This window comes from Staurois parvus, unplaced genomic scaffold, assembly GCF_062004578.1.
Source record: "Staurois parvus isolate SC_StPar_1 unplaced genomic scaffold, SC_StPar_1.0 ptg000114l, whole genome shotgun sequence".
NCBI classification, from domain to species: domain Eukaryota; kingdom Metazoa; phylum Chordata; class Amphibia; order Anura; family Ranidae; genus Staurois; species Staurois parvus.
Genome location: NW_028317910.1, coordinates 1,655,925 through 1,800,103, shown reverse-complemented (window position 1 = coordinate 1,800,103; position 144,179 = coordinate 1,655,925).

Below are 144,179 nucleotides of genomic sequence, written 5' to 3'. Positions count from 1 at the left end.
CGCCACACTCTGCCATGTGCCACTTTCAGGTCTCCTCACACACTGCTGGTGTGTAGAATTTTTTGACATAGGGTGCTGGCAGATTATGGGCCTCCTATAGCTGCTGCCAGGCCCCTAATCTGCCATAGGCCCCTATATACCGCTTCCTCATGCTGCTGCCAGGTCCAGAGTCTCTCATGCCATGTGCCACTTTCAGGTCTCCTCACACTGCTGGTGTGTTGAATTTTTTGACATAGGGTGCTGGCAGATTATGGGCCTCCCATAGCTGCTGCCAGGCCCCTAATCTGCCATAGGCCCCTATATACCGCCTCCTCATGCTGCTGCCAGGTCCAGAGTCTCTCATGGGTCCCTGTACGGCCTCCCATTGCTGCTGTCTCCATCGCCACACTCTGCCATGTGCCACTTTCAGGTCTCCTCACACTGCTGGTGTGTAGAATTTTTTGACATAGGGTGCTGGCAGATTACGGGCCTCCCATTGCTGCTGCCAGGCCCCTAATCTGCCATGGGCCCCTATATACCGCCTCCTCATGCTGCTGCCAGGTCCAGAGTCTGTCATGGGTCCCTGTACGGCCTCCCATTGCTGCTGTCTCCATCGCCACACTCTGCCATGTGCCACTTTCAGGTCTCCTCACACACTGCTGCTGTGTAGAATTTTTTGACATAGGGTGCTGGCAGATTATGGGCCTCCCATTGCTGCTGCCAGGCCCCTAATCTGCCATAGGCCCCTATATACCGCTTCCTCATGCTGCTGCCAGGTCCAGAGTCTGTCATGGGTCCCTGTACGGCCTCCCATTGCTGCTGTCTCCATCGCCACACTCTGCCATGTGCCACTTTCAGGTCTCCTCACACACTGCTGGTGTGTAGAATTTTTTGACATAGGGTGCTGGCAGATTATGGGCCTCCTATAGCTGCTGCCAGGCCCCTAATCTGCCATAGGCCCCTATATACCGCTTCCTCATGCTGCTGCCAGGTCCAGAGTCTCTCATGCCATGTGCCACTTTCAGGTCTCCTCACACTGCTGGTGTGTTGAATTTTTTGACATAGGGTGCTGGCAGATTATGGGCCTCCCATAGCTGCTGCCAGGCCCCTAATCTGCCATAGGCCCCTATATACCGCCTCCTCATGCTGCTGCCAGGTCCAGAGTCTCTCATGGGTCCCTGTACGGCCTCCCATTGCTGCTGTCTCCATCGCCACACTCTGCCATGTGCCACTTTCAGGTCTCCTCACACTGCTGGTGTGTAGAATTTTTTGACATAGGGTGCTGGCAGATTATGGGCCTCCTATAGCTGCTGCCAGGCCCCTAATCTGCCATAGGCCCCTATATACCGCCTCCTCATGCTGCTGCCAGGTCCAGAGTCTGTCATGGGTCCCTGTACGGCCTCCCATTGCTGCTGTCTCCATCGCCACACTCTGCCATGTGCCACTTTCAGGTCTCCTCAAACACTGCTGGTGTGTAGAATTTTTTGACATAGGGTGCTGGCAGATTATGGGCCTCCTATAGCTGCTGCCAGGCCCCTAATCTGCCATAGGCCCCTATATACCGCTTCCTCATGCTGCTGCCAGGTCCAGAGTCTCTCATGCCATGTGCCACTTTCAGGTCTCCTCACACTGCTGGTGTGTTGAATTTTTTGACATAGGGTGCTGGCAGATTATGGGCCTCCCATAGCTGCTGCCAGGCCCCTAATCTGCCATAGGCCCCTATATACCGCCTCCTCATGCTGCTGCCAGGTCCAGAGTCTCTCATGGGTCCCTGTACGGCCTCCCATTGCTGCTGTCTCCATCGCCACACTCTGCCATGTGCCACTTTCAGGTCTCCTCACACTGCTGGTGTGTAGAATTTTTTGACATAGGGTGCTGGCAGATTACGGGCCTCCCATTGCTGCTGCCAGGCCCCTAATCTGCCATGGGCCCCTATATACCGCCTCCTCATGCTGCTGCCAGGTCCAGAGTCTGTCATGGGTCCCTGTACGGCCTCCCATTGCTGCTGTCTCCATCGCCACACTCTGCCATGTGCCACTTTCAGGTCTCCTCACACACTGCTGCTGTGTAGAATTTTTTGACATAGGGTGCTGGCAGATTATGGGCCTCCTATAGCTGCTGCCAGGCCCCTAATCTGCCATAGGCCCCTATATACCGCCTCCTCATGCTGCTGCCAGGTCCAGAGTCTGTCATGGGTCCCTGTACGGCCTCCCATTGCTGCTGTCTCCATCGCCACACTCTGCCATGTGCCACTTTCAGGTCTCCTCACACACTGCTGCTGTGTAGAATTTTTTGACATAGGGTGCTGGCAGATTATGGGCCTCCCATTGCTGCTGCCAGGCCCCTAATCTGCCATAGGCCCCTATATACCGCTTCCTCATGCTGCTGCCAGGTCCAGAGTCTGTCATGGGTCCCTGTACGGCCTCCCATTGCTGCTGTCTCCATCGCCACACTCTGCCATGTGCCACTTTCAGGTCTCCTCACACACTGCTGGTGTGTAGAATTTTTTGACATAGGGTGCTGGCAGATTATGGGCCTCCTATAGCTGCTGCCAGGCCCCTAATCTGCCATAGGCCCCTATATACCGCCTCCTCATGCTGCTGCCAGGTCCAGAGTCTGTCATGGGTCCCTGTACGGCCTCCCATTGCTGCTGTCTCCATCGCCACACTCTGCCATGTGCCACTTTCAGGTCTCCTCACACACTGCTGGTGTGTAGAATTTTTTGACATAGGGTGCTGGCAGATTATGGGCCTCCTATAGCTGCTGCCAGGCCCCTAATCTGCCATAGGCCCCTATATACCGCTTCCTCATGCTGCTGCCAGGTCCAGAGTCTCTCATGCCATGTGCCACTTTCAGGTCTCCTCACACTGCTGGTGTGTTGAATTTTTTGACATAGGGTGCTGGCAGATTATGGGCCTCCCATAGCTGCTGCCAGGCCCCTAATCTGCCATAGGCCCCTATATACCGCCTCCTCATGCTGCTGCCAGGTCCAGAGTCTCTCATGGGTCCCTGTACGGCCTCCCATTGCTGCTGTCTCCATCGCCACACTCTGCCATGTGCCACTTTCAGGTCTCCTCACACTGCTGGTGTGTAGAATTTTTTGACATAGGGTGCTGGCAGATTACGGGCCTCCCATTGCTGCTGCCAGGCCCCTAATCTGCCATGGGCCCCTATATACCGCCTCCTCATGCTGCTGCCAGGTCCAGAGTCTGTCATGGGTCCCTGTACGGCCTCCCATTGCTGCTGTCTCCATCGCCACACTCTGCCATGTGCCACTTTCAGGTCTCCTCACACACTGCTGCTGTGTAGAATTTTTTGACATAGGGTGCTGGCAGATTATGGGCCTCCTATAGCTGCTGCCAGGCCCCTAATCTGCCATAGGCCCCTATATACCGCCTCCTCATGCTGCTGCCAGGTCCAGAGTCTGTCATGGGTCCCTGTACAGCCTCCCATTGCTGCTGTCTCCATCGCCACACTCTGCCATGTGCCACTTTCAGGTCTCCTCACACACTGCTGGTGTGTAGAATTTTTTGACATAGGGTGCTGGCAGATTATGGGCCTCCTATAGCTGCTGCCAGGCCCCTAATCTTGCATAGGCCCCTATATACCGCTTCCTCATGCTGCTGCCAGGTCCAGAGTCTCTCATGCCATGTGCCACTTTCAGGTCTCCTCACACTGCTGGTGTGTTGAATTTTTTGACATAGGGTGCTGGCAGATTATGGGCCTCCCATAGCTGCTGCCAGGCCCCTAATCTGCCATAGGCCCCTATATACCGCCTCCTCATGCTGCTGCCAGGTCCAGAGTCTCTCATGGGTCCCTGTACGGCCTCCCATTGCTGCTGTCTCCATCGCCACACTCTGCCATGTGCCACTTTCAGGTCTCCTCACACTGCTGGTGTGTAGAATTTTTTGACATAGGGTGCTGGCAGATTACGGGCCTCCCATTGCTGCTGCCAGGCCCCTAATCTGCCATGGGCCCCTATATACCGCCTCCTCATGCTGCTGCCAGGTCCAGAGTCTGTCATGGGTCCCTGTACGGCCTCCCATTGCTGCTGTCTCCATCGCCACACTCTGCCATGTGCCACTTTCAGGTCTCCTCACACACTGCTGCTGTGTAGAATTTTTTGACATAGGGTGCTGGCAGATTATGGGCCTCCCATTGCTGCTGCCAGGCCCCTAATCTGCCATAGGCCCCTATATACCGCTTCCTCATGCTGCTGCCAGGTCCAGAGTCTCTCATGCCATGTGCCACTTTCAGGTCTCCTCACACTGCTGGTGTGTTGAATTTTTTGACATAGGGTGCTGGCAGATTATGGGCCTCCCATAGCTGCTGCCAGGCCCCTAATCTGCCATAGGCCCCTATATACCGCCTCCTCATGCTGCTGCCAGGTCCAGAGTCTCTCATGGGTCCCTGTACGGCCTCCCATTGCTGCTGTCTCCATCGCCACACTCTGCCATGTGCCACTTTCAGGTCTCCTCACACTGCTGGTGTGTAGAATTTTTTGACATAGGGTGCTGGCAGATTATGGGCCTCCCATTGCTGCTGCCAGGCCCCTAATCTGCCATAGGCCCCTATATACCGCTTCCTCATGCTGCTGCCAGGTCCAGAGTCTCTCATGGGTCCCTGTACGGCCTCCCATTGCTGCTGTCTCCATCGCCACACTCTGCCATGTGCCACTTTCAGGTCTCCTCACACACTGCTGGTGTGTAGAATTTTTTGACATAGGGTGCTGGCAGATTATGGGCCTCCTATAGCTGCTGCCAGGCCCCTAATCTGCCATAGGCCCCTATATACCGCTTCCTCATGCTGCTGCCAGGTCCAGAGTCTCTCATGCCATGTGCCACTTTCAGGTCTCCTCACACTGCTGGTGTGTTGAATTTTTTGACATAGGGTGCTGTCAGATTATGGGCCTCCCATAGCTGCTGCCAGGCCCCTAATCTGCCATAGGCCCCTATATACCGCCTCCTCATGCTGCTGCCAGGTCCAGAGTCTGTCATGGGTCCCTGTACGGCCTCCCATTGCTGCTGTCTCCATCGCCACACTCTGCCATGTGCCACTTTCAGGTCTCCTCACACACTGCTGCTGTGTAGAATTTTTTGACATAGGGTGCTGGCAGATTATGGGCCTCCCATTGCTGCTGCCAGGCCCCTAATCTGCCATAGGCCCCTATATACCGCTTCCTCATGCTGCTGCCAGGTCCAGAGTCTCTCATGCCATGTGCCACTTTCAGGTCTCCTCACACTGCTGGTGTGTTGAATTTTTTGACATAGGGTGCTGGCAGATTATGGGCCTCCCATTGCTGCTGCCAGGCCCCTAATCTGCCATAGGCCCCTATATACCGCCTCCTCATGCTGCTGCCAGGTCCAGAGTCTCTCATGGGTCCCTGTACGGCCTCCCATTGCTGCTGTCTCCATCGCCACACTCTGCCATGTGCCACTTTCAGGTCTCCTCACACTGCTGGTGTGTAGAATTTTTTGACATAGGGTGCTGGCAGATTACGGGCCTCCCATTGCTGCTGCCAGGCCCCTAATCTGCCATGGGCCCCTATATACCGCCTCCTCATGCTGCTGCCAGGTCCAGAGTCTGTCATGGGTCCCTGTACGGCCTCCCATTGCTTCTGTCTCCATCGCCACACTCTGCCATGTGCCACTTTCAGGTCTCCTCACACACTGCTGCTGTGTAGAATTTTTTGACATAGGGTGCTGGCAGATTATGGGCCTCCCATTGCTGCTGCCAGGCCCCTAATCTGCCATAGGCCCCTATATACCGCTTCCTCATGCTGCTGCCTGGTCCAGAGTCTGTCATGGGTCCCTGTACGGCCTCCCATTGCTGCTGTCTCCATCGCCACACTCTGCCATGTGCCACTTTCAGGTCTCCTCACACACTGCTGGTGTGTAGAATTTTTTGACATAGGGTGCTGGCAGATTATGGGCCTCCTATAGCTGCTGCCAGGCCCCTAATCTGCCATAGGCCCCTATATACCGCTTCCTCATGCTGCTGCCAGGTCCAGAGTCTCTCATGGGTCCCTGTACGGCCTCCCATTGCTGCTGTCTCCATCGCCACACTCTGCCATGTGCCACTTTCAGGTCTCCTCACACACTGCTGGTGTGTAGAATTTTTTGACATAGGGTGCTGGCAGATTATGGGCCTCCTATAGCTGCTGCCAGGCCCCTAATCTGCCATAAGCCCCTATATACCGCTTCCTCATGCTGCTGCCAGGTCCAGAGTCTCTCATGGGTCCCTGTACGGCCTCCCATTGCTGCTGTCTCCATCGCCACACTCTGCCATGTGCCACTTTCAGGTCTCCTCACACACTGCTGGTGTGTAGAATTTTTTGACATAGGGTGCTGGCAGATTACGGGCCTCCCATAGCTGCTGCCAGGCCCCTAATCTGCCATAGGCCCCTATATACCGCCTCCTCATGCTGCTGCCAGGTCCAGAGTCTGTCATGGGTCCCTGTACGGCCTCCCATTGCTGCTGTCTCCATCGCCACACTCTGCCATGTGCCACTTTCAGGTCTCCTCACACTGCTGGTGTGTAGAATTTTTTGACATAGGGTGCTGGCAGATTAAGGGCCTCCCATAGCTGCTGCCAGGCCCCTAATCTGCCATAGGCCCCTATATACCGCCTCCTCATGCTGCTGCCAGGTCCAGAGTCTGTCATGGGTCCCTGTACGGCCTCCCATTGCTGCTGTCTCCATCGCCACACTCTGCCATGTGCCACTTTCAGGTCTCCTCACACACTGCTGGTGTGTAGAATTTTTTGACATAGGGTGCTGGCAGATTACGGGCCTCCCATAGCTGCTGCCAGGCCCCTAATCTGCCATGGGCCCCTATACCGACTCCTCATGCTGTGACGTTGCAACAAGGTGGAATTCAACCCTACATATGTTAGACCGCCTTTACGAACAGCAAAAGGCCATCACAGATTTCCTGATGTTAAAAGCGGATAAAGGTATTCCCTGTGTAACTTAGATGTCAGCCATTGGCAGCTCATGCGTGACACCTGCGCTTGCTCAGGCCCTTTGAGGAGGCCACGCTATTCGTGAGTCGGCAGGACTATGGGATGAACGACGTCATTCCTCTGTTGCACGTCCTGAAACAAATGCTGTTAACAATGGCTGGTCAGGGTGCGGTAGACGTGGCGCACAGATCTCAACGCCACATGACCCCTGTGGGGGCAGGACAGGAAGAAGAGGAAGAGGTAGAGGAGGACATTGGTGCTCAGGAATTATTGAGTGAAATGGGTGGTTTTTCCACTCAGCGGACAGGAGTGGAGGAGCAGGAGCATCTGGTAGAGGAGGAGGAGGAGGAGGAGACAGAGGACCCAGACGCACCGTGGCAGTATGCTGTGGAGATGGAGGCAGGGAGTCCCTCGCATTCCTTGGCACAAATGGCCCATAGCATGCTCGCTTGCTTGCGTAGCGACAGCCGAATAATAACCATCAGACAGAGGGATGACTTTTGGCTGTCCACCTTGTTGGACCCTCGCTACCGTTCAAAAATGGTGGCCTTTTTCACACCTGCTGAGAGGGAGGCCAAAATAACGTACTATAAAAACCACCTATGTAGTCAGCTGGTCTCTGCCTGTCTGCGCCAACGTCCATCCTCAGACACTGTGGGCCCTGTGCGCTCGCGTTCCGCTGCCATGGCAGCAGGGGAGGGGTGGGGTGGTAGGAGCAGTGGCAGCTCCACCAGCAGCGGCTGCCTCAGTCTGCAGTCGATGATGAGTAGCTTTCTTCACCAGCGCAGTGAGGAAACTACTAACCAGCCACAGCAGCAGCAGCAGCAGCAGCAGCATCAGGTGGACCTGGAGCAGGACCTCAAACAACAGGCTTAGGCCTACTTGGACAGCACCCTGCCAACCGAGGTAGACAATCCCCTTGACTACTGGGCAACGAAACTTGACCTTTGGCCCCAACTAGCTGAATTTGCCCTTGAAAGGCTGTCATGCCCGGCCAGTAGCGTGGCATCGGAGCGCGTGTTTAGTGCGGCAGGAGGTATTGCAACTCCGCGGAGGACACGATTGTCCACCCAAAGTGTGGAGAGACTGACGTTTGTGAAAATGAATCAGGCGTGGATTAGTCTGGATTTCAAACCACCAGTTCCTGACACAACTGACTAAATCCGCCATGAATCATGCCCCAAACATGTGCCACTTTCAGGTCTCCTCACACTGCTGGTGTGTTCCATTTTTTGTCATAGGGTGCTGGCAGATTACGGGCCTCCCATAGCTGCTGCCAGGCCCCTAATCTGCCATGGGCCCCTATACCGCCTCCTCATGCTGCTGCCAAGTCCAGAGTCTCTCATGGGTCCCTGTACGGCCTCCCATTGCTGCTGTCTCCATCGCCACACTCTGCCATGTGCCACTTTCAGGTCTCACACACTGCTGGTGTGTAGAATTTTTTGACATAGGGTGCTGGCAGATTACGGGCCTCCCATAGCTGCTGCCAGGCCCCTAATCTGCCATAGGCCCCTATATACCGCCTCCTCATGCTGCTGCCAGGTCCAGAGTGTGTCATGGGTCCCTGTACGGCCTCCCATTGCTGCTGTCTCCATCGCCACACTCTGCCATGTGCCACTTTCAGGTCTCCTCACACTGCTGGTGGGTTCCATTTTTTGTCATAGGGTGCTGGCAGATTACGGGCCTCCCATAGCTGCTGCCAGGCCCCTAATCTGTCATGGGCCCCTGTTGTCGCTTGTTGGCATATTCCGCTCGTTCAGATGCTCCTTCTCCTGCTACTCCTCTTCACGGATTCCGTCAGCAGTCTTTCTTGGAATCCGTTTCCAAGAGACAACAGTTTGCGAGCACGCACCAGACGGTGCAGAAACTGAACGTCCTCCTGTCCAAGTTGCTGCTGCCAGGCTCGTAATCTGTCATGCGCCCCTGTACCGCCTCCTCATGCTGCTGCCAGGTCCAGAGTGTGTCATGGGCCCCCGTACCGACTCCAAATGCTGCTGCCAGGCCCGTAATCTGTCATGGGCCCCTGTACCGCCTCCCCATGCTGCTGCCAGGTCCAGATTGTGTCATGGGTCCCTGTACGGCCTCCCATTGCTGCTGCCAGGCCTGTAATCTGCCATGGGCCCCCGTACCGACTCCTCATGCTGCTGCCAGGCCCGTAATCTGCCATGGGCCCCTGTACCGCCTCCTCATGCTGCTGCCAGGTCCAGAGTGTGTCATGGGTCCCTGTACGGCCTCCCATTGCTGCTGTCTCTATCGCCACACTCTGCCATGTGCCACTTTCAGGTCTCCTCACACTGCTGGTGGTTTCCATTTTTGTCATAGGGTGCTGTATGGCCTCCCATTGCTGCTGCCTCCACCGCCACACTGTGGCTCCACACTCTGGTTTTGGCCCCGTGACTGCCCAAATGAGTGAAGTGTGCGGTGATTCTAAGATCGACGGCACTCATCTGCATGTCATACTGCCTGACAGTATTATTTCTCTTCCCCAGCAGACTCCAAGGGCATTTAAATTAAAGGTACAGTGTTCAGCACTAATATTAAGTCTCTCTGAAGCCTAGAAACACCCTTTTTTAAGTTAAATTCACAGCGAATATATTCGACTCGAATCAAAATTTTTCTACGAATTCGCCGAATCAGTCGAATCGAATTTTTGAATACTTCGCTCATCTCTAGTCATATTGGTATAGTAAGAGAGAGCAAAGTTTTTCTCTCTCAGCTAATAAAGAGGAAGAGTTGGACTCGGATGGGTTGGTTTTGTTTAAATTCTCTTTGGCTTTAATAGAGGCTAGTACCTATTCTATCTAATGCCTCCTGCTGTTAATTACTTGAGAATTTAACTTAATAAGAATCCCTCTCATGAATGTTTTCTATGTAGCCCATAAGACGTTTATCAAGATATCTGGCGTGTCATTGGTGTAAAAAAAAAAGAGCGAATGCTTCCATGATGACTTTCCTATGAGCAGGGTCTGATAGTATGATGGAGTTCAGTCTCCAGGGTTTGGGATTCGATGGTCAGTTAGAAGGGCCCACAGAGATAATTGGTAATTGGTGTGTGGTCTGACCGCATTATAGTCCCTATTGTTGAGTAGGAGATGCGTTGCAGTGTCCATTTGTTTGTAAGGAAGAAGTTGATTCTGGAGTACGAATGTTGTGATGGGGAGAGGTATGAGTAATGTCTTTCTGAGCCATGTTGACATCTCCAGATATTGTAAAGTTTTTTAGTATGAAGAAATTGGTTTAGACTATGATGCTGGGGTCTTTTGCCAAAGGATGAGTCTAGTTGGACATTCCCCGCTATATTGAAGTCCCCGCCTATAATCAGGTGGCCTTTTCTAAGATGAGTAATTTTGGTGAGCAGATGTTTGCAAAATGGGATTTGATTAGAGTTCGGACCATATACGTTGACAAGAGTATAGGGGATGTCGTTAATAAGGAGTACTAAGATGTGGAAATGGCCTTGAGGGTCCACATATTCAGAGGTAAGGTGGAAGTTAATTGAGTCTTTGATTGCTGTCATGACTCAGTTGTTTTTTTTGTGGTGAGAAGCCAGATACCTCATAGTGAAATTTTTAATATGGAAGATAGGCGTCTTAGAAGAGGCAAAGTGAGTCTCTTGGCTAAAGATGATATCTGTGTGGAGAGCATGAATTTCCTTAGTTAGGGATGATCTTTTATAGGGGGAGTTCAGGCCCCTGACATTGAGAGATACTATGTTAAGCATTTGTTAAGTATATAGAGGTGCAGAAGGTGGTACTGGATGGGCTGTTGATTTGGAGTCGTACATCTTGTCATACTTGTGATATGGTGTGATTCAAAAAGTCGGGTGAGCAGCAAATAACATCTGGTATATTGGTAAAGAGCAGCATAGAATAGGAGTTCATTCACAGGCAGGTGATGCAGGAAAGCTTGCCGGAGGTGTAGCTTAGTAGTGTGGAGTATTGCTGACTGGTAGAGACAAACTATAATATTGGGGAAAAATGTGCGTAAAAAAATCTTGCAAAAACTGCAAGGAACATGGGTAGCCAGTGTGGCTACTGTCATCTGGGGGCGGTTTAGCAACCATGACAACATTAGATTGTCGCCATATAGCGATTGAGATGAACTAAGATACATCAAAGGTGGGCCAAGGCCTTATAGCAACATGTGTAGTATAGCAATGGTCAGGGGACCATCTATTAATATTTCTTTAATTAGGTCCAGTCACCCTCCATTTGGTGGGGTTGTTGTGAGGTATATTGGCGGTCTTCATAAGGCAGTATATTCCACTCTTTAAGGAGATCAATGCCTTCATCCAGGTTCCTGACTATGAAGGATTTGCCCTGGTTCTTTATAAGAAGTTTAGTGGGGAAACCCCATTGATACCCCATATTATGATTCTGTAAGGCTTTAGTAATAGATAGTAGCTTTTTCCTATTGAGTGTGTACTTGGATAAATTTGCATACAATTTGATGCCTGCATGAGATGCGGGAGAGGCTGACAGATTTCTTGCCGCTGTCATTAGCTTTTCTTTGATGTGGTAAAAGTGGACCCTGCCGAGCACATCTCTAGGGATTGAGGCTGGTAAAAATGAAGGTTTAGGAATTCTGTGTGCCCCGTCGAGTGCTGTTTCTAATGGGCACCGTGATGGAATGAGGTGCTTCATTAATTGTTGTAGAAAAAGGTATTAACGCGTCAGGAGTGATCGTCTCTGGAATTCCGCTAAATGTAATGTTATTTCTTCTAGAACGGTCCTCTAGATCAGATGTTTTGTTTTTTAGTTATAGGATTTCATTCTCATGGTCTGCGTGAGCGTCTACCACAGTATTATGTGCTGTAAACATGTGAGACATTTTGCACTCTATATGCTGTAGACGATTGGTATGGTCAAAAATAGCGTTTGATAGTAGAGTGATCACGTTTGTAATATTGTTGTGCAGGGTCTGCCTTAATGAAAGAAGCTTATTTTTCATGGCCAATTCAGAGACAGGTTGATCAGAGGCAGGAAATTCCTCAATGGTGGATTGTAATAGTAGTGTAGGAATATAAGAGGTATCTGGAGAATGTGTAGTGGCATTGATAGGGCCCTCAATTCAGGGCCTTGATTTTGCTGGACTGTGGGATGTGGGTGAGAGTGGAGGAGAGGACTTACCTGGATCCCCCGCGTATAGTGGAACCAGGAGCCTGGGATTTGGTTTATATGTCGTCTGTTCTGCTGCAGGGACGGATCTCCCACACTGTATGGCACCGGCGCCATCTTCGGCTCTGGAGTCCTGCGCCAGGTAGAAGTTCGTAAGTCGGAGACTTACACCATCGAGGCATGATTCTGGAGGGTGAGGGGGTTTATATCTGCGAGTTCAATGTGTCGGTATCCCGCTAGACGCTATATTGGAGGTGGCCTCGGAGCTCTTTCACTGAGCGGCCATCTTAGGAGCCAGCTGCGCATGCCGAATCAAATTATTTAGTAGATTACTGCTCTTCAGTGATTCAGTGTTGTGTTTTAAATGTAAGATTGAGCTACTGAGTTCTTAAATAGAAGAAAGAAAGAAAGAAAGAAAGAAAGAAAGAAAGAAAGAAAGAAAGAAAGAAAGAAAGAAAGAAAGAAGGAAGGAAGGAAGGAAGGAAGGAAAGAAAGAAAGAAAGAAAGAAAGAAAGAAAGAAAGAAAGAAAGAAAGAAAGAAAGAAAGAAAGAAAGGAAGAATTTTAAAATAAAATTGACTTCTGGATATGATGGACACCTTATTGCTAATAGATCTCTCCTAAAATCTTGACTACAAATACAAATCCTTGCTTTTCAGAGCAGGCAACATAAATGGGGTGAGGCTGAGAAAGAGATAAATATCGCTATATAATATAACCTGCTGTATTTAAAGCTCAGAACTGGCTGCCTAGCAATATGAACACCCTGTAATTTAAGGAATAAATTTTGATTTGGCTCTGGCAGTGTAAGAATGTGTATTTAGCATCTGGAAAAAAAACAGGTTTGATGAGAACACATGAAATATGGTTTAATATTATAGGAGGTCTCCTTTGATGGTACTTCAATCCTGATCAGTAGTTTTATGATGTTAAGGCATCTTGCACAATGGCAGTAATTAGAGCCAAAGGTGACACCACAATATACACTGCTCCACAATGGCCTGGTAATGACACACAAATCTTCTGAGGCCAATTATCTGACACTTCCAATTTGGCCAACATTGACAACAGTGACTTGGGGGAAAACAAAGGGGTCTGACTGTCATTTAATACAGCTACTGCATATTAAAACAAACCCAAGCAATCAATGATCACTGCGTAATAGCATGATTTCAACAACTCATTTCCTTCACACCTCATTAAGCATGACAGTATGACCCATGCAAAAGATAGCCTTCCATAAACAAAAACATGGAAGTAAGGTTAAAATCAAGGTACAGTATAGAATTCCAGGAAACAAACCAGAAAAGCTACAACATAAATAATCAGGACTTTACACTAATCCATTGTTAGGGTTCCCTTAAAACGTTATGGTCCAGTGCAAGACCTAACATAGCTTTTACGTCGGTCACATACAAATGGTGGCTTTCCAAGGTTTAGAGCAGTGTTGTCAACGTATGAGCTAAAGTGGGCCTCAAATGCAGCCCCTGACATCATCAAAAAGCCGCACATAATGTTTAGTATTTTATTCAAAAGTTTAATTTGAATTATAGATCACCATACGTATGCAGGGCCTGGAGGACATTTGGAAAGGATGTATGGGGATTAGAGACAAAGAATAATTAGTCATCTGCAAAGGATGCAATTTTATGGTGGGCCTAAGACTTCTGAAGGCGAGAAATGTCTGGGTCACTCTGAACAGTACAGAGACAAGGTTCCAATGTTAAAATAAAAACATGTGGGAGAGGGCAGTCTTGTTTTGTCTTGTTTGAAATGGGGGAGTACTCGGATCGCAGTGCATTCGCCTGCACAGAAGCCAATGGGGAAGAGTAGAGAGACAGGATCCAACTGGCCATGTGTGGGCCTAAGTCACTGTGGGACAGGGCCCTGTTTGCAACCAAAATATGCATGTCCTTAGATCTTTTGCCGTAATCAGCGATTCCATTGTCTACCTGGTGGCACTGGGCAGAGAAGGCATACTTGAGGCATGAACATGTTCTAGGGCCTCTGCCATCCAGTCCCCCTAGGTCCCGAGGGCAGATGCTTCAGTAAGGTTGTAAATGTCATGGTAATAGCCTCTAAACTCCTGGACAATATCCTGGGAAGTGTGGACTCTATCCCTCCATCTGGTACTGAAGGGATAAAAGTATATTTCCTCAAGCCACAAAGAACATGGACACATGTTTATTAGAATATTCATATAGAGAGAGCCTGGCCCAGGCCAGACACTGTGGTATTGTTGAAAATCCATTTTCAAGACTAAGAATGCCAAAAGCACTTTATCTTCATCTGCATTGGGCTTATTACTTACATACATTTTTGCACACACACTAGTGAACATGCTTGGAAACAAAGATAAACAAAATTATATTCATCCCATACTTGTGCTGAAATATTTTACCCCTATTCAAATGCCTGCAGAATACCAAATGTCTATGTGCTGGAGTCAATGACTAAACTGAAACTAAAGGATACAAAACTGATTTCACATTCTTCATCTTTATTATTCATCCCATACTTTGTGTTAAAAATTTGTATCTTTTATCCAAATAATGAAAGGCCCTCACAACATGAACCACCCCGCCCCTCAATTTAGGCAGTAGAGGGCTTGTGTGTCTGGTATAAGGACATCTCTACATTATTCCAAACTTGATAGACATTTACATGTCTGCAGAATACCAGCTGTCTCTGTGCTGGAGTCAATGACTAAACAAACTAAAGGACAGAAAACTGATTTCACATTCTTGGCATGTTCACATGGAGCCATTACACACCTGACTCGGGATTTGCTACATTTGACAGTTTCTGAGAAAGAGATGACAGATCTATCACCTGAAAACTAACATTCTGTGTCCTCGAGATTGGAATAAAGAGAAAATTGCTTATCAGGAGACTGTTTACACCATGCTGGAACATCCGTGCTCTCATCTTTTATCTGTCTGGATAAAGTTCACTGCCATTTAGTGGACAGAATAATAATTAGAGCACAGGGATGAATACACAGACTACTGAAGGACAGCAAGAGGGTAGAGATTAATAAATGCAAGGATAAAGGTATGAATTACCATTTAGAAAATACAAAAAAGAAACAATGCCCAATAACATAGGTATAAACAACCACAGAGCTCTGTTACTGACAGGGGCGGACTGACAACTCATGGGGCCCCTGGGCAATATGGGATCATGGGGCCCCGTGTCCTCACCCACACCCAAAAAAGCCTATGAAAAAGGTACCAGGGGCATCTCATGGGGCCCCCTACTGACACAGGGCCCTCGGGCAGTGCCCGAGTTCCCAAATGGTCAGTCCGCCCCTGGTTACTGACACCATTATATATGTAAAATGCACTCTTTAGAAACATTAAAAGTTTGATTGAATATGTTTCTGACATGTCCCAATAAATGGAAACAGTATTATTTTCCAGAAAAGCTCAATTTTTCATCACTGAAAAACCATTCTTAAAGCTGAACTCTAGAAATTCAGCCACTTCATAAAATGTTCAGGCATGCTATGAGTTAACAAAGTGCATATCACCTCTGGGACTTATCTCTTTTATTTAGATTTATTTTGTTTGGTGCTCAGGGAGGGTAGCTATTGCTACACTCCGGGGCTCTGAAAGGAGACAGCTGCTGCATCCACCCCTTCCTTCTGCTGCCCAGTCACAGTAGCCTTTGTATTTTGTGAAAGAGCTCACATAAATACAAAGAACTCTGTGATTGTGTAGGAGGAGAGGAAGGGCAGGCATAGCAGGTGCATTCAACCAAAAGGTCCAGCATCATAGCATGTAATAAAAGCTAACTTCCCAGAGCTCCACAAAACTATCAGATGTAAATTAAAGAGAAAAGTGCATGAGGTGGCATACATTTCCTTGGACTTAACTTATAGTATACCTGCATTTTACTAAGTGACTGAATAACTGGAATTCAGCTTTAACCCCTTTGCGCCTAAGGGCAAAACAAATCTAAACACAATTTTGCAATATTGACATGTGTTAGTAAAACTATACATATCACCACAACTACTTTGTGCATCCAGGTAGATTATACCTTGTTTTTTTTCAGGGCAAATTGGGCTTTCATTTGGTGGTGAATGGTAATGGATATTTCCTGATTTTTCATCAAAGCAAATTTGCCCAAAATAGTAAAAACAAAATAGTAAAAACAAAATCTTTTTTTTTAATTTAGCTGCATATTTTTTGCTACTACCATAACCTACCACCAAATAACAGCTCCAAATAAATTCTCCTGCTCCTGTTGACAGCAGTGATACCACATATGTGTATATTAGTTGTTGTTTGTACCCATAGTACGGGTGTGCTTCACCCCCTATGATCATGTGCGGTTAGCACGAAACGCGTCATAGAAAAGCTACAGTGTCGTGACGTCACGCTGCCGCCACCACGGCGGCCATCTTTGAATTCATCACACGGTCAGTGAAACTGTTTTCTTCCCTGTACAACTGCCTTTGAATGGAATAAACTTGCACATGCAAAACGGTATCGCACTATTGGCCTCCTCTTTTTCTGGGCTCTTTGTGAGTCATCAATAACCCACAGAGCTGTATGAATGAGGAAACGAGGCCACATTGCCAGCAGAGGAGAGCAGTGAGGGTAATACCTGACCAGACCAGATTCATCTACACAGGAGCCTGCAGTGTACCCAGAGAGAGTATTGTCTCTAAATGCACAGATTGACTGTGCATCTGGTGAGTGCACAGCCTTATCATACACACCGGTCATCTCACCATTTGTTTGGATGGAGCACCTATCATTGGAGATAATTTGATCTCCCATACTCACATTGGGACAATTTATTCTACCATTATTGTTCGCCACGGGTCACTTTAAAAGTGACGGAATACATGATACTACTAAAGTAACTATATGTGTTGGCACCTTGTCATGAGGCACTTTATGTATTTTATGTATCTCATGATTTTATGATTCTATATTTTATCTTTGGCATATTTATATATTGATTAATACTTAAGCGCTGCACCCTTTTTTTATGTTTACAAGTGTTGCCAGTTAATTCTTTAGATTCAGGATCTGGGTTTCCAAGGAAACAACTTGCTCACTTTTTGGGCAGCAGTATTCAGCCTCGAACAGTTGTTCAAGAAACATATAAATGGAGCAAGATGTGCACCCAGGTTCATCACCACTCCTATAGGACAATGTAGGTACCCTTTTTGGCAGCTCCTGCTCACTGATCATATGACCCCCTGGAATCCTCTCCTGCTGCTTGATGATTACACAGCCTCTGGCTTCCTCTCCTCCTGTTCTTGCTTACTGATCATACAGCCCCCAGCAACTTGTCCTTCTACTGCGCTCTTCTCCTCCTCCTGCTCACTGGTTATATGGCCCCTGGTGTTTTTTCCTCCTGCTCCTGCTTGCTGGTCACACAGCCCACGGCATCCACTCATTCTGTTCTCACTCCCTGATCACACTGCCCCTGGAATCCTCTCCTCATGGTTGTGCTCTGACTCACTGATTACATGGCCCTTGGCATCCTCTCCTTCTGCTCCTGCTCACTGATCACACAGCCCTCTGCATCCTCTCCTCCTGCTCCTGTTCACTGATCACGTGGCCCCTGGTGTCCTCTCTCCCTGCTCGCAGTGCCTCAGCACACCCAGTGCCTCTGTACACTCAGTTCCCTTGTACTCAGTGTGTCAGTCCTCACAGTGATCAAATTACTCACAGTGCCCCAGTTACAATGCCTCAGTACTCACTGCGCCCCAATCACAATACCTTTAACTACTGTTAGGTGCACCAACGCTCTTAAAATGCCCAACAATAGCCGCCAGAAGAGCATCTCAATGGACTGCCCCTCCCATAATAATTATTCTGCAAGCCCCTTGTTGTTCCTCTACCTCTCCACTAACATCCTCCTTTTCTTTTGGACAGTGCATACCCAGTCGGTCTAGAACTAGCATTGCCGCCATGAATGCACTCAGGCAGTATAGTTCCAGCGCATAGTAGATTCAATTTTACTACTGCTCACTGCTGCACTTGAGGTGGTCTTGCTACTGTTTAGGCTTATCTGGATCCCAAATGTCATCTTATGACTAGTCTTTACTGTTGATCTCTTTGTATGTTAAATTGTGTTATTATGGATTCTTAATACATTTTATGATTGGCTAGTTACCAACTATATTGGGTGACAGCATATTAAGTTTATTACTAATACCTTAAGGAGCTGTGTTACATCCAAATATTGTATATCAAACCTTCTAATAATGTGAATATGATTGATGCCACACTAATATAATAAACTTATCACCCGTACAATTGCAATATAAATTCTCCTAAAATAAAATTCTTGCTCTGTGACACATAAATAATATTAAATATTATAGAAATTCCTCCAAAAAAATATAAAAAAGTGTTCCTTCATATAATATTATATTATATGACATTCCAATAGTCCCAAAAAATTCCTTCACATCACTGTTCCAATACTTTTGCAAATAAAAATTACTGATCAATTCTTCAAATCTTCAAACACCGCTCTCACCTTAATTTCAGACCTATAAGCAGGTCACCATTCACATTCCCCTTTAAAGGGTCTATTTGGCTATCAAGACAAATCCTCCTCCTTCTTTGTTTACTCGGGCGATCAGATGATTCAGTCAAATCATTTGATCGCCCCACTGAGAAACTCTTGCTTGTTAACTCAGATAAAACAAAACACTATACCATTTAAAATCACTATATATTTATTAAGCAGGTAAGAAATGCATTCACAATTCAAGTGCACTAATAAACAGTACTGCATCAATTCAATTAACGGTTGGCCAAACTTCAATAATATTCAATAATATGACTGACCATGTGGAAACTTGGGCACTGCCCAAGGGCCCGGGGTCAGTAGGGGGCCCCATGAGATGCCCCTGGTACCTATTTCATAGGCTTTTTTAGAATTTTTAACGTATCATAGCATATTACATTTGCCTTTACCACCTGGTTTGGTGCCTGTTTTCTTTGATTTAGTACTACTATTGGGTGCTAAGTATTACCTGCCATGATTTCTGAAAGGGTTAATAGTTAACCAGATTTTGCAGAAATTGCAGAAGTTATTACTCTGTTGCATTTTTGTTTTGACTAGCCATATAGTAGCTTACTGAAATCTATTTTTATTTATGGAAACCACCTGAAAAACACCTGAAATATGCAGTGTTATCAATCATTACTTAAGGCCTGATCAATAATAAAGAAGTAGAATTTTGCCTCTCACATCTAGGTATTTGTGTTGCATTGTTCCCAAAGTACTTTGAACTGTATGTTTGTGTGGAGGAGAGGAGGGCCGGCCTAAATTGATATTCCTAACAATTTCCTCTGATGTTGTATGTTTGTACACTCAACCTGATGTGTTAGAGGGGTTCATGGTTTTTTGAAAAGGTTGAGGCAAAGAACAGAACACCAATCCTAATCAGCACCTCCTACAGGGGTAGCGCTACACAAGTAGTAGAGACTCTAGCAAGAATGCAGAAATCTCTTACTAATGTTGATAAACCTTAGTTATTTTAGCCTCTGGGGCAAAGGCTCTTGGGGAAGTTAAGTCATATAACCCAGGGCAACTTGGCAACAGAAAGTGTTATGGTTGGGGAGAATCTGAACATTTGAAAGCATGGTGTCCAAGAAGACCCCCCCCCTCAAATACTGCAGATGAAGTCTTAAAGCTGTTACCAGAGCTACTACCTGCAAAGCCAATGGATAGCTTCAGAAGGGTGTTGCAGAACTTCAGTTTGCGCCAGCTTTAGACACAAAAAGAAGAGGGGAGAGTCTGCATCCTTTAAAAATAAAAAACCTCAGCCTGTATCCTATAGTGCTTGTCCAGGTTGAAGGCATCTATACTAAGGCTCTCCTTGACTCGGGTGCACAAGTGTATGCAGGGGCGGCCTGGCCATTTGGAAACTCGGGTCAGTAGGGGGCCCCATGAGATGCCCCAGTACCTTTTTCATAGGCTTTTTTGAGTTTGGGCAAGGACACAGGGGCCCCATGATCCCCTATTGCCCAGGGGCCCCATGAGTTGTCAGTCCGCCCCTGAGTGTATGGAGACCTTTATGATAAACACATGAATAATCTACCTTTGAAGAAGTTGAAAGATCTATAGATCAGGAGTATCGAAGTCATGAAGTTCCCATATGATGGGTATCTCCTGGTTAACCTGGTGTTTGACCTCTTAGTTGTTGCACAATCAGGGATAATAAAATAGATAACAAACGAGCGCACAATTATTTCAAGCTAGCATTAAGAATGAACCCCTATAACCTCAAATGTGACAAAATAAATAAATACATTTTTTTTTTTTTTTTTACTGATAGTGTAGTATTTTTATTTAAGAGAAGAAACATCCACGTGGGTACATCAGTATTGGCAGCACACTTACAAAGATGGTCACCGGCCTTCCATGTGGCCTCGGCAGCATGACGTCAGTACGGCAAGACTCCTCCCTGATGCATTTCGTGCGCATGCATGTTGTCAAAGGGATCTGCCTTCTGCCAACGTCATTGCCTTATATAGCCTCGAGTGCATGCACGGTCAGGCACCATTTTGAAGGAGACCGGCGGATCACAACGATACCTGCGGGGACCGGGCTAATGTTTTTCAACAAAACCAAGGATTTTAATGATAAAATTTATCTAAAAGGCCTCAAAAATTGTGTATATATATATATATATATATATATATATATATATATAAAACAGTTACAGGGTATTGTTATGATTTAGGTAAAACAGACACCAACGGCCGCCATTTTGTTATGACCTTAAGGAACTACAGGTGTCAGCAAAAATAAAATATATGTTATAGTACATATTAACAGGATCTCAAAAGAGTATATGACTAAAATAAGACCAATAAAAGATCATATTTAAATTAGGGTTAATAAGCCCAAGGGCACCGCGGTCGCCATTTTGTCATGGCCCTGGAGAACTAGCTGCATTATTTATTTATTTTGGCACAACCAGGGAACTTTAACACACTCGCTCAAGACCTGTGGGGGTAAATACTGACTTGGCATGTGACTCCAAAGTACCCTCGCCTCAGAAAGTGACTCTGAATTGGAGGAGGTGTACCTCATATTGCAGTCAGTGTACGAATGCTTAGTTTGAGAGCAGGATTCCCCAATAAAAGGAACGGGAAGGCTTTGGAGGTTGGAGAAGGTGGAGAAAGTTCTACATCCAAGAAGGTGGCCTGTCTCTGAGCCTCATTGAATTGTGCTGGGACCAGCCAGTCCTTACAGTGTGCTAGAAGCTAATCTGGGGAAAAACTGAGCATAGAACTGATTCCCAAATTCATCTCAATGAGAGTGTTACAGAAGGCCTGAGGAAGAGTATTGTCAGTGTCTGCAACACCACTGAGTCCACTGTGAAGTTAGGAGCTTGAATTCTACTTGGACAGGTGATCCTAGCCACCCCTATCTCGCAATCTGTGTTCGTGGTGGAGAGCCAAAGATAAGATGCCTAAGACAAGTCTGAGATGGAGTGTAACCAACATCAAATACCTTTGCTAGAAGACAAGCCATTCAGAGAACTAAAGAGAACTGGGATCATCAGAGTCCAAAAGTCACTGCTCTTCTCCTATAGTGGTATACCAGAGGGAGAATGGCTCCGTCAGAATGTGAGTGGATTTCCCCACCCTTAGCTAAAGAACTATTCCAGATCAGTACACCACTCTGCAAATAAAAGATGCACTACAGTGTCTGTCTGGTGTTTAGAGAAATGTCTTCACAAAAAGGAACTAAAGCTTTTTATGCTTATGTAACTGATGTGTGTTCTGTCAATCATCTATCACTTATATGGGGCATGTTGATCCTACGGAGGTAATGGCCACTGATCCTAAGAAGCTAGAATGAGCACAAGCAGAGTTTGAGGTCAAAACAGATAATAACCTGCCCACATATAAATTTATTACTGCCAAGATGGACATCACAGGTTTTTCGTGGTTAGCTGCCCTACTTGGGTTTACCTTCAATCAATAGTACCTTTTGGGAGTCTAGAACAGGAATGTTATTGCACAATGAAAAAGAAAAGAAGTGCCTCTAAGTGCAGCAGAACCACTTTTATTAAGTACCAAATGTAGAAGAACTCACATTTATTAGTAGTAAAACAGTCTTATGTTAAGGTACAGTCTCAAGAAGGTAGAGGAACGGCTGTCTCCTGGCTTAGACAGCAGCGTCTGTGCCCAGAAATAACGTGGTGACAGGAGGGAGAAGCTGGCCAGCATGTGTAACCTCCCGAAGATGGCATCTGGAACGCACGTTAAGGCGCAACGTCTGCGTTGGCATTATGACGTCAAGGACAAGCATGCATAGTGGCACGTTTCAGAGCATGCGCTAACCTCTAAGGGCGGAAGAGCGTTCCTTTGTCAAGCTGAAGGGAGGTTAGCGCCTCAACGTGCGTTCCAGATGCCATCTTCGGGAGGTTACACATGCCGACCGGCTTCTCCCTCCTGTCACCACATTATTTCTGGGCACAGACGTGGCTGTCTAAGCTGGGACAAAGCCGTTCCTCTACTTTCTTGAGACTGTACCTCAACATAAGCCTGTTTTACTACTAATACATGTGAGTTCTTCTACATTTGGTAATTAATAAAAGTGGTTCTGCTGCACTGAGAGGCACTTCTTTTCTTTCTCATCACACAGAAATCTGCTACAATACTATATGAAACTTGCCCAAAGTGCCCCATGGACCTTTATGCAGCCCTAATTTATTGGACTTTATGGACTTTCATAATCAGTTTGTTAATTGGTGGTAGTTTTTGCACTGACTATTTTTTCTTTTCTCTTGCATGTTATTGCAGAATACTGTTGCTTCTGAAGAGTTGAGCTGACTCACATTTGAAGGGATCTGTACTTTGTGTCAAGGGGATAAGTACCAGTTCAGAGGAGCAACAGGGGCAGAAATCATTAGAGTTATTACTGCAAGTGTCTTGAAGCTCTACTGTAGTTTAACTTAAGCAGGAGATGAAGGTCTACCTAGGCTCTGCAAGATAGATTTAAGTAAAGACCAAGCAGAAGATCCCATATGTTGTCTAACTTTAAATGCTTGAGAAGAACTGTTGTTGGGGGGTTTTGCTGACAGATTCTCAGAAGGAGACCTGACTGGTTCATGACTAGGGTATGGACCTGACTAAGGTAGTTAAGATACACCCGTTGGCCTTTTTTTTAAACCAAAACCATAAATAACAAGAAAAACATTCACAGTTATAAACAATCCAGCTCCAAGAACAGTTGTGGATCCTTGGCGACACCTCCTCACACCATTTTGGAGTCCGTGGTAACATTAAGCTAGCTTCTATCCCCAGCTGCCAAACACTGCCACGGGGACTATCCTAACTGACCACAGACCCTGACCAATCTTACCTCCCTGGTCAGTCTAAACTGAACCAGACCAATCGGAGGACTCAATACCTGAGATGGGTCCCACCGTTTTACCAAAATACCAAGTTTTAGACCCCCGTCAAGGACCCTAACTGCACCCCACCTCCTCAAAACCATGCAAACCTAATTACCAGGGTGGGAGGGAGGGACGTTCCACTGATGATTTCCACCTTGCAAGTGACGCCCTTCACTCCTCCCCACCAACTACTCTCTCTTCAGCTCCTCCCATCATCCTGTGCACTCCTCCAATCCAGTACGTATGCTCTAATTTCATATATCAACAGCTACATTAACTCTACCCTGCCAGGTTTTCCTGCCACCCTGTCATGTATGCCCTATGCTTATTCTCTTCTTTCAAGCTCCAGGCATGTCTTAAGAGTCGAATCAGTTATAGCTTTGTGACAGGGTAATTTAATGAATTGGCCTCTCATACAATCATGTGTGGGTACCCTGGGTTCCCACTGACATTGTAGTAGTTGGCATCTCTCCCTGCCAGCTGTATGTTAGCAATTCAGAGCCGAGGAAAGCTCTCCTGGGCTCTAGCTTGCCTTTTGACAGAACAAGAGGAAGAACATCTCCTGGTATTGGGCCACTGCAGCTGAGGTCTATGTGGGGGGAATAATATGATTTGTGTTGGGGGATATTTAGGCAAAAGTATTTGCACCGAGAGGAAAATAAAAGGATTTTTGCTGAATGGGCAAAGTGGAGGAGAAACATTGCTTGTGGGGGGCAGGTTGTGCACTTTCCTGACCCCTGCACTGTGTGTTACACACCTTAGACTCCTGCACTCTTTCCATTTTGTGCTCCTGACCCCCACTGTGTATTGCACACTCCTGTCCCCTGCATATTTCTAACCCCTGCTCTCTGTGTGCAATGTACTCTGTGTGTCACATATTCCTGACCTTTGAATTCTTTGTGTTAAACACCCTGGACCTCACTCTATTCATTACATACGCCTGACCCCTACACTCTGTGTTGTGTACTCCTAAATTGGGCACTGACTGCATCACTGTATGCATTCCACACTCTTGACCCCTGCACTTTGCCTTATAGACTGCTGTGATAGATACACTATATTGTACATTGCTTCTCTCCAGAGTGTTCATTGTAACAACAGTTGTTGGTTGCTAAGCAGCCTTTGAGTATTATGATGAAGTTCTTCTTTAAGGTAGGCTCAGACAAAGTGTTAGCTCTCTGTCTATTTTTTAGTGTGCACAAAAGCATTTGTAATAGAAGCATTTTTTATTTTTTTATTATTCAAAGCTTTTTTTATACTGTTTTGTTTACAGACAGTTCTCCCCTACGGAGATCCTTGGCAATCATCGGGCACCGGCGAGTAATCACCGGCCGGGACTCGGTGATTGACAACCACAGCCGCGAATGACGGCGCAGGTGGGGCGCACACGCAGAAATGCAAAATCACATATATACATGATTTTACACACCTGTGCCACCCTGTAGCAGTATTTCTGCTATAGGGCAGTCAGGAAGTGGTTAAGGAATACAGAGCTGCATTCATTTGTGTCTTTTGTATCTGCCTGGAGTTCATCTTTAGACAATTTGGAGCTTTGCTGTAAATATGATTGTGATGGAAAAAAAGTAGTGCAATGGAAAAAAAAATAATCAGATGTTTATGAGATTTATTTCCAGCGTGCTGTGATGCAATTGGTTGCTACAGGCAGCATCTCTATTTTGTTTATCTCTGGTTGTTTTAAACAAGAACGTCTGCTGCTCCGAAGTGATATTTCTGCCATGGAGAGCACAGCCTACTCTGACACAGCAATTATCTTGTAAACACTGCTTGGCAGTCTGTTTCTTTTATTTAAATTACAGTAATATTCCGAGTATCTCCTGAGTCCTGTCAGGCTCACATCTGCGCTGTTATTACTGCTCTGTATAATTGTCCGCATCCACATGTGCAAGAGCAGCCAACTGAAGACAAAGCAAATCTGTTATTGCACAGAAGTCTCCAGACTGGAGAAAGGTGAAAGGTTTCATGTGAAGGATGAAAAAAAATGATAATACAAAATTAGGATTATTAATGATAATCCTGCATATTAAATATAATCCCTCAGAAAGGAAAACAGTTTGTGGTTACTTTTTCTTGGTACCAGTTGTAACAGTTATAACACTTAAAGTAGATTTAAACCCTAAATGGAGGACATTTCATTTGTTATTTTGCACTGTGTATCATAAACTACTTGTAGTCTCCCTCAGGATTGTGAGTAACTATGCAGGAACACAACTGGGAGATGGGTAATTCCATAGTAGGAAGTGCCTGATCAAGGATCTTCAGTACAAGATCACTGGGCTGCAGATTTTAAAGAAAAAAAAAGATTAAAAATAACTTTTGAAGCAACATTAACACTGTGAAACTTACAAAAGATTTCAGTTTAGATCTGCTCTAAAAAGATTGTTGTTTGATATTATGTTCAACTCTTGGCGCAATTTCACTTTCCTAGTTCTCTGCTGCAAGGTTAATGAACATTCTAATGGCAAAGGTGCATTTACATTTTGTCTTAAAAAGACATATTATGGTCACAAATAGGTTAAATTGTTTGTATAAAATCTCTATTTTTCAAAATAGTGTAGCGCTACTCCCATAGGAACAACGGGAATACTGTCCAGGTCCACCCCAGTTATTTTGCCCTGGAGCTAGACAGATAGGCTCATTCATATGTTTCTCCAATAGCCAGTATAGGGATGTTGTTTTTGTTGTTTTTATTTTCAGAGAACTTGGATAGGGATGAGGGAGATGAGTGAGATACTCCAAAATAGCAACTATGTACATTGAGGACTTTATCTAATCTCCAGAATAAACTATGTTGGAGTCCTTGCAGCAGCAGTAGTAGTAGTAGTTGTAGTAACTTCTTTAGAGCCCTAGAACAGTGTTGCTTTAGGAAGTAGGATGGACAAAGCTCTTCAGAACACCAACCCGCTGTTCCTTTTGCTAGACCCGCAGCTGACTTCCTAGCACCAGAGGAGGGTTAAACAGGACTCAGTCTCTAAGATCCTTTAGACCAGACAGACCAGACCAGACCAAATCTTCAATAAACAGCCCCTCAGTCAGCATAGCAGAACCCGAATCTCAGCATTCAGGCCCTCAGGTTGCCCACCTGAGGCTGCACATCAGTAGATACCTGTGGGGCAATATGCCCTCTCCCAGACTGGATGAATCTTGGAGAGGAAAGAACCCAGAGCCCTGTGTTCTCACTGAATATATACAGTTACTCAGAATGCCACTAGAGCCAGTCTCTCTGGGAAAGGCTGAGGCAGTATCAATATTCATGCTACCATCTGCATAACTCCACACCCATCATCCAGAAATTTTGTAGCAACCAGTAGTGAAATCATAGGAACAGAGGGGAGGGACCTGTGTCCCATGCTGTACTCCAAGAAACAGGTTTTACTGGCAAGACTAGAATCCTATTTTCTTAGTCGTACAGTACGAGATATAGGATCTTTACTCCTTATCATGGGATACCCACGTAACTAATGGGTCAAAAAATGGCTCAACAGTCTTAGAGAGCATATTGTAGCACCTTATGTAAGAAACTGACAACAAGGGAGACCTAAACATCTACCTGAAAAACCTATTGAATGTGTGAATAGCAGCCCGGGTCGCAGCCTTGCTAATCTGAGGGACAGATGTCTGAAGCTGAAAAGCTCATGAAGCACCAACCATTTTGGTAAAGGTTTCCAAAACAGGGAAGGGAGGAATTTTATCCTTTAAATCATAAGCTATAATGATTCACCCAACAATGGTGGAGAAAGTAGCTTGGAGACCACTGCATGAACCCCCATGAAGTATGAAAAGGGAATCAAATTGCCTAAAAGAGGCAGTAGCCAAGAGGTAGACTCTCATAACATGTACCATGTCAAGGCAGTGGAGAGAAACTTTTAGTGGGATGTTTTAGAGCAGGACATGAGGTGAAAGGAACAAACCACATTAGGGAGGAACAAGGCTTTAGGCCTCAAAACAACCTTGTCTCTTTGTAACACTAAAAAAAGAGCGCCTTGCAAGATAAGGCTGCTAACTCACACCCTTGGTGCAGAGGTAATGCCAACAAGAAAGTCCACTTTGCGAGAGAGGTCAGACAAAAAATATATCCTCACTAGGTTCAAAAAGACAGAACCAAGAAAACCAGAATAAAATGCAAAGGAGATGCAGGAGAAAAAACAGGGGATGAAATGTGTGCAACATCCTGGGCTAAGGCCTTATCCAAGGAATGAAAAGCCAAGAGTCCCAGAAACAGCATGACCAAGACCAAGATTTGTCCTTTAATGGTACTCAAAGCCAGTTGCTGATCCAGAGCAGATTATAGAAAGGCCAGAGTACATCCCACAGAGTACTTCATAGGATAAAAGTTCCTCGACTCTGGGATGTGGACAGTGGACAGGCTGCAAACAAAAGGATAAAGTCTGTTTCCTTTTGTGGAATGTGACTCCTTGATGGTTGATTTAGGCCACTGCCAAAGCACTGTCCAGTTGGATTCTCATCGAGCGTCATTGTAATGAGGTGTCCAGCACTGAAGAGCCAACCAAATTGAGCCAACTGACCCTGAGCTCAAGGATGCTGATAGGAAGATGTGCTTCTGATGAGAACTTCACAGGTTTAGAAGAAAGGGCCTAGCTGACTCCAGCTTTGTGTTGAAGAACAGTCTGGCCCTGGGGATTAGACACATGGGAAGTCCAAGGACTAAATCTGTTCTACCTCATAATGTTGAGTTGCAACGGCCTGGAGTGAAACTGGGTGTACAACACAGCAATGAAAGAGACAACCATTAAAACTAGAGATGAGCGAATCGAACCAGGCGAAGTGGAATTCGTTTCGAATTTCAGGAAAAATTTGATTCGCGGCGAATCCGAATATTAGCATACTTCGGGTGCGCGAATCGGATTTTTCCCGATCAGCCGGCAAAAGTGTCCCTGCAGAGAGCTCCGCTATTTCTGACAGTTCTCTGACAGTTCCTTCACATGTACAGCGGTTGAAACATTGTATCTATTTGTTTCCATTTAGGATACAGATGTTTTTATTCGGAAATAGATACAATGTTTCAACCTCTGTAAATGTGAAGGAACTGTCAGAGAACTGTCAGAAATAGCGGAGCTCTCTGCAGATACACTTTTTGCTGTACTGGAATACTTCTTCTTTTCATTCTTCTTTTCATTCTTCTTTTCATTCTTCTTCTCATTCTTCTTTTCTTCTTCATGAAAAGAAGAATGAGAAGAAGAATGAAAAGAAGAATGAAAAGAAGAATGAGAAGAATGAAAAGAAGAATGAAAAGAAGAAGAATGAAAAGAAGAAGAATGAAAAGAAGAATGAAAAGAAGAAGAAGAAGAATCTTTTCATTCTTCTCATTCTTCTTTTCATTCTTCTTTTCATTCTTCTTCTTCTTCTTTTCATTCTTCTTTTCATTCTTCTTCTTCTTCTTCTTTTCATTCTTTTCATTCTTCTTTTCATTCTTCTTCTTCTTCTTTTCATTCTTCTTATTCTTTTCATTCTTCTTTTCATTCTTCTTCTTCTTCTTTTCATTCTTCTTCTTCTTTTCATTCTTCTTCTTCTTCTTTTCATTCTTCTTTTCATTCTTCTCATTCTTCTTTTCATTCTTCTTTTCATTCTTCTTCTCATTCTTCTTTTCATTCTTCTTCTTCTTTTCATTCTTCTCATTCTTCTTTTCTTCTTCATGAAAAGAAGAATGAGAAGAAGAATGAAAAGAAGAATGAAAAGAAGAAGAAGAATGAAAAGAAGAATGAGAAGAAGAATGAAAAGAAGAATGAAAAGAAGAATGAGAAGAATGAAAAGAAGAATGAAAAGAAGAAGAAGAATGAAAAGAAGAATGAGAAGAAGAATGAAAAGAAGAATGAGAAGAAGAATGAGAAGAATGAAAAGAAGAATGAGAAGAATGAAAAGAAGAATGAAAAGAATGAAAAGAAGAATGAAAAGAAGAAGAAGAAGAATGAAAAGAAGAAGAAGAATGAAAAGAAGAATGAAAAGAAGAAGAATCTTTTCATTCTTCTCATTCTTCTTTTCATTCTTCTTTTCATTCTTCTTCTTCTTCTTTTCATTCTTCTTCTTCTTTTCATTCTTCTTTTCATTCTTCTTCTTCTTTTCATTCTTCTTCTTCTTTTCATTCTTCTTTTCATTCTTCTTCTTTTCATTCTTCTCATTCTTCTTTTCATTTTTCTTCTTCTTCTTTTCATTCTTCTTCTTCTTTTCATTCTTCTTTTCATTCTTCTTCTTCTTCTTTTCATTCTTCTTCTTCTTCTTCTTTTCATTCTTCTTTTCATTCTTCTTCTTCTTTTCATTCTTCTTCTTTTCATTCTTCTTTTCATTCTTCTCATTCTTCTTTTCATTCTTCTTTTCATTCTTCTTCTCATTCTTCTTTTCATTCTTCTTCTTTTCATTCTTCTTTTCATTCTTCTCATTCTTCTTTTCTTCTTCATGAAAAGAAGAATGAGAAGAAGAATGAAAAGAAGAATGAAAAGAAGAAGAAGAATGAAAAGAAGAATGAGAAGAAGAATGAAAAGAAGAATGAGAAGAATGAAAAGAAGAATGAAAAGAAGAAGAAGAATGAAAAGAAGAATGAGAAGAAGAATGAAAAGAAGAATGAGAAGAATGAAAAGAAGAATGAAAAGAAGAAGAATGAAAAGAAGAAGAAGAATGAAAAGAAGAATGAAAAGAAGAAGAATGAGAAGAAGAATGAAAAGAAGAATGAGAAGAATGAAAAGAAGAAGAAGAATGAAAAGAAGAATGAGAAGAAGAATGAAAAGAAGAATGAGAAGAAGAATGAGAAGAATGAAAAGAAGAATGAGAAGAATGAAAAGAAGAATGAAAAGAAGAAGAAGAAGAATGAAAAGAAGAATGAAAAGAAGAAGAAGAAGAATCTTTTCATTCTTCTCATTCTTCTTTTCATTCTTCTTCTTCTTCTTTTCATTCTTCTTCTTCTTTTCATTCTTCTTTTCATTCTTCTTCTTCTTCTTTTCATTCTTCTTCTTCTTCTGAGGATGAGGATGAGGATGAAGAAGAAGAAGAAGAAGAAGTAGGATGAAAATAAGAAGAATTCCAAGCCTGGAAAAAGTGTATCTGTCAGAAATAGAGGAGCTCTGCAGATACACTTTTTGCCGGCTTGGAATTCTTCTTATTTTCATCCTACTTCTTCTTCTTCTTCATCCTCATCCTCATCCTCTTCTTCTTCTTCTGAGGATGAGGATGAAGAAGAAGAAGAAGAAGAAGTAGGATGAAAATAAGAAGAATTCCAAGCCGGCAAAAAGTGTATCTGCAGAGCTCCGCTAAGTGTATCTGCAGAGCTCCGCTATTTCTGACAGATACACTTTTTGCCGGCTTGGAATTTCTGACAGTTTCTGACAGTTCTCTGACATTCACTCCATACAGCGGTTGAAACATTGTATCTATTTGTTTCCATTTCCATCCTCAGAAGAAGAAGAAGAGGATGAGGATGAAGAAGAAGAAGAAGTAGGATGAAAAAAGGAAGAATTCCAAGCCGGCAAAAAGTGTATCTGCAGAGCTCCGCTAAGTGTATCTGCAGAGCTCCGCTAAGAAATAGCGGAGCTCTGCAGATACACTTTTTGCCGGCTTGGAATTCTCCTTCTTCTCATCCTTCTTCTTCTTCTCATCCTTCTTCTTCTTATCCTTCTCCTTCTTCTCATCCTTCTCCTTCTTCTCATCCTTCTTCTTCTTCTCATCCTTCTTCTTCTCATCCTTCTCCTTCTTCTCATCCTTCTTCTCATCCTTCTCCTTCTTCTCATCCTTCTTCTCATCCTTCTCCTTCTTCTCATCCTTCTCCTTCTCATCCTTCTCCTTCTCCTTCTTCTCATCCTTCTCCTTCTTCTCATCCTTCTCCTTCTCCTTCTTCTCATCCTTCTCCTTCTCCTTCTTCTCATCCTTCTCTTTCTTCTCATCCTTCTCCTTCTTCTCATCCTTCTCCTTCTCCTTCTTCTCATCCTTCTCCTTCTTCTCATCCTTCTCCTTCTTCTCATCCTTCTTCTCATCCTTCTCCTTCTTCTCATCCTTCTCCTTCTCCTTCTTCTCATCCTTCTCCTTCTTCTCATCCTTCTCCTTCTCCTTCTTCTCATCCTTCTCCTTCTCCTTCTCCTTCCTCATCTCCAAGGGCATTTAAATTAAAGGTACAGTGTTCTGCACTAATATAAAGGCTCTCTGAAGCCTAGAAACCCTTTTTATAAGTTAAATTTGCAGCGAATAAATTCGCATCGAATCGAATTTCTTCCTCAAATTCGGCGAATCAGCCGAATCGAATTTTTGAATAATTCGCTCATCTCTAATTAAAACCCAAGATTCTCATACATACACAAAGAGGCCATTACCTGGGTTAGAAGAGCCTGGGCATGAGACTGGACTGCACTCTGTGCTGGATGTTGGCTGACAGGTATGACTGATTCTTTATGTAGTGGAGTGTCAGCGCTCCCTTTTCACTGGTCAGAGTGGTGTGATGCTGGAGAGTTGAGGGCTGCAAGTCTCCATATTTCAGCTTGCTCTCCCTCTCGCTCTGGACTCCTCCGCCAAACCATTGGTGGTTTCTTAACCAATCAGCAGCCGGGGGAGGATGGATCAGCTACAAGGGCACACTGGGACATGTAGTCTGAGGAGAGGGATCACTGCCCTGAACAGGACCATGGAGAAATTACATATCCCATGAGCAAAAAGGGATTCAAGATGAGAGAGAGAAGGGGGGTTTATTGTTCTGCCTGGGAAAGTTCAGGAGAGAGGACCTCTGTCAATGTGCTCCTGAACCCTGGGGAGCCCAGCCAGAGGGAGCTGGACCCTGTGACTCACAGAGAGGGCACCAGTTACAGCACATCTTTAGTCACATCACCGGTACAAGTACAGCTGCTACAGAGAGGGGCTGGAGCATCCATTCACCATCCACTCACACTGCTGTTTGCTGGAGGCTTTGGGAAGAGACTGAGGGGGCCCCTTCCACCATGAATGCCACAGCTATATCTGGTGATTGATGAAAGGACTCATTTACCTATACTGGCAGCAGAGTCTGAATTACCGATGGGCAGGATGTCAGGTACACCCAGTTCGCACCACATTCATCCCAGACCTATACTGCACCTAGTGCCACAACAAGGTCATCCAGTGCCCAGGGAGAACATGGCAAACTGCTCCCCCGCCTCCAGGATAGGGCTAATAATGTTGTAAGGTTTGTAATGCATGTAATGTTTGTGACATGCACTGAAATAGTACTAGCATTTTGTTTAACTTTTGTTGAAATGACGGACATTACAAGGAGAAAGCAACATATGGTGCAGCACTCCTACCAACTTCAAACCACTGCTATACTGCACTGTTGCTACACCTGACACACCTTTACACAATACTCATCACACATCTACCTGGCATCTGTACAAAGACAATACCACTCTTATAGAAATTCTTCACTGTATGCAGGTTCATCAGGACTCTTGTTAAGTGCACCAACACTTCTTGTTAAGTGCCCCAATGTATAGCTGGCAAAAGAAACATCTTAAGGCTTGCCCCTTGTCACGCAACTTGTTGGCAAACTTCTTTACTTCTCTCTGTACCCACTCTTGACCTCTCAAGCACTGTTAGTGCTTACCAGACAGTTCTAGGCCTAGCATAGCCACCGTTAGTACACTCTGATAGTATAGCTCCAGTGGTTTATAGTTAATTTATTTGCTGCACACTGTTGTACTTCAGGTGGCATTCTTACTGTTTATACTGTTCTAGACGGCAAGTGCCCCCCTTTACCTGGTTCCTAGTGCTAAATATTCTGTATACTAAGTGTATTATTGCCACCATTATTCATTTCTCCTGTTATTTCTGCCTGCTGTTACCAACTTTATTTAATGACAAAATATTAAGTCTGTTCTTACTGATGGGTTTGTTACTTGTGTTCTTTCAGGTACTGGTATTATGGGACGGAATCCCTCTGTGATACTGTGTGTTTGTGTACTCAGCCTGGTGTATCAGAGGTGTTAAGGTCTTTGAGAAGGCCGAGACCAGCAACAGAGGACCCATCTTAACCAGCAGCTCCTTTGGGGGTAGTGCTTCATTTTAAAGGCAATTATCCAGGTAACCCACAACATACATATAATGAGCACAGAGCTGAACTAATACGGAGGCAAGCACCCTTGTGAAAAACTTGGCTGCATGGGGCCATGGAGTCAAGTCAGAGGGGAGGGTCAGAAATTGGCAATGTTGCTTGCCTTGTGCAATTGCAGATAGCAATGATGAGGATTAAAAATTGGAATGTGCATGTTAGGCCATCCAGCTGTAGAGCAGTTTAGTGTACCCAGGAGGGAAAGATACAGCTTTTAGGTCCACTGCAGGCATCCTGTTCAAACCTTTATCCTGAATGCATAGGGCCCTAAACACCAGTGCAGTGTTCAGCCCCTTCCAGCCACAGCCAGCCATAGATCTTGACAGGCTGCCTGCAGTGGGTCTGGATGTTGCACCTGACCCTCCCACGTGCACTGCACGGGACACACTGCAGCTGGATGGCCCTGTGTGCAAAGGACCTAAGCATCTCTAAGCCAGAAAATCCCATGGAAGGAGGGAGGCAATGACCAACCTGGCAATTTCCATGCAGAACTTTTGCACTCTTACACTTCAGATCCAGAATGGGCAGACTCCTCTACGTAGTTTGGAAACTGTAAAAAGGTTTGAGTAGAAACCTTGAAAGTTTTCCTCTGTTGATACAGGGATTATGACCCCTTGACATGAGCTGCTGGACAGCAGCAAGAAGATCCACTCATCATAATGAAGAGAAGATACATTTGAAAGCATGAAGCAGGGTGTAAAACTCCATGATATCTGGATTTAGTTTTTTTTTGGGACCCAAAGATTACCCATACTCAGGGAAGTGGGTTTGTCCTATCACTAGGAAGAAGCCTTGGAATCAGCCTTGACCATGTCTTCTTACTCTTTTAGTACTTAGGACATACTGGTAGAGGTGTAAGCATTTTCTGGGGAGAGGAGTACTCTTACCCTGGGTAATCTCCCTGATGTACTTGTTCAAGGAGGTAGAAAACAGGAATTTGCATTCAGAGTTACTGCTCAAGGCAATTCATGCATAGGAGCTCAGCTGACCAACATTTAAGCCAAAATTTCCTATGCATATGGATACATAGAAGAATCTGACAAAGAAATTCTGCAAAGCCATCCACACAGTAGCATAAAGCCGTAGGTAAAAGGTCTGACTGACTTTGCACTGAAGCATCCATTAGGATGGAACTAGGATCTCAGGTCTCGCATTTATTTATCAGAGGTCTGGCAAACTGCCACAGAAGGTACCTCAAGACTGCACGGCAGGATCCACTAAAAAAAAAGGGCTTTAAAAGGGCCTTTAACTTTCTACAGATGACGTCAGTCTCCAAAACCATTGCACAGAGCAGGTAAGTATAATATGGTTGTTATCTGAAAAAAAAAACTTACAATCACTTTAAGCTTGGATGAAATTTCCCTCACAGGTGTTTCGTCCTCATTCAAGAGAGACCATCAAAAACTATTATATATTCTAACCTTTTTGTGATACAATAATAATACAATTAAACCTTAAAGTGTCATATATAATCACCAAAAACCCTCATAAATTGTCCAAAAAGAAAAAAAGAAAAATCCAACGATAAGTCCAGTGTTCAAAAAAGTCCCAGATTTCCAAACTTTATCATCCGATAAGAAGAATTGAATCCTATTCCATCCCGTGATAACCTCAAAGAAAAAAATATATAGATACTCTAGTGTATTACCCTTATATAAAATAATATTCACTCTGTGCAAAAACACAACCTATAAAAATGTGCAAAAACTTTTTAGATTAAATTAATAATTAATTAATAATTATATATAGTGCACATATCAACTACAGATTAAACTGTGAGCACTCTGTGAACACTGCAACACTGTGCAACCACCAACACCAATAGTATTACATACTATTACCCTCTGTATATATATATAATCAGCTCATCAGCATTAAATCAGAGATCTTCCATTTCCTCTTCAAAGATATTTTCCAAGGTCCTCAAAAGACAAGAAGGGTCTCAAGACTCATATTCAAAGTATAGAGAAAATTTTAATAGCCACTTACATTTAAAATTCCAAATTTCCAGCTCCAAACATGGCTCCTATGCAAGTTCTAACAAACAAATGCAGTAAGCCATGTGTGAACAACCAACAAAATGGCCACGGCGACACTTCCGGTCTGCGTACGTGCGTCTTGACGTCACACCCCTACATCAAGACGCACGTACGCAGACCGGAAGTGTCGCCGTGGCCATTTTGTTGGTTGTTCACACATGGCTTACTGCATTTGTTTGTTAGAACTTGCATAGGAGCCATGTTTGGAGCTGGAAATTTGGAATTTTAAATGTAAGTGGCTATTAAAATTTTCTCTATACTTTGAATATGAGTCTTGAGACCCTTCTTGTCTTTTGAGGACCTTGGAAAATATCTTTGAAGAGGAAATGGAAGATCTCTGATTTAATGCTGATGAGCTGATTATATATATATACAGAGGGTAATAGTATGTAATACTATTGGTGTTGGTGGTTGCACAGTGTTGCAGTGTTCACGGAGTGCTCACAGTTTAATCTGTAGTTGATATGTGCACTATATATAATTATTAATTAATTATTAATTTAATCTAAAAAGTTTTTGCACATTTTTATAGGTTGTGTTTTTGCACAGAGTGAATATTCTTTTATATAAGGGTAATACACTAGAGTATCTATATATTTTTTTCTTTGAGGTTATCACGGGATGGAATAGGATTCAATTCTTCTTATTGGATGATAAAGTTTGGAAATCTGGGACTTTTTTGAACACTGGACTTTTCATTGGATTTTTCTTTTTTTCTTTTTGGACAATTTATGAGGGTTTTTGGTGATTATATATGACACTTTAAGGTTTAATTGTATTATTATTGTATCACAAAAAGGTTAGAATATATGATTATTACACTTTCTAGGGAGAAAGTATGACTTTTTGAGGGGTTTGAAGTGGAAGAGGTTATATATTTATTTATTCATCAAAAACTATTGCCTTCTCCTCCTCAAGTAAGATGTCTGGCTGAAGGAAAAAGTCACAGATTGATTCCAGAGGGGAGGACAAGGGCACAGTGGTGACACCTGCTGTAATTGGCTTTAATAACCCCTCAGATTCTGCCCAAATCTGACATTTTGGTAGAAAATACATCTCTGGATAAGAAAGATGGTCCAGCAAAACAGCCCAAAAGAAGGCATTGAGTCAGACTGAACATAAGGATAAAGGGGGAGTACCCTGTGGCATCATTTTCTGTGCTGCAGTAGGCATGTATGACTGCTGAGATTTGCTTGCTACAGTGTTGTTTCTTCTTAAAAGGGAGCATCACAATATATCTAATAGGGAGCGGTTGAATTGTTCTGGTTGTGTATCTCCTTGCGGATCACAAAGGGTTCTTCTAGACTTCTGAATGCCCAGTAGGTCTAGCAATCTCTTTATGAGTCTACTCTCCCTTGGTCAAAGTGGATACCTTAAGGCAGGCCGTAATAGAGGAAGAGCTTCTTTACAAGACTTTTGGCCATTGTAGATGCTTGCTGCTTAGTTGGGAATACCTGAGCATACCTGGTGAAGTGCCAGTCACCACCAGCAGCACAGTGTCTTAAATCACTCTCTATCTTTAGCCAAGCTTCTGCCTACACATGTCATGATGTCGCCACAACCACACACCCTGGGCATGAATATTTAAAGACCTTTCACCCTCTACTTATCACTGAAGCTCTCTACACAGGCTTAAAAGGGGGACAGCCCCACCATGGGCATAACCCCACAGGAATCTGCAGGGACAGATAAGCCATATAAAGCACCCTGTGGCAATACTCCAAACATTGCACTATGTCAAGGGCAGCACTTATAGCATGTTCCAGTGCACTCCAGCAACATTACAGACAGGCTTTGTATGGACATAGACATAGCTGAGGAGTCAAGCTGCAGAAGGATTCACAGTGGCTAAAATGCAGCCAGGAAGCTTGATAGAATAATCATCAGAGAGATAAAAACCTCTTCAGAAAGAAGATTATCGTCTCTCATTAGAAAGTAGAGCTCTGCGCTATTGTGAATATAAACACTCCTATATTATGTCATTCATGACCAATGATAAAACAGTCAACAATGCCAATAATAGTGCACAAAATCACCAAAAAGTGAAAAAAGTTCAAAGGAAATATCTCTCAGTGTTGAAATTATATACTGTAATGAACAACCACATCCACAATAATCATCCGACTGTGTAGTCAATTGACTTTTGTGCCCACCTCCGCCAAACACACTACCTCTTAGCAAGGGGCTAGACCCCGAATTATAGGTGGTCCAACAATACATGATGCTGTATATGTCTTGCTTAATAACTCTTTCAGTCTGGGAAAGACGATGTCACAAATCTTCATTATGCATTCAGTATTTTCACTCCTCTCTGTCCCCCTTTGTTTGATCCGCGAAATACTCAGTCAAAAGGATAAGACTCCAAATAATGTAATACCGCCAAATAATTTAATAAAAGTAGTTAAAAACCTACTTACAAACATCAGCAAATGTGACTGTGTAAATTAAAAATGCCACTGGTGCCGGCCCAGCCCAGCACAATCTCCACCCAGCCCCAACATATGTTTTGTCCAAATGGATGTTGTCAAGGGGATTGGGTATTGTGCCTTTTCAACAGTTTGGGAAAGGCCCTTTTCTGTTCCAACATGGTTGTGCCCCTGTGCCTAAAGTTAACTCCAAAAAGGCATGGTTGTCCAGTTTGGTGTGGAGGAACTCAAGTGGCCTTCAAAGACTCCCAACCATAACCCTACTAAATGCCTTTGGAATGTGTTGGAATGCCAATTGCAAGCAATGTCTTTTTATTCAACATCTCTACCTGACCTCACATATACTTCTTTGGCTGAATGGGCACAAATTCCCACGGACACACTCCAAAATCATGTGGAAAACCAGAAGAGCAGAAGCTGTTATAAGATAAGTCATATGGGTAAGTTTTCTACTGTGCTAATTGCATTGATTGACACTTTCATTAAATCATGATAAAGTCCTAAGATACAAAATGATTATCCACATCCCTAAATATTTATAGCAGATGTAAGCAATAGTAAAATGAAAAGGGACTTAGAATATTTTTAGGACTTTCCACATTTGGGAACGCTCGCTGTGTACGCCTAACTGCCAAGGAAGAAAAAAATGGCAATGCTTATCATCAATCTCCAGGAGTCACCCTTACTGACAGCCATCAAATAGATTACTTTCCTTGTACTGTGTCGCCTCAGATTGTGCAGGCTGGAAAATCGATGCAACAAATAACTTGCTTGTCTTTTCATGGTGAATTCTGTCTGCCAACAGAATTCAAAGATGATTATTTATTTAAAGGAAACTTGTCCATTCAATCTGATGTTCCAAAATTCTGAAATAAGAAGTCCCCTGCATTCTTTTTTCCACCTACTTCTTACCATATTTATAGCACATCTTCAGTTTTGCAATATGATATGCTACAAAGAGAGGAAGGTAGGAATTCCAATCAGAGATCCAGGGTCTATTCACACTGTTATGCTGTGGTAACGTTTGGTAAAACATATTTTTTATCACATAAAAACGCAGTAAATTGCATAGGAATACTTATTACCACTTTTATGGCATCCTAGTACGAGCCACTAACTTTCAGGTCCTGTGCTCTACTAGGCTGCTCTGCTGCCTAGTAACCAAAAGGGGTCATTTGCTCAGCATGGGTGCATTCCCTATTTAGACACTGTGCAGAAGCAGTGTGGTGATGTTACAAACTCCACCTCATCCAATCAGAAAACACTTTGCCTTGATTGAGAAAATCCAAACTGTACATTTCCATTTCAATAGCCCCTTTCTGGAGCAAGGGACCTCCTGTATTTACTAAACAGCAGGGTAGCCACTCAGCACAGGACCTGGAAGCTAGCGGCAATCACTGTAGTAGCAGGACCTACTATGGTGATTTTCAGGTTTAATAGGAATCAGCCAGGTATGGCACTTGCATACTTATATTGGTTCAAGCTGTAACTATGCAAAAAAAGCCATACTGAAACTTCAGCTTTAATTGGGTAAGATTGTCTTCCAGGGGAGCACAATGGGTTGGATCCATGCATACTGGGTGTGCTGTCACACGTCTAGCTCTAAATAACATATTTAAGAACAGAGTTTTATTGAAACAGACATGTAAATCTACTAGGGCTTACTTTGTCCTATATGTACATTATATATATTACAATTTCTCATTACTGGGCAAATAGTGTTCCTTTTATATGAAGCACACAGGGAAGCACTTGGCAGATTATAAGGGGAAACTCATTTTCTATTTAACTCAAAGAATAGATCCATGCAAGGCTGAAATGCAAAGCAGTTTAATGTGCTAGAAGAGAAATCTTAGAAAGTACATGACACTCATTCTGCTTAATAATCCACTGCTTAACCTTTTCTACTTTTAGCCGGAACTGCCGAGCGCACATTATGCTGCTGTGATTCATGGGACTTATAGGACATTTCAATTACTCAGAAGCTGATTCTGAACGTTCCGTACTGAGCTATCTCATTGATTCTGAGAAGAACCTTTCAACTATTCTCTGAAGTAACATCCTTTTCTTTTCCTGTCACTTAATGGTGTTGTTTTCAGGGAACATTGCACAGCTCCTGATAAGGGAGATCTTCAAGGGTGTTACGACAAAGTGTGCAGAGGGTCTGGCTATCCCGGGGCTTACGGGTTCAGGGGGCATCACTGCTCAAACCATTATTTTCACAACGTACAGGGCAACAGTTTTCTCCCAAAAGTCTTACCTATTGCAGGCAGTTTGACACATACTATTCTTTATTTATATAAACGTTATGGTCTACAGTTTATGGACATCTGAACATCTATATGAGCTTGTTGGAATTCCAATTCCAAAACCATTGGTGTTAATGTGGAATTCCAGCCCTCTTCCTGATTTTTTAATTTTTTTGCTTATTTGTCACACTTAAAGTGTTACTAAACCCATAACAGTAATATTAGTCTGTATATGCAGTAAAACATTCTTGTTTTACTCACTGTAGAACCTAAGGGGTTAATCCTCTGCATTGTGTAAAAAGGCTGTTTGATCTTGACTTCTCTGATCCTCCCCTTCTCCCCTTCGATAAGACATTTCCTCTTCTCCCTTTTGATAAGACATATCGTATGAAGACAATCTGCACATGCTCAGTTTGGTGTGTATTGGTATAGAGGTGTTTTTTTCTCTTGGGAGAGTGCATGTGATCAGCACAGGGCCAATTTGCACTGTCCAGACAGAGATCAGGGGTTCTGCATCCTCCTAGAGCAGAAAGAAAAGTCCTCCTACAAGCTTTAACCAGTGCTCTGCTGAACAAAGATAGAAGTCACAAGACTGCTCTAACTGCTGATGAAAAAAGGTATTTAGCAGTTTATATTTACTAAAATAATTGCATTTCCATGTAGATGTGTACTGTGGGAGACCAGATAGAGTGAATGCAGGGTCCTGGGTTTAGTAACACTTTTTTCAGATAATCAAACAAATTTTAATATTACACAAAGATAACCCGAGTAAATACAAAATGCAGTTTTTAAATGATGGTTTCATTTATTAAGGAAAAAAGCTGTCTAAACCTGCCAAAGTTAAATTTCACTTGCCACACCCAGGCCTGATTACTGACAAACCTGCTGAATCAAGAAATCACTTGAATAGAAACTGTCTCACAAAGTAAAGCATGCTAAAAGATCTAAAAAATCAACACATCATGCCACGATCTAAAGAAATTCAAGAACAGATTAGAAACAAAGTAATTAACATGTATCAGTCTGGAAAGGGTTAGAAAGCCATTTCTAAGGCTTTGGGACCCCAGCAAACAACAGTGAGAGCCTTATCCACACGAAGAGAAAACCTGGAACAGTGGTGAACATTCCCAGGAGTGGCCATCCTACCAAAATTACTCCAAGAGCACAACGACAATTCATCCAGGAGGTCATAAAATAACCCAAAACAACATCTAATGAACTGCAGGCCTCACTTGCCTCAGTTAAGGTCAGTGTTCATGATTCAACAATAAGAAAGAGAGTAGACAAATATGGCATCCGTGTGAGAGCTCCAAGGCTAAGCCTGCCGACCAAAAAGAACACAAAGGCTTGTCTCACATTTGCCAAAAAAAATCTTGACTATCCCCAAAAGTTTTGGGAAAATTTTCTGTGGACTGATGAGACAAAAGTTGAACTTTATGGAAGGCGTGCATTCCTATTACATCTGGCATAACACTAACACAGCATTTCATAAAAAGAACATCATACCAACAGTCAAATGTTAGTGTGAAAGTCTGGGGCTGCTTTGCAACTTTTGGACCTGGATGACTTTTCATACTTGATGGAACCATGAATTGTGCACTGTACCAGAAAATCCTCAAGGAAAATGTCCGGCCATCAGTTCGTGACCTCAAGCTCAAGCGCACTTGGGTTATGCAGCAGGACAATGACCCGAAACACAACAGCGATGCCACCTCTGACTGGCTAAAAAAAACAAATTAAGGTTTTGGAGTGGCCTCCTCAAAGTCTGGACTTAAATCCAATTGGGATGCTGCGTCATGACCTTAAACAGGTCATTCATGCTTAAAAACCTCCAATGTGGCTGAATTAAAACAATTCTGCAAAGAAGAGTGGGCCAAAATTCCTCTGCAACGATGTGAAAGACTCATTGTCAGTTATCACAAATGCTTGATTGCAGTTGTTGGCGCCAAGTCCGAGGACACATTCCAAGGGAGGGGCAAAATGCATGCCGTGCTGACATCATATCCGGCCAGTGGAGTGCACGCCGGTACGTTACTTCCTGGTTCGGCGTTTTGTGCTTGTAATCATCTACCTATGTAAGTGTAATTTTTATTGTTTTGGTTTTTAAATAAATTGAATCACACTATTTGCCCACTTCCTCTATTATTATTTTTCATTCTTGAGCATCCAAACTCTATGATCACCGCATTGGGACACCTTATAGTGGCAAGTACAGGCAAACGCAGGAGCTGAGGAGAACAAAAAAACTCAGCAGAGCCGGAAAATTTTCTCCAGCCAAGTGATTTAGACTCTTGTTTAATTATAAGAGTCCACAAAAGTCGGTGAGTGTGTGGGATCACCAGCGGGGAGCATAACACATGAAGTACACTTTATTTATGGATAACACATGAGCACAATTCAAGAAATATGTAATCTGCACAAGTTAAATGGACTTTAAAAGAATATGAGTGCAAGTTTTATTATTTGGTTGTGATTATTATATGATTGTATAGGGAGCGCTCTTTTGCCTGTGAACATATAATATTAAAATTTGTTTGATGATCCAAATCATTTAAGTGTGACAAATATGCAAAAAAAACAGGAAGGGCAGCAAAACCCTTTTTTTCACAGCACAGTACCTAACTAGCCTTAGACCTGTCCTCTTTTTTGATGGAACTTTACAATTTACTTGTATGATAAATTTCAACAATTCAAAAGAGATTTTTTATAAAAACAGTATGAAATTTTATTTTTACAATCTTCAAAAATAAATATACAGCTACAATACATATTGCGGCGGTGTCATCAGAGATGGTATTGCAAATCTAATCATGGATCATGCATGGTTCGCACTTGACGTGTTTCGAGATCAACAAAAATCTCTTTTTCAGAAGTGCTCCCCTGTGTTAGCAGGGGAGAGAAGAGAGCACTCAACAACAGCTGGCAATGCATGGAGTATGATGTCACCCAAAGGCTTCAAAGGCCCACCCATTGTCTGCGCTTCCTGCTCTCCTGCGAAGTCATGCTGGCTGACACAGGGGAACTGATTCAATTGACTGGATCAGATCGGCCTGAAAAATAGGAAATAGGTATATACTTCTTTCATACTCAGGTTCATTAGCATAGGTGTTAGGAGAGGGGAGGGGACAGTTTTAAAGCTAGGTAGGTGTGATCAAAAATTACACTTTAACCACTTGCCTACAGGGAAAATTCTGACATTTCTCTCCAACATGTAAAAATCAGCATGCTTTTGATAGAAACCTACTTAGAACCCCCCAAAATTATATATTTTTTAAGCAGAAGCACTAAACAATAAAATGGTGGTTAGTAGATAATCAAGAAAAACAAAAGATAAGTGAGCGCTTATGTGAATATATGATGAACAGCAGCTGTACACCAAAAAAGGCACCGTATCAGACCTTCAATAACATAAATGTGAAAGAGGAGGTGCAGCGCTATATAACTAGACACAATAATAAATAAACCACTAATGGTACACAATAGTGATAAACAGTGACTGAAATTAATAACGCCACTAAATGGTGGCCGTAAAGTGAGGAGAGTGAAACAGTCCAATGAAGGAGTGCTCTTGAGATCCGGGATGATCTTCAAACGTCCTATATGAAGGACCAACAGGTGATAAAATATGAAGACTGCGCACTCACCAGATACGCAATCTTTATGCGCATTTGTGTAAAATATCACCGGACCTCCTGTATCCTCATCCTGGTCTGGTCAGATCTGGTCAGCATATCCCTCAAGGCCTGGTATCCAAATAGATGTAGCTTTTCCGTAGATTTGGCCGTTTTTCACCAATGCTCAAATAAATAGAAAGGGCCACATAGTGTAATATCCTCAGGTATCTTTATTAGAGGTACAGGATAGCAGGAAAACTGACATGCAAAAGTATACTGACCAAATGAAAATCAAAGATGGCCGCCGGGGCCCCTCGTGGCGCCGGCGGTGAGGCGTCCGACCTGCTGTAGCTTTTCTGACGCGTTTCGAGCAATGGCTCGTACTCATAGGGGTGCAGCTTACAGTGGTGGACGCAAATGACAGTCTTTAAATACGAACAGTGGCGCATGCGCGGTACGTCATGCGCCATTTTCCCTATGCTGGATGTCCGCGCAACAGGCGCCATATTGTTGTAGTCCGACCCGATGGCGCATGCGCAAACGCCAAACATCGGGTACACAGAAGCAAACAGCTGAAATCAATGCTGTAAGCACCAGGAATGATTCGATTGAATACTATGGACATCAGGGACGATTCTATCTGTAGATTATAAACACCTGTGTAAAATGAAACCCAAATAATATGGCTATGGGCAAAAAACAAAATTGGATCCTAATTTGCGTCCACCACTGTAAGCTGCACCCCTATGAGTACGAGCCATTGCTCGAAACGCGTCAGAAAAGCTACAGCTTTTCGCGAAACAATAAGCGAGATTAGGTTTCATATACATTTTAAAGTTTCAGAAACAAACACCTTAATGTGTCTGCTTCCATCCTGGGCATGTGTTTCAGTGTTGGCATATCTGATCTATAATTAAAGGTAATATACCAAAACATTTTTATTTAACCACTTGCCGTCCGCCTGCTGTTTATAAACGGCAGGACGGTGGCACTCCAGGGGCGGGTTGCCGTTCATAAACGGCACCCGCATTTTCTATCTGTGCACGCAGCACCGCGATCTGGCGCCCGCTGTGTCCTCAGGACACAGTGGAACACCGATCGTCGGACGGGATCATGTGATCCCTCATTGGCCAATCAGTGATCACATGCAGAGTAGTAAGCAAGATGTCACTTGTGACATCATTGTTTACTACGTGTGAAATCTGTGAATGATCACAGAGGTCACATGGTACAAGGCTATTCACAACAGCCTTGTACTATGTGACAAGCTGTGACCAATCACAGCTCACACTGTAGTTCTCAATGGCTGCAAGAATGCAGCTAGAGAGAAGGAGAAATGATTGCTTTTACAGCCTTTATGGGTGTAAAAGCAATCAGTGTAAAAAAAAAAAAAAAATCTTCATCACCCCCCACAAGTAGTGCAGTGTCACCATGGTGACACTGTACTGCTAGGGTGACAGTATGTAAAAATAAATAAATAAATATTAATATAAATTGATAAAATTAAATGTAAAAAAAGTTTAAAAATGATCATTTTTGGTTATAAACTAATTTGGGCAACTTTGTTTTTTACTAAAAAGATAACGGAATAAATTTATGATGAAATACTATTTATTTGCAAAATTTTATAAGAAAAACACTTTTTTTCAAAATGTTTGGACTTTTTCATTTACATAGCAAAAAAAATAAAAATCTCAGTGGTGAATAAATACCACCAAAACAAAGCTTTATCTGTCTCAAAAAAATGCAAAAAAATTCTTATGGGTACAGTGTTGCATGACCGCGCAATTGTCATTCAAATTGTGATAGTGCTGAAAGCTGAAAATCGGCCTGGACAGGAAGGGGGTGAAAGTGTCCGGACATGAAGTGGTTAAAGAACCCCTATGCTCACCAGCCAAGCAATCAACTGATGATGTTGATTTCCAAAGATGCATCTGGATGACTATGAACTTTGTAAGTGATTTATTAATAGGAGTGCCAGAGATTTTTTTTTTTTATTTATACTGACATCCAATGCAGATTTTCCTGCGTTGTTTGTTGCATTGCTGTCTTTCTGTTGAAGCCAACCATGAAACTGAGCACTATTCACTTTCAAACTTTAGGTCTACGTTAAAGTCAACTTTGTCTACTCCAAAAGATTAGTATGGGCAGCTTCTAGATAAGCTAGAAATAGTAACTAATATGTTACAAATAGGGTAATTGCTATTTATTTCTTAAAAAAGGTACCTAGTTAGTGAGGCCTGTGGAGGAGTCTGAACCTTTCTTGTCTTCTAACTGCTGCAAGCTAGCAGTTGATATTTGCTATGCATATGAATACCAGTGGCATGAAGAATATGAATGACAGCATGTTTCAGCCACTGTAACTGTAATGGAACTGCAGCTCTCTGCATGCCTTGCAAAGCAGGTATGTGTTGCATTTGACATGCCAAGATTCTTGCGGTATTTAATTGCTGAAATCTCTGTTTCCCAACACTCCATGACCAAACGAGTAGCAGCTGCTGTACATTAATAATGCATACATAATGTATATTAGTGTAACTTGTAAATTACTGCTAATGCCACTTAATCTGCTGCAGAAATGATAATTATTACCCCTGGGAGAAAAATCATGAAAAATGATAAATATTGAATAAAAATGGGGAATTAACATTAATTAAATTAGTCATAGCTGTGAGAGAAACACACACGTAATACGTCTGCAGCCCTGCAGGACTCCTGGGCAGATAATGCAAATATTAGTTTTTATTTCATCAAGTTAATGAAGATGAACAAGTCTTGCAGTTCATTTGTTTGTAATTAAATCAACTGGGACGTCTACCTTTGTTTCTCTATATGTTTAGCGGGGAGCTAGTGGGTTGTTGGGCTGTTATAATAAAATCTAACAATGTAACATTATTAGAAAAAAAAATTACCATTTATATAAACACTAACAATGAACTTCTCTTTTGGTCTTTTAAAGTGAAAGTAAACTCCCACTGGACACTTGTACCTACATAATAAAGCTTACCCATAGGTAAGGAATATCTCCTAAACATGCACTGTCCCTGCAGCTGATGACATCACCGGCGCATGCGCTCAGAAGGAACGGCATACCTGTGGGGGTCAGCTTTCATGCTTTATCAGGCTCTCCCCTCCCACCTTGGAATCTGAGAATGCAGCTGGCGGTTCTGCCGGCTGACCATAGAGCTGATCGGCGACCGGAATGGCTCCAATCATCTATAAGGTCTAAGAAACTGGAAGCTACGAGCAGTTCATTATTTCGGTTTCGCCGGATATAAACAGAGCCATTTTAAAAATGGGAAAGCATCAGATCACATTGATCTTGGTGTGAACAGATGCTTTAAGGGCAGAGGAGAGATCTAGAGTCTAATAGACCCCAGATTTCTCAGAAAACTACCTGTCACTACCTATTGGTATCACAAAGGATATTTACATTCCCTGTGATAACAATACAAGTGATTAAAAAAAGAGAGTGTAAGAAAAAAGCAAAATGAATGATTAAAAAAAAATTACCCCCCCCCATCCCCGTGCTCATGCGCAATTGCAAACGTAAGTGTCGGTCCTGTGTCAGTATGCAAAGAAATTGCACCATGCACCTGAGGTGTCAACGTGAACATCAGATTGAGGACAGTAATTCTAGTACTAGACCTCCTGTGTAAATATAAAGGAGTAACCTGTAAAGGCTTTTAAAGCATCAACTATGGATATTAAAAATGTACGTAGTTTGACAATTGGGCAATACTGTATATTGTGTTTTTGTGCGTTCAGATCCAAAAAAGTGTATTTTTTCCCAAAAATTTGCATTTGAAAAAAGGTTCAAAGTAATTTTCTAGCAAAAAAAGGGTTTTCCTGTAAACAAAAAGTTTCAGTGGCTTGCTCTTCAAGTGGTTAGAAGAGTGGGTGATGTGTAGCATAAGCTTCTAATGTTGGCCCTGAAATTCCAGAATAGTAGAAGACCCCCCCCCTCCAAATGACCTCTTTTTGTAAAGTAGACACTCCAAGGTATTTACTAAGGGGCGTGATAAGTATTCTGCAGAATTCATTTGCTGCCACAAATTTTGGGAAAAGAAAGGAAACGAAAATGTATTATTCTTTTCTTTTTCAAAACCCTGTGACAAAAAATGATATCTGAAAAATACTCACCATGCCTCTTATAAAATTCCTTGGGGTGTCCACTTTCCAAAAAGGGGCTATTTGGAAGGTGTTTCTACTATCCAGCATTTTAGGGCCTCCAAAACAGTGATAGATAGTGAGGAAGTGACATGAGGAAATATGCCGTTTGAAAGCCTGACAGTGAAGGTGGAGAAGTAGCAGAATGTGTTTTGGTGTGTTATTCCACATATACCCATGGCATGCATGAGCAATATATCATTTAAGTGACAACTTTGTGTAGAAAAAATTTTTTTTTGTTGTAATTTTCCAAACATTTGTGGCAAAAAATAAAATCTTCCATGGACTCAACATGCCTCTCCAATTCCTTGGGGTATCTGCTTTACAAAAAGGGGTCATTTGGGGGATTTTTTATACGGCCCTGGCATTTTAGCACCTCAAGAAATGTGATAGGCAGTCAGAAAGTAAAAGCTGCGTAAACTCCAATATATATAACATAGTTTGTAGACACTATAACTTTCACACAAACCAATTAATATACACATATTGGGATTTTATTTTTACCAAAGACATGTAACAGAATACATTTTGGCCTAAATTTATGACTAACTTTGAGTTTATCTGATTTTTTTTATAACCGAAAGTAGAAAATAATGTTTGTTTTTAATTTTCAGTCTTTTTGTGTTTATATCACAAAAAAACCAAAAAAAAGCCCAGTGATGATCAAATAACAAAAGAAAGCTCTATTTGTGCAAAAAAAGGATATATATTTAGTTTGGATACAGCTTTTCATGACTACGCAGTTACCAGTTAGCGCAGTGCTGAATGCCAAAAAATGGCCTGGTTGGGAAGGGGGAAAACCTTCTGGTGCTTAATTGGACAATGTGCTAGTATGTGATGCAAACATTATTTTTACCAATTTACTACCACTTTAAGCATACTATTTAAAGTATTTTGTTACACCTTTTTAATAAGTGCAAAAAATACCTGTTGATCCTGCCAGAGGTCTTTGACATGCTTTTTGGTGTGATTTTCATGCTTCTGTGATGCTTTTTTGAAGCATTAGGCTTTATTAACATTAGTGCATCGCCAAAGCCGCATAGGTTCCAGTGTGACTTTGGAGAGCGACTTTGATGCTACTTTTGATGAGACTTTGATCCATCTTTACATTCTCTGAACCAAAGTTGCATCAAAAGTCACACCGAAGTAGTGCAGACACCTTTTCAAGACTGCTGCGACTTTAAGTCACACAGATTTGAATGGGTGCAATTGAAAAGAATGGGCTGCGACTTGTCATGCGACTTTGATGTCCTTCCTGTATGTGTTGATTTTCTATTTGTTTTAGGGCTCGTTTACACTTGCCTGAAAATGTGGCAATGGAAATGCTTTTTGAAAGTGCTCTAAATGCTAATCAAAGCACCTGTCGCTAAATAAAATGGTAAGCTTATGGTCCTGTTTACATGTTGCATTTGCTTTGCTTATAAATTTTACCCCATGTAACTTTCTTGGTGCTTCAAATGGTCTCCAAAGCCTCTATAGAAGTCTATGACAAACCTCACTAACAGCACCTGCAGCTTTTAAGGGGATTTTATTTAGATTTAGCTTCACTTTGTTTTGGAGTTATTGCAGGTCTGAGATATCTCAGGATGCAATGGAAAACAAATAAGGAAATGGAAAAATGGCTTTTTCAATGGAAAGACGCCATCGCCACTCGCTTTCACTTCATGTGTATATATTCTGGGAGTGTCTGGTGCATGTCACATCTGGTGTGCAGCATGGAGCAGCAGGAAAGTGAGCCGGATCCAGACCACAGTAGAGCAACTAGCAAATGGCACATATGGTGTGCAACATTGGAACGCAACAGTGGAAGGTAAGCAGGGACTGGAGAGAGAGGAGCAGTGGAGGATCAGCAGAGCTGACAAATCAGAGCAAGAGAAACAAGCAATGAGGTGCTATGTTATATTGTAAAACACAGCTCAAACTGTCGGTGCTATATAAATTATGTATAATAATAATTAGAGATTAGCGAATTATTCAAAAATTCGATTCGACTGATTCGGCGAATTCGTGAAAAAATTTTGATTCGAGTCGAATATATTCGCTGCGAATTTAACTTATAAAAGGGTGTTTCTAGGCTTCAGAGAGCCTTTATATTAGTGCAGAACACTGTACCTTTAATTTAAATGCCCTTGGAGTCTGCTGGGGAAGAGAAATAATACTATCAGTCAGAGTGCCGTCGATCTTAGAATCACCGCACACTTCACTCATTTGGGCAGTCACGGGGCCAAAACCAGAATGTGGAGCCACAGTGTGGCGGTGGAGGCAGCAGCAATGGGAGGCCATACAGCACCCTATGACAAAATGGAACCCACCAGCAGTGTGAGGAGACCTGAAAGTGGCACATGGCAGAGTGTGGCGATGGAGACAGCAGCAATGGGAGGCCGTACAGGGACCCATGAGAGACTCTGGACCTGGCAGCAGCATGAGGAGGCGGTACGGGGGCCCATGGCAGATTACGGGCCTGGCAGCAGCAATGGGAGGCCGTACAGGGACCCATGACACACTCTGGACCTGGCAGCAGCATGAGGAGGCGGTACAGGGGCCCATGACAGATTACGGGCCTGGCAGCAGCATGAGGAGTCGGTACGGGGCCCATGACACACTCTGGACCTGGCAGCAGCATGAGGAGGCGGTACAGGGGCGCATGACAGATTACGAGCCTGGCAGCAGCAACTTGGACAGGAGGACGTTCAGCTTCTGCACCGTCGGGTGCGTGCTCGCAAACTGTTGTCTCTTGGAAACGGATTCCAAGAAAGACTGCTGACGGAATCCGTGAAGAGGAGTAGAAGGAGAAGGAGCATCTGAACGAGCGGAATATGCCAACAAGCGACAACAGGGGCCCATGACAGATTACGGGCCTGGCAGCAGCATGAGGAGTCGGTACGGGGGCCCATGGCAGATTACGGGCCTGGCAGCAGCAATGGTAGGCCATACAGCACCCTATGACAAAATGGAAACCCACCAGCAGTGTGAGGAGACCTGAAAGTGGCTCATGGCAGAGTGTGGCGATGGAGACAGCAGCAATGGGAGGCGGTACAGGGACCCATGAGACACTGTGGACCTGGCAGCAGCATGAGGAGGCGGTACAGGGGCCCATGGCAAATTAAGGCCTGGCAGCAGCAATGGGAGGCCCGTAATCTGCCAGCACCCTATGACAAAATGGAACCCTGGGCTGGGGCAGGCAGAACCGCCGTATCTTTATCACGGTTTTCCCAGGCCACCAAATGGCGACGCTGCATATGCTGACGCAATGCTGTAGTCCCAACATGGGCCCCCTGGCCACGCTTGACTTTCTGGCCACATAGTCGACATACGGCTACGTTTACTTCCTCGGGCGGCTTGACGAAAAATTGCCACACCGCCAAGTAGGAAACTTTGCCCCCGCTACTCCTCACTGGCTGACTGCTACTTCCTCTGTGCACACCGGCACCACTACTGGCCGTGGTGGTAGGCTGCAGTGGAGCTGGTGCTCTACTCCGTGGCCGTTTGCCTCCACTGACACTGCTGCGACCCTGCTGCCTCCTGGCAGCAGCAATGGGGAGGGGGAGGCGGTACAGGGGCCCATGACAGATTAGGGGCCTGGCAGCAGCAATGGGAGGCCCGTAATCTGCCAGCACCCTATGACAAAAAATGGAACACACCAGCAGTGTGAGGAGACCTGAAAGTGGCACATGGCAGAGTGTGGCGATGGAGACAGCAGCAATGGGAGGCCGTACAGGGACCCATGAGAGACTCTGGACCTGGCAGCAGCATGAGGAGGCGGTACGGGGGCCCATGGCAGATTAGGGGCCTGGCAGCAGCAATGGGAGGCCCGTAATCTGCCAGCACCCTATGACAAAAAATGGAACACACCAGCAGTGTGAGGAGACCTGAAAGTGGCACATGGCAGAGTGTGGCGATGGAGACAGCAGCAATGGGAGGCCGTACAGGGACCCATGAGACACTGTGGACCTGGCAGCAGCATGAGGAGGTGGTACAGGGGCCCATGGCAGATTAGGGGCCTGGCAGCAGCAATGGGAGGCCCGTAATCTGCCAGCACTCTATGACAAAATGGAACACACCAGCAGTGTGAGGAGACCTGAAAGTGGCACATGGCATGACACACTGTGGACCTGGCAGCAGCATGAGGAGGCGGTACAGGGGCCCATGGCAGATTAGGGGCCTGGCAGCAGCTATGGGAGGCCCATAATCTGCCAGCACTCTATGATAAAAAATGGAACACACCAGCAGTGTGTGAGGAGACCTGAAAGTGGCACATGGCAGAGTGTGGCGATGGAGACAGCAGCAATGGGAGGCCGTACAGGGACCCATGAGACACTGTGGACCTGGCAGCAGCATGAGGAGGCGGTACAGGGGCCCATAGCAGATTAGGGGCCTGGCAGCAACAATGGGAGGCCCGTAATCTGCCAGCACTCTATGACAAAATGGAACACACCAGCAGTGTGAGGAGACCTGAAAGTGGCACATGGCATGACACACTGTGGACCTGGCAGCAGCATGAGGAGGCGGTACAGGGGCCCATGGCAGATTACGGGCCTGGCAGCAGCAATGGGAGGCCCGTAATCTGCCAGCACTCTATGATAAAAAATGGAACACACCAGCAGTGTGTGAGGAGACCTGAAAGTGGCACATGGCAGAGTGTGGCGATGGAGACAGCAGCAATGGGAGGCCGTACAGGGACCCATGAGACACTGTGGACCTGGCAGCAGCATGAGGAGGCGGTACAGGGGCCCATAGCAGATTAGGGGCCTGGCAGCAACAATGGGAGGCCCGTAATCTGCCAGCACTCTATGACAAAATGGAACACACCAGCAGTGTGAGGAGACCTGAAAGTGGCACATGGTATGACACACTGTGGACCTGGCAGCAGCATGAGGAGGCGGTACAGGGGCCCATGGCAGATTACGGGCCTGGCAGCAGCAATGGGAGGCCCGTAATCTGCCAGCACCCTATGACAAAAAATGGAACACACCAGCAGTGTGAGGAGACCTGAAAGTGGCACATGGCAGAGTGTGGCGATGGAGACAGCAGCAATGGGAGGCCGTACAGGGACCCATGAGAGACTCTGGACCTGGCAGCAGCATGAGGAGGCGGTACAGGGGCCCACGGCAGATTACGGGCCTGGCAGCAGCAATGGGAGGCCCGTAATCTGCCAGCACCCTATGACAAAAAATGGAACACACCAGCAGTGTGAGGAGACCTGAAAGTGGCACATGGCAGAGTGTGGCGATGGAGACAGCAGCAATGGGAGGCCGTACAGGGACCCATGAGAGACTCTGGACCTGGCAGCAGCATGAGGAGGCGGTACAGGGGCCCACGGCAGATTACGGGCCTGGCAGCAGCAATGGGAGGCCCGTAATCTGCCAGCACCCTATGACAAAAAATGGAACACACCAGCAGTGTGTGAGGAGACCTGAAAGTGGCACATGGCAGAGTGTGGCGATGGAGACAGCAGCAATGGGAGGCCGTACAGGGACCCATGAGAGACTCTGGACCTGGCAGCAGCATGAGGAGGTGGTACAGGGGCCCACGGCAGATTAGGGGCCTGGCAGCAGCAATGGGAGGCCCGTAATCTGCCAGCACCCTATGACAAAAAATGGAACACACCAGCAGTGTGAGGAGACCTGAAAGTGGCACATGGCAGAGAGTGGCGATGGAGACAGCAGCAATGGGAGGCCGTACAGGGACCCATGAGAGACTCTGGACCTGGCAGCAGCATGAGGAGGCGGTACGGGGGCCCATGGCAGATTACGGGCCTGGCAGCAGCAATGGGAGGCCCGTAATCTGCCAGCACCCTATGACAAAAAATGGAACACACCAGCAGTGTGAGGAGACCTGAAAGTGGCACATGGCAGAGTGTGGCGATGGAGACAGCAGCAATGGGAGGCCGTACAGGGACCCATGAGAGACTCTGGACCTGGCAGCAGCATGAGGAGGCGGTACGGGGGCCCATGGCAGATTACGGGCCTGGCAGCAGCAATGGGAGGCCCGTAATCTGCCAGCACCCTTTGACAAAAAATGGAACACACCAGCAGTGTGTGAGGAGACCTGAAAGTGGCACATGGCAGAGTGTGGCGATGGAGACAGCAGCAATGGGAGGCCGTACAGGGACCCATGAGAGACTCTGGACCTGGCAGCAGCATGAGGAGGCGGTACGGGGGCCCATGGCAGATTAGGGGCCTGGCAGCAGCAATGGGAGGCCCGTAATCTGCCAGCACCCTATGACAAAAAATGGAACACACCAGCAGTGTGAGGAGACCTGAAAGTGGCACATGGCAGAGTGTGGCGATGGAGACAGCAGCAATGGGAGGCCGTACAGGGACCCATGAGAGACTCTGGACCTGGCAGCAGCATGAGGAGGCGGTACAGGGGCCCATGGCAGATTAGGGGCCTGGCAGCAGCTATGGGAGGCCCGTAATCTGCCAGCACCCTATGATAAAAAATGGAACACACCAGCAGTGTATGAGGAGACCTGAAAGTGGCACATGGCAGAGTGTGGCGATGGAGACAGCAGCAATGGGAGGCCGTACAGGGACCCATGAGACACTGTGGACCTGGCAGCAGCATGAGGAGGCGGTACAGGGGCCCATGGCAGATTAGGGGCCTGGCAGCAGCAATGGGAGGCCCGTAATCTGCCAGCACTCTATGACAAAATGGAACACACCAGCAGTGTGAGGAGACCTGAAAGTGGCACATGGCATGACACACTGTGGACCTGGCAGCAGCATGAGGAGGCGGTACAGGGGCCCATGGCAGATTAGGGGCCTGGCAGCAGCAATGGGAGGCCCGTAATCTGCCAGCACCCTATGACAAAAAATGGAACACACCAGCAGTGTGAGGAGACCTGAAAGTGGCACATGGCAGAGTGTGGCGATGGAGACAGCAGCAATGGGAGGCCGTACAGGGACCCATGAGACACTCTGGACCTGGCAGCAGCATGAAGAGGCGGTACAGGGGCCCACGGCAGATTACGGGCCTGGCAGCAGCAATGGGAGGCCCGTAATCTGCCAGCACCCTATGACAAAAAATGGAACACACCAGCAGTGTGTGAGGAGACCTGAAAGTGGCACATGGCAGAGTGTGGCGATGGAGACAGCAGCAATGGGAGGCCGTACAGGGACCCATAAGAGACTCTGGACCTGGCAGCAGCATGAGGAGGCGGTACAGGGGCCCACGGCAGATTACGGGCCTGGCAGCAGCAATGGGAGGCCCGTAATCTGCCAGCACCCTATGACAAAAAATGGAACACACCAGCAGTGTGTGAGGAGACCTGAAAGTGACACATGGCAGAGTGTGGCGATGGAGACAGCAGCAATGGGAGGCCGTACAGGGACCCATGAGAGACTCTGGACCTGGCAGCAGCATGAGGAGGCGGTACAGGGGCCCACGGCAGATTACGGGCCTGGCAGCAGCAATGGGAGGCCCGTAATCTGCCAGCACCCTATGACAAAAAATGGAACACACCAGCAGTGTGTGAGGAGACCTGAAAGTGGCACATGGCAGAGTGTGGCGATGGAGACAGCAGCAATGGGAGGCCGTACAGGGACCCATGAGACACTCTGGACCTGGCAGCAGCATGAAGAGGCGGTACAGGGGCCCACGGCAGATTAGGGGCCTGGCAGCAGCAATGGGAGGCCCGTAATCTGCCAGCACCCTATGACAAAAAATGGAACACACCAGCAGTGTGTGAGGAGACCTGAAAGTGGCACATGGCAGAGTGTGGCGATGGAGACAGCAGCAATGGGAGGCCGTACAGGGACCCATGAGACACTGTGGACCTGGCAGCAGCATGAGGAGGCGGTACAGCGGCCAATGGCAGATTAGGGGCCTGGCAGCAGCAATGGGAGGCCCGTAATCTGCCAGCACTCTATGACAAAATGGAACACACCAGCAGTGTGAGGAGACCTGAAAGTGGCACATGGCATGACACACTGTGGACCTGGCAGCAGTATGAGGAGGCGGTACAGGGGCCCATGGCAGATTAGGGGCCTGGCAGCAGCTATGGGAGGCCCGTAATCTGCCAGCACCCTATGACCAAAAATGGAACACACCAGCAGTGTGTGAGGAGACCTGAAAGTGGCACATGGCAGAGTGTGGCGATGGAGACAGCAGCAATGGGAGGCCGTACAGGGACCCATGAGAGACTCTGGACCTGGCAGCAGCATGAGGAGGCGGTACAGGGGCCCATGGCAGATTAGGGGCCTGGCAGCAGCTATGGGAGGCCCGTAATCTGCCAGCACCCTATGACCAAAAATGGAACACACCAGCAGTGTGTGAGGAGACCTGAAAGTGGCACATGGCAGAGTGTGGCGATGGAGACAGCAGCAATGGGAGGCCGTACAGGGACCCATGAGACACTTTGGACCTGGCAGCAGCATGAGGAGGCGGTACGGGGGCCCACGGCAGATTACGGGCCTGGCAGCAGCAATGGGAGGCCCGTAATCTGCCAGCACCCTATGACAAAAAATGGAACACACCAGCAGTGTGAGGAGACCTGAAAGTGGCACATGTTTGGGGCATGATTCATGGCGGATTTAGTCAGTTGTGTCAGGAACTGGTGGTTTGAAATCCAGACTAATCCACGCCTGATTCATTTTCACAAACGTGAGTCTCTCCACACTTTGGGTGGACAGTCGTGTCCTCCGCGGGGTTACAATACCTCCTGCCGCACTAAACACATGCTCCGATGCCACGCTACTGGCCGGGCATGACAGCCTTTCAAGGGCAAATTCAGCTAGTTGGGGCCAAAGGTCAAGTTTCGTTGCCCAGTAGTCAAGGGGATTGTCTACCTCGGTTGGCAGGGTGCTGTCCAAGTAGGCCCAAGCCTGTTGTTTGAGGTCCTGCTCCAGGTCCACCTGATGCTGCTGCTGCTGCGGCTGGTTAGTAGTTTCCTCACTGCGCTGGTGAAGAAAGCTACTCATCATCGACTGCAGACTGAGGCAGCTGCTGCTGGTGGAGCTGCCACTGCTCCTACCACCCCACCCCTCCCCTGCTGCCATGGCAGCGGAACGCGAGCGCACAGGGCCCACAGTGTCTGAGGATGGACCTTGGCGCACAAAGGCAGAGACCAACTGACTACATAGGTGGTTTTTATAGTACGTTATTTTGGCCTCCCTCTCAGCAGGTGTGAAAAAGGCCACCATTTTTGAACGGTAGCAAGGGTCCAACAAGGTGGACAGCCAAAAGTCATCCCTCTGTCTGATGGTTATTATTCGGCTGTCGCTACGCAAGCAAGCGAGCATGCTATGGGCCATTTGTGCCAAGGAATGCGAGGGACTCCCTGCCTCCATCTCCACAGCATACTGCCACGGTGCGTCTGGGTCCTCTGTCTCCTCCTCCTCCTCCTCTACCAGATGCTCCTGCTCCTCCACTCCTGTCTGCTGAGTGGAAAAACCACCCATTTCACTCAATAATTCCTGAGCACAAATGTCCTCCTCTACCTCCTCCTCTTCTTCCTGTCCTGCCCCCACAGGGGTCATGTGGCGTTGAGATCTGTGCGCCACGTCTACCGCACCCTGACCAGCCATTGTTAACAGCATTTGTTCCAGGACGTGCAACAGAGGAATGACGTCGTTCATCCCATAGTCCTGCCGACTCACGAATAGCGTGGCCTCCTCAAAGGGCCTGAGCAAGCGGCAGGTGTCACGCATGAGCTGCCAATGGCTGACATCGAAGTTACACAGGGGAGTACCTTTATCCGCTTGTAACATCAGGAAATCGGTGATGGCCTTTCGCTGTTCGTAAAGGCGGTCTAACATGTGTAGGGTTGAATTCCACCTTGTTGCAACGTCGCAGATCAGGCGATGCTGTGGAATTCCGTTCTGCCGCTGCAGCTCAAGGAGGGTGTGCTTTGCGGTGTAGGAATGGCTGAAATGCATGCAAAGTTTACGTGACATTTTAAGGATGTCTTGCAGTGGGATGGTGGATTTTAGGAACCGCTTGACAACCAGATTGAACACATGAGCCATGCATGGCGCATGGCACAACCTTCCTTGACGCAGAGCAGACACCATGTTCTTTCCGTTGTCGGTCAACATGGTTCTGATTTTCAGTTTGCGCGGAGACAGCCATCTGTCGATTTCTCTGTTCATTACACTGAGAAGTTCCTCCCCTGTGTGACTACGTTCGCCAAGGCATACCAGGTGCAGCACAGCGTGACACCGTTGCGCCCTGCACATGTGATATGCCGGTCGGGTAATGGGACTTGGCACGGGGGTGGCGGCTGAGGACACGGCGGAAGAAGAGGTGGTAGAGGCGGACATCTTTTGTGGACCAAGGATGTGCAAACGTGGAGGCAAAAGCGGCGTGACCTGTCCAAGTTGCTGGTGCGGCTGTGCCGGCACCACGTTCACCCAGTGGGCCGTAAATGACATGTACTGTCCCTGACCGTAGTTACAGCTCCACACGTCGGCGCTGCCGTGCACTTTGGCAGAGACCGACATGCTCAAAGACTGGCCCACCATCTCTTCTACATGTGAATGCAGGGCTGGCACTGCCTTTTTGGCGAAGAAATGACGGCTTGGCACTCTCCACCGCGGCGCGGCACAAGCCATCATTTCTCGGAAAGGTGCTGAGTCCACCACTTGGAAAGGGAGGGACTGCAGCACCAGCAACTTGGACAGGTGGACGTTCAGCTTTTGCACCGTCGGGTGCGTGCTCGCAAACTGTTGTCTCTTGGAAACGGATTCCAAGAAAGACTGCTGACGGAATCCGTGAAGAGGAGTAGCAGGAGAAGGAGCATCTGAACGAGCGGAAGATGCCAACGAGCGACAACTCCCCTCAGCAGAGGTGTTGGAGCCTTGACTGGCTGATAGAGGGCGATTGACGTCGGGTGACGGAGCAAGTAACGGAGCGGGTGATGGAGCGGGGGCTGGGGCAGGCAGAACCGCCGTATCTTTATCACGGTTTTCCCAGGCCACCAAATGGCGACACTGCATATGCTGCCGCAACGCTGTAGTCCCAACATGGGCCCCCTGGCCACGCTTGACTTTCTGGTCACATAGTCGACATACGGCTACGTTTACTTCCTCGGGCGGCTTGACGAAAAATTGCCACACTGCCGAGTAGGAAACTTTGCCCCCGATACTCCTCACTGGCTGACTGCTACTTCCTCCGTGCACACCGGCACCACTACTGGCCGTGGTGGTAGGCTGCAGTGGAGCTGGTGCTCTACTCCGTGGCCGTTTGCCTCCACTGACACTGCTGCGACCCTGCTGCCTCCTGGGCAACCCACCGACTGTTTTGCTCGCTGCCAAGCTGCCACCCTCTTCTCCTGATGATGCGGAAGCAATAGCCTGATGACGACGAGGCTGCCAAGTGCGATCAGCCTCATCATCATCAATTAGGGTCTCCGCCTCACTACTAGCCCCCTCGGCTGCGTGTGGGTCAGGAGACAGACCTGTCTCTAGACTGGCTACCAAGCCACTCTCCTCGCCACTACTTCTTCGCCTGGCTGCTGAAGAGGCGGATGTCTCCCCCCGTTCCTGACCGCCCTCTGTTAGCTCTTCCTCACTGTACAGTGGGGCTGAGCCCACAGCATGCGATACTTCGCTTGGTGAGGGAACACCAAAGGACAGGGGCAGGTCGAAGACACGTGATTTCAGTGGGCTTGCTCCCGGGCCATGCCAACTAACAGTTGTGTCTGACGTACCCACCGACCGTTGGCTGTAGGTGTCAGAGGTGACCTGGGAAGAGGAAGACGACCGAGCCAACCAATCGATGACGGCAGGGTTGTCGGTGGAGACACGACCGCTGGATGACACCGGGAGCAATGGCCTCTGGCTGCGACTAGTGCTGCCTCGACCCCTTCCTCTGCTGCCACGTCTGCTCGCTCCTAAAACATTGCCTCCTCTGCCACTCCTCTGCGTGTTGTCTGACATACTCTTTAATTCAACGATTATGTGTCCCTGAGTAACAATTCTGTGTCCCTGAGTAACAATTCTGTGTCTGTCCCTTAGTAACAATTCTGTGTCCCTGAGTAACAATTCTGTGTCCCTCAGTAACACTTCTGTGTCCCTCAGTAACAATTCTGTGTCCCTCAGTAACAATTCTGTGTCTGTCCCTGAGTAACAATTCTGTGTCTGTCCCTCAGTAACAATTCTGTGTCCCTCAGTAACAATTCTGTGTCCCTCAGTAACAATTCTGTGTCTGTCCCTGAGTAACAATTCTGTGTCTGTCCCTGAGTAACAATTCTGTGTCCCTCAGTAACAATTCTGTGTCCCTGAGTAACAATTCTGTGTCTGTCCCTGAGTAACAATTCTGTGTCCCTGAGTAACAATTCTGTGTCTGTCCCTGAGTAACAATTCTGTGTCCCTCAGTAACAATTCTGTGTCCCTCAGTAACAATTCTGTGTCCCTCAGTAACAATTCTGTGTCTGTCCCTGAGTAACAATTCTGTGTCCCTCAGTAACAATTCTGTGTCCCTGAGTAACAATTCTGTGTCCCTCAGTAACAATTCTGTGTCTGTCCCTGAGTAACAATTCTGTGTCCCTGAGTAACAATTCTGTGTCCCTCAGTAACAATTCTGTGTCCCTGAGTAACAATTCTGTGTCCCTCAGTAACAATTCTGTGTCTGTCCCTCAGTAACAATTCTGTGTCCCTCAGTAACAATTCTGTGTCCCTCAGTAACAATTCTGTGTCTGTCCCTCAGTAACAATTCTGTGTCTGTCCCTGAGTAACAATTCTGTGTCCCTGAGTAACAATTCTGTGTCCCTCAGTAACAATTCTGTGTCCCTCAGTAACAATTCTGTGTCTGTCCCTGAGTAACAATTCTGTGTCCCTGAGTAACAATTCTGTGTCCCTCAGTAACAATTCTGTGTCCCTGAGTAACAATTCTGTGTCCCTGAGTAACAATTCTGTGTCCCTCAGTAACAATTCTGTGTCTGTCCCTGAGTAACAATTCTGTGTCCCTCAGTAACAATTCTGTGTCCCTCAGTAACAATTCTGTGTCCCTGAGTAACAATTCTGTGTCCCTGAGTAACAATTCTGTGTCCCTCAGTAACAATTCTGTGTCTGTCCCTGAGTAACAATTCTGTGTCCCTGAGTAACAATTCTGTGTCCCTCAGTAACAATTCTGTGTCCCTGAGTAACAATTCTGTGTCCCTCAGTAACAATTCTGTGTCCCTCAGTAACAATTCTGTGTCCCTCAGTAACAATTCTGTGTCTGTCCCTCAGTAACAATTCTGTGTCTGTCCCTGAGTAACAATTCTGTGTCCCTGAGTAACAATTCTGTGTCCCTCAGTAACAATTCTGTGTCTGTCCCTGAGTAACAATTCTGTGTCCCTGAGTAACAATTCTGTGTCCCTCAGTAACAATTCTGTGTCCCTGAGTAACAATTCTGTGTCCCTCAGTAACAATTCTGTGTCCCTCAGTAACAATTCTGTGTCCCTCAGTAACAATTCTGTGTCTGTCCCTCAGTAACAATTCTGTGTCTGTCCCTGAGTAACAATTCTGTGTCCCTGAGTAACAATTCTGTGTCCCTGAGTAACAATTCTGTGTCCCTCAGTAACAATTCTGTGTCCCTCAGTAACAATTCTGTGTCTGTCCCTGAGTAACAATTCTGTGTCTGTCCCTCAGTAACAATTCTTTGTCCCTGAGTAACAATTCTGTGTCCCTCAGTAACAATTCTGTGTCCCTCAGTAAAAATTCTGTGTCTGTCCCTCAGTAACAATTCTGTGTCTGTCCCTGAGTAACAATTCTGTGTCCCTCAGTAACAATTCTGTGTCCCTCAGTAACAATTCTGTGTCTGTCCCTCAGTAACAATTCTGTGTCTATGCCTGAGTAACAATTCTGTGTCCCTGAGTAACAATTCTGTGTCCCTGAGTAACAATTCTGTGTCCCTCAGTAACAATTCTGTGTCCCTCAGTAACAATTCTGTGTCTGTCCCTGAGTAACAATTCTGTGTCTGTCCCTGAGTAACAATTCTGTGTCCCTCAGTAACAATTCTGTGTCCCTCAGTAACAATTCTGTGTCCCTCAGTAACAATTCTGTGTCTGTCCCTCAGTAACAATTCTGTGTCTGTCCCTGAGTAACAATTCTGTGTCCCTCAGTAACAATTCTGTGTCCCTCAGTAACAATTCTGTGTCCCTCAGTAACAATTCTGTGTCTGTCCCTGAGTAACAATTCTGTGTCCCTCAGTAACAATTCTGTGTCCCTCAGTAACAATTCTGTGTCCCTCAGTAACAATTCTGTGTCTGTCCCTGAGTAACAATTCTGTGTCCCTCAGTAACAATTCTGTGTCCCTCAGTAACAATTCTGTGTCCCTCAGTAACAATTCTGTGTCTGTCCCTCAGTAACAATTCCGTGTCTGTCCCTGAGTAACAATTCTGTGTCTGTCCCTGAGTAACAATTCTGTGTCCCTCAGTAACAATTCTGTGGCCCTAAGTAACGTTTCTGTGGCCCTAAGTAACGTTTCTGTGGCCCTAAGTAACGATTCTGTGGCCCTAAGTAACGTTTCTGTGGCCCTAAGTAACGTTTCTGTGGCCCTAATTAACGATTCTGTGGCCCTAAGTAACGTTTCTGTGGCCCTAAGTAACGTCTCTGTGGCCCTAAGTAACGATTCTGTGGCCCTAAGTAAAGTTTCTGTGGCCCTAAGTAACGTTTCTGTGGCCCTAAGTAACGATTCTGTGGCCCTAAGTAATGTTTCTGTGGCCCTAAGTAACGTTTCTGTGGCCCTAAGTAACGTTTCTGTGTCCCTAAGTAACGATTCTGTGGCCCTAAGTAACGTTTCTGTGGCCCTAAGTAACGTTTCTGTGGCCCTAAGTAACGTTTCTGTGTCCCTAAGTAACGTTTCTCTGGCCCTAAGTAACGTTTCTCTGGCCCTAAGTAACGTTTCTGTGTCCCTAACTCTCTCCCTCAATACAGACAGCTCTGCCTCTCTTGAATGACTGGAGGCAAATGGAGAATTCTAAAATGGCCGCCATTTATAGCTCGACCATTACACAGTGCTGGCTGGCTGGCTGCTGATTGGCTAATGCGATCACATGTCATGAATGAATGCATTATGGGTCAGCGCGCCTTGTCTGCGCACCTTCCCAGACATCCCCGCTCTGTCGCCGCACATGTCGCCGCCATTTTAGGAAAAATTTTGATTCGCGCATCCGAAGTATGCTAATTTTCGGATTCGTCGCGAACAGAAATTTTCCTAATATTCGAAACGAATTCCACTTCGCCTAGTTCGATTCGCTCATCTCTAATAATAATAGTACCGCAGCTTTGCTGATCCCCTGCTCAGTAGTAACCTACAGCTTTGCTGATCCCCTGCTCAGTAGTACCCCCAGCTCTGCTGATGCCCCACTCAGTAGTAACTTCCAGTTCTGCTGATGCCCCACTCAGAATTAACCCCCAGCTCTGCTGATCCCCCACTCAGTATTAACCCCCAGCTCTGCTGATCCCCCACTCAGTGTTAACACCAGTTCTGCTGATCCTTTGGTTTGCTGATCTTCCTCTCTCTGGTCCCTCTCACTTTCTGCTATATTGCTCTCACAGTGCGCACAGTGTGGGACATTGCTAGTTTCTCCTGCTCAGGTCTGCTAGCTCTGCTGCTCCTCCGCTGCTAAGTCTTCTCTCTCTGGCCCCTGCTCATGTGCTATAGTATTCCCATATTGCACACCATGTGTGCTGTCTGCTAGTTGCCCCGCTCCAGTTGACTTGGTATCAGCATCTTGCAGTCCCTGTACAGCAGAGGTCTGACTGGTGGAGATAGAAACAGCACAAGGAGTCACTCATTTCTGTTGGAATGCAAAGAAGCATACTGATAGCATGTGAGAACAAAGTGACAGAGGGAAGAACCAGGGGCGGACTGACAACTCATGGGGTCCCCGGGCAATAAGGGATCATGGGGTCCCTGTGTCCTTGCCCACATTCAAGAAAGCCTATAAAAAAGGTACCTGGGGCATTTCATGGGGCCCCCTACTGACCCCGGGCCCTCAGGCAGTGCCGAAGTGCTCCAATGGTCAGTCCGCCCCTGGGATGAAGTCATCAATCTGCTGTTTTTCCTTTCAATGTTCAGTCACAGGCTAGGGCTAGGGGCATGGAGGAGACCTGTAGGTGCTACCAGGAGCGGACTGACCATGTGGGCACGTGGGCACTGCCCGGGGGCCCAGGGTCAGTAGTGGGCTCCATGAGATGCCCCTGGAACCTTTCATAGGCTTTTTCATAGGCTTTTTTGGGTGTAGTTTGAATGTGGGCGAGGACACAGGAGCCCCATGATCCCCCATTGCCCTGGGGCCCCATGAGTTGTCAGTTGTCTGGGTGCTACTGAACTGAAGCAGAGAAAACTCAGGAGTCCAGACAGAATTTTGCTGTGTGGCAGAGCTGTGTAAATCTCAGTACTGGGTGGACAGAAATATAAACCCTTTGACAGGAAAAATAGCTCCCATCTACATTATGTATTGTTGGGAATGCAACAGCATGTACTATAATGTACTATATATAGTATTTCTGTGTTAATATCACTTGACCAGTAGATGGCACTATACACTAAAGGTTACTAGTTGTGTATGTGTAAAACTTGCTGATACTTTCTTCTTCTCTATCATCTCTTCAGGAAGTAATGTGCTGTAATAAGTCTGCTGTTATACAGTCTGCATGAAATGTGCTCTGTATGTTTGTAACTTAAGCCACACAAGTAAAGCCTGAATTCTGCTATCACTACCAGTGTCTTCTATAACACATAACCAACATGTATTTCATCTGCATATTTAGATATTTTCCCGGAAGTCAGCGTTAAGCTTATTCCTTTCAGGTGTATGTATAAAATCATTAAAAGGATTAGTATTCCTCTTTAGTCAGATTAACAACCTATACATTTCAAGATGCCGTTCTTGACACAATTGAATGACTCAAACACAGCACGGTATAAGCTGGAACATGTACATTTTTTCTGTTTAGGTATATATTGTTTGAAAGAAAAGCATTTATCTCTAAGAATTCTGCAACAAAGTGTTTTTCCTGCTACTTAAAGCGCAGGTGTGACATTTTCTGCAGAGAAATACTTTTACAATTCTCTATTGCAGGAACCATTAGGCTGATCATGAACATTCTTTGTGTTCAGTGAAGAGTGCACCTGGACACTTTTTGTGCATCTCAGAAAAATACTTATATTCTGCATTTTATGGCTTGGGAGAAGGGATGGAGGAGAAGGCAATCTGCTGCTAGGTCACAGTTTTCAATCAGTCAGATCTGCAGGGAGCTGATTATAGAAGGGGTCAGCTAGTGCTATTATGCACGTTTGACATTGACCCCAAACTGTGAACCCGTCCAAATTGTTAGCACTTCATTCTAGAGTCATTTTTTAAAATTACATCCTGTATTTTCAGGTCAAATATTAACAACATATTCAGGAGGCTCTTATTCAAAGTAATCGAAGGGTCTATTCACAAGGCCTTTAAAAAACAGCGTTCAAATATGTGTTCTGCATACATCTGTATGCAACACCATACAAACTAATATGGCCATTCAGACCTGTGCATTTGTGGCCACTGTGTTTGGATCTAAAAAAAATAAAAATAAAGCCGAGTTGAGTCCATACCTGTGAAAATCCTGCCTTTTTAACACACTCATGCATCTAAAAGTGTGTCAAAATGTCTAAATGTGTGTACAGTCCAACTGGTCCAGAGAGATGCATACAGAGGCAATATGTATGTAAACGCATTTATACACATGTCTAGATGCATTTGAACACGTGGCTGGTGCCAGCATAAGGCTGGTTAGGCAGCTCCATTAGGGCCCCAGGATGGAAGGTGGGGCAGTAATTTCTAGGGCCACTGATGAGTGGGTAACACCTGTACCAGGCCTGGGCCAGCAAAGGAATCAGATGTGAGTAGAAGAGGGGGTGTTTAGACCCCTGATATTTCACCAAAGCTCCCCCAACAGCATTGTGAAAAAATAAATTAAAACCATTACAACTATATGTTTACCGCTGCTCAAGGTAGAGAGACTCCCAATCTCCAAGCACAACTCCTCCTGTAGGTGCTAGCCCAGCTTGTGTGCTAGATGAGAACAAAGGAAGTCCGATCAGCTGCACTCCAAACCAGGGGCGGACTGACAACTCATGGGGCCCCTGGGCAATAGGGGATCATGGGGCCCCTGTGTCCTTGACCAAACTCAAAAAAGCCTACGAAAAAGGTACCAGGGGCATCTCATGGGGCCCCCTACTGACCCCGGGCCCTCGGGCAGTGCCCGAGTTTCCAAATGGTTAGTCCGCCCCTGCTCCAAACAATCCACTTTATTGAACCAAGATAAAACCAATACAGACAGTGGAAATACAGTGGGGGACTGGCAGGTAAACAAATCTCACGCTTAAGACAGCACTTATTCATTATGAATGAGTAAGCGCTGTCTCTAGCGTGAAGCGCATTTACCTGCCAGTCCCCCACTGTATTTCCACTGTCTGTATTGGTTTTATCTTGGTTCAATAAAGTGGATTGTTTGAGTACAGCTGATCGGACATCCTTTGTTCTCAAAAATAATTATAAGATCGTAAAAAATTATTTAAAAGTTGTAAAAACAAAATAGTTAAAAATAATGTGAAAAATAATTAAAAAATAAAAATGAAGGACTCATTCACATGCATAACCTTGCCCTCTCATTACACACTGCTGTTTAGTGGCAGTTCAGCACAGCTCAAATTTTCAATGCTGCTTGACATCCTTCACACTGCACCCCACCACATTATGGGCACAACCTGAAGGAGGTACCAGCGCAGGAGGGAGGACAATTTGCAGTCTCTCTGTAGGGGCACTCATGTGGAGCACTCTCTCTCTCTCTGGGGGCAGTCATGTGGAGCACTCTCTCTCTCTGGGGGCAGTCATGTGGAGCACTCTCTCTCTCTCTGTGGGGGCACTCATGCGGAGCACTCTCTCTCTCTCTGGGGGCAGTCATGTGGAGCACTCTCGCTCTCTCTCTGTGGGGGCACTCATGTGGAGCACTCTCTCTCTCTGGGGGCAGTCATGTGGAGCACTCTCTCTCTCTCTCTCTCTCTCTCTCTCTCTCTCTCTGGGGGCAGTCATGTGGAGCACTCTCTCTCTCTGGGGGCAGTCATGTGGAGCTCTCTCTCTCTCTCTGGGGGCACTCATGTGGAACTCTCTCTCTCTCTCTCTCTGGGGGCAGTCGTGTGTAGCACTCTCTCTCTCTGTGGAGGCACTCATGCGGAGCGCTCTCTCTCTCTCTGTGGGGGCACTCATGTGGGGCACTCTCTCTCTCTCTGGGGGCAGTCGCGTGGAGCACTCTCTCTCTCTGTGGGGGCACTCATGTGGAGCACTCTCTCTCTCTCTTTTGCTGGGGACAGTCGCGTGGATCACTCTCTCTCTGTGGGGGCACCCATGTGGATCCCCCCCTCTCTCTCTGGTGGCACTCATGTGGAGCTCTCTCTCTCTCTCTCCACTCATGTGGAGCTCTCTCTCTCTCGGGGCAGTCATGTGGAACACTCTCCCTCTGTGGGGGCACTCATGTGGAGTACTCTCTCTCTCTCTCTGGGGGCACTCATGTGGAGCAGTGTCTCCCTCTCTGGGGGCAGTCATGTGGAGCACTCTCTCTCTCTCTGGGGGCACTCAGGTGGAGCTTTCTCTCTCTCTCTCTGGGGGCAGTCATGTAGAGCACTCTCTCTCTCTCTCTGTGGGGGCACTCATGTGGAGCACTCTCTCTCTCTCTGGGGGCAGTCATGTGGAACACTCTCTCTCTCTGGGGGCAGTCGTGTGGAGCAGTATCTCTCTCTCTGTGGGGGCAGTCCTGAGAAGCAATCTCTTTCTCTCTGGGGGCAATCACATAGAGCACTCTCTCTCTCTCTCTCTCTCTCTCTGCAGAATTGCAAAACCGTGTCCACTGGCTCAGAGAGACAGAATATATCCCATTCGATAGTGCAAGACCCAGCATATGAAAACCGTGTATGTCGGTTCACAAAGAACGAGGATTAGCAATCCTCATTCTTTGTGAGCCAGCATACATGGTTTTGATACTCTGCAAGTTTATCACGCATACACTGGGGATCAGTATATCCATGGGTCTTGCACTATCAAATGGGATATATTCTGTCTCTCTGAGCCAGTGGACACGGTTTTGCAACGCTGCAGGGCTGTCCTGCAAATATGAGGGAGCACTATATCCATGTTTTTTGCAATAATAATGGGATGAATGACATAATTGGGCATATCTATCCTTGAGGTTCTACATATTTATTGTGCTAATACAAAGAGGAAGTGTGATAAGATCTGGATATTTAGATATTCCATGTGACCTGTGGTGTCGGCCTAGTGATTCGTATCTCCTGTTTTTTGTTGGGGGATTCCCCACGATATTCATCGGGTTTCAATCTATCAGGTATAAAGAGGAGGAGGTATGAGATGACCTGGATGGTTACACACTTTATGTGACCTTGGGTTTTGCTCTTGTGATTCGAACTTGGGAGGGTCCGCTGTATGGGTTTGGCCGGCCCTTAGCCGTACAAGGAGGTATCTTGAAGAATCATGTCTTTTAATCAACTATTCCTTTTGCACTTTCATGTATTATGATGTCACCCATATGCAGAGTCCTTCTCTTTTCCCTGAGGAAGGAGTGATGTCACTCCAAAATGCGTTAGTTCAATCGCAATTTTTGTATACAAATGGTGACACCACAATATATTTTTATGGCCAGTCAAACACAGTCATACTGGGTATCCTTATGTTATTTCATATCCTGATGTTGATGCTTTATTATGACTCTGAATGATGCATTGTATTGTATGTCTATGTGTTACAACAAGTTTTTGACAAATAAAAGTTTGTACTTTTTTAAATACTTCCTTGGTATAATTAAGCCTTCAAAGTCCCAAGCCTTAGGGGGTCCTTTCCTTCACCTATATTGCTATTTTAGGGATGGTGACTTGCGATCAGGAACTTCCCCTTTTCTCCTTGCATATGTAATGTAGGCAGTGCAATATGTAGGTGGGGCTTTGTGTGGGTGTGACTTGAGTGTGGACAGGGACAAAGAGGGCCCCATGATCTGTTATCGCCGGGGGGTCCCATGAGTTGTCAGTCTTCCCCTGCACACTACTACACTGCAATCATATGCATTGGTTGCAGCAGGGCTCTTATAGACTTGGATCATGGTGGGTGGCAGTAATACCTGCTGAATGTTATTTCATTATGACATATTGTTTCATTTTTGCTGCAGCACGCCAAGTGTACAGCCCTGAGGGGCTGCATGTCAGCGTTCAAATGGGCAGTCAGGGGTGGGTGGTTAAACCTATGGCCCAACCACCCGTTCTACTGCCCTCTCCTGTGTGCAAAGGCATTTGGTACACACAAAGTGGATTTGTATCCTTTGTGGTTATTGAGGATTATATATAAAGAAAAGTTGCGATGTGGCATGCAATTTCAAATTTGAATTTGTAAAAGTCTTTATGCAGCACTCAGTGGTTCAATCCTATTTAAGCTTTCCAGAGTGCTTTAATGCCAATGTGCCGCATTTTATACAAAGTTTTCCCTCCTGCCCCTACATTTTGCCAGTGCTTAAAATAATGGAGGAAAACACATGACAGAGCAACTGAAGTAAACAAGTTCTACTTTAAAAGAAAAAAACTGCCTGGAGAGGCTACAGATTGGATTAAACGGTGAGCGCAGGTCGATGCTCACTCTATAATATCAGTTTTGTTTGGAGAAATACAGATTCTCAGCTGCGTTCAGGAAAATTGCTCCAGCTGTTCATGCTGAGTGAATATTGGTGGGGAAATTCCTTCCTCTATTTGTTTTTTTTTTTTGCCATAGCCTTAAACCACCAAGAGGCCCCAGCACTGACAGCCCATTCATCAGATGCGGAGCCTGTTGCCACGGCAACCCTTTAGTGTTCTCTCCCATTATCACAGGATCCATTGTAACCCTGCAGTGAGAAACAAAACACAAAATTATAAACATTGGCTTATTTATTAGCAAGTAGCAAGGGTGACATGCATATAAAGCAACCGTGACTCATATTTCTTTGACAAGTGGGCAAATAGCTTGGCATAGTAGAGTTAAAGCTGAACACCAGGAAAATGTCAAAACTACTCTTGCACTTGGGCTTCCACCACACGGCAAGGGTTAAGTGTCTGTTTTTGTCTAGGGTACAATTAAAAAGCAGTTTTACTTACGTTATCCCTCACTCCGGCAAGCTTCCACCTCTGTGCAACCAGTCCCCAAAGCCACTTCTCTTTTGAATTTTGTCCATCGGTCACACTCTGATGTCACCATGATTTCTGCATGACGTGAGGATGACAATGGCTTCACACCCTTCCTGTCCTACGGTGACAACACTCATTGTACTGTATATATGAAGAAGTAGTGTTGCCACCCTAGGACAGAAAGTTTATTAGGACTACAGAATACCTCTCCCTCTCCTCCATAACACAGTAGAAGGTGTTCTGTAGTCCTCAAGAGGTGAACTGGGCCGGGCTGATAGCACTCTGTACAGGAGATACAGAGAGCACAGGATGTTATCAGCATACTGGATTAATGGCAGGACCAACCATTTTTTAATTTTTTTTTTTTTTAAACAAATATAACAAAACACTTGGTAACAATGGTAAATTCCAACCAGGGTTCCTCCAGAGGTTGCTATGGGTTCCTTGTGCAATGAGCACTTTCTGCCTTTCGGATAAATTCACTTTGACACCATTGGTCCTTTTAACTATCTGTAAAGTGGTAAATCTTTCCAATGACCACAAGAGTAAGGAGCATTCTTCCCACTGACCATCACAATAATGTATAATGAATTGTAGATATAGTCATTTTTAGCAGGGGTTCCCTGAGACCAGAAAGATATTTCAAGGATTCCTTTGTGTTGAAAAGGTTGAGAAAGGCTAATTTAAACTGTATATGTTACCCCAGCATTTCATATTTCTGATATGTGTCTGTGTTATCATGTACTTTGTTAAAAAGTATCCTGTTCTCTTTGTATTGCTTCCTTTGTGTGAAATACCTGGTGATGCTGCTAATCCCTCTGAAAAAAAATTATAAAAACAAAGCTGTGCAAAAAGTGAAAAAGTGCAAATGTTAGCTGCTGGCAAAACAATCAGATCAATTGTGTACAAATCATATAAATAAATTGCTACTAAGGTATAACACTCAAAACAAGTGTATCACAAAAAACATCCAAACTGTGATCAAAACAGTCCCAGTGGTCTGTATATGTGATTGACCACCACGTGTCTTCAATAAAACTAGTGCTCCACTACTAAGTAATGGTAGGACTCTTACCGGAAAATGTGGACCCTTAAATGATTTAAGAGTCACAAACGCATGGATGTATTATTCCAAAGGTATACAGTATGTTCACCGTATCCCTCAAATTTGGGAAATATACTGCACCATAATAATGGATGGAAAGGATGCCTTCAAATTCTCCCATTCATATTTTCTCACAATTAGAACCTCTCAATGACATCAGAAGCACAGACAAAACCCAATGCATTTCGTCACATTTGACGTCGTCTGGGGTGTGGAAACTATGTACGAACATCACCGCTGCCTTATAAAGCCATCCAAAGAGGGGATGAACCTCCATCAATCAATTGGCCTAATCAAAGATGGCCACCATAATACCAGACCTTGATGTGAATTTAAAAATTGCCGCCACTTGGATAAACCAAGCCTCTGTCTCAATATTAAAATGAATAATAATCTCCCAAGCCTCGGTCTGGAGAAACCAAACCTACAATATGGCTACCATCATTACATAGCCTGTATAGAATACACAATAATGTGTCTATACCTAAGGATAATATTCCAAAGGAATTATATAAATTCTGATTCACCTATCGAGAATCAATAGATTAACCAAAAATTTAAGTTAAAAACCCATTAAAATTAATAAAACATGTATGCTACAGACCCTCTCAGATAAATATAAATTGACATACATAATAAATGCAAAGGTACTAAACATAATCATGAATATTAGACATAATCAGGCATTACTGATAAACAAATTAATGTCCCACTCCATTCATACCATAAGGGAAAAAGGAATTAAGATCATAAATCCAATGTGTCTCTAAACGAGACACTGCCCTCTTGCAGAAACCCCCACGACATGGTGCTTCATATCTATCTATAGACAAAAGTTTAGTATCCCTTACATCTTTATTGTGGTGAAGAGTGTAATGTTTGGGGACACTCTGTTCCTTAATACCTTTTTTAATGTTGTTAAAATGTTCATTAACCCGTATTGAAAAAGACCTAATAGTTCTTCCCACATATTGTTTACCACAAGAACAAATAATTAAATATACCATGTTCTTGAAAGTACACGTGATGAAAGATTTTAGAGAATACTGTTTGGAAGTAACCGTGGACTCAAATGTATCGCATTTCTTACATAGAATGTTATGTCGAAAGACAGAAATTTCTTGCACAGCTAATATCCCTTGAGATCGCTCAGGGGGATCAACAACGTTAGGTGCCACTCTTGCAGGAGGGGAAGATAATCCTCTGAATACCACAGCTGGTCTTGCAGGTAGAAATGGACCCAAAACCTTATCATTTTTGAGGACTCCGCAATGTTTTTTGAAAATATTTTGTATCTGTCTATACTGTGTCGAATATGTAGTAATGAAAGACTGTTTGAATTTATTAGATTCATCTTGTTTAATTCTGTGCTGCAATAAACTTTCCCTACTTATATGCTTAATATTAGATATTTCTAAGTCTAATGTATGTTTCTCATATCCTTTTTTGACAAATTGCTTCTTAAGAGTCTCAGCTTGTTGTGGATAATCCTCTAAGCAAGAGCAGTTACATCTCAACCTAATGAATTGACTCTGATGTACCGATTTTAACCATGCTTCAACAATTTATTATTATTTACCATAATTTCTAAATCTAAAATTTGTATAGAGTTGCAACTCGCTTGATGCGATAATGAAATTCCCCTGTTACTATTAAACTCCTCAATGAGCAATTGCAAGAATACATGATGACCCTCCAAAAAAAGGAGGATGTCATCTATATACCTTACCCACAGATGAAGCTGTGGTGGCGCATGAGAGTATACTTCATCCTCCTACCACTTGGCCATAAACAAATTGGCCAAACTGGGGGCAAATTTTTCCCCCATTGCTACTCCTTTTCTTTGGATATAATACTGATTATCAAACCAAAAATAATTATGATGAGTAGTAAACACTAAAAGCTCCATGATAAACTTTTTTTGTAACTCAGTGATCCGTGCGTCTTTTCTGATATAATATTCTACAGCTTTAAGACCAAACTCGTGTGGAATACATGTGTATAGTGATGCCACATAGCCGTTATCAGCAATGTTCCATCCGTAAGCACCATATTGCCCAAAAGCCTGATAGTATACTAATGCAGGCCATAGATTTGGAAAAAATCTCTTGATTTTTCTTCCGATGAACGAAAAAATCGGTTGGTCGTAAAGCCAATTAGACCACCAATTAGAACAAAAATCGGCGGATAAATTCTCTGTAATTGTCACCTCTACAGGAAATGATGTCCTTTTTTGGGCGGAAATGCTGTCGTGTTTTGGGCTAAATGCTGTTGTTTTGTTGTCAGAAATAATGTAGTTTGGTGACCTTTTTGTCCCTCCCTCTTTTCGTAATCTGCTGGCAAGACAACAGCAACATTTCGTTCCTACAAATTTTCTTCATTTATTGTAGTAAAATGCCAAAATTAAACCGCAAAAAAAAATACATAGTGTTATAAGTGTTAATTGTGCAATACATAACATTAATTATGGGGTATTTAAGCACTACACAATAAGCATAGTGGATGCATGTTATTCTGTACATCAAACACAAAGATTACTGCACAGAAATACATGACATGGCATGACATACTGTTCTGTTTACACACTAAAACTATTGATCTTTCTCCCAGATAAGAAAATTTGTTCCTTAACCTCCTTGGCGGTATGATTGTTTCCGATTTTTTGTGCTGAAAGCGGTAAATTTTTTTGCATGGAAATATGTAGTTTTTTATTGTAGGCTGTAATTTTTAGGAATAACTCACTGAAATCTGTCCGAACAACAGTCTAGTAAACATTCCGGATATGATAAAACTTGAAACACGAAATCATAAATTATAATTTAATAAATAATCATAAAAAATACTAATATAATAATAATATATTTAATTCAATAATATAATCAAATCAAAAACACTGAAATTTGAAATACAGAGGCAAATTCGCACATCGCTGAGCAAAGTCGCAAAATCGTTTTCAGTGTCTGATGATGAATTTCCCCACAAATCATTATCACTCAATTCTGCAAGTGGTTCTGATTTACTATCGCTGTTCTCTAGCCGGTGATAGCTAGACATATATAGCTTTATAGCTTTTGACATAAAGGGACGCTTTTTGGATGCCATGGACTTTTCTAAGTTTCCAGGCAGAAAGAACAGTCAAAATGCAGGCAGGGCACAGGACAAAGCAGTAGGGACAAAATATATGTGAAATGCATTGAAACAGCAATGTTTTACTATATAATAATCATTTTTAAAAAAATGAAATTTTTTAAACATTTCAAATTGGCCGCCGGTTCCGGCGCCCATACGTCTCGACGTCACAGGGACCGGAACACGGAAGCCTGATGCCGGCATTGGCCGGAGGAGATGGCCGGGGACGCTGCAGGGGACACATCGCGGGAGCAAAGGACAAGGTAAGTGCTGCAGGGACTCCCTGAGCAACGCTGCAGGGTAAGCCCGAGTGTAGCTCGGGGTTACCGCTCTTGGTACTGAAATTTTACCCCGAGCTACACTCAGGAATACCGCCAAGGAGGTTAAGAAACTCCAGGTCATCGCACATGTGCATTAATTTGTCGTTTAGAAAATCAGGGGATATTGCCATCAATGGGAAGAAATTTTCTTTGTTTTCTAAACATTTTCCAGCTACAACGATATTCAAAAAGACAAAAAAATACGAAAATCCGCAGACAAAATTACCCATACACGACTAGATTATCAGCGGAGTTTAAAGTCGTCCGAAAAATCGCAGGATTTTTCACAAATCTATGGCCGTCTTTAGTGTCTTTTATGTAAGAAGGTACATTTCTCACCAAGGGTTGTAAATAGAAATCAATATACCTTTCAATCCTGGCCGTAATTGAATCTATTCCACTAATGGGCAGACTGGGATTGGGATTTTTCTTAGCAAAGACATGTAGCAGTATACATTTTGTCCTAAATGTATGATGAAATTGGATTTTTTTAAATTTTTGTTACTGGATATGTTTAATAGCAAAAAGTCAAAAATATTGTATTTTTCTCAAAATTGTTGCCCTTTTTTTTTTCATAGCACAAAAAATAAAAAACGCACAGGCGATCAAATGCGACAGAAAGTAAGCTCTATTCTTGGGAAAAAAGGACGTAATTTAATTTGTGTGCAACGCTGCATGACCATGCAATTGTCAGTTAAAATAACGCAGCGCCGTAATGCAAAAAATGGCATGGTCAGGAAGCGGGGTAAATCCTCAAGAGGGTAAGTGGCTAATGTATTAAAAGGTTTGTTTCAGTGTATTGCTTGCTATAGTATATGAACACTGGTCTAATGTAATGCTGGACTAAAACACCACGAACAAGTTACACACCACACAGGTACAATTTAATCAGCATTTACGCCATTAATTATTCTAAGAATTTGAGAGACCCATTACCAAATGAACACCTGCCCTAGTATGTCATAGCATTCACTCGGCACCCCAAGAAATAACAGAATCCAACTGCAGTATTCTTGCACTGCCAAAACCTCCACTTTTATTTTCACAGAAAACACAGGAGGATATATCTTATAGTCATCACAATCTGCATAACACACACCAATAATAATGTGAGCATTACAGCATGAAATAGACATATCTTTTGACAGCGTCACAGCATAGAATTAATACATTACTAAAGCTACGGGAAGACGGGAAGGAACAGACCCCATTGGAACCATAATGCACAGGGGGTCATGGAGATGCCCTAAACACGACCAATTCAATGAGCCCATATAGCCTTGGCAAGAATCCCAGCGTCAGAGTGTCCCTTTTCGCATAGGAATACTCTCAACTGACCGCGTTCAGGCTTCTCGTTATATACCCTGCTTCTGGCATCTTTGCCATGCCCACTCCAGGAGGAGCCAGCAAAAAAGTCCCTTGAGGATAACAGAGTCACGCCCAACCACATTACTGGACAACAACATCGTATCTTGTAATATCATACTTGTTCCACAAATCAGCTTCTTATCTACCCTTAACTTAAAGATTTCTAACTTCTCAAACAAGTAAACATTTTTAAATGCACAAACAAGTTCTTATCTAATTAAAGCAGTCTAATGTAACATTTCTAGATGTCACAAACATGTTCAATCCCACAAACACTTCTTATCTGCTTTAAGCAGTCTAATGTCACGTGACACTGTTCCTTTAGCTTAGAGAAATTACATCAATGTCATTTCTCGTGCTTCTGGCATATGGGCAACGACGCTTTATTGTAAAAATTCCCCAAGAAACAAAGGGTCCAAGGCCAACACATTTCATAGGCATTACAACTGGGAACAGCCATATTTGCTCATCGCATACTCGGGCTATGCTTCCTCCTTTTTATTGTTGTACAATGATTGTGTGACCCACACTCCTCTCTCTAGTCTGTGGGTCAGAGCTGACTGACTGAAAACAGCGAATACCTCTAAGCCCCTAAAAATGCGTTTAGTATTTTTACAAATCCTATTTGAACTTTTTATCAGCTTAAATCTGTCCATTGGACAGCAATACTTTCATATAGCACCCTGTCCTTCTTCTTTGGACCACAATACTTTGATATAGCACCCAGTCCTACTTCCTTGGACCACAATACTTTGATATAGCACCTAGTCCTACTTCCATGGACCACAATACTTTGATATAGCACTCAGTCCTACTTCCTTGGACCACAATACTTTGATAAAGCACCTAGTACTACTTCCATGGACCACAATACTTTGATATAGCACTCAGTCCTACTTTCTTGGACCACAATACTTTGATATAGCACCTAGTCCTACTTCCTTGGACCACAATACTTTGATATAGCACCTAGTCCTACTTCCATGGACCACAATACTTTGATATAGCACTCAGTCCTACTTCCTTGGACCACAATACTTTGATAAAGCACCTAGTACTACTTCCATGGACCACAATACTTTGATATAGCACTCAGTCCTACTTTCTTGGACCACAATACTTTGATATAGCACCTAGTCCTACTTCCTTGGACCACAATACTTTGATATAGCACTCAGTCCTACTTCCTTGGACCACAATACTTTGATATAGCACCCAATCCTACTTTCTTCTCCAGGATCACTCCAAGGGAATCCTGGAACCCCTTTGGTGCACGAGAGCAACTAGCCATGGGTTGAAACATTGTTACATCCTTATCATTTCCACACCATCAGGTGGTAACAAATACAACTCTGGAGATCCCGTGCTCTCTTTGGCAGATAACATAGCTGATGCTGCCCCTTGCTTATGTACCATTTCATACTGCTACATATCAGCAGTTGACAATGAAAGTACATACAGGTATCAAACAACCATGGTTTGACGACAGTGCTGTGTGCGAAATTTAATACAATTGGACTAAATGCTAACTCCACAGGAGACAAGTATAGTAATGGATTCTGATTAACAGTCCCAGGTATTTCCAAGCTGAGTTGCAATCTACTTCTTGCTATCTGAATATCAGAGAATGACTAATCTCTAATGACAATGCTGCGTAGAAAAAAAATAATAATTACATGTTGTGATCTGAATGGAAGATGTGCGCTTTGTGGCAGCGATCTCTTCCTGAGAACAGAACACATCAAGTCGTACGGTCTGCGCAGCTGTTCCACCTTAAAAAAAATTACCATACATTCACAATGCAATTAATGTGCTGTTTGATGTGAATTGGTTTGGCTGTGTCTTGAAAAATGTTACAGGGAATTTAAAGGTAAACTCCAGGCAGACAGCTAACTACAAAGGTGGAATACATATAGGGGAGAATGCCTTACCATGCAAATGATTTGTAATTCTGACCCATGGCATACGGCACAGCCAGGTCCTTGACTTCCACTGCAGCGCCAACAGCATAGCTTGGTCAAGAACACACCCCATCCTGCTGAATGGAAAATTAAAAAGCAATAGCACACCACTCTGCTCTCAGAATGTGCACCGAGCACAGATTGGCCACTAGATTGGCCACTAGTTCTGCCCCTTCTCTCCCAGTCTGAGTGCTGCTGTGCAGAGAGCTATTATACCAACATTTATTTATAAATTTAGATTTTTTTAAAAAAATATATGACAAGGGTTTTGCTCTAAAAAGAATGACACTAAAAAATGCATTTATCCTACACTGATCTGGGCAGGGGGTGTGATATAAATGATTGTAAGGATTTAGAAACAAAGTTAATAGAGCTACTGCAATGTAAGCACATAACAGCAAAAACAATAAAATGAAGGGCCAATATGAATCTAATTAAAGTAGAACTACAGGCAAAACTTTGTTTTCATTTTGGATAGAGCAAGGGAGCGTTATAACACCTGTCAGATTTTTTTTTCACCATCTGTCTCCCATTGTGGAGATTTCCCTTTACTTCCTGTCCCATAACCAAACAGGATGTGGGACAAAATCCCTGCATATTGTCTCCACTAGAAGATTTTCCCTCTATTACTTTTCTGGGATTTCTTTTACTTTCAATGATAATAGAAAACAGGACAAATAGAGAGGGTTAATCTCTCCAACAAGGGCACATAAAAATTGCCAGGTGTTCTAATCCCTTTGCACTCTATCTTAAACTATATAAAATGCTGCCTTTAGTTACTGTAACACCCTGCCGTGATGCTGCTTGCAGGATGTTAAATGGACACAAGATGGCAGTGCCTTGCAGCTTAATTGTGCAGGCCCTGTTGCACAGCTTTGTGGGATTCGTAGGTGAACTGCAGAACTTTTCTGTTTGACAGTGGGCTAACACACTGCATTTCCCAGAGGAGCTGGCATGTGGGTGGAGGCACATAAATACAGAAGCAAAAAACCTGGGGAGAGAAGTTAGGGGAGAGAGCTGGAGAGCAGGTGTGGAGGAGAAGGCCAGGGGATCAGGCCAGGCTAGGCTGCAGAGTGAGAAGGAAGAAGGAGAAGCTGCTGACCTCTGACACCGCTGATGAGACTGGTGAGTTGTCCCGCGGGCTGGCGGTACAGAGTACTGCTGTCCAAAGTGATCTCTGAAGAAGGAGCCATAGGAACACTGGTGGCCCACATCTACAGAGAGACCATCAGCTACCTGACCAATGCCACGGATCGGTTGAGAGATTTCCATTCTCAAGCCATTCAAGTTGCCAATTACATTATTCAAGTCTGCTGCTTTTTGCCTAGTGTAACTGACACTGTTCTCCACTTACACATGTTAAGGGCTAGTTCACTGGTTACTACACTTTCAGCATAATCCAATTACAAGAGCTCACTGACCTGTCTTGCCCTCTGCAAGTTAAGCCATATCATTGCTTTCATTGCAGTCGGCCTACATTTACCAAAGAGCTCCTGCACTGCTGCAGTTCACTACTGGGTTCACAAGAGGAATTAATCCCTAAGGGCTTCTGCTCATACTTTCATCCCTGCATAAATTTATATCTCACCCTGTGTGTTAAAGGGGTACTGTCCAGGCTACCTACCACTTAAAGGGACAGCTCCTTTCTTTTGTATTCATACCTTATCAATAAATTTCTACCTTTGCTTCCAAAAGGGTCTGAATTTTTTAAGTGTACCAATTCAGGCCCCATCGAGCGTGCAGAAGATCTTATACTGCAATTTAAAGGGACAGTGACCTATTCAGTTCAAGAGTTTTATCAGCCTCAGAATTGAACCCTGTCACCTGCCGCTCAGAACCCAAAGTAGGCTAGCCACTCTGCCTGGTATTTTTTTTTTCTCATTGGGGAAGAACATCTCAGGACTGGGGTTACTGGCTAAATTCTGAATTGCAGGACGTCCATAACTGATTGAGATTTTGCTGTGTTTGACTTTTGCTTGAAAATATTATAAGTGATAGCTATTATTTCACATACAAACCTTTCTGTTGTTTTACTGTGACTACATTTGATCTCAGTACAACCAAGATAGTTCATTCTAAACTGTCTGTGAGTCTAATTTGTGGTTGCAGCCATAGGGTTCCTCTGACTGGAAGTAAAGTGGTGTCAGCAGGGGTTGGGCTTCCAGAGCGGGGTCAGACAAGACAGGGAATCCAAAAATACTCAGAGGCCCCTGATGATGTAGTGCTACATTATACTTATTATAAAAAAAAAAACATTTGCCATAGAAAAAGAGAGAAAGAAAATATAACTAAAGGAAGGGAAAAGGGAAAATGTAGAGGAAAGAAAAAAGGCGAGAACAGAAACATGGAGAAATGAAAAGAAAGGGAGTGAAAAGAAAATAAGGGAAAGTAAAGAATGGAAAAGGGAAATAAAGAAAATGTAGGGAAGGGAAAGGAAGAGAAAAGATCAAAAGGGAAAGGAAGGGAAAGAAAAAGAAAAGGACAGGAAGAGAAATGAAAGTAGAGTTCTAGTATAAACCTATCTAGTCTTATATATGGTGGCTAACTTGCATAAAAAAGATACATATACCTATATACCATATCATCTCATTTCAGCTATTTCCGGTCCAGTCACGTTATCTCCTGTGTCAGCCATTGGTGGCTACAGGGGAGAGCTCTCAACAATGACTTGTAAAGCCTGGAACAGTGATGTCACCCATAGGCTCCTATGGCCTATACATTGTTGGCACTCCCTCCTCTCCCCTGCAACTGCTTCTGGCTGACACAGGGAAGTTGAATCTCATGACCAGCCTGGAACGCGCTGAAGTACATGCATTTTTTCTACACTGGTTAGCCAGCATAGGTGTTAGGAGAGGTGAGACTAAATAGGTTTATGTTGGAATTCTACTTTAACCGCTTTCCCACCGCACAGTAGCAGATATACTGCTACAGGGCAGCAGGGGTGCGCAAAATCACATATATATTCATGATTTTGCATTTCCTGGTAGGGGGCTTGTGCCGCTATTTGCGCCCTTGACTGTCAATCACTGGATCCCGGCCGGTGATTACTCACCGGCACCCGGTAATTGAGGAGCGATGGAGGGAGACAACTGCAAGTAAACAAAACAGATCTCTCCCCTGTCAGCTCCTGCATACTGCTATGAATGGCTTTGCATACCAGAGTCATGAAAAGCAGTGTGGTTACAGTGAAGCACACACACACAGCTTACAGTAAAACAGCACACAGTAAACCCTTTGAGTGCCCCACATGTTAACCCCTTCCTGCCCAGAGCCATTAGTACAGTGTCAATGCTTTTTATTAGCGCTGATCACTGTATTGGTGTCACTGGGGATGTCAGTGACACCAAGTCAGTTCCCCTCAGTGTCAGAATGCCCACCGCAGTCCCGCTGTCCTGCTATAAGTCACAGATTGCCGCCATTACTAGTAAAAAAATAAATCCCAGTATATATACCCCATTTGTAAACCCTATAACTTCCACGTAAACCAATTAATTCACACGTATTGTGATTTTTTTCTTAGCAAGATATGTAGCAGAATACATTTTGTCCTAAATTTAGGCCAAAATTTGATTTTTTTATTTTTTTTCTTGGACATGTTTAATAGCAAAAAGTCAAAAACATTGTTTTTTTCTCAAAATTGGTGCTTTTTTTATAGCGCAAAAATAAAAACAACACGGGCAATCAAATACCACGCAGTGCCGTAATGCAAAAAAATGGCCTGGTCAGGAAGGGGGGAAATCCTCTGGAGGGCAAGTGGTTAAAGGATAGCTAAGAACAATAAAAGAAAGGAAGGAAAATAACAGAGAGGAAAACAAGTAAAAGCCAAGAAAGGAAGAAAGAAAGAAAGAAAGAAAGAAAGAGAGAGAGAGAGAGAGAAAGGAACTTATTGTTTTTCCTTAATTGAACACCTAAGCAGGTGCCAACACTCAACCAAACTAACTGTAATGTTCTATTTAATATAAAAGGAACATTTCCCACCCATAATTAATTTATGAGTTTCACTCGTAATTACATTTAAAGACTTGTTTTGAAGTGACTGGCAGCTGGTGAAAACAAGTCAATGAAAATTGCTCAGCAATTAGCCGATGTTTAATGATATTATCCACAAGATTCCTCTCCAAGTTTACTAAGGTTTAAGAAGAAACATAATGACTACAAATACAGCAGTGTTACTATTTTTGTTCTGATAAAACTACTTTAGATTAATGTTAAGCATTCGCTGTTTTAATAATGCAAAGAATCTATAACAGAAAAAATACCAGGGATTTTTTTATTTTTAAAATGTCTGTAAAGCAGTGCAGTGCTATAATGTTAAATCCAAGCAGCAAAACAAACTGTTGAAATATATGTATAGGGGATTGGTATGATATTTCAAAAGCTTTATGATTCTGTGCAGTCAGTCTTTTTAACTAGGCACCTCTGCCAGACAGCACAGTTAGGTCCTTGACCTTCTGCCAGGGAGACAAAGAATGCCCAGGCGCACATTTATGCGCTAATGCCAATTGCACAACAGCCGTGTGCATGTACGTGCGCATGCACACAAGTGTGTGTGCACATGTGTGCGCGGTGGCGTGCACACCTGCCACCAGACTGGCACCAGGCGAGCTATTTAAACTGCAACTGCACTAGGAGTCCTTGCCTTCTGGTCTACCACGTTCCGTTAGCTGCTATCTGTTGTATCCTGATCCTCTTGCTTATCCTTGGACTACGCCTTTGCCTGTTCCCTTGCTATCTGCCTGATGGTTGCTGACTCCTGGCCTGAACTTCAAATATTTGCTTGCCTAATACCTGTACCTGATCAGTCTGATAGATCCTGACCTGGCTTGTCTGACTCTGCTGCTTCTCCGGCCTGTGACTATCACTTGCTACTAACCGTCTGCAGTTGCCGATTTCTTGTTGCTCTGCTGCTAGAATCTACCAGCCGCTGTTCCTGCTGATCTGCATCCTCTGCTCACCTGCATCTGCAACCAACCTGCATCCTCAGCTAACCAGCATCCACAACCCACCTGCATCCTCTGCTGACCTGCATCCTGGCTGACATCGCAGACCTGCCAGGCACTCGTGCCACTCCTGGCTCTCGTGCCTTCTGTTTGCTCTATCAGGGGCACTGAGCAGGAGGTGTAAGAGGACGCCTTCATCTCCATATCAGAATCCCTCACCAGGTAAGGGACAGTACCAAAAGGCCATGTCGGAGCCTGAGAGAGGGGCCTCTACTCTAGTTGAGATCTGCCGTCATATTGCGGCACTGACGCAAGCTGTCAAGGATTTGCAAGAAGGGTATACCCAACTCAAGAATCATCTTCAGATCATACTTGCACATGAACCATCAGCCACTGCCGTGGCAGCACCTGCTTCAGCTGCTGCTCCAGGAACCATGGTGACTCCTGCTGTGATGATGCTGCCTCTTGAACCTAGAGTCCCCACACCCAAGAGATTTTCTGATGATCACAGTTAATTCCAGGCTTTTCGTAATGCATGTCAACTATATTTTGCATTACAACCTCGTACATTTTCGCTGGAGGCAACCAAGGTGGGGTTCGTGATATTTTTGCTTCAAGGTGAATCATAGGCATGGGCCCATCATCTGCTGGAGAGAGAAGACGCCGAGTTATCCTCCTTGAATCTTTTCTTCGACTCCATGGCCCAAACAAAGCAAAAGTCTCTCTCAGTGTCCCTACAGTGAAATGTCCCTACTATCGTGAAAAATGATTCTCCTTCTTCTTATTCAGTGTTCAACCCACGTGAATCTTATTCAATCTTCTACTTGGTATCCTCAAAAGAAATTAAATAAATACACATAGTGCATTATCTTCAGTATAAACACGACTATACTAAAAGAATCACACTCACAAAAATGTGTGGCAAATCCGTGCTTAGTTACTCCACCATGTGATCACTTCTATATGCCTGTAATTCCTACCCTTACCCTTTGTATATATATATATAAGGAAGTGACGTAAGATGTACACCGGAAGTTGCGTAGCAGCCATCTTCGATAAGGTTTTGAAGCCAAAACGCTCCATATTGATGATGAATACATGCTATTTTACTCTGCATTGTTTGTAAGCACGTTTATTGGAATACATTGCTGTTTTTTTTTTTTTTAAAAGTAATACACTATCTATAACTATCCATTTTGATCCATACAAGTCTATTGGAAGACTAGGAATACTGTGGGTCAGCATGTGCGGTTTCTTCTATATGCTTTTTGGCTGACATAGTCCGGTAAGGTGCATGGTCTGTGAGTGATTTATCATGTGTCACTGGTGGTCACCATTGATTTAGAGTGGAGCATGTGAGGACACCTCTAAGTCATTGATGGTATTACACTATATATAAAAAAATTTATTCAGAGGGTATATCTTCCATAGAAGGGAGCACAGAAAGAAGAAGATGTGATTAGAAGAGCTCTACTGTTGGGATCTGCAATAAGGCGGTTTTATATATATATATATATATATATATATATATATATACATACAGTGGGTAAGGGTAGGAATTACAGGAGTATAAAGTGATCACATGGTGAAGTGACTAAGCACGGATTTGCCACACAATTTTGTGAGTGTGATTCTTTTAGTATAGTTGTGTTCATACTAAGGATAATGCACTATGTGTGTTTATTTAATTTCTTTTGAGGATACCAAGTAGAAGATGGAATAAGATTCACATGTGGTTGAACACTGAATAAGAAGAAGGAGAATAATTTTTTACATGATAGTAGGGACATTTCACTGTACGGACGATAAGAGAGACTTTTGCTTTGTTTTGGACTTTCTGGGAGGAAAGTGATATCTTTGCGTCTAGGGATTTACACATAGTGTGTTAATTATAAGGCTACCGGTTGTTTAGACTCCATGGCGCAGCTCTACGATGATCTCCAGCAATCTGCATCAGCGGAAGCAGCTCTTCATTCTCTTCAGCAGGGTCGCAGGGCAGTGGAGGACTATGTAACTGAGTTTAGGCACTGGAGCGCCGATACCAATTGGAATAATGCTGCCCTACGTTATCAGTTCCGCATGGGCCTTTCCGAACCCCTAAAGATGAACTAGCCCGTGTAGGGGTGCCAAGCACACTGGAAGAACTCATTAATCTTTCTATTCAGGTTGACTGTCATCTCAGGGAGCGAACACTAGAAAGGTCTTCTGGTCAAGTCTGCCCAGTTTGGATGCTACTCAGGGCACCATCACCAGCAAGCATGGCACCAACCAATTCTGCCACATCCTCAGTCGAAGAACCCAAACCAATTCAACTGGGATCATTGTGAGCCTCTCTAACACCTGGAGAGCGCCAAGGTCGCTGACAGAATAATTTGTGCCACTACTGCGGGGAATCTGGCCACTATGTACGGAATCGTCCTGCAAAGCTACGTAAGTGCCTGACCATCTTGCCTGCTAATCTGCCATCTGTACCCATCAACCCCACTTATGTTGCTATATCCATCTCATTTCGGCTTCCAGGAAGAACCCTTCCAGTCTCTGCTATCATTGACTCTGGAGCCTGCAGCTGCTTTATCGACTCAACCTTTGCCCTTCAATACCAGATACCCCTACGAGCCAAAACGCAGAGACTTTCAGTATATTTGGCTGATGGATCCAGCATCAAATCTGGGGTGGTTACCCAGAAGACTACTCCCTTACCAGTTTTAACTTCTCCCTCTGGTCACAAGGAGCTGCTATGTTTTGATGCCATTGATTCACCTGTTTCCAGTCATTTTGAGCATTTCCTGGTTACAAGCACACAATCCCAGCATTGACTGGGTATCTGATAAAGTGGACTTTCATTTGGCCTACTGCCATGAACATTGTCTGCCCCAACTTCCCATTCCATCTATGCCCCTACTGTGTATGGACATTGATACTGAGTTACGTCAAGCAGTTCCTACAGCCGATCATAGCTTCCTGGACATTTGTAGCAAACGTGGTGCCAACACTCTTCCACCACACAGACTTTATGACTGCCCAGTTGAGTTATTACCTGGGGCCGAAATTCCTTTTGGATGGATCTTCCCACTGTCAGAGCGTGAACTACAGGCACTGAAGGAATATATTGATGACAGCCTGAACAAGGGATTCATCCGCCCCTCTACTACCCCAGCGGGAGCAGGTATTTTCTTTGTGGAAAAGAAAGATCACTCCCTCCGTCCGTGTGTGGATTACTGTGAGCTGAACAGAATTACGGTTAAAAACAGATACCCCCTGCCGTTAGTTCCAAAACTATTTGAGAGACTCGGGTCTGCAACCGTATTTACCAAACTAGACTTGTGAGGAGCGTACAACCTTGTACGAATCTGGGAAGGAGATGAGTGGAAGACTGCCTTCTGTACCAGGTTTGGGCTCTTTGAGTACCTAGTAATGCCCTTTGGGCTATGCATTGCACCTGCAACCTTCCAGCATTTTGTTAACAATTTTTTCAAGGACTTCTTGGACATTTTTGTTATAGTTTATCTCGATGACATCTTGATCTTTTCTGCATCAATTGAACTTTACCAAGGGCAAGTTCAAAAGGTCCTCAGCCGCCTTAGATTACATGGACTATATGCAAAACCTGAAAAATGTGAATTTGAACGCCAGGGCATCCAATTCCTGGGATTAATGATCTCCACTGAAGGCATTAGGATGGACCCACAGAAGGTCTCTGCCATCCTGGAGTTGCCCTCACCATCAGACAGTAAAGGAGTCCAGCGCTTTGTCGGATTTGCAAAACTCTACAGGAAATTTATCAAGGGATTTCCCATTATCACCCCCATCAGCCAGCTGAGCAAATAAGGCATTCGATTCTGTTGGACACCTGAAGCTCAAACCGCTTTTGATTCATTAAAAGGACTGCTCACCGCTACACCCATTCTAAGTCACCCATATCTGGCACTACCCTTTTGTGGTAGAAGTGGATGCTTCAAAAAATGCAGTTGGGGCAGTTCTATAACAACGCCAAGGCCTGAAACTCCTATTACATCCAGTTGCATTCTTTTCCCATAAATTATCTCCTGCGGAAAGGAACTGTGATGTAGGAGATCGCTAACTACTTGCTATCAAGTTTGCCTTGGAGGAGTGGAGGTACCTCTTAGAGGGAGCAGCACACCTAATCTTGATCTACATAGATCACAAGAATCTGGAATATTTGAAAACTGCAAAACATTTGAAACCTTGACAGGCCAGGTGGGCAGTTTTCTTCAGATTTATATTTAATATCATCTATAGACCAGGCTCTAAGAATGTTAAACCCGATGCCTTGTCTTGAATGTTCAATGATCCCAAGGATCCTCCCACTCCAGACACTGTGCTTTCAGCAGGAAACTTTTTTTCTCTTACAAACAGACTTACTATCACAAATTCAGCAAGCATCACTGGGGGTTCTCTCTCTGCCAGGAAAGACCTTATCTGCTAGAGAGGGCTTACTGTGGTTCGAGTATAGAATCTTTGTGCTAGAAAGTGTTCGATTAGCAGTCTTGGGACTGTGTCATGATCACCCTCTGCTGGGACATTTTGGGGGCCACAAAACTACAGACCTGCTGCTGCGCCTGTTCTGGTGGCCTGAATAGGAGAAGGATTGCAAGGGATATGTGAATTCCTGCCCTTCTTGTATACGCAACAAAAGCAATAGAAACAAGACCAGGGGTTTACTTAGGCCCCTACCAGTCCCTGATCAGCCTTGGAAAATGATTTCAATAGACCTCATCATAGAATTACCACCATCAGAAGGATGTTCAGCCATCTTTATTGTAGTGGACCAATTTTCTAAGATGGCCATTTTATTCCCATGAAGGGTGTACTTTCTGCAATGGAAACTGTCCTAGTCTTCATAAAGGAAGTTGTGAGGCTCCATGGTGTTCCTGGGAATATTGTCTCCAATTGAGGAGTGCAATTTACATTAAAATTCTGGAAGGTGCTTTGTGAAACACTAAAAGTCGAACTTTCTTTTTCCTGCGCTTATCATCCCCAGACTAATTGGCAGACAGAGAGAACCAATCTGACCTTTGAACAGTATATCCGCTGCTGCACTTCGTTCTCTCAAGACGACTGGGTGTCACTACTACCTTTGGCTGAGTTTGCATACAAAAACTCAAAGCACTCGGCCACAAAACAGTCTCCCTTATTTTCACATTATGGATTTCATCCTTTGTTTCTATCCAACTCATTAATCCCAGCTGTGCAAAACACCCTTGAATTCCTTCAGCAGAATAACAAGGTGCTACAAGAGGCAATCTTGAAAGCTCAGCAGGACAACAAGAGGTTCTTTGATAGGAAAAGGAAGGGGGACTTAATTCTGGAACCTGGTGAGGAAGTATGGTTGTTCACAACTAATCTAAAATTGACATGTCCTACAAAGAAACTTGGCTCCAAGTTCGTGGAACCCTTTCCAGTAAAAAGAAAAATCAATGACGTGTCTTATGAACTTACATTGCCAGATTCGCTAAAGATTCACCCTGTATTTCATGTGTCACTGTTTAAACCTTCAGTCTCTAATCCTTTTCCTGATCGGAAGTCAGGTCCGCCTGAACCAGTAATTGTTAGTGGCGAAGAAGAATAAGAGGTAGAGACAATTATAGATTGCAGAAAGAGGAGGAATCAGCTCCAATATTTAATTAAATGGAAAGAATACGGGCCTGAAGATAACTCATGGGAACCAGAGTCCTATATTCATGCTAAAGACTTAATCTTGGCTTTCAGATGCAAGTAACCTGAAAAACTGGTCCAGTTAGGCATTCAGAGGCTGCCCATAAGGAGGGGGCACTGTTAGGGAAGACAAAGAATGCCCAGGCGCACATTTATGCTCCAATGCCAATTGGCCAACAGCCGTGCTCATGTCCGTGCGCATGCACATATGCGTGCGTGCAGGCATGCACACTTCCCACCAGACTGGCACCAGGCGGGCTATTTAAACCCCAACTGCACTAGGAGTCCTTGCCTTCTGGTCTACCATGTTCCGTTAGCTGCTATCGGTTGTATCCTGATCTGTTGCCGACCTGACCTGTCTTGACCTCGCATGACTGACCTAGCTTACCCTTGGACTATGCCTTTTCCTGTTCCCTTGCTATCTGACTGATGGTTGCTGACTCCTGACCTGAACTTTGACTATCCGCTTGCCTAACACCTGTACCTGATCCACCTGATAGATCCTGACCCAGCTTGTCTAACTCTGCTAGTTACTGTTGATCTGCATCCCCTGCTCACCTGCAGCCACAACCTACTTGCATCCTCTGCTCTCCTGCACCCACAGCCTACCTATGGCCTCAGCTAACCAACATCCACAACCCACCTGCATCCTCCGTTGACCTGCATCCTGGTCGTCCGGACTACCCACCTGTCAGCTGACATCACAGACCTGCCAGGCACTTGTGCCACTCCTGGCTCTCGTGCCTTCTGTTTGCTCTATAAGGGGCACTGAGCAAGAGGTATATTTTTGGTATAATTATATATAATTAGAATTTAATGTCACTTTTATAATTGACAATTGGTATAAGAAATATTGTATTTAATATTGAAATGGTTTACATTCAGTTTCACATCATATTGCTTTTTTAGATATAATTTATTTTATGTTGTGCTGCACTTTTTAAATAATAATTTTCCCCATCAGCAATAAGAGTGACTGGCTCCAATTTCTTGCCCTTTATTGTGGATAAGATCAGAAGACTGATATCAAGAGACGTGGTACATACACCACTTGCATTTAAAATGCAATTTCATTACTATTGAATATATATGCATTTATTGAAGTTCTTTTTTTTTCTAAGCTGCCTGGAGTTTAGCATTAATACAATCAGAACCCTGATTCTCTCCATCAACAGATATCACATGACTAGGATTTGGGTCACCTGATTGGCACTAAAGGTTGCCCAAAGCAACATGGTCTCCAGAAGATAAGAAAATAATGTATATTTTATCTTGGTAAGGCTGGCCATACATTATACAATATTCTTGTTCAATTTCCTATAGATGTACCATCAACTATGTAATGCAGGAGCCAGCCTGATTGCATACAATTTGAAAGTGTTGAGGTTTGACCTCATATTATATGGTCTTGGTAAATCTAAGACTGTTGAGAAAACATTGAAGTATATGTAAACCCCACTTAATGCTTTTTTTTTCGCTGAAACACTGTGTATCATGAACAATTGTCTTTTTTTATACTAGAGAACACCTCATTCTCTCCTATTATCCATAACATATATAGGAGATGTTCTGTAGTACAGCAAAAGAAGACTACTTAGGATTTCAGTGCAGCAAAGGGCCAAACAAACAAATCGGGAGTTCACTGAATTTCTGCCAGATAGACTGGTATTTTTCTGCATTGCACTTTAGAGAAAACATGGAGGAATATGCATATATTAGACCACGGGTCTCCCAACCCCGGTCCCTAGGCCACATCCTGCCCGCTTGTGTGTTTTTTCCAGCCCGCAGCTCACCCAGACTCTACCAACACTGCAGACACAGCACTGCCCATCTGCTTGCTTTTCAAAATTCCTGCTGTTTTCAGCAGTATGTACGGCAAGTCCTGGCATACAAAGCCGCTCCCTCCCACCACCTCCTGTGCTGCCACGCTGCGCTGTGGATTGGTTGCTAGGACCACCGGCGTCTTAGCAAACAATGACATCATCAGTGCAACACCTCCCAGCTCCTGCCCGCTGTTTAGATTAGCGATTGTTTTGGAACGTGGGGGAGCCGGGAGGTGCAAGAGAGGTCTAGTGTGCCCATACTGAGACAGCAATTTAAGAGACAATTGGGGCTAATGTGCTGGTCTTAAATGTGCTACAAATACACAAATATCCAGTAGACTCAGGTGGGGAAACAGATACATGCAGCGGGGTTAAGTCACACCCCTGCTCCCACCTTACAGCAGTAGGAGCTTATGGCTTCACTCTCCCTAGTTTCTCCTGTGAAAGTAGAAAGTGAGGGGACTGACACTGAGCTGGAAACAGTGTTGTGACATGGAGCCTAGTAAGTGTTCAGGGACAGGGGAGGTAGGACAAGCAGTGGGCATTCTTTACCGTCATGCAGAGAATGCATTATGGTAAAAACATAAAAAATTTAAAACATCTTTAAAGGATAATATAAAGGACGAATGGGTGGGAGTCCAGGAATATTATCATGTTAAGGGGTACTGTGAAAGAGGATAGAACTTCCAGGTAGGGGATTTATAAGTCTACAATTTCTCATGTCTCTCGCAGTCTGTGACATACTGTAACATATTGTGTAGCTATTTTCATAATTGGCTCCTCTTCTCCCAGTATAATGTGGAGTTTTCTCTTTTCTTCTGTAGAAGTGAAGTTTGGGATGAGAGCAGAGGGTCTCTGAAAGTGAAAGGCTCTCACTGACAAGTATCTGAGACACCATAGTAGGATGTGGGCCTCATCCTCCAGGATCCCCTGATCACATTGCTGGCACAGTCTACTCAGCTCAGGGTCTATCTCTCTGTTTTGGTGTCTTACAGCTTCTCCAGGTATGAAGCCAGTTTGTATTATGTCTGCATTGACTGGTAAGTGGTTGGTTTCTGGGAGTTTGTATTTACTTTCTCTATTCTCTGACAGATGTCTTTTTGGTATTGTTGGTATTGTTCATTATGACTTTTATTTGAGATTTTGTCAGACCACGTTGATGGGAGTTTTGGTTGGACAAGGTGCTGATGAGTTGTTGCATATCGCACAGTTTGACCTGTCCATGTTGGTCACTAATGATGATGGTATAAGTTGGGGCTGCTGTTTTGTTGGTGGTCCCATTATGATAGTGCCCTCCTTTGTACTGTAAACTATAAAAGGAATCTCCCATGCTTAGCCCCACAAGCATTGTTGGAGGTGCTCTGATGGACATGGAGGAAGTGCTTGCAGAATTCCAGTTGGAATACTTCTCTTGAGCTGCAGTCCCATTTGTGTTGGTCTGGATAGGTAACAGAGCCCCAAACTTCACTGCCACAAAGGAGGATTGTCTGGGTTGATGACACTGTCAAAGATTTATACGGCATACACATACTGGTGATTTTGGATGGTACATCTGGAATAGAAGTTCTGCAGGCCTTGTATTTTAGAACCTCTATGGCTGGTATGTCAGGAATGGACTGGCCAGCAATAGTGGGACTCAGCTGCCTTATGAGCTGCAGTACCAGGGCTGGCCAGCGGGTGCTCCCAGCAATCAGAGACTCAACCTTGCAGCCAGTCAAACACCTGGAACGAATTATACTGGTGTATTTAAGGGACATTCAGACCTGCAGACTCTGCCTTGGTGTTGTGTTTCTCTTGGGCCCTGTATCCTGTTCCTGCTCTCTGTTCCTGTCTGATTCTCTGCTGACCCTGCTCTGATCCCTGGCTTGTCTGACCATTCTCCTCTGCCTGACCCTCTGTACCACGCTGCCCGCTACCTGCTGAACCTGGCCTGTGACCCCGACCATTCTCCGCTTGCTCCCCCTGTACCTACCTGCCCGACTGATATTGACCCGGCCTGCCTGACGACGCTTGCATTGTATGTACTGTTATCTGTGGGTGGTTTGGTTGGTTTGTTTGCACTGTGTTATGTTTTAGTATTGCACTGCGTTTATGTTTGTATGGTTAGTGTTAATAAATTACATTGTTTATAATATATCTGAAGTCTGCGTTTCCCTGTGTCAGTCACACACCTCTGGTCATACCCGGGAGCCCTGACATTACACCAAGGCCAATCCTGACCAGAAGTGGCTGCACAGGGAAGCCATCTTGGCTTGTTGATGGAAAGGATGGATCTGGATGAGGCTGCATATTTATATCTGCTAGTGTTTGATGACAGGGAGTATGCTTATCAAACTCTGAAGGAGTATACCCGGGATGAACTGTTAGAATGTATACGGCTCGCTCATGTTCTAGTAGATCAGGGCACAGAGTTCTCTGAGGTGCAGCCTTTGATTGAGGTTTGTGCTGAGTTGGTTTCATCTGGTACCCCCGAATGCAGGGATGAATTTTTGCCACCATTTAGCGCAGACCAGGTAGAGTCCCTGGTGTGGTTATTAGAGGATGATGTGGGTTACTTTCTGGAGCGTTATTCCACATGTTCACCACAGACACTAAGAGATTGTATAAACGCAGTGCAGTCTTTGGTCAGACAGGCTTTGTGTAAGCTCAGCTTTGTTCAACCCATACTGCAGACATGGACAGACTTGTTGCACCCAGCCTCAGTCAGCCTACAAAAACCCAGTCCTGCTTCTAATCTATTTCCTCAAAACTCTATTCCTGCATTCCCAACAGCTCCTCCTGCCCTGCTATCTACCGCATGTCAGTACCCTGTTCCCACTCGCTGCACCTATCCTGCCTTTAACCCTGTAAAAAAGCCCTCTGTAGCAACTGCTCCCTCTCCTGTTCCATCCTCCAGTTCTTCTCTGTCTCCAGCTGCTCCATTCGTTTGCAGACCTGCGTTTACTTGCAGTGCTCCAGTAGTTAAAACCAGAAAAAAGCAAAAATTCTTTCCAACCAATACCATCCTGCCAGTATCCAAACCGGTGAACCTGCCTTCCGTGGTTCAGCCTGAAGCCTCTACTCGGCCTGAAGCCTCTACTCGGCCTGAAGCCTCTATTCGGCCTGATGCCTCTACTCGGCCTGAAGCCTCTACTCAGCCGGACGCCGGCATTCAGCCTGATGCCTCTACCCAGCATGATGAACTGATCCAGCCTGACGATCCTATTAGGCCAGTTGACTCGATGCCCGCTGTTGATCCAGATGATCCGGTGCCCGCTGTCGTGCCAATTGACTCAGAGCCCGCTGTCGTACCTGGTGACTCGGTGCCCACTGCCTTGCCAGATGACGCGGTGCCCGCTGGCGAGCCAAATGACCTGATGCCTGGTGACCCAGTGCCCGCTGTCATACCAGGTGACCAGATGCCCGCTGTCGAGCCAGATGATCCAATGCCTGGTGACCCGGTGCCCACTGCCTTGCCAGATGACGCGGTGCCCTCTGGCAAGCCAAATGACCTGATGCCTGGTGACCCAGTGCCCGCTGTCATACCTGGTGACCCGATGCCCGCTGTCGAGCCAGACGATCCAATGCCTGGTGACCCGGTGCCCACTGCCTTGCCAGATGACACGGTGCCCGCTGGCAAGCCAAATGACCTGATGCCTGGTGACCCAGTGCCCGCTGTCATACCTGGTGACCCGATGCCCGCTGTCGAGCCAGACAATCCGGTACATGATGACCCGGTGCCCACTGTCGTGCCTGTTGACTCGGAGCCCACTGCCTTGCCAGATGACGCGGTGCCCGCTGTCGAGCCAAATGACCTGATGCCTGGTGACCCGATGCCCGCTGTCCAGTCAGACGATCCAATGTCTGACCCAGTGCCCGCGGTCATACCAGTTGACTCGGAGCCCACTGCCTTGCCAGATGACGCGGTGCGCGCTGTCGAGCCAAATGACCTGATGCCTGGTGACCCAGTGCCCGCTGTCATACCTGGTGACCCGATGCCCGCTGTCGAGCCAGACAATCCGGTACCTGATGACCCGGTGCCCACTGTCGTGCCTGTTGACTCGGAGCCCACTGCCTTGCCAGATGACGCGGTGCCCGCTGTCGAGCCAAATGACCTGATGCCTGGTGACCCGATGCCCGCTGTCCAGCCAGACGATTCAATGTCTGCCCCAGTGCCCGCGGTCATGCCAGTTGACTCGGAGCCCACTGCCTTGCCAGATGACGCGGTGCTCGCTGTCGAGCCAAATGACTTGATGCCTGGTGACCCGATGCCCGCTGTCCAGTCAGACGATCCAATGTCTGACCCAGTGCCCGCGGTCATACCAGTTGACTCGGAGCCCACTGCCTTGCCAGATGACGCGGTGCCCGCTGTCGAGCCAAATGACCTGATGCCTGGTGACCCGATGCCCGCTGTCCAGCCAGACGATCCAATGTCTGACCCAGTGCCAGCGGTCATGCCAGTTGACTCGGAGCCCACTGTCGTGCCTGGTGACTCGGTGCCCGCCGCTTCGCCTGGGGGCCCGAGACCTGTCGCTCCGCCTGGGGGTCCGGCGCCCGCCGCTCCGCCTGGGGGTCCGGCGCCCGCCGCCCCACCTGGGGGCCTGAGACCTGTCGCTCCGCCTGAGGGCCCGAGACCTGTCGCTCCGCCTGGGGGTCCGGCGCCCGCCGCTCCGCCTGAGGGCCCGAGACCTGTCGCTCCGCCTGGGGGTCCGGCGCCCGCCGCTCCGCCTGAGGGCCCGAGACCTGTCGCTCCACCTGGGGGTCTGGCGCCCGCCGCTCCGCCTGAGGGCCCGAGACCTGTCGCTCCATCTGGGGGCCCGGCGCCTGCCGCTCCGCCTGGGGGCCCGATGCCTGTCGCCCCGCCTGGGGGCCCGATGCCTGTCGCCCCGCCTGGGGGCCCGATGCCTGTCGCCCTGCCTGGGGGCCCGATGCCTGTCGCCCCTCCTGGGGGCCCGGCGCCCGCCGCTCCGCCTGGGGGCCCGACGCCTGTCGCCCCACCTGGGAGCCCGATGCCTGTCGCCCCTCCTGGGGGCCCGGCGCCCGCCGCTCTGCCTGGGGGCCCGATGCCGGTAGCCCCGCCTGGGGACCCGATGCCTGTTGCCCCGCCCGGGGGCCCGGTGCCTGCTGCTCCGCCCGGGGGCCCGGTGCCTGCTGCTCCGCCCGGGGGCCCGGTGCCTGCTGCTCCGCCTGGTGGCCCGCTGCCTTCTGCTTCGCCTGGTAATCCGATGTGCCTCTGCCCGGAGTCCGGCCCGATGTGCCTCTGCCCGGTGTGCCTCTGCCCGATGTGCCTCTGCCCGGTGTGCCTCTGCCCGATGTGCCTCTGCCCGGAGTCCAGCCCGATGTGCCTCTGCCCGGAGTCCAGCCCGATGTGCCTCTGCCCGGAGTCCTGCCCGATGTGCCTCTGCCCGGAGTCCTGCCCGATGTGCCTCTGCCCGGAGTCCAGCCCAGTGTGCCTCTGCCCGGTGTGCCTCTGCCCGGAGTCCAGCCCGATGTGCCTCTGCCCGGAGTCCAGCCCGATGTGCCTCTGCCCGGAGTCCAGCCCGATGTGCCTCTGCCCGGTGTGCCGCTGCCCGGAGTGCCTCTGCCCGGAGTCCAGCCCGATGTGCCTCTGCCCGGAGTCCAGCCCGATGTGCCTCTGCCCGGAGTCCAGCCCGATGTGCCTCTGCCCGGAGTCCTGCCTGATGTGCCTCTGCCCGGTGTGCCGCTGCCCGGAGTCCTGCCCGGTGTGACAGTCTTTGATATCCCGCCAGTTACCAGACCCGGGCGGTGGAACATTTTGCCCAGCTAGGACTGTTTGGAGCGTCCTGAGGCCGCTCCTTGAGGGGGGGGGTACTGTCAGGAATGGACTGGCCAGCAATAGTGGGACTCAGCTGCCTTATGAGCTGCAGTACCAGGGCTGGCCAGCGGGTGCTCCCAGCAATCAGAGACTCAACCTTGCAGCCAGTCAAACACCTGGAATGAATTATACTGGTGTATTTAAGGGACATTCAGACCTGCAGACTCTGCCTTGGTGTTGTGTTTCTCTTGGGCCCTGTATCCTGTTCCTGCTCTCTGTTCCTGTCTGATTCTCTGCTGACCCTGCTCTGATCCCTGGCTTGTCTGACCATTCTCCTCTGCCTGACCCTCTGTACCACGCTGCCCGCTACCTGCTGAACCTGGCCTGTGACCCCGACCATTCTCCGCTTGCTCCCCCTGTACCTACCTGCCCGACTGATATTGACCCGGCCTGCCTGACGACGCTTGCATTGTATGTACTGTTATCTGTGGGTGGTTTGGTTGGTTTGTTTGCACTGTGTTATGTTTTAGTATTGCACTGCGTTTATGTTTGTATGGTTAGTGTTAATAAATTACATTGTTTATAATATATCTGAAGTCTGCGTTTCCCTGCGTCAGTCACACACCTCTGGTCAGACCCGGGAGCCCTGACAGATTTATACGGCATACACATACTGGTGATTTTGGATAGTACATCTGGAATAGAAGTTCTGCAGGCCTTGTATTTTAGAACCTCTATGGCTGGTTTGAAACTTCCTGGTAATTACTAGGCATAGGTATGTCTAGCTGTTAGAATCATCAAGAATGCAAGTTGCTAAATGTAAATTAAGAAATTTTGATTTGTTTTGTGTTCTTTCTTAGGAACTCCAGGTTTCTCTTTTTGGTCACAATAGTAGGAAGCGTGCATGTATGACATGCTGCCGGGCGGGACGGGTAGACATAGACATAACCAGCGGCACACATATCCCTACCTCCTCCGGCTCCTGGTCTCCAGAAGCTGATCAAGCAGCTTTATTGGTGAATCGGGGCTTGCAGTGATTGGACGGGACTTGGGAAGGGGTGTGGTCGACTTGGAGGCTGGCCCGTTGTCTGCTGCAGGTGTGACAGGCTCAGTTGGGCTGCAGACACTGTGCACGGAGCCATCCGCTCTCCAGTAGGTGCTGAGGGTGGGGAGTAATCGGGGGAATCCGGGCCTGGGACAGTCAGGATCTCATTAGGCAGAGTGGAGAGGGCACAGGCAGTGAGTCCCTGTCAGTGATCAGAGTAGAGGAGTCACTGCAGGAGAGGAGGGGGGAGTGTGGATCACACTGAACAGGTCACTGTGTACTAAATGCAATATCACCTTCTCCACAGAGATGTGAGGGAGCTGTGGTCACAAGAGCTCCCTCCTCCCCAGTGCAAGGGGACCTCTGCGGACCCTGATGTAAAGGGGAACTCTAATGTAAGAGGGAACACTGCAGACCCTGATGTAAAGGGGAATGCTACTGACTGTGATGTAAGGGGAGGCTTTGATGACCAGAGAACCCCTTACATCAGAATTCCTATTTACATCACAGTCGGCAGTGTCCACCTTACATCAGAGTTCCCCTTTACATCAGGGTCTGCAGAGGTCCCCCTTGCACTGTAAAGGAGAATACTGCACGTTCTGATGTAAAGGTGAACTCTGATGTAAAAGGAACTCTGGGGACTCCTGTGTAAGGGGGGGACCCGCTTACATCAGTGTTCCCCTTTACATCAAAGTTCGCAGTATTACATATAAAATTATTTATATAAAAATATTTTATGAAGAAAAAAGTCAGTCTTACTGTCTTTTTTTGGGGGGGGGGGCAGAATTCTCTGCCTTTTATGCTCCTGAGATATAAATACTGCCTGTATATATGTAAAGAGAGAGAGAGAGAGAGAGAGAGAGAGGATTTATTTTATCTCTATGTACACACACTCTTCACATACTGTATACATTTTATTACCATGCTTTTCGCTTTGTAAACATCATCATTATGTGCAATGTTCTGCTTGTTTCATCAACTATTTTAGCTACTTAAAGTCTAAAATGACACTTCATGGGTAATTTGTTTTAATTGACAGCTTCTTCAGTGCCCCCCATCCCCTCTTCCTCCTATTTTCACCCATTATCCTAAATGTGTTTTATTTTTATCAATTTTTAAATACTCTCCAAGTCTCTGTCACTCACTGTAATCTTTTTCTCTCTCCTCTTTTTTTTTTTAGGATAATGCTTTATCCAGCATGTCAATTCTGTTTTTTATATAATATCTATATATATTCTTGCTACATTCTGCTGTGCAGTTCTTTGAAGCAAGAGTCCACCTTTTCACCCCTGAAAAATAGAAAAACATCACAGATGCTTGTGTACTTATTTTTCACAGTGTTTTTTTTCTATGATTAATTTCAAACAACCCAAGGTTTTCCTTATTGTAGGAGAGGGAGAAAAAGAGAGAGAGGGAGAGAGAGACCTTTTCTTTGCTAAAATTAAGTAACACTTACAGGTCTTGTCCCTCCCTCAGCCTGTGACTGTGCAGTAAAAGGAGTAGCGACAGGAGAGCTCATCTCATTGTCACCCTGCTCTCTCCTGCAATCAGTATGTTCCTTGTTAATACATAAACACTGCAGCAAAACTGATTGGCTACTTGTGCTGCCTCTGTCACTCCAAGTCTGTGCTCTGCTGTACAGGGACTGCAAGAGCTTGCCAACAGATAAACACTGCTGCATTAATTTGTGTTTGGTTAGGGTTTGGTTGGTTGTCTCAGCTATGCTTCCCCAAACTTCCAGTTGGAATTCACAGCTGAGCACCCCAAAGAATGGTCACATAACCACCCTCATTGGGACTATATAACCGATTATCCCTAGCACTATGTAAACAAAGCTTATGCATTCCCTGTACAGTGCCTTGAAAGAGTATTCATACCCCTTGACATTTTCCACATTTTGTCATGTTACACATCCAAAAACGTAAATATATGTTATGTGATAGGCCAGCACAAAGTGGCACATAATTGTGAAGTGGAAAGAAAATGATAAATGGTTTTCACAATTTTTAACAAATAAATATCTGAAAACTGTGTCGTGCATTTATATTCAGCCCCCAGGGACAATACTTTGTAGAACCACCTTTCGCTGCAATTACAGCTGCAAGTCTTTTTGGGTATGTCTCTGCCAGCTTTGCACATCTAGAGAGTGAACTTTTTGCCCATTCTTCTTTGCAAAATAGCTCAAGCTCTGTCAGATTGGATGGAGAGCATCTGTGAACAGAAATTTTCAAGTCTTATCACAGATTCTCAATTGGATTTAGGTCTGTACTTTGACTGGACCATTCTAACACATGAATATGCTTTCATCTAAACCATTCCATTGTAGCTCTGGCTGTATGTTTAGAGCCGTTATCCTGCTGGAAGGTGAACCTCCACTCCAGTCTCAAGGCTTTTGCAGACTCTTAACAGGTTTTCTTCTAAGATTGCCCTGTATTTGGCTCCATCCATCTGCCCATCAACTCTAACCAGCTTCTCTTTCCCTGCTGAAGAAAAGCATCCCCACAACGTGATGTTGCCACCTGTTTCACAGTGGGGATGGTGTGTCCAGGGTGATGTGCAGTGTTAGCTTTTTGCCACACATAGAATTTTGCTTTTAGGCCAAAAAGTTCAATTTTGGTGTCATCTGACCAGAGCCCCTTCTTCCACATGTTTGCTGTCCCCCCCACATGGCTTCTCGCAAACTGCAAATGGGACTTCTTACGGCTTTCTTTCAACAATGGCTTTCTTCTTGCCACTCTTCCATAAAGGCCAAATTTGTGGGGTGCATGATTAATAGTTGTCCTATGGACAGATTCTCCCACCTGAGCTGTGGATATCTGCAGCTCCTCCTGAGTTACCATGGGCCTCTTGGCTGCTTCTCTGATTCATGCTCTCCTTGCCCGACCATTCAGTTTAGGTGGATGGCCATGTCTTGGTAGGTTTGCAGTTGTGCCATACTCTTTCCATTTTTGCATGATCATTTTTTATAACTTAACCCTGCTTTAAACTTCTCCACAACTTTAGCCCTGACCTGTCTGGTGTGTTCCTTGGCCTTCACGATGCTGTTTGTTTACTAATGTTCTCTAGCAAACCTCTGAGAGATTCACAGAACAGCTGTATTTATACTGAGATTAAATTACACACAGGTAGACTCTATTTACTAATTAGGTAAAATCTGAAGGTAATTGGTTCCACTAGATTTTAGTTAGGGATATCAGAGTAAAGGGGGCTGAATACAAATGCACGCCACACTTTTCAAATATGTATATGTAAAATGTTTTGAAAACCATTTATCATTTTCCTTCCACTTCACAATTATGTGCAACTTTGTGTTACTCTATAACATAAAATCCCAATAAAATACATTTACATTTTTGATTGAAACAAGACAAAATGTGGAAAATTTCAAGGGGTATGAATACTTTTTTAAGGCACTTTATATACTTCTATTCTCAAAATAATCTCTGGAGCCAATGTCAATCAATTAACTTGAAGGAGGAGCAGCGGAGTGACTTAATTTCCTGGGCTTCTGGCCTGCCTATGCGCATTGGTACACCAGCAATTGGTGGCTGAAGTGGGGATCAGTGAGATCCTGCAAGGCAGTGTAGCCACCCAAAATCATAGACAGAGAGGAGAGGATTTTCAGATACAAAATACCAAGCAATGACAGTGTTGGAATACAGTGTTCATCTATTTTGTGCAGCAACTACATCAGTATTCAGTATATGCTTCAACCAGTAGATGGCAGCGTTTATATGTTTGTAGCTGCATCTATGGTACAGTGGGGATCGAAAGTTTGGGCACCCCAGCTAAAAATTTGTATTAATGTGCATAAAGAAGCCAAGGAAAGATGGAAAAATCTCCAAAAGGCATCAAATTACAGATTAGACATTCTTATAATATGTCAACAAAAGTTAGATTTTATTTCCATCATTTACACTTTCAAAATAACAGAAAACAAAAAAATGGCGTCTGCAAAAGTTTGGGCACCCTGCAGAGTTTATATCTTGTACTGCCCCCTTTGGCAAGTATCACAGCTTGTAAACGCTTTTTGTAGCCAGCCAAGAGTCTTTCAATTCTTGTTTGAGGTATCTTTGCCCATTCTTCCTCACAAAAGTCTTCCAGTTCTTTGAGATTTCTGGGCTGTCTGTCACGCACTGCGCTTTTAAGGTCTATCCATAGATTTTCAATTATGTTGAGGTCAGGAGATTGTGAAGGCCATGGCAAAACCTTCAGTTTACGCCTCTTGATGTAATCCCCCGTGGATTTCGAGGTGTGTTTAGGATCATTATCCATTTGTAGAAGCCATCCTCTCTTTAACTTCAGCTTTTTCACAGATGGCATCAAGTTACCATCCAAAATTTGCTGAAATTTTATTGAATCCATTTTTCCTTCTACTCATGAGATGTTCCCTATGCCACTGGCTGCAACACAATCCCAAAGCATGATTGATCCAACCCCATGCTTAACAGTTGGACAGAGGTTCTTTTCATTAAATTCTGTGCCCCTTCTTCTCCAAACGTACCTTTGCTCATTCCGGACAAAAAGTTCAATTTTAACCTCATCGGTCCACAGAACTTGTTTCCAAAATGCATCAGGCTTGTCTATATGTTCATTTGCAAAGTTCAAACGATGATTTTTGTGGTGAGGACGTAGAAGAGGTTTTCTTCTGATGACTCTTCCATGAAGACCATATTTGTACAAGTATCTCTTTATAGTGGAATAGTGTACCCCAACTCCAGTGTCTGCCAGATCTTTCTGGAGGGATCATGCAGTCAAACGTGGGTTTTGAATTGTTTTTCTCACAATCCTGCGAGCTGTTCTGTCTGATATTTTTCTTGGTCTTCCAGATCTTGCTTTAACTTCCACTGTTCCTGATGACTGCCATTTCTTAATTACATTCTGAACAGAGGATATTGACATCTGAAAACACTTTGCTATCTTCTTATAGCCTTCTCCAGCTATGCGAGCGTCAACTATTTTCAGTTTCAGTTTTCTAGACAACTGCTTAGAAGAACCCATGGTGCTGATTGTTGGGGCAAGGTCAGATGAGTCTGGGCATTTAAAACCTTTGAGATTGACATAACCTGGTCTTCCCAGACGATGATTGAGAACAATCCATGACACTGGCAGGTCTCAGCTTTGCAAAGGGGGCAGTGCATGCTATAAATTCTGCAGGGTGCCCAAACTTTTGCAGATGCTATTTTTTTGTTTTCTGTTATTTTGAAAGTGTAAATGATGGAAATAAAATCTAACTTTTGTTGACATATTATAAGAATGTCTAATCTGTAATTTGATGCCTTTTGGAGATTTTTGCATCTTTCCTTGGCTTCTTTATGCACATTAATACAAATTTTTAGCTGGGGTGTCCAAACTGTCGATCCCCACTGTATACTTTATGTCTTTTGTCTAAATAAATTTTGCTTTTGGCAGTGAAGCAGAAAAGCACATGTGGACTGTGCATTGTCCGTTCTGTAGGGCTATATACAGAATTTCTAACAGACAGCCTTCAAAAGAAAAGCACAGATAGTAGTGCACTACAGCACTATTCAGAAAAAGGTTTTATAACACTTAACAACAACTGAGTTTTTCTCCGATCAATGGCCAAAAAACAGAAACTCTCTTCCTGTCCATCTGCCAGACTTCAAATTCAAACAAGAAATGTCATGGGGAGCATAATTATATTCTGTAAAAATAATATTCCTGTATCAGAAAGGGAAAAGACGATGCTCTAAAAAAGACTCCGCCGGTGTCTGCCTCCTTGCTGCACAATAAAAAAAACCCCAAACCACTGTAAACGTCCGAATTGCCAGGCGCGGCATGAGTTCTTGGATGGATCAGGGAGTGACAAAAGAGAGGTGGAAATTGAAAAGAACATCAATTGGGAAATCCCCAGGAGATACTCTGAAAGTGTGCAGTGTGATAAATGTGTCAACGACCCACTGAGAGGCATGTTAATATAAAAAGAAAAAAAGGTGATAAATAACATATTAAAATATCTAAAAATTCAGATGGTACAGCAATCACTAATAATACACATCATGGTAACATCTACTTATTTTCGATAGTCAGTTGCACACACACTTTCACTCATTGTCTCCAATGACCAGTCTAGGGCAGCCTTCCTCAGCCGGGGTGCCCAGGCACCCTGGGGTGCCTTGAGGTTTATTCAGGGGTGTTTTGGCAAAATGTCTAAAAATTGCCCAAAACGTGTATACAAGCCAGCCACAGGTTTTCATTCTGCACCATTACGACCTTCTAGCCACCGGCATCCTGACAACTAATGACATCATCAGTTGATAAGGAGGATTGTCAGCTGCCTGCACAGCATCCTTGTTTGACCCTCCCCTGTCCCTCCTCGTCAGTGCTGGAGTCACATTAACTCAGTGATAGACAAAAACTGAGGGAGAAGAGAAACATGGGAATACTAGTCAGTACCAGTGTGCAATAGTGTATTTGCTTTGGAAGAATAAATCACCTCTAATATTGGGTGTCCTACATGTGTGGATGTTGCTGCGTTATATAAAAGTATTAGAATAGTTTTTCACATCTTAGAATGAGGTGCCTTGGGACTGTCCATAATATTGAAGGGTGCCTCGGGACTGTCCATAATTTTAAAGGGTCCCTCAAGACTGTCCATAATTTTAAAGGGTGCCTTGGGACTGTCCATAATATTAAAGGGTGCCTTGACCGAAAAAAGGTTGAGAAACACTGGTCTAGGGGATGTTTGTTTTTTTGGAGAACTTGAATAGGGATAGGGAATTTTGAAGGATACTCTAAGAAAATAACTAATTACAACAAGGAAACTATCCGACTTCTGGTTAAGCTTTAGATGATGTCCTTGCTGGAGCAGATAGAGACTTTTCAGTTAAAGTAACTTCAGGCTAGAGCAAAGTCCCTTGTAGCAAAGAGTAAATAGACAGAGTTGCTCAGAACACTAGCCAGTGTTCCCTTGTCTGGACCCTTAGCTGACTCTATATATAGATATAAATACCAACTCCCAGCATGCAATAGGCCATCCTCCACTGAAATTGTCCACAGCTGTATCTAAATTCATGCTGTTTATTTGCCTTCAGTTCCCGTCTATGTTCTGAAAAGCTCTTGTGGCTTCCAGAAGGCAGCAGGAGCTCCAGGCAAACTCAAACAGCATGAGAGCATCATGAGCAGTCCTTACTAACAGGTTGCAGCACTCTGTTAAGTAGAATGCCAAGAACAGATTTACCTATTAGCCCTCTTGTTATGCAGAAAGGCAAACTACACTAATCTAACTATGTACATCCTATCTAGTAGGGTGCTACATATTCAAAACCTTATTAACCCTTAATAACCCCAATCAGTTCTAAATAACTCCTTGTTCCCCTTCTCCCCCCAAAATTTATTTTCCTGATATTTTCCAATTTTTCTAATCATTATTAAGTAAACTGTTTTTTTTTTCAATTCATTTTGTTTGTTAATGTTTTTAGTGTTGCATTAAGAAATGCAGAATTGAAAAAAGCTCTAATTGTGTATGCAAATAGCTTTGAAACAAGAGGTCTCCAGGTTGTGAAACTGCAAAAGTAGTTTGAGTGGACAGTGGATGAGAGTGAAATTATAATAACATTTTAAAAAAAGGAACAAAAAGGGGGATTGGAAGGGAGGGGAGATATATTTGGGAATGCAGGAGTTAAGAGAGTAAGGGATAATAAGTCTGGTTCTGCTACTAAAGCTAAAGGAGGGTGTCCTGCAAGATACAAGAAGAATAGAGTGTTTTGCTTACCCCGTCTCCCGGGTGGCTAGAGCAGCTTGAAATCCTACATGTGTGTAAGTCATTTATCCAGGAAAGAGTCACTGTGATGAACTGTTTAGCATTTCTTGAAAGTGGAGCCCCATGTGTGTGTAAATTTAGCTGGAACTTCTCGGGCTATACAAATAAGTTCCTCCATTTTAGCTGTTTGTTGAATGCAATGGTACCATTCTGTACGTGTTGGTGGGGTTGGGGTGCCCCATTTTGATGGAATACATCTTCTGGCTGCATTTACAAAATGTAGAGCTAAAGATTTGTGTTATGTAGATTTTGGGAGAGAGGAATAATGCAGCAGGTATTGGGCTGGAGTAAAATCTATAGTGTATGTGGTTACCTTAGTTATATCCTCATGTACCACTGCCCAGAATGTTTGCAGTTTGGGATAGGACCACCACAGATGTATTAGGGAGCCAGGATCAGATCCACATCTTCAACGCTGGAGAGTGGTTGAGGGTGAAAATGTGTGCAATTGTATGTGGGTCCTATACCATCCCGAATATATTTGTATCCTAGTTCCTGCACCGTCACATTTGCTGTGCCCTTGTGTAGATGTGTGAGAATTTTTTCCCAGTCCTCATCTGTAAGAGTGAGATCAAGCTGTTTTCCCATGTCTGGCCTAGTCTACTGGCCTTCAGGGTGTGATTAGAAAAGACCAGTGAGTATATTAGAGAGATCACATGGTGCTGTGGTGTAGTTCTAGAGATTATGGCCTCAAATTGGGTGTGAGGATGAAACCATTTGGGGGAAGGATTTGGGATTTTAAAGAAGTGTCTGAGTTGGATGTATGTGCAGAAAGAAAAAGAAGAGTACAACATCTTAGCTCGCATTGTGTTGTAAGATGAAAAGGTTCTTTGGTGAAAGAAATGTTCAGCGTGTATCTGTTCGTGTGGCCAAACATCCAAACAAAACAGGGAAGTATGTTCATTTTAATGACTGCCACCCATCTAAACCATGAAAATAGCCCTTTATGCTGAATTTGAAGATCGTGTTGCATGTCACAGAGTACAGGCATGTAGTTCAGTGTGTGTATAGATCAGATAGAGAGGTCAGGAGTTAATAAGAATGGAAATTTGGATTTGCAGCTGTTTACCACAGCTGGCGTTAAGGTGACATTTAAGGTGAAGGATTTCGTAAAGTTGATTTGCAGGTTGAAAATGAGTTTGTACTGAGAGAAATCATGCAGTATATTAGTGATAGTGAGCTGCAGTTCTGAGAGGAAGAGAAGAATGTTGTCTGCAAATGCGACAATCTTGTAGGTGCATCCTGAAACATCAATCCATTCGATGTTGGGGTTGGCTCTGATACGCCTCAATAGAGGCTCTAGCATGAGGAAAAACAGGAGTGGCAGGGGCCATCCCTGCCTGGTACCATTGGAGATTGAGAAGGCATTCAACAAGGGGCCATTTATTTGTTCTCTTGCCGTCAGAGCCAAGTAAAGTGCAAGAATGAAGTTGAGCATGTTATGCCAATGCGTTTTAGTACTGCTCTCATATGGCTCCCGCCACTCTATCAAATGCCTTCTTTGCATCAAGGCATAAGAAAAATCCTCTGCGTATGTTTTTGATTAGCCAATAATGTAGGTTCAGGGCTTTTAGGGTGTTGTCCCTGGTTTCCCTGCCGGGGATAAAGCCAACTTGGTCATTGGTGATAAGTGAGAGCATAAGGGATGATATGCGGTTTGCTAGAATTTTGCTAAATTTTCAATAGGTCTATAGTTGGTGACTTGGGTGGGATCTTTCTCTTCTTTAGGGATCACAGATATATGTGGTTCAAGGAGACCCTGGAGTCTAGTTGACTTGTTTGCTAAAGTCAGTCAAGAAAGGGAAAGTGAGAGTATCAGCAAATGTTTTATAGTATGTCGCCGAAATACTGTTAGGGCCTGGGCTTTTTCCAGTTTTTAGTTGCTTCAGAGAAAGGGTCAATTCTTCTACTGTAATCAGTCAGTTTAGTTTCTGTGAGTCCTCTTTAAATAGAGGTTTTGGATTATATCTATTGAGGAAGTCAGTAATAAGTGTCTGTCTAGATGTGTGGTCAGTCTGAGAAGTGGGTTCTTGGTTAAATTGTACAGGTCCGAGTAGTAGTGAATGAATTGTGAGGCAATGTCCTCTGTAGAGGCCAGGAGATGGCCATCAGGGGATTTGATCTGGTGGATCGTGGTGGCTGCACGTTTAGCCTGGAGGGCTCTTGCCAGTAGCTTACCACTTTTGTTTCCTTGCTCGTAGAATAGCTTGTTGGTAAGGATATATTTTCTTTTAATGATCTGATCTAGCTCCCCTTGTGGCTCTTTTCTAGCTGAAATAAGTTCCGTGAGAGATTACTCCAACTGTGATTGTTTATAGGCGATTTCTAAGGTTCAAACCCAGTCAGTAAGGACGTCTAAGTGGGCTTTCCTTACACTATGCCTGTGTGTGGCCATGAAAAAACATTATTATTATTATTATACAGGATTTATAAAGCGCCAACAGTTTGCTCAGCACTTACAGCAACGATACAGTTCAATACAAGAGGGTTAGGAGGGCCCTGCTCCTTTGGAGCTTACAATCTAAGAGAGAGGGGCTAGTGGTACAAAAGGCAATAGCTGTGGGGGATGATCTGTTGGGAGAAATAGAAGATGTGGTTATTAGCTGAAGGCAGGATAGACTTCCTTAAAGAGATAGTTTTTCAGAGATCGCCTAAAAGTGAGTAGAGTAGGCAATAGTCGGATAGATTGGGGTAGAGCATTCGAGAGGATGGGGGAGGCTCTGGAGAAGTCCCGGAGAGGAGCATGGGAGAAAGAGACAAGGGAGCTAGAGAGCAGGAGGTTGTGGGAGGAGCAGAGAGGACGGTTTGAGTGAAAGCTGGACTGTAAAGAGTCAAGAAGGTTGTTGTCAGCTCATTATTTAGTGCGTATGATTCCCTGCTTTTGGCAGTTCTACAATGGGTGTCAACGCCAGAAAGGATGAAGTTTGAGGGGTTGAGTTGGCCCTGTGTCATGTTCCCAAAGGAAAAGAGTGTGTCAACAAGGAAAATGCAGCTTACAATAGTCACCGAGAGGACAAGAAGATAGGATATCTGGAGGTCAGGGGCAGACTGACCATTTGGAAACTCGGGCACTGCCCGATGGCCCGGGGTCAGTAGAGGGCCCCATGAGATGCCCCTGGTACCTTTTTCATAGGCTTTTTTGAGTTTGGGCAAGGACATAGGGGCCCCATGATCTCCTATTGCCCGGGGGCCCCATGAGTTGTCAGTCCGCCCCTGCTGGAGGTATATCTTTGTGGTTTGAGGTTGGGTAGCCCCTAGGATGTAGTGCTTGATGGATTCTTTCCATTTCAATCACTGTAGTCGGAGGGTCTGTCCAAGAGATTGTTGAAGATGGTTGTGACCACTCACTGTATTTGATCATGTTTCAGAGATATGGGGTTTCTGCGTCCACGGTTATCTAGATCCTCTAGGTGTCTGTGTAAATCTCACAGTTGCTGTGTATGGGCATCTTGTATTGTATATAGTTGTTGTATGTGGGCTTCCTGATGTGAAGCAGTGGCTTCTATCTCCTGCACCCTCTCTGCTATATATCTTGTATATCTTGGTGGAGGTCAGAAATAACTGCCAAAAAAATGGCTGAGCAGGTGTCTTTGATGTCTGTTGCCAAATTATGCAGATCATGTAGGCTAAGAGCCGGCTGGTGGCTGGCATTCAGGGGTGATGGTGATCCTCTTACAGGTGCAGCTGCTTGTTGACTCTGTGAGTTGGCTGTTTGTGAGGGGCTCTGTGTGGTCGGGGGGGAGGATGCTACCATATAGGAGGCCTGGGTCCAGAATATTTCCAGGATCTGGCGGCTCAGCTAATTACCTTGTTCCCATGGGGATCGGGAGCAGGACTTGAAGCTGCTGCGGGAGGTTCTCCCCATGTTACTGCTCTCAGGATCATCGCTCGGCTTGTCAGATGTCTCGCCGTTGGTTGGAGCTCCGGGCTTAAGCAGCCATATTCGATTGAAGTCAGACCACCCACCCCGACTGCCTGAATTTCATTGAGTGTGGCTGTCCACTGACAAAAGTAATTTTTTGTCTTTGCTTTGTCATTTTGACAAAAAGATGGAATCAAACGTTTGATCAACAATTGATCCAAATGTTTAGCAGTGTTTAGAGTAACTAGGTGAAATATTTTTTTTTTTGAACAACGTACAGATTATAGGGATGAGTTAATCGATTTGCACAAATTGGAATTTAGGACAAATCTGGCTGGTCCTCTCCAGCATTATCCAAGGGTTAATGCATTTTTAGTATATTGAATATTTTCACAAAATTATCCAAAGTAATTAAATGTTTCAATCTATTTTTATCATTAGATGTAGCCTCTGAATTTACTCTCATTCATTACTACAAATATGAGTGATTCCACTTTCATTGTTTAATAACTAACTTATACCACTGTATCATTCAGACAAATATGAATCATTTTGTTAGAGAACTAATCCCATTCACTAAAATCTCAAAAAGGCCTTAACATATTTCAGTTCAATTGTCATTTTCAATCTATTTAAATCTGCAGCTAAAAAAAAATCCTGGTGATCCTTTAACGAAGGTCCTTATTTAGGTACTTCCTGTTATAGGGGGATAGTTGTTTCCAAATCATGTTCCTATCTCATCACTGTCACACTGGTGTGGAATATTCAGCAGGCCTGAATAGATGGAACAAAAACACTCTACTGAGGGTTTTTTTTAAATCTTTAACATTAGTATCTATCATTGCTATTATTTGCCAATTTTCAGTAGTTGGGTGGAGCCCTACCTATGATATGATGTGTGCCTTTCTGCTGGAATGCTGTAAAGGAAACCTATGGAACTGATTTCAGGACCTAAGAACAGATACAATACGGGCTCTCCTATATTTTAACTGTCCCCATATTTTCTTTGTAGCCTTTGATTGCTGAATCTAACAGCACATTTCAAATAGGCGTCGTGTACCCCCTACTCCAAATGCCCAATATCAAATGAGAAACATTGGTGGCCAACAGAGAGACTCTAACAGAGTGATAGCAGAGGGAATGCCAATGCTTTGTTGTTAGCTGCCTCCTGAATACAGCTGAGTTTAAGGGTCCCAAGGGTCATAGAATATTCCTACACAATCAAAGATGCCACCCAGTGTTGTCTGTTCTTAAGTCTCATTCATACGAGCGCTGAGACACCATGAATCAGCAATGTGTTTATGGATCTTGAGCTGCCAGGTGCAGCATGCAAGCAGCCCATATAAGTGCAGCTTGCAGATGCATACAGAACAAATGGCTGATTCACAGTGTACAGCCCTTAGCTCACATGTAAATGGGGTCTCACACTACATATAAACCCCACATTTATTTTTCGGTATTTTTGGCAGTCAGCCCCTGTGTTTTTTTAATCAAAAAATGTTTTGTGAATCAGGTGAAAACTGTCTTACCTGATGGTCCTGCTCGTAACAGAACTTTCTTTCTCAGGCTGACAATAAGCTATTGGCTCACAATTAGTAGCAGTGTTGTCAGCTGTAGGTGGCCCCTTAGCTGCTCCATGTAATTGTACCTCCAGTTAGTGGCCTAATGTAACTCAAGTCACTCAGGGGCTGGTCTGTTGATCTAGTTCCCACCCCAGGTGCTTAACACAGACCATGTGCACAGATGGTTGGTTGAAAAACCCCTTCACTCCATCCTTCTGATCCACTTCCACTCCAACTCCTCTTTCCATCTGGAGCACACTCTTTTGCAGGGCCCTGAATATTTTGTGGTTTAGGCTAAGGTTCCAAGGTTAGTACATACATATAAGCAGGTGCAGTTAGCTATTCTGTCACTAGGTAACACCAGTAAAGTGCAGCAATTAAACTTCTTTTGTGTGGACATTCCTTTGTTCGGAATATAAAGTTTAATGGTCAGGGATGTTGCGGCAAGTCTTCGGGCAAAATGATGGGCACAAGATGGCAGAGGTTTAGGGCTTCAAGCAGGTGAGGTGTCGTTCTAGCAAGAAGAAGCAGGACAGGGACTTGGGGATTTGTACTCTTTGGCATCAACACCATTTACAAGCCCCCTTACATACACGTGAGGTCCATAAGACACAGGGGCCCAAGACCATCTGACACGTGACACAATGTGAGGGTTCTAAAACCACAGCCAAGAAGGTAAACCTCATTCCAGCTAGCTATCACCACCTTGTAGGCCAATCAGGTTTGCACTTAGCGCTTCAGGATACCTTCCCTGGTGGCATTGCATATTAATTTACTTCTTTAGTTTCACACAAACTATTACTTTATTTTCTTAGCCCAGCAGTCTGCAGGCTGGATAACCGTACATGGTCACCTGGTTCCAGAATTAATTCTCCCTTTATTTTCTTATCAAAAATCCGTTATTGTCCTCCCAAGCCTTGGTCACTGCCTCTTGCAGCATCTTGTAATTTGAATTGCAGAAATCTAATGTGTCTTGAACGTCTGGAACCGAATACTCAGGAACTGTACCGGAAAAAAAAATGATGGATGAAAAGCATGATTGGCAAAGTATGGGGATTGCTTTATTGTAAGCAAACACAGCCAAGGGTTAACAGTGACACCCAATCATTCTGAGAAAAAGAAGAAAAACAGCAGATATATTGTTCCAGAGTCTGATTGGTTATCTCCGCCTGACCACAGAGTGCCTTTCAAAATCTTGAGGTAAATTGAACCCCATGATCCAACACAACATTAGCAGGAATACAGTGAACCTATACAATCTCTTTAACAAAGACCCTAGCTGTCTCCATAGCAGATGGCATACCTTTCATGGGTAGAATATGTGCCATCTTGGATAACTAGTCTACAAAACAAAATGGCAGCAAATTCCTAGCTCTAGTCCTGCGACTCTTGTTCTGGATACAAGTAGCACAGGCATCAATATACTTCTTACAATCTATCTCCATACAAGGCCACCAGAAGACATATCTCAAATTAAAAGTTTTGCAAATCCAAAAAAGGGCCTGCCAAAGGATGACCATGGCACAGTCCTAGAATAATCATTCAAACTTTCTCCAGTACAAAAATGTTGTCCTCAGATCACAGCAAACCATTCCTCTCCAGTATGGTAACCCCAGGAGATGGTGAAGCACCCACAGAAGCTTGTTTGATCTGAGACAAATGTTCTTCCTGTGAAAGCAAAACATTTTTTGCAAAGACAATGGTGTCTGGAGAGGATCTTCCTTCAGAATCACCAAACATATGGAAAGTGCATCTGATTTAATGCACTTTGATCCTAGTCTGTAGGTAATATGGAAAATAAATCTTGAAAGGAACAGTGCCCACCTGGCTTGGCGCAGTTTCAGCTGCTCCAACATTCTTAGATATTCTAGATTCTTGTGATCAGTAGAGGGTCAACATTGAATGAGCTGCTCCTTCCAGAAGATATGTTCATTCTTCTAATATAATATCTTCATTTTTCTAATGCAGTTTTAATTTCTAGAATTTGTGGTCTCCTATGTCATCATTTATCTCCACTCTCTCTCCAGAATGCACGACAGGATCTGGATGTTTCAGAGTAGGTGCTGATGTAAACAATGCATTCAGTGTGTCAAGAGCAGACTGTGCCCCAGGGACCCAACAAAATCTACTCTTTTGCTTGGCCAGTTGCAAGATGGGAGTGATGACTGCAGAAAATCTTTTTATAAATATCCCATAAAAGTGTGCAGAGCGCACTGCTGAAACCTTTTTTATCTGTCAGTGCTGGCCAGTCTAGAATGGCAGATACCTTCTGGGGGTTCATCTTGAAACCCACAGTAGAGATTGTCAGTTCCAGAAATTGAATGCTCTGTCACTTGAATTTACATTTTTCATGCTCGACATATAAGGTGACTGCATCCAATGAAATTCCAAGGAAGCAGAGAAGATCAGATACTGTATATCATGACAATGTCATTGATGGAGTGATGAAAGGTAGCAGGTGCTTTACATAATCTGAAGGGCATCACCAGATACTAAACATGGCTGAATCGGGTGCAAAATGTGGTCTTCCATTCATCTCCCTTCTGCATGCAGCAGATTGTACGCCCCTCATAAGTCCAACTTGGTGTAAACTGTAGCCGACCTTGATCTTTTAAATAGTTTGACACTGTAGGAAGAGGATAACAGATCTTAACAGTTACCTTGTTAAGCTCCTGGTTTCCTACACATGGCTATGAGAATGGTCTTTCATAAAAAAAAGATTCCTGTCCCGATTAGAGGAGTAGAAGGATGAATCTGTTTCTGAGAATGTCATCAAAATATTCTTCCAAGGCCCCAAAATCGGCTTCTGATAGGGGGGAGGTTCACCCAAACTGAATTTCAGCCCCAGGAAGCAGTTAAATTGGGCAGTCATAGGTTCTGTAATGTCTCGGCTTCCTGCTTGTTGAACACATTCATGGTATGCCTTGGGAATGGATTAGCATAAAGTACATACAAAGCAAGGATGAGGGTTGGGCAGATGATTCTTGAAGACAGTGTTCCCAGAAATAGAATAATTAGAAGTTGATCTTTCCAGAGAACCAATTTATATGTGGTTTGTGTGCCTGTATCCATGGCATGCCCAAAATGATAGGGAATAGGGGCGAAGCAATGGCATACAGGTGTAGATGTTCTTTATGACTGGAAGATGTAATAGCTGACAGTAGAGTAGTTTCTTGTGTAACCTATCCAGATGTAGTCAAGGATCCACCTGTTAAATGAACAAAACATTTGTGGTCTAGGCTGTAGTGGTATCTGCTGCTGTGCAACAAATGATAAGTCAATAAAGCAGCTGTGCACTCCAGAGTTAACAATGGTGAATACCTGAATAACTCTTCTGTAATGAGATGGGGAGTGCTAGGTGAGTGGACTGGCATTGACTGATTAACAGAAATGGTCAGACACTTATGGGGTTTTACAGGACAGGTACACACATAGTGGTCCAGTTCTCCACAATACAGACAGAGATTGTTTTGTTGACAGCATTGGCGCTCTTCTGGAAGTAAATGAGGGTGAAGTAGATCAGTTCTGGTGTGATTGGTGACATCCATAAAGGACGAGGTTGACTTGTGGATCTTTCCATTCTGTGTTCTTTCAACCATCAGTCAATCTGGAAAGTTAGGCAAATCAGATCTTCCAGAGAGTTTGGAACTCCAACCCAAGCCAGCTCATCTTTCAAAGGTTCAGAGAGGCCCAAAGAAAACTGAAAATGCAAAGCTGCATCATTCCAACTGGTGTCAGAACTACAATGACTAAGTTCTGTTACATAGTCCATAACTGCTCTGCAGCCTTGTGGGAGCACATGGAGTGCAGCTTCTGCAGTGGCTGATCGCTGTAGGTTATCATACAGTCATGTCATAGCTTCAAAGAAAGTGGTCATTAGGATACAGCTCCTTCATTTAGCCATTAATCAAACAGACCTGATAGGCCACCTATCAGCCAAGGAGTACACACGACAGGCTGACAACACTGTTGCTAAGTTCCTCCAACTAAGCCTTCCATCCCTTAAAGGATAAGGGGGAAATCGCTCCATGTCTGCTGGGTCCACATTACAATAACAGGGAACTTACACCTTTTTTTTTACGAACCTGCCATGTGAGCTCCTTCAGTTGGCCATGGAGCCAACAGATCTGATAGGTAATCCAATGACCAATTGAAGGAGCGCACACACAGCAGGCTGACAACACTGCAGCTACGTTCCGCCAACTAAGCCTTCCATTCCTTAAAAGCTAAATGGAACATCTCCCCACATCTGTGGGACATGCATTACAATAAAAGGGAATTTACTGTACCCCTTTTTACAATCCTGCCATGTGAGCTACTTTAATTGTCCATTGGGCCAACAGACCTGATAGGCAGCTCAATGGCTGACTGAAGGAGCGCACACAGTAGTCTGGCAACACTGCTGCTAACGTCCTCCAACTAGGCCTTCCATCACTTAAAAGCTAAGGGGGAAGTCTCATCACACCTGTGGGGTGCTCATTATAATTAAAAGGAACTTACTCCTTCAGACAAGCCTGCCATGTGAACTTCTTCAGTTGCCCATTGGGCCAACAGATCTGATAGGTAGACCAGCAGGCAAGTGAAGAAGCCCATAGGCAGGCTGATAACACTGTTGGTAATTGTGAGATAGTGGCTTAGCATTGTCTGCCTGTAAACAGGATGTGTTGTTACCGGCAGGGCCCCCAAGTAAAAAACATTGTAAAAGGTAAACAAAAAATGAATCTTTGCTTCATTAACTGTCAATTCAGTGCAAGCTCAGTGACAGTTGCAGCCATGTGACACCAAAGGGGGGATAAAAAAGGGATACATTTTTAGAATTTAACTTTATCTAAAACTAGAATACTAGCTCAGAAACTGATACAAACAGATACTTCTATCACTCTTTCATCTTTGTGTTTTTTTCCTCCGTTAATTCATCACAGTCAAGTGGAGTCGAAACGCGTTGGCTTGTTCATAATGACTTAAATCTCATGCAGTGAGAGCTCTACGAGTCATTATGTAGAAATCCTGGAATATCCTCAACACAAATTATCCCCTGGGATTCACTTCATTAAATAGATAAGTGTGAAAAATAATGAGCTGTAAAAAACAGAAACAGTCTTAAGGAAATGAAAATAGAGAAAAATGAATGTCTGAATGCAATCCGCTTATATCCACATCTTCTCCTCTTGGTTGGGGGAGGGAGGCAGCCGCAATTTAGATATATATGATTAGGTATTAGTTAATGGTTTTGAAGCTCAACTCCAGCCTTCCTTTCATTCTTGCACAGTTGTACTAATCTTCTGGACTGAAATTGCTGCGCTGCACACTGTGAGCTTCTCTGTTACCAGCCCCTTTAATTCATTGGATGTCAGTACTTTTAATCATTGAGGGTCAGCATCTTATGTGGGCGTTACCTATGGTGTTCTGCATGCAAATTTTGTCTGCCCAGGACATCCACTCCTCCGGAATGACATTCACCCATCAAGACAATTTGATATTAACGCCTCCCAAATGACAGCCCACTGCTTGCATCAGGACCAAAGTCTATTGAGAAAAGTACTGAGGCATTCTGCTGAGATGTTTTCATAGAGTTATGTACAGCACTCTACCAACCCTTCCCACCAGCCATAATCTGCCTGCATTGCAATAGAGAAGCACAGAGACCCAGTGGCAATGTCACAGGGACAAAGAAAAAGTGTAATAATAAAGAAAAGGTTTAATTTGACATTTTAATTAGCACGTTGATTGGAAGGGGAGGGGATGGGGGGACCAGGGAAGGCAAAATATAAGCAGATAACTTTACATTCCCGTTAAGGGCAACTGTCACATTTAATTTATATGGTCATTTACATCTTCACATTTTCATCTGCATTACTATTCCCTCCAAAGAAATACTGTGTGCAATTGTTAAATATTATTATTGGCCTAATGACCAGCCTCCTGATGCATATGGAATTTCTATAGCATACTATACATTTAGCAAGTCCTTTCTGACCCTGGGAAGAATGAGAGTCGGACTCCATTGCTGAGGGGTCAGATCTTTCATGTGCAGAGCTTGCCATCACATGAGATTTCTGTAATGTGAAATGACAAGAGATAATATTCCTTCATTTTCTTATTATGAAGCGTCAGGGCTGAATGACATTTCTGCAGGAGAAACATTTCCTGCAAAATACTGCCTGACAATATAGAACTGATCCCTTCTGTGTACAACCATCACCCACTAAACTTCTTCGTTGGCATGGTAACCAAATATAAATCCTGATCTATCTATCTATCTATCTATCTATCTTTCTTTCTTTCTCTGTCAACCTCTCGATCATCTTTCTATCGCTATGTTTAAATTTCATATTTTATTTCTATTCATTTCTATCTCTATCAGTTTATCTATCTATCTATCTATCTATCTATCTATCTATCTATCTATCTATCTATCTATCTAGCTGTCTGTCTTTATCTTTCAATTTCACCCTTCTATTTTTTTTTTAATTAATTTATCTCCTGTAGGTATCTTATCTTAATGTATCTTAGCTATTAATATGTATTTATCTACAGAATCTATCTTCTATTGATCTATTTATTACTCTATCTTCTATCTATCTATCTATCTATCTATCTATCTATCTATCGTTATCTCTCAATTTCACCTATGTTTTTTCCTAATCTATCTACTGTATGTAGCTTATCGTAATGTTTCTTATCTATTAATATACACTGCTCAAAAAAATTAAAGGAACACTTTTTATTCAGAGTATAGCATCAAATCAAGTAAACTCCTGGGATATTAATCTGGTCAGTTAAGTAGCAGAGGGGGTTGTTAATCAGTTTCAGCTGCTTTGGTGTTAATGAAATTAGCAACAGGTGTGCTAGATGGGCCACAGTGACAAGGCCCCAAAACAGGAATGTTTTTAGAGGTGGAGGCCACTGACATTTTTTCCCCTGCTCATCTTTTCTGACTGTTTTTCACTAGTTTTGCATTTGGTTAGGCTCAGTGTCACTACTGGTAGCATGAGGTGATACCTGGACCCTCTAGAGGATGGCACATCAATACATGCCATTGCCAGAAGGTTTGCAGTGACTCCCAGCACAGTCTCAAGAGCATGGAGGAGATTCCAGGAGACAGGCAGTTACTCTAGGAGAGCTGGACAGGGCTGTAGAAGGTCCTTAACCCATCAGCAAGACCGGTATCTGCTCCTTCGTGCAAGGAGGAACAGGATAAGCACTGCCGGAGCCCTACAAAATGACCTCCATCAGACCACTGATGTGAATGTCTCTGACCAAACAATCAGAAACAGACTTCATGAGTGTGGCCTGAGGGCCCAACGTCCTCTAATGGGCCCTGTGCTCACTGTCTGGCACAAGAATTGGCAAGTCCGCTACTGGCACCCTGTGCTTTTCACAGATGAGAGCAGGTTCACCCTGAGCACGTGACAGATGTGAAAGGATCTGGAGAAGCCGTGGAGAATGTTATGCTGCTTGTAACATCATTCAGCATGACTGTTTTGGTGGTGGGTCAGTGATGGTCTGGGGAGGCATATCCATGGAGGGACGCACAGACCTCTACAGGCTAGACCAGGGGTGGGCAAACTTTTTGACTTGAGGGCCGCAATGGGTTCATATATTGGAGCCGGGGGACGGACCAAGAATAGATGAATGATGTGTATGTGTCATCCATAGTAAGTATAGTAATATTCCCCCATAGTAAGCATAGCAATTAATCCCCCATATAGTAATTCATCCCCCATATAGTAATTCATCCCCCATATAGTAATTCATCCCCCATAGTAATTCATCCCCCATAGTAATTCATCCCCCATATAGTAATTCATCCCCCATAGTAATTCATCCCCCATATAGTAATTCATCCCCCATAGTAATTCATCCCCCATATAGTAATTCATCCCCCATATAGTAATTCATCCCCCATAGTAATTCATCCCCCATATAGTAATTCATCCCCCATATAGTAATTCATCCCCCCTATAGTAATTCATCCCCCATATAGTAATTCATCCCCCATAGTAATTCATCCCCCCTATAGTAATTCATCCCCCCTATAGTAATTCATCCCCCCTATAGTAATTCATTCCTCATAGTAATTCATCCCCCATATAGTAATTCATTCCCCATATAGTAATTCATCCCCCATAGTAATTCATTCCCCATAGTAATTCATCCCCCATATAGTAATTCATCCCCCATAGTAATTCATCCCCCATATAGTAATTCATCCCCCATATAGTAATTCATCCCCCATAGTAATTCATCCCCCATATAGTAATTCATCCCCCATATAGTAATTAATTCCCCATATAGTAATTCATCCCCCATATAGTAATTCATCCCCCATATAGTAATTCATTCCCCATATAGTAATTCATCCCCCCATATAGTAATTCATCCCCCATATAGTAATTCATCCCCCATAGTAATTCATCCCCCATAGTAATTCATCCCCCATATAGTAATTCATCCCCCATATAGTAATTCATTCCCCATATTAATTCATCCCCCATATTAAGTCCCCAAGTCCCCCCTGTGTCAATTCACTTACCTTTGCTCCGCGCGTTCCTCTCGCCGTATTCCCGCGCCGCTCCGGTGTAGCACGAAAATCTGTCTCCTATGAGGATCTGTCCCCCTCGACGTATCTGCGCATGTGCCAGTTTCAAGCATTAGTAGCCGATCGGCGATCTCCGGCACATGCGCAGATACGTCGAGGGGGACAGATCCTCATAGGAGACAGATTTTCAGGCTACACCGGTCTTCAGGGCGGACTGTGAGAGGAGCCTAGCTCCGCGGGCCGTAGTTTGCCCATTGCTGGGCTAGACAATAGCACCCTGACTGCCATTAGGTATCGGGATGAAATCCTTGGACCCATTGCCAGACCCTACGCTGGTGCAGTGGGTCCTGGTTTCCTCCTGGTGCATGACAATGCCCGGCCTCATGTGGCGAGAGTATGCAGGTCGTTCCTGGAAGATATAGGAATTTATATCATTGAATGGCCCCCACACTCAGCTGACCTAAATCCAATAGAACACCTCTGGGATATCATGTTTCAGTCCATACCATGTTGTCAGGCATGCATACAAGCTCGTGGGCGCCATACACACTACTGAGTACCATTTTGAGTTGCTGCAATGAAATTGCAACAAAATGGACTAGCCTGCTGCATAATTTTTTCACTTTGATTTTCAGGGTGTCTTTGAATTCAGTCCTCTGTAGGTTGATAATTTTAATTTCCATCAAACGATGGGGCATCCTTACGTTCCTAACACTTCACCCAGTCCATAGCAGTATAGATATCCAGCATATTTTTCCCCATTGAGATCTGATGTATTTTCAAAGTGTTCCTTTAATTTTTTTTCCTATATTTATCTTCTATTGATCTATCTATTATCTATCTATCTATCTATCTATCTCTAGCCTCACTTATATTTTACCATATGTGTACCGGGTTGAAAATATAATAAGTAAACATGGATTGAAGAATTATTACTGAACAATCTGTTTTTAAATAATTCATCATTCTTTCTAATAGTCAGTCCGGTTTTGTCCTTTAGGAACAGATTTCATTATGGTGAATGTTTTTCCACCTGGTGGACAGTTTAACTGACATTCAGCCTTAATTTGATGAGCAGGTTGCTCCCTGCAAACAGTGAGAGGACATTCATCGATCTACCAAAGTAAATATTTTTATCTATTGACTTAAAAGGCACTTATTTGGTAAAAGCGCATTGTGTGCGTTTTTATCCTCTCTAAAGTTTAAAGATAATTACCTGAAACTTCCACAGGTATCGACCACTTGCCTTTTTAGGAACGAAGCCACAAATTGCTAGAACATATAGGATTATGCAACTTAGTATAGCCCTGTTCCGTCAGAGGGTTTCAAGTAGATTTAAACCCTAACTGGATGTATATAGTTTGCTAAAGCATTGTATTTCCTAAGCAGCTGCCATGTTTTTATTTAAAAAATGCTTTTTTGTCATTTTCCATCTTTTTTTTTTCATCTCAGTGCTGCTGATCACCTCCAGCTTCTTTTATTCACTTCTGTTTATATGCAATTGTTCCAGCGTCAGCTGCACATCATTGCTCTGGACCAGCATTCTGATAGTGGCAATGCATAGTTGGGAATTAAAAGTAGTGTGAATTTTGAAGTAGTGTCCCAGCAGGACCTTGTCCAGGGCTGTGTCCCGGAAATGAATGCTGATCACTGGCACCAGTGTCACGGATGCCGGGTGTCACATTGGGGCACTCAGGAGCTCAGATGTGCTGCCGAATGGGCAAGATACAGAGAAGATCATAGGATTTCTGGGAACAGAGATCCTCCTCCCCCTACCTCCTCCCCTAGCAACTCAGGCATTCTCATTGGGGGCTCACTCGCACTGAGCATCTGTGAGGGGCAGAACCTGCGAGCCTTTTGTTTGATTGGGAAGGGCTTGGGCAGCCAACCTAAGAGATAACCGTGCCCAGCCCAACTTGGTGCATGTGAGAAGTTGCAAACTGTGAAGGACATGTTAGGGAGAAGAGGATGGAAAGGAAGTAAGAAGAGGAGCAGAGAGAGGTGGATGATGTAAGTAAATAGGGAAGTGTCTGTAGACTTCTGTAAAGTCCTGTTAGCTCCAGGCCTGATTTTTACATTATCTAAAGAGCAGCCTTTCAATCCCTATAAAGTCATTAACACGTCTAGTGCCTATCTCCATCAATCTTCAGTCATCCAATGGCAGGAAAAAAATATTTTCACATTAGCAACTCATTAACCTCCCTGGCGCTCTGATTATGTCAATATTTTTTAATGTCAAAGCAGTACATTGTTATGCATGGAAATTTGTTGTTTTATATTGTAGGCCTATAATTCTTAGGAATAAATCACTTAAATCTGTCCAAACAAGAGTCTAGTAAACAACCCGGGCATGATAAAGTTGGAAACACAAAATCATAAATTATAATATAATAAATAATTATAAAAAATAATAATAGAATAATAATACATTTAATTCAATAATGTAATCAAACCAAAAACACTGAAATTTGAAATAGAGCACCAAGTTCCCACATCACTGAGCTCAGTCACAGAGTCTTCGCTGTCATCACTTTCAGTGTCTGATGACGAATTTCCCCACAAATCATTATCGCTCAATTCTGCAAGTGATTTTAATTCACTATTGCTGTTTTCTAGCTGGTCTAAAACCGCTTTTGACCTAAAGGGACGCTGTTTGGATGCCATGGACATTCTTAAGTTTCCAGGCAGAAAGAATGGTAAAAGTGCAGAGAGAGCACTGCTCAATGCACTGGGGAAAAAAACTGAGGTGAAAACGTTTGATACAGTAATGTAATCCTAACAGATTACAATGTATTGTGTATATATCATGTTTTTACTTTTTTGAATCTCCTGTTGGTTCCTCCCCCTGCGTCACGACGCTCGCAGGGAAGGGAACCTGGAATAAGGACACCGGCATCAGCCGGGGGACACAGAGGGAGAACATCGGGGGATCACAGGACAAGGTAAGTTACACTACAGTATGGCTCGGGGTTACCGCTTTTGATACTGAAAATTAACTGTGAGCCACACTTGGGATTACCGCCAGGGAGGTTAATGGCCTCAACTTTTTTTTTTACCTGGAAGACTGCTAAAAAAACTGAGTAATCTCCATCCTACACACACCTCCATCCAGTCCTCTCCATCCTACACCCACCTCCATCCAGTCAGATATATGAAAGAGATATGAAAGGAGCATGAGGTGTGGTGACAGCTGAGATGCTGAACTAGGCCACAGAGCCAGGGTTGGAGAGAGAGAGAAAAAGCGGAAAGAGGCTACTGACCACCCGGTCTGCCACACTGCCCAGCAGGCCAGTCTGACAGCAGAAGACCAGACAGAACGGCGAGTCTGAGCCGGAGATTCAGTGGAGTGACCCCGTCTGCAGGGTAAGACAGACTGCTACGATCTGCCAGACTGCTTTGATCGGGTGAGAGAGACCCATGCAACCACTAATCAAGTGGATACTGACAGTTTGCCACCTCAGCTATCTACCTACACATAGTTGTGAAAATATAGTTGCCCCAGTTTGCGGCCTACTTCCCCCAGCCACCATTTTTGAGATACATCTTCATTACAGTTCATCATACTAGCTCAAGGCAGGACATACAGTTACAGGCCAGGATACAGCAGTGCCAACTGAGACAAGTTCCATTTTTCAACAAAGAAGGATTCCTACTACTGTTCAATTTGCCTTTGATATTCAGAGGGAGTTTCCTTTGTTCATAGATACCTATGCCAATTGTTGCTATTCATTACTTCAAGCCTGCCCTATGTTTACCCGAATCCTGGCCCTCCACCACCTCCCTCACCCACACAACACCCTCCCACCTCCATGTCCTGCCACAACCCCCGCAACTTAGTATCTGTCCCCCTGCTCCCTAAAATCTCCCCCCCGTTTTCATGTGCACTCCTGAACGCCCGATCGGTGTGCAACAAGCTTACCGCCATCCACGACCTCTTTGTTTCCCGCTCCCTCAACCTCTTAGCGATTACGGAAACCTGGATCCAGGCCACTGACTCTACCTCCCCTGCTGCACTCTCCTACGGAGGTCTCACCTGGACCCACTCACCCAGGCCTAACGGTCATAAAGGTGGTGGGGTTGGTCTGCTCCTGTCACCGCAGAGCAACTTCCGAGTCCTCCCAAACCCCCCCTTCCTATCCTTCTCCTCCTTCGAGGCCCACTGCGTCCGACTATTCTCCCCAACCCCCCTGAAGATTGCTGTGATATACCGGCCTCCTGGATCCATATCCAGCTTCCTGGATGACTTTTCCTCCTGGCTACCCTTCTTCTTCTCCTCTGAGCTACCCACCATCATCCTTGGGGATTTCAACATCCCTGTCAACCTCGACAACCCGGACACATCCCATCTCCTCCACTTAACCTCCTCCTTTGCACTTGCACAGTGCATACAATCCACCACCCACTCCAACGGTAATATCCTTGATCTTGTCTTCTCCAACCGCTGCGCTCCCCACAACCTCACTAACACCCCCTTCCCTCTCTCTGACCATAACCTGATTACCTTCTCTGTTTCCTCGTCCTCCAACGCCTACCCCTACAAATGTCACACTACTACCAGCCGTAACCTCCGCAACCTTAACCCTGCCCCCCTCCACTCTGCAACTGATCATCGACAGCATTCTGCCCCTGTCCTGCCCCGACTTGGCTATGACTGCCTACAACAACGCGCTGTCAACAGCCCTTGACTCACTAGCGCCTTTAACCACACGCAACGTCAGACCCCAACCACTCCAGCCCTGGCAGACTGATCACACCAAAACGACTATGGCGCAAAACCAAATCCCAACAAGCCTTCACCCGCTACAAATCTGCCTTCCACACCTACACTTCTTCCCTCCACGCAGCCAAACAAGCCTGCTTCCTGACCCTCATCAAGGCCCTCTCCTCCAATCCTCACCGACTCTTCTCCACCTTCAACTCTCTACTCTCGCCACCCCCACCTCCACCCAGCACCTCACTCACTGCCCTTGAGATTGCCAATCACTTCAAAAACAAGATTGACACAATTTGCAAGGACATTGCCGCAACACACACACCCTCTCAACTCGTCCCCTCTCACACAGCTACCCCCTCATCCCCCCTCCCCCTCGACATAACCCGCAGGGACTTCGTCGCTGCTCAAACTCCCTCCAACCCGTTCCCCCTCACTCAGCTACCCCCTCATCACCCCTCTCCCACGGCCCCACCACTGCTCTGACCTCCACTTCCACCCCACCCTACATTCCTCATACTGAAGCTCCCCCAACACTCCGCACCTTTGACCTTACTACCATCGCGGAAGTCTCCAAGATCCTCTCTGATGCCCGCCTCACCACCTGCCCCCTCGACCCTATCCCCTCACAACTCCTACGACCTTCCTCCCCCTCCATCCTACGCTCCCTCACCCACATATTCAATCTCTCCCTCTCCTCCGGCACTTTCCCTTCCCCTCTGAAACATGCACACATCACCCCCATACTTAAAAAGCCCTCCCTGGACCCCAATGACCCGAACAACCTTAGACCCATCTCCCTGCTCCCATTTACATCTAAACTCCTCGAGCGCCTAGTCTACACCCGCCTAAGCTCTCACCTCAATGACAACAACCTCCTCGATCCCCTACAGTCCGGCTTCCGTCCCCTACACTCCACCGAAACTGCCTTACTCAAACTCTCCAACGACCTGCTAACCGCCAAAGCTAATGGCCGCTATTCAGTGCTCTTACTCCTTGACCTCTGTGCGGCCTTCGACACAGTCGACCACCCCCTCCTCCTCAAAAAACTACACTCCCTCGGCCTCAGAGATTCTGCTCTCTCCTGGCTCTCATCCTACCTGTCACAATGCTCTTTCAGCGTTACCTATAATGCTACCATCTCCCCCTCACTCCCCCTCTCTGTTGGGGTCCCTCAAGGCTCTGTCCTCAGGCCCCTTCTCTTCTCCATCTACACCTCCTCCCTTGGCCAACTCATACACTCTCACGGCTTCAACTACCACCTCTATGCCGACGGCACACAAATCTATCTCTCAACCCCCCCACCTCATCCCCGAATCACACACCTACTGAGCGACATATCAGACTGGATGTCACTCCACTTCCTTAAACTGAGCCTCTCCAAAACCGAGTTTATTGTCTTCCCCCCAGCCCGGACACCACCCCCCATTGACTTCTCCATCACATCCAACAACGCCACCATCAAACCCACCCCGCAGGCCAGAGTACTTGGTGTCATTTTGGACTCCAATCTATCCTTCCAGCCCCAGTCCAATCTTTAAAAAACTTGTGCAGACTCCACCTCCGCAACATCGCCAAAATACGCACGTTCCTAACCCCAGAAACCACTAAACAGCTCATCCACTCCCTCATCATATCATGACTCGACTACTGCAACTCCCTCCTCACTGGCCTGCCTCGCTGCTGGCTATCCCCGCTTCAGTCGATCCTGAATACAGCTGCCAGACTCATTCACCTTTCCAACCGCTCCGTTTCCGCCACACCCCTCTGCCAATCCCTCCACTGGCTTCCGATTGCGCAACGGATCAAATTCAAAATCCTAACACTGACGTACAAAGCTGTCCACCATACTGCCCCGAACAACATCACTGACCTAATATCCAAGTACCGCCCAGTACGCACACTCCGCTCCTCACAAGACCTCCTTCTCTCTAGTTCCCTGGTCTCCTCCTTCCATGCCCGCCTCCAGGACTTCTCCAGGGTGTCACCCATCCTCTGGAACTCCCTGCCCCAACCCATCAGATTATCACCTACTCTCCTCTCCTTTAGGTGCACCCTGAAAACCCATCTCTTCAGGGAAGCCTACCCCACCCCCTGCTAACTTGCTGACCTCCTCCACTCTTCCTACCACTCCATCCCCCACAGCTATCTCCTCCTGTGCCACCATCCCCTCCCTCCTAGATTGTAAGCTCCAAAGAGCAGGGCCCTCAATCCCCTCATGTTTTGCATTGTATTGGTATTGTTCTGTCACATGTTCTGTCCCCCTTTGTAATGTACAGCGCTGAGCGAACTATTGGCACTTTATAAATACTGTATAATAATAATAATAATGTTTAGTGCTTAAAGTGGACCCCGTCCTAAGTTGCTACCATCAACTTCATGCCAACTGGGCCCCAACCAGCACGCAGAAGACACTTTAGTGTTCTTAAAGGGACAGTGCTCAATTTCAAATGATAATTATCTTTCCTTCACATCTAATCCTTGTCATCTAGTTCTGAGGACCCACAGTGAGATTACCTGGTTCATGATAGTTGTTTTCTGATCAGCAGTCCCCTCAGATTGGAGGCAGAGGATTATTTATGAAAGCAGGCCTGCTAACATTTATCATTGCTTTACTGTGAATGTCATTATTTTTACTCACAGCCACCAAGAGTGATTAAATATAAACTTCATATTGGTTTATACTAACTTAGGTGTGAGTCCATTTTACAGTTGTGATTTATTTTGGTCACAAGAGCACGGTGGTGTCAGCAGAGGTTTGGCTTTCAACAAGAGATCCAGATTTACAGGGAACTAAAAAATAACTAAGCAACCCTTAACCCCCCTGACGGTATTCCCAAGTTTAGCTCAGGCTAAAGTTTCAGCCCCACATGCGGTAACCCTGAGCTACACTCAGGATTACCCTGCAGCATTGCTTCGGGATCCCTTCTGCACTTACCTTGTCCTTCGCTCCCATGATGTCCCCCCTGCAGCGTCCCCAGCCATCTCCTCCATCCGATGCCGGCATCTGTGTTCCGTTCCCTACGACGTTGGGACGTATGGGGACGGAACTGGCAGGAAATTTAAAAATGTCAAAAAGTGAAATTCACTAACTACACTAAAATCACATAGTAAAACATTACTGTATCAAACCATTTCACATACATTTTGTCCCTACTGATTTGTCCTGTGCCCTGCCTGCATTTTTACCGTTCTTTCTGCCTGGAAACTGAGAAATATCCATGGCGTCCAAAAAGCGTCCCTATGGGGTTTATTTACTAAAGTTGGAGAGTGCAAAATCAGACTTACTTCTGCATAGAAACCAATCAGCTTCCAGGTTTCATTGCCAAAGCTTCATTGAACAAGCTGAGGTTAGAAGCTGATTGGTTTCTATGCAGAAGGGAGTCTGATTTTGGACTCTCCAGCTTTAGTAAATAAACCCCTATATGTCAAAAGCGGTTTTAGACCAGCTAGAGAACAGCGATAGTAAATTAGAACTACTTGCAGAATTGAGTGATAATGATTCGTGGGGAAATTCGTCATCAGACACTGAAAACAGTTTTGCAACTTTGCTCAGTGATGTGCGAACTTGGCGCTCTAATTCAAATTTCAGTGTTTTTGGTTTGATTATATTATTGAAATATATTTATGATTATTATATTATTATTTTTTATGATTATTTAATAAATTATAATTTATGATTTCATGTTTCAAATTTTAATATACCCGGGATGTATACTAGACTCTTGTTTGGACAGATTTCAGTGAGCTATTCCTAAAAATTACAGGCCTATAATAAAAAAAACTACATATTTCCATGCAAAAAAATGTATCGCTTTGAGCACAGAAATACTGACATAATCAGACCTCTAGGGAGGCTACGGGGGTTGTATTACATAAGTAATTTCAAACTGTATTTAACCACACCCCCTTCAAGCCATGCCCAATATTTTGCATATCTTAAACCACACCCAGTTTTTGCTGCAGTATGGTTCGCATGCCACATTATTACCACAACCACGCCAATAATATATGAATGTCAAGCCCCTAATTAGAGTAATGCCTCGCCTAAAGAGTCTTTCTCACCACACAGATAAAAAGTGCCCTAAAAACTTTTTTCAAATGTTGGCAACTATGCCAATGGTGGACCATGACTGCCCTTGGTATGGCCTCTGGCAGTCTCCACCAAGTGCACATGTGACAAAGTAACAGTGCAAGAGCAGAATTGGGATAAAGTTGTCATCCCATACAGAAAGTACCTGAACAAGCACCTTTATGATAAAATCAACAGGGATTATTTTATTCCCTAGTATAGTATTTATTGGTAGAGGTTATTTTAATGAAAGCTGCAGATTAAGAAAAACAACTTTAAAAATGATTTTTTAAATTAGATTAATATATATGAAATTTTAGGGATTGAGTTTAGAGCTATGCTCTCTTTCAAAAGCCGCTTTGTGCATTGGCTCACCCGTTCTGTTAGGACAGTATGGTCCTGCTGACTTGGCACCATCAACAGGTATCTTAAAGTGGTTGTAAAGGTTAAATAGTTTTTTTCTAAAATAAAAAACATGGTACATTTACCTGATCTGTGCAATAGTACTGCAAAGAACAGGCCTGAACCTCCTCTTCTGGAATCCCTTGCCAGCACTGTTGGCTCCTTCTCTTCTGTATCTAACACCATAGCAAGTCACTTGCTGGGGGGGGCAGGAATGCTGGCTCACTTATCAGCCTGGCTGTATGCGACCATAGACACACACAGCACAGCTCAGCCTGCCCCCCCCCCCCCCCTGCTCTCTGCTCACCTGAATTGAGTGATATCAGCAGGAGCTAATGGCTCCCATTGTTGCCTCTCTGTCTTGTGAATGCAGGGAGAAAAGAGAGAGTTGAGTCAGACAGGCACAGTGCTGGATTGAATGAAGACTCAGGTAAGTGTTTAAGGGGTGGGGGGGGGAGGGCAATACTGCTACAGGGACTCTTTGTACCTTAATGAAGTGAATGTGAATGTAAAACGTCTTGGCAGTAAAACCACCTTAATTTTTCAATAAGAAACAGAAGTTGAATGCAACACAATTTTACTTCAGCTAATTATATAACAGAGGATGTGTTTCTAATCTTTTGAAGTGTAAAGAGAAAGTTACTTTCCTAAGACCTATCCCTGTGGCTTACACTTACTGAGGGAACATGGAAGAAGTGGGGAGGATCTAGCTAGGACTAAACTAACTAGCACTAAACACTGGGGGTGGACAGGTGAAGAAACTAAAATCACAGTAGTAAACAAGTTGTAGTGGCCAGAAAGCACTACTAGGTATCAGCATACTGCAGAAAAATTATACCCTAATGCAGATCAATACAACACAGAAAAACACTGGGGCAGAACAATCTACCAGAAAATATAACTGATGTCTTATGTGCCAAAGGATTTGCATTATGATCCATCCAGTCCTGGGATTTCACAGCTTTGTAACACAGCACAGCCCTGTCTGGCAGGGGAGTAGACCTAACTTCTGCAGTTCAGTATCATTTACATGTCTTACCCCTACCCAGCCTATGACTCAAGAGCAAAAAGAGAAGCAGCAGACAGATGAGTTCATCTCTTTGTTTTTCTGCTCTCTCACATTGTGCATTAGAAGTTGCAGCAAGTCATAATGTGCTAACCTCATTTTCTGACTGGAAGACATCCAGCACCAACTAGCACTTTCCTCCCCTGACTGTCCCTGAACTGTCACTTTCATTCATTGGATTTCAGTTTCATCGTGAAGGCTCAGCACCACTTATAGGTGTTACCTTGGGTGGTCTGCATGTAGATATAGCCTGCTTATCAACACCCATTCCTCCAGACTGACCTCCATCCATCAAGGCACTTTGATATTTGCATAACTCCCCCAAAGAGTTAGCCCACTCTTTGTATCAGGGCTGAGAGCTCTTAAGAGGAATACTGAGTGTGCTGTCCTACTAACGGTTAGCCGACAGCTAGCTAACAAAACTGACAGAAGCAGAATTGTGTTTTATTCCAAAACTGAATTTACTTCTGTGAATAGTTCTGTAAAACTGCAATACAATATGTTTGTACACATGTCTCTCACAAATGCATACATATAATAAATACATTTACCTGCAAATCACATTGGATACATTTAAATGTGATCTAGATAAGTATATGACTTTAACAAACACAATAAAGAACTTACAGGCATATATGTATCAAAGGGAGAATGGAGGCCTTCACTGATGTTCTTCAGGAAACTACAGTAAATGTCTTCGCAGTGCTGGATGGGAAATCTTTATTTTAACAAACAGACACACTTCCTGTTCATGTTGCAAAAAAAAATAAAAATAGGTGCAGTTGCAGTGAATGCCCAATAGATGGCTCCCTACTCAACACAATGATGATATACAATATACAGAACACTGAATAGGAGTGCTGTGATTAGAGCCACCAATAGGAAGCACAGCCAGTCCTTCTATATGAGTAAAATATAGGTGCAGTGCTTATTATTTTACTGATTTATTTGAAGGTTTATCTTGGTACCTTTTGGTGTTTTAGCAGCTATTTTAAGAAGTGCTCACTATTTATACTACATTTTACAGTCCTTCTGTATGGGGTCTGGGCCCAATAATTTCATAAGGGGGGCCCAGGCATCAAGCGGAATCAGATCATGGACATGAAAAGATCAGAATTGATCACTCACTGTGTGCATTCACAACGAAAACATAGTAAACTTTGTTTATTGTGCTTCAGTTTGTGAATGAACAAGGAGCTTCTGTACAGAGTGTCTCTTGTTCGTTCATCTATAGTGCAGCTGAGGCTGCAGAGAAAGGATTGGGGATCTATGTCCTCAATATCTTTCTGTCTCAAAAGTGAGTCTGTGTAGACTTCTGTTATCTCACTAAAGTCCCTTCAACAGCATTGTGAAAAAAGCATTATAAAAATATTTAAAAAAATGTAAGACATAATTTAAAAAATTAAGGGCTTGCACCCACAAAAAAAAAATGCACACTGTACAGGCCACAGCTCCAAGACCTCATTCAAAAGCAGAGCTTTATTAACTCAATACGGTTTTGTCTTTTAGATTTAGCAGAGATTTTATAATTATGTTGTGTTTGTGCCCTCTAAAAACAACTTTAGTGTATTTTTAGAGAAAATATCATTTTAATATTTTTGGGGGGTTGGGGGCTGCCTTGTTAAGTAGGGTGATTTCTAATTGCAACTGTGGCTGTGATGCTTTCAGGAAGTTATGTACAACACCACTCACTTTTGGAGATTTCATCTAGCTTCCTGTTGTGTCTCTGGAACAGGAATTGAGAAGGAATGTACCCGAATGTACACAAACAGCAAAGCACAATCGGGCAGAGGATTTACTCTTTATCATCTCTATCCAAAAATCTTTAAAAACATTTAATTTCTGTTTACAAGCAATTCAACAATCTATTCTATTTTTCTATTCTATTATTTTCTATTCTGTTACTTTTTTTTCTATTCTATTCTCTTCTGTGTTATCCTATTCTTTTTTTATGTTCCATTCTATTCTTTTATTTCCCATTCTATAATATTGTATTCTGTTTTATTAAATTTTGTTTTCTTTTATTCTGTTCTATTGTATTCAATTCTATTTTATTCTATTCTATAAAGCAGGAAGTAGGAAACTTCATCTTATTCCACTTTTATACTTTACTGTATTTATTGCAATATCTTTCCATTTCAAATTAAAATTCAATTAATTTTTTAATTCTTTTTTTATTCAAATTAATTTCCAAATTCACATTTGATAATTTATTTTGTTATAATTTATTTCAGATTCGTTGAAATTCATTATTGTTGTGATTCAAAATTTTTAATACATCAGATACATTTTGTCCAAATTGTAACTCGTAACAAAACAAATTGCACATAAATATTAACCTCGCTCCAGCAGCACTGTGTCTAATTCAAACTAACTTTCCCTTCTCCTGGGCTCAGAAGAAATGTAAATACTTGAGTGTATATCTCACCACTTCCTTATCAGAAGTATTCAAAGAAATCTTCCCCCCTATCTGGTGTCAATGATGGCACCAATGAGCATTCACCTGGTTTGTATCTAGAAAATGAGTCTTACCAAGACTTCTATATCTTTTACCACCCCTACCTCAGTAGTTATTGCACGTTCTTTTCTCCATGAGACAAAAGCAGAGTTGCTGTCTGTGACATAAATGTAAGATTTGAGTAGTTGAGATGTGATCAGTAGCAATATGTAATTGTAGATTTAGTTTCATTCCATGTTAATAATAAGATATTCAGTCAGAGACATATGTTCACCAATTAGCATCTGAAAGGACAGAGCAATATCTAGGCTGGGGTGACACCTAGATGCCAATAAAGCTTTGCCACCTATGTAGCCAGACTTTGTCACCTTCGTGAAGTTTAAAAGAGGAACTCTAGACGTTTTGGCTTCAGAGGCAGCGGGAGACCAAGAGAGGGCTCAGATGTGTCTAGAAGCTCTGAGGTATATCAGCAGATCAAATTAATATATTTCATCTCTTATAAAAGCTAAATATTAGTTGCAAAGAGATGATAATACTTCCTTCTGATTGGACACACTGCAGACTACATCTGCATGTAAAACTGTATTTGTAGCCTCTGTAGAATCCCAGAGAAAGGCAGAAAACGGTTATATGGCGCCTGATTGCGACAGCTAAACAACGATTGGTACTGTCGCGATCGGACTGATGCGCTGGTGTCAGAAATTCTATCCCTGACTTGGTGATTCAAACCGTTCCTGGTCCTATCGACGTTGGGCATTTCAGTACCCAGAACGTCCTGAGGGCTGGTACAGGAACACTCCCCAGAGTTGATTGGCCAAGGGCTAATGTCCAGCCTATGTCCATATTCCCATAAATTGAGGACCTGAGATATGGATGGAGTGATTCGTATGGAGCCGGTTCCATTGACTGGCGGATCGCGGACTTTCTCTGACTTGCTCCAGTCGCAGGATAACTCTTGGTAAAAGTTTTATTTCTGTTTTTATTCCCTTTTATTTTATAGTCAATAGCCAATTGTGTGTCTTCTTGTATTTTCCATATTATTTGTAACTCTTTATTCTTTGTACACATTTTATGCACTGCCCACTTTCAGGATATTAAATCATAAAATGAATAAGTGACTTCTGGGTACTTAAGCTTGGGCTCATTATCTCCGGAGAGATTGTATTGTATTGCAGTGTTTTTATATGCTCAGTCAAGTTCATTGGCTATCTGTATGCAATTGCACTGCGTGTTGGCAGATTGCATGCAGATTGTAAGGTAGCAGGTCTGCCAGACGGAGATCTGTGTGTGTGTGGTGGCCCACAGACCAATCTGCAGACAAACTGTTGGGTGGTGGCAAGCTACCATTTGTTGTGTGTCTGGTGTGGGGGGGTGTGGACAGTGGAAGAGTGATTAACACCGGGGTTCTAGCTTGTAGTATAGCTGGAGGAATCCTAGAAGGGTGTGCCAATTGCTAGACTGCTCCCCAACCCTTAGTGTGCACCAGATTGTATATAAGATTCGTATCTGCCTGTGTATGTGGTCAGCCAGCTGGATTGGAGTGGAGTCTCCCTCTAGTGGTGGCCAGAGGTAGTGCGGGCTGTGAAAGTATATCACGGCCGGTCTTATATATTTAACGTAAGTCCCCCTCTTTTTCTCTTACCCCAAGTCACGACCGGACGTGCACGCCTCGGTTAGCTAGGCGCTGTGGGTGTGTGCGTGTGGGTGTGGATCCGTGACAGATTGGTGTCAGTGTGCAGGATCTGCTTAGTACATTAGTGCATGGTTTATTCATTTAACTCGTACTAAAGGTTGGAAGCTTGGTAGAAGTGACTGACCTACAGAAGCTCACTCAGTGCATAATTTTTGTTTTGGATGTTGAGGAGGGTCTCAACAGAAATTCACCCTTCTACCTTGCGCTGGCAAAAGAAACACTAGGATAGTCCAATTCAAGTCAAACATTCACCTTGGCGCCCAATTAAAATGTGCATATGTTTGTCACCCTTGAAAATAACCTTATTTGTCCCCTTTCATGGCAGGAGATTAAATTACAAGCCTGATAATTACTCAGAGCACATGAAAGCAGATGAGAGAAAGACCTTCAACAGGAGATGGTCTCGCTATCCTCTTAGAACTTACCGGCGCTTAATTTATTTGCTGTCATTCAATATTACCGGTTCCATCCATTTACACCGAGAGCCCTCCATCAAAGTGCTTTCATATAATTCACCTGAATTATTCACAATCCAACAAATTTCATCTCTAAATCAGCACAGACAATATCCGGTAGCAGTGATAAGTCCTAATTGCCAGAGAGGTACACAAAACCGTCATGGAAATGAAAGTAGAGATCCTAATGGTGCCTTTTTGTCTCTTTCCATCATCTGATCCCATTCAGCTGTTGTTGTTAAAAAAAAACACAAAAAACAGAGTAATTTCTTTTTTAATTGAAATAGTAATTAAGGTTTAGGTGAGATAAATTGAAATAAGAAGAGTGACTCAATGACTCAGTGATATTCTGTTAAAAGCCAAAAATCTTCAAAGCCAAGTCATCATATGTGACAGGACCAAGGCCTTGTAGAATAAACTGAAAAAAGGTAGAAATCACTTTTATTTTATAAAATGAAACTACTTTTAATTAGAAAACATAATTGCAATCCTCTAGTAGGGATGAGGGCAGTAAATTAAATCCATAGCAAAATAACCAATTTCTCTAAAGATAAAAAAAAAGTTTTCAAATCGATCTAAAATTTTGTTGATAAATATAGCTAACCCTAATTCTAAAGCTAAACTGAAAGTAGAACTCCAGGATTTTTTTTTATATTTTATATTATTAAGTACCCTTTTCCTGTATAAAAAGATTTTTGGCAATCTTCACTTACCTCCAAGCTCCAGCACTGTCCCTTCTTGGTCCAGTGCTTGTGGTCCTCTAAAGGACAGAACAACACTCTGCTATCTTGCCCATTTCTTGTCCTAGAAGACTTCCTGCTGTCACCGGAAGATGTTAAAGTGAAACTTCACCCAAAAGTTCCGCTTTAAGTGCTCTCCCCGCCACCATCCCACCATATTTGGCATATCATTTTTTTGGGTGGGAATGGGTACCTAGTTTCACCTAGGTGATCTGAGCGGAAGAGCAGCACCCCTTTTTTGCACGAATCCTTCTGGCACATGTCACAGTTTCCAGAAGGCTGTGGGACCATTCACAAAGCACTGCTTGGCTTGTGCAGTAGTAAGCCAACTGTAAAGTAGAACCAGCCTCCCTTTTCCTGTGCCCTCTGGAATGGCTGCTGTGTTTGTAACAAACTCACCTCTGTCCATGACCTTTTTATCACAAACTCCTTTAACTTGCTTGCAATTATGGAAACCTGGCTTAATGAATCTGACTTTTCCTCTCTTGCTGCCCTCCCATGGTGGTCTCCTCTTGACTCACTCTCCCAGACCTAGTGGACGGAAAAGAAGTGGAGTTGGAATCCTCCTATACCCTCAAAGCACTTTTCAGGTCCTTTATTCACCTCTCTCTCTGTCCCTCTCCTCATTTGAAGTTCACTCTATTCATCTTTTCTCTCTAGTTTCTTTAAGAATTGCTGTGATCTATCTGGCCTCCTGGACCAGTATCAAGCTTCCTTGATGACTTCTCTGCCTATCTGCCTTACTTTCTCTCTTCGTAAAAAATTCCCACAATCATTCTTGATGACTTCAACATCCCTGTTAATCTTAACACTCCTGCTACCTCTAAACCTCTGAGCCTAACCACTTCTTTTGACCTAAAACACTGAACACATGCTTCTACTCAGTCTAGTGGTTACTGCCTTGACCTTGTATTCTCCTATCTACAGTATGCATTCCTTGCAACCTCACCAAGTTTCCTTTTTCTTTCTCTGATCACTCCCTTATTAGCTTCACTCTCTCCTTGGCTTCCTCCTCCTTGTCTTCCAACTACTGAACAGTTACCTGTAGAAACCTTTGCTATCTTAACCCTTTTCGTCATTTTTCGTGAAGATTGTCTCTATGATAAAATCTCAGCCCTGTCTTGCCCCAACCTGGCCACTTCTGTATACAACAGTTCACTGTCATCCACCATAGACACATTGCCCCCCTCACTACACACAGAATAAGGCCTCGACTGCTGCAGCCCTAGCAAACAGACAATACCAGATCTCTCAAAAAACGTAGCCTTGCACTTGAGCGTATATGGCGTAAATCTAAGACCCAGCAAGACTTCGACCTATATAAATCTGCCCTTCAAAAATACAATTCTTGTCTCAACACTGCCTAACAGACCTATTTTATCATTCTCATCAACACCCTCTCACGCAATCCCTGTCAACTCTTTTCTACCTTTAACTCTCTACTTCATCCTTTTTTACCTACACCCACTAACTCACTCACTGCCCAGGAGATTGCTAATCACTTCAAAAATAAGATTGATACAATTCATGACGAGATCTCCATGGCACAGATATCTCCCTCACCCTACACTCCTTGTCCACCTGCACAATCTATACTTCCCTTGTTTAACCCAGCTACTATAGAGGAGGTTGGTAAACATTTTTCTAAAGCCCACCTAACCACCTGCCCCCTGGACCCTGTTCCCTCGCAAATACTACAGTCACCCTCTTGCTCTATCCTTCATTCTTTAACTCATATCTTTAATCTCTCCTTCTCTACTGGCATCTTTCCCAACTCTCTAAAACATGCGCTAGTCACCCCCATACTTAAAAAGGCCTCACTGGACCCCGCCAATCTCAGCAACCTAAGACCGTCTCCTTATTCCCTTTTGCCTCCAAACTCCTTGAACGTCTAGTCTACAACCGGCTGAGATGCCACCTTATTGAGAATAACCTTCTTGATCCCCTTCAGTCTGGATTTCGCCCACAACACTTGACAGAAACTGCTCTCCTAAAACTCACAAACGACATACTAACTGCTAAAACCAATGGTCACTATTTCGTACTCTTACTCTTGGACCTCTCCGCTGCCTTTGAAACAGTTGACCACCCCCTCCTCCTCAAAAAACTCTATTTACTTGGTCTCCGTGATTGTACTCTCTGTTTGTTCGAATCTTACCTATCTCACTGCACCTTCAGTGAAACTTTCAACTCTACTTCTTCCTCTCCTACTCCTCTTACTGTCATGGTCCCCCAAGGTTCTGTCCTTGGACCTCTCCTATTCTCGATCTATACTTCTTCCTTGGGTCAGCTGATAGCTTCCCATGGTTTCCAATACCAATTCTATGCTGATGACACATACTCCACTCCTCTCTACTCCTCAGCTCACCCCATCAGTTTCCTCACATATCACCGATTTACTAACTGACATATTAGACTGGATATCACACCACTTCCTAAAACTCAATCTATCCAAAACTGAGTCCATAATATTTCCTCCTCCGCATGCTCTTACCCTGATTTCTTGATCAGGATCAATAGCACCACTATCAACCCATCCCTGCATGCCAGGGTGCTAGGGGTAACCCTGGATTCTAAACTATCCTTTCAGGCCCACATCCAATCCCTGTCCAAATCATGCTGCCTCAACCTCTGCAACACCTCCAGAATATGAATAAAATTCAAAATACTAACAACAACTTACAATGCCATCCACAACTCTGCCCCCAGCTACATCACCAACCTAGTCTCAAAATATCAACCAAACTGCTCTCTTCGATCCTCCCTAGACCTTCTGCTCTCTAGTTCCCGTGTCATCTCCTCCCATGCTCGCCTCCAGGACCTCTCCCTTAGTTTCTCCCATCCTATGGAACTCCTTACCCCAGTCTGTCCAGCTATCCATTTTTAGATGATCCCTGAAAACCTTTCTCTTTAACCTCCCTGGCAGTATTCCTGAGTGTAGCTCGGGGTAAAGTTTCAGTACCACAAGCGGTAACCCTGAGCTACACTCAGGAATACCATGCGGCGCTGCTCCGTGATCCCTCGATCACTTACCTTGTCCTGCGCTCCCGCGATGTCCCTCCTGCAGTGTCCCCGACAATGTAATCCGGTGGATGCCGGCATCTGTCTTCTGGGTTCCGTCCCCTGAGAGCGTCGGGACGTATGGGGGACAGAACGGCGGGAAATTTGAAAATGACAAAAAGTGACATTTACTAAAATCACATAGTAAAACATTACTGTATCAAAGCATTTCACATACATTTTGTCCCTAGTGCTTTGTCCTGTGCCCTGCCTGCATTTTTACTGTTCTTTCTGCCTGGAATCTGAGAAATGTCCATGGCGTCCAAAAAGCGTCCCTTTAGGTCAAAAGCGGTTTTAGACCAGCTAGAGAACAGTGATAGTAAATCAGAACCACTTGCAGAATTGAGTGATAATGATTCGTGGGGAAATTCGTCATCAGACACTGAAAACAATTTTGCGACTTTGCTCAGTGATGTGCAAACTTGGCGCTATATTTCACATTTCAGTGTTTTTGGTTTGATTATATTATTGAATTAAATTTACTATTATTATAGTATTATTTTTTATGATTATTTATTAAATTATAATTTATGATTTCGTGTTTCAAGTTTTGTCCTACCCGGGATGTTTACTAGACTAGTTCAGACAGATTTCAGTGAGTTATCCCTAAGAATTACAGGCCTACAATATAAAACGCCAAATTTCCATGCAAAATAATGGTGCCGCTTACAGCACCAAAAACCTGAAATAATCATACCGCCAGGGAGGTTAAAGAAGCCTATCCTGCTTCTGCTTAGTAAGCTGTCATTTATTTCCTCCATCAGCTCATCCCCCCACAGCTATTACCTTTTGTATCACTCAACCCTTCCTCCTAGATTGTAAGCTCTAACAAGCAGGGCCCTCTGTTTCCTCTTGTACCAAATTGTATTGTAACTGTAATTACAAAAAACCTCCTGCGCTCACAAGGACTCCTACCCTATAACCATAAGCTGCTGACACTAAGCTTATACCCAAAATAAGTGAATAAACAGTGCAAAAATTATGAGTGCAGCGCTAATTAGTATCTAAGAGAACCGTAATACAATATATACTCAATCCCCAAAATAAATCCAAGATACTCAATACATATACAGTGTCATGCATGTATTCCCTCATGGGGAATATCTCGTGCAAAAACGTGAAAATAAAGTAATATATACTATAATAACATATATACTAATAATAAACAGTGCCACACAAAAAGTGCACAAAGGAATAAACGATAGTTAAAATACGAGAAAAGTCCAAAGTTAATAATAATAATACTGATGATGCTGTGCTTAATGATGAACTTCACACTCCACTCTTCATGCAAAATTATGTGCAGTGTACGTGATGCACACGTGACAATCCTTAACAGCCAAAATGCCCCCTCACCTCCTTCCTTAGACCCCAAGGGGCCAGCACGCTTTCAGGATCACACGATCCTATCAGTATGGATCACTCTCTAGAAAATATCTTCCTCCTCCAGCGTCCACCAGTTTAGCAGCCAGCTCCTCCCAGGGTCATAGTAAGACACAAGCAGAGACCCTCCATAGTGCAACCAGTAATTTTATTGGTAGTAGGTATAAAAAGTAGATTTCCACTCACAAAACGATGAATCTTCCAGCCTCCTACCACATGCTATGGGTGTACTGCATGGGTAATACACAGGGTGTTCCAATATGGCCCCCAAGCCGGAAATGACGTCACCGCGATTACCGGAAGCTCCTCCCCACGTACCGACTAGTTGCGTCACCCCCACTTCGTGACTTCATCACTGATGAAGTCACGCCGGAAATGACGTCACCGCGATTACCGGAAGCTCCTCCCCACGTACTGACTAGTTGCGTCACGCCCACTTCGTGACTTCATCAGTATCGTTTATTCCTTTGTGCACATTTTGTGTGGCACTGTTTATTATTAGTATATATGTTATTATAGTATATATTACTTTATTTTCACGTTTTTGCACGAGATATTCCCCATGAGGGAATACATGCATGACACTGTATATGTATTGAGTATCTTGGATTTATTTTGGGGATTGAGTATATATTGTATTACGGTTCTATTAGATACTAATTAGCGCTGCACTCATAATTTTTGCATTGTAACTGTAATGTCTACCTTAATTTTGTAAAGTACCGCGCAAACTGTTAGAGCTATATAAGTCCTGTATAATAATATTAATAATAATAATAAATTGCAAGCTGTCACAGTCGGCTTCCCACACTGAAGATGCCAGTGCTGGGAATTCGAAGACTGGTGAAGAACCGGTTTGGGTGAATCCCTGGATCCCTAGACTTTTATTAAAAGTCATTAGCTACAGAATTTTTAGCTGCTGACTTTTCTTTTGTTTTTCTAGAGTGGCAAAAAAACTTTAAGAAAAAAAGTATGTGGAGTTTTTTTTAAGAACTATGGGAGGGGCAGTTCAAGGGGTGAATATATTATGGGGTTCTGCTTTAACTGTAGCCCAGCACTAATGCTAACCTAACCCTAGCTCTAACCCTTACACTAACCCTTCTGCTAACTTATGCTTACCAGAGATGAGCAAATCCGCAGAGCTTTGATTCGCCAAGGGTCAGACACTGCTATAGGTGACCTGTGCCAGTGCGAGAAAAAAATAAAAATAAATGTACAATGGGAAGAGGGCCTTTTTATGTGGCTTCAAGGGCAACATGAAAAATGCACAAATCCTTTACATTACAGATTTATGTGGTGCCATAGTTGAACAACATGATTTACATGGACAACCTCAGCAACAGATTACCCTGGCAGCATGTTTTTGGTTGTGTGTTTTTTTTTCAACAGCAGTCCTGTAATTAATGTAGCTGGATTAGTCAGCCACTTTGTGTGCAGCCTTACCACCAATTTGTTCTGCTGGACCTGTTCATCCCCTACTATGTATGTGCACAGCACCTCTGTCCTTATGTTTTTTTTTTATTTTGTATTTGTGTTGACTGTCTAGCCTTTTTTAACTATTGTGATAGGTGTGGTGAATGTATGGTGCTTTTGGTGCCCAATATTTGCTACACAGCAATGCAGCCGCATGCTGCACACAAAGAACAGCACCCACAAGCCGCATCTCTGTCTCTGTTTTAGGTCTGTCTGTCTGAGAAGTATGCTCAACTTTTTTTTTTCCAAGGTGTAAATGTAAGATTCGAGTAGCTGAGATGTGAGGTGATCAGTAGAAATATGTAATCATAGGTCTAGTGTTCAGTATTCAGTCAGAGACATATGTTCACCAATTAGCATCTGGAAGGACAGAGCATCTTCTAGGCTGGAGGTGACACCTAGATGTCAATAAACCTTTGTCACCTATGTAGTCAGACTTTGCCACCTTCTTGAAGTCTAACAGAGGAGCTCCAGCCATTTCGGCTTCAAGAAGCAGCAGGAGACCAGGAGTGGCTGTCGAGCCATCACTTATATACCCAGATCAAAGGAAAATATTTCATCTCTCATGAAAGCTAAAATATTAGTTGCAGAGAGATGAAAATACTTCCTTCTGATTGTACACACTGTAGACTACACCTGCATGTAAAACTGTATTTGTATCCTCTGTAGAATCCCAGAGAAACGCAGAAAACGGTTCTTTGGCGCCTGATTGTGACAGCTGAACAGCGATTGGTACTGTCGCGATCGGACTGTTGCGCTGGTATAGGAAATTCTATCCCTGACTTGGTGATTCAACCAGGGTTGATTGGCCAAGGGCTAATGTCTAGCCCACATCCATATTTCAATAAACTGAGGACCCTGAGATATGGACGGGGTGATTCGTATGGAGCCGGTTCTATTTGTCTGGCGAACCGCGGACTTTCTCTGACTTGCTCCAGTCGCAGGATAACTCTTGGTAAAAGTTTTATTTCTGTTTTTATTCCCTTTTATTTTATAGTCAATAGCCAATTGTGTGTCTTTTTGCATTTTCTGTAATTGTTTTTTCTTTGTACATATTTTATACACTGCTCACTTTCAGGATATTAAATCATAAAATTAATAAGTGACAACTGGGTACTTAAGCTTGGGCTCATATCTCTGGAGAGATTGTATTGTATTGCAGTGTCTTCATATGCTTGGTCTAAGTTCATTGCCTATCTGTATGCAATTGCACTGCGAGTTGGGAGATTGCATGCAGATTTTAAAGTAGCAGATCTGCCAGATGGAGATCTGTGTGTGTGTGTGGTGGCCCACAGACCAGTCTGCAGACAAACTGTTGGGTGGTGGCAAGCTACCGTTTTTTGTATGTCTGGTGTGGGGGTGTGTGGACAGTGGAAGAATGATTAACACCGGGGTTCTAGCTTGTAGGATAGCTGGAGGAATCCTAGAAGGGTGTGCCAATTGCTAGCCTGCTCCCCAACCCTAATAGTGCACCAGATTGTATATAAGATTCGTATCTGCCTGTGTGTGGTCAGCCAGCTGGATTGGAGTGGAGTCTCCCTCTAGTGGTGGCCAGAGGTAGTGTGGGCTGTGAAAGTATATCACAGCCGGTCTTATATATGCGCAAAGTAAGTCCCCTCATTCCCTCTTTACCCCAAGTCATGGCCGGACGTTCACGCCTCGGTTAGCTAGTCGCTGTGGGCATGTGCGTGCGGTGTGGATCCATGACAGATTGTCGGCAGCGAGCGGGATCTGCTTAGTACATTAGTGCATGGTTTATTCATTTAACCCGTGTACTAAAGGTTGGAAGCTTGGTAGAAGTGACTGACCTACAGAAGCTCACTCAGTGCATAATTTTTGTTTTGTAGAAGACATACTTGGCTATTTGCTCCCCACCCCCTCTTTGTTTTTCTTTTCTATCTTCTATTCGGGCAAAAACATGAAGATGCTCTGTCCTTTCAGATGCTAATTGGTGAACATATGTCTCTGACTGAATACTGAACACTAGACCTATGATTACATATTTCTACTGATCCTCTCACATCTCAGCTACTCGAATCTTATATTTATGTTACATCTCCCCCCTTCTAGATGACGCATAGCTGAGCCTAAACGGGTCAGCTAATGCGTCTGCCAGGAAGGTTCCCTAGGTTGGGGGGGGGACGTTCTCCCAACTAAAGCTTGGCACCACTGACATTTCAGCCTGTCCCCCTGCAGATAGGAGAGGGTTACTGTACAGCTCTCAGAATGATCCTGAAGGGTCTGGATCACAACTGGCCAGCAGATCACCCTGCGGATCCACTTCATCCACTGGCCACCGACTACCTACTGGAAGGGTACAGGCAAGCCTGTCATTGTGTGCTGTCATCATTTTCACCTACTGGCCATGGTCATCTGGTGGTTCTCTATTAGCTGCAACACCCAGATATTTGAGCCTGGCATAAGGTCGTTCCTGGGTGATCTGGACTTGGTTCCATGGCCTGGATACCAGAGCCTTCACCCTCTGACCTGTCTCCCACACTTCTGCTCTTTCTCCTATAGCCAGAGACTGGTCAGCACAACCCCTGAATTCCTCCTGGCTGACATCAAACCTATCAGCCTGCAAGAATGCAGTGTTGTCAGGTGCAGTCTCCGAGAAAGAAGATTCTGATGGAGTCAGTGTACCCCCATCATCCTGTGATCCCTCCTTTGCTGTGCACAGCAATGAATCCTCAATCATGATACCCATAGCTTTGGGGACAAAGGATAAATCCACAGAAAGCTTTATTCCATCAGGGGTCATCCTCTGACCCATGCCACACCCTTTTACTCTGTCCTCCTCAGCAGAACGTCTGTCAGCACAGCACCTGAGCTCCTCTGGGCCAGCATCAAACTTATCAGCCTGGAAGTACTCAGTGATGTCAGCTGCAGCTTCTGATGTGGAAGACAGTGACTGGGCTGAATTTGCCCCAAAATCCTGTAGACTTCCCTCTGCAACACACAGCAACGAGTCTGCACTGGCAACACCCGCGACTGTGGTAACAGAGGGGAAAGTTACAGGAGAGAGGATTCCACCAGGGATTGTCCTCCGACCCACATCACACACTTTTTCCCCATCCTCAGCAGAGCATCTGTTGGCACACCTTGAGTTCCTCTAGGCTGGCATCAAATGTTTCAGCCTCTGGAAACTCAGTGCCGTCAGCCACAGCTACTGAGGGAGTAGAGTCAGATTGAGTCAGATTTAAACCCTAACCCTGTGGTCCCTCCTCTGTGCTCCACAGCCCAGGATCCAAAATGGCATTACTGGTATCTGTGGTGACAGGGGAGCAAACAAAAGAAAACTTCATCCCACAAGGGGATAGAGGCACACAACATTGGTCTTTACCAAGACTTACTGAAACACAATGTGCCTTTTCACCGGGAACTTCAGAAGAAGATTCTGTTTCTTTACATATGGGTACAAAACCAAATTCCTTTGTGTGGATCCGTGACACAAGGCAATAATGGGAGTAAGGTAAAGGTAAGCCGTGTGAGGTGCGTTTGGTGCACACTTTTTTTGCACAAAAATCCAGCGCTGTGCTGTGTACAAAGAGCAACTCTAAGATTCCATTCACACTTGCATGGCTACAAAGTCGCACGATTTCCAGTGCGACTTT